This window comes from Rattus rattus, chromosome 12, assembly GCF_011064425.1.
Source record: "Rattus rattus isolate New Zealand chromosome 12, Rrattus_CSIRO_v1, whole genome shotgun sequence".
Lineage (NCBI taxonomy): Eukaryota > Metazoa > Chordata > Mammalia > Rodentia > Muridae > Rattus > Rattus rattus.
The window spans coordinates 47,300,485-47,444,663 of NC_046165.1; the positions used below are offsets into that span (position 1 = coordinate 47,300,485).

A 144,179-nucleotide genomic window follows, 5' to 3' on the forward strand; every position below is an offset into this window, starting at 1 on the left:
AAACTTCTGTAAAGTCTTTAGGCTTTATTGATGTGTTGAAATACCATTTTTAACATACTTCAAATTTTAGGGATATTTTAGTTTGGTTGATACTCTAGTTTGTGTCTTATTGCTATAATTAACTGCAAACCAAAAGCAACTTGGAAAAGAAAGGGTTTATTTCATCTTGCATCATGAAGGGAAATTAGGGCAGAAATTCAAGGTGGAAACTTGGAGACAGGAGCTAGAGCAAAGGCCATAGAAGGACACTGCTTACTGACTTGCTTTCCATGGCTCGCCCAACCTGTTATCTCATACCTCTTTGGACTGCTTACTCAGGGGTAGCACTGCCCACAGTGGGCTCAGCCCACCTATACCAACTATTACTCAAGGAAATATCTATTCACAGACATGCCTATGGGGCAATCTAATAGAGGCATCTTTTCAATTGTGTTTTCCTCTTTCCAGATGATTCTAGCTTGTGTCTCAAGTTCACAGGAAGAAAGGAAGAAAGGAAGAAAGAAAGAAAGAAAGCAAAGAAAGAAGCAAAAAAAAAAAAAAAAAAAGACAGACAGACAGACAACAACAAAAAACCCAGCCAGTGCATTTGGTTCTTTGGTTTGTTTGTTCATCCATTTGAGACTATGACCCACACCAAAGCTCACACTGGCCTGAGATACACTATGTGGCCCACAATTGCCCTGAAACTCCTTTACTAGCCCTGCCTCAAGCCTATGGGACTACAGGCCTGAGCTACAATACCCAGTTTCTATTTCTTCCTGATTACTGTGTGAAAGCCTCCATTATCAGAAATAGGTTTCATGATTAAAAAGAACAATATATCTTTTACATAATTTAACCATTATAAATTGAAATTAAGTGCATGCATCATTATAAAAATACACTGATCATTGTTTTCTCAAATATGATACCTCATCTCAAGTAGCTTTAATTTATTTGCTTTATATCTTTATTTTACAATGAAGTTTCAAATACATAACTGGAAGGTTCCAGTTTGACTAGATTTCAGCTCAGGTCTTGAATTATAATTATTACAGTTGTCTCCAAGAAGCCCGTTCCTGGCTTGCCCTCTTACTCCCCCTGCCCCACCCACAGTTTTCTAGCATAGGTTTTGTTTATAGATAAACAAAAATATAAATGTGTCATGTGGCATCATAAGACTGATACGGCACCATCAGCAGTGTGAATGGGCCTGACGTTGATGCTAGTTTGAGATAAAACTAGGTGCACTGTGGCTTAGAAGAAAACAAACTGAGAACTGAACACGCATATGTTCAATGTTCTGACTGTGGAAGTAACACAGTCAGCTGCATTAAGTTCCTGATGCTCTGGCTTTTTGGCCATGATGAACTATAACCCGTAACTTTGAAATCAGCATTTTTCCCTCTAAGTTGCTTTTGTCAGAATATTTTAACAGAGCAATGGGATAAGAGTCTCTAACAATCCCAGCTAAAGCATATTGTGCAACCTTGGATGGATTTGACTCTGGCTTCCTTAGCATCTTCTGCCTGTGTCTGTTGTTTCACGTGAATTTTCCTGAAACGATAACTCAAGCTGTTAGCAATCACAATTAAAAACTCAAAAGGAGATGAGAAAACTATAACTTTTAAGTGCATATTATGCTAACATACATCTAGACTTGCAGCACCTGGTTCAACCTTATCTCCGGCTGAGCACAGACTGTAAGCTTAACCATTTCTATTTGTAGGTGCTCCTTTGAGGAGTGATGGGACAAAGCTGGTCATGTTACAGGAGCAGCATTTGAACTGTTAGCTGTGGTAAGCCATGCTCACCTCTGCTCAGACTAATAACCCTGGGCAGAATGAGATTCCTAGCATCGGGCTTTCTATAGGCTACACACTTACTCAATGGTAGGCACACAGGAGAGTAGGAAGATGAATTCAAAACATCTTTTCAATGTTGCTTCTTTGAAAGTCTTTAATACTACAAGTGAATACTTTAAAACCATGTCTTTAATAATTACAGTTTTGCTTTTCTGTAGTTATGATCAACAGAGCATGAAAGAGAGCAATCTTATCTTCAGAGGTGTTTTACATTCAATTTATTGCCATTGACAAAACAATTGCCTTTCAGTGTGGAAAAATACCTCTTTGAAGAGTTTTGTTGTTTGCCTGCCTAGTACGATGCTATAACTTTATTTTAGTCACAATATAGGAATAAAGAATTTATAGACTGAAGAGTAAACACCAATCTTATGTACTGTAACACTCTAATATATGTTATTTAATAACAAAGGAAAATGATTGCTACCTCCTGGAGAAAAGAGGAAACAATAGAACAGATAATGGCATTATCATGAATATTAATATTTAAGGGCTACTTTGAAGACAGTTGTAGAAAAAATCTTAAACAGACAACTATTTATCTTAGCAACTTAAGTCATTAAAAATCCAATTGTTTCCTCTAAATTTTTAACTTGTAAGCCAGTGACTTCAACAGTTACAAACAAGCATTCAGGAGTGCACCTTTGGAATATGCACATATACTTTTCTGCTAGCTTCCTGCAAACACTGCTACTGTCTACCTTATGCTGTGCTCTATAGACAGGAAGGCACTTTAACCAATAAACAACCAATTCAACATAGAAAAAGGAGGAAGAGGAGGAAGACAAAGAAAAATGACTGTCATTGAGATAGGGCTCCGATGCTGTGTGCTGGCTGTTAAGAGTCCAGAGGATCTTCACAGTATTCTCTCCCACAATGCTGCTGGCCTGTTCTGTGTTCCACTGCTTTCCTTCTCCCTGATTCGCGTTTTTAACTCAGCTGCAGTTTTTTCCAGGTGTTGGATGCTCCACTGCCATTTCCTCCTATTTAACTGAGTCCTGTGCACCTGACAGCGCAAGCGCTTAAGAATTGCGGCATATCTCTTATGCTGTACCTGTTAGAAAACAGTACACATAAACAGTGCTTGTGAGCATGAATCAATGCTCAGAACAGATACTCTGGCTTCTCTAGAGGGAAGCACTCAATTAGAAATAATTCACTGTAAATAATCAACAAGAATTATGTAAACAGTCAACTATTACCAATGCTGAATGTTTTCTACATAAAATAAACACAATACCTTATGTTGTGGATACTATTCTCTCTCTCTCTCTCTCTCTCTCTCTCTCTCTCTCTCTCTCTCTCTCTCTGTGTCCTCCCTCTCTCTCTTTCTGTGTGTGGGAGAGAGAGTGAGAGAGAGAGAGAGAGAGAGAGAGAGAGAGGGAGAGGGGAGAGAGAGGGAGAGAGAGGAAAGAGATAGAGGGAGGGAGAGGGGGGAGAGAGAAGGAGGGAGGGAGGGAGAGAGAGAGAGAGAGAGAGAGAGAGAGAGAGAGAGAGAGAGAGAGAGAGGAGAAACTGCAAATCAGACAAATCAGAGTAATTTGAACACAGTTTCAAAGCTAACAAGTAGCAATGTTTGGGATTTGAACTGGAATTCAGCACTGTGATGTCATACCTTCTGCTTGTCAAAGGAGTTGTCCAATGTTAAGTGAATGTGGCCTGGAGTTGCCTCCTTATCGCTTCCTGTCTTCTGAAATGCAGTTCTGGTATCTAAACTGAGAGCTTAACTTAAAAGTATGCCCTGGCAGCACAGTTGATTCTCACACAGCACAGTCGCCATGCTGCAGCAATGCACAGCTGCCAGCAGGTAAGACCACGCCCATTCGGAACAGGACCAGGGGAGCTGCTTCTGCATCTCACTCCATTTGTGTCCAGCAGTGGTGCAGGCCCTCACCACTCCCAGCTTTCTGCTCCTCTGGCTCTGAGGACTTACCAGTTCATGAATCACCCACGTCCTATTACACTCAGTTGAATGTAATTGCCCTGATGTCTGTCTTATCACATGGTTAAGAGAAATGGTTGTGTTTTCTATATCTAGCATAAAAGATCTAAGACAGTGGTTCTCAACCTTGTTAATGCTGGGACTGTTTAATACAGATCTTCATGTTGTTGTGACCCTCAACCATAAAATCACTTTCATTACTACTACAAAACTTTAATTTTCTCCAGGGACAAGCTCCCCGTGTATGTTATCAAATCCCAAGCAGTCATCCCTAAACAAACATATTAATAATTACAGAAGAGCTGGTCATAAAATGGAGAGCGAGTGAGGAGGTCATGGGAGGGCTTAGAGTAGAGAGTATGGGGTGGAAAAGATGTAATAATACTCATGTATGAGGATTCTTTAAAAGTAATAATAGCACAAACCCCCAAGTAATAGAAAGTTAAAAATCAAATCAAAACAAAAATTCCTATATTCGAACTGACTATACAAAGAACACCTATCTCATTTGTTAAAGGCAAAGGAAGTGTCAGTTAATGAAATTCTGAGTGAACATATCTTGTTGAGATGGGCATAGCCCTGTCACGGATACCAGTTCTCCATATGGCCAGCCTGAAGAGGGGTGCCAAAATCTGACTAGAATGTTCAAAGACTAACGACTGATGCTTCCTCCTCCTGGATGTTCACAGCCAGAGAGTTGTCCACAGAGACCTCCTACCAAGAGCAGCTAACCCCTCTCCCTGTACCTAACAGACATATTGAGGTTCTGATTATGGTGACAGTAGGCAGCCTGCATTGGAAGTAGCAGACTCCCCAACTTGATCCTGGCTTCATGTTCATGTGTGGATGTCCCTAGTCAGGATTCCAGGATGCAAAACACACAGGTCAGTACCCAAGAAACATGTTGTGATAGTTAAACAATTCACATACAATCCAGACAAATTACTTTTAGCATGGTCACAGAACTATAGAAACATGACCAATATCTGGTTTAGAGCATTTTCATTGCCCTCCCAAGAACACAAGTAACCATTAACAATTAACTCCATTTCCTACCCCACTCTTTGCACTAGGCAACTGCTAATCTAATTTCCCTGTTACCCATTTGCATATTCTTGACACTTCATATAATTAAAATCCTACCAGAGTTTTTCTCTGTGGTTGGCTTTTATCACCAAGCATAATCTACTTAAGGATCAGCTGTGGTGTAGACGATATCAGTACTTCATCTTTGTTACTGTCAAACAATATTCCATTGTGTGATGGATCACACTTCACTTTTCTAGTCTAACTGTTGATGAACATTGAGTTGTTTCCCAGGTTTAGTTATCATGATCATATTATTAAGACTATTCATGTATAAGTCTGGGTGTGCACCTATGTTTTCACCTTTCTTGGCCATAAACCTAGGTATGGCATTGCGGTAATTTCATGTTTAACTCCTGAAGAACTATTTTCCAGAATGCCAGCAACATTTTACGTTCCCCTTGTGATATATGAGGGTTCCTATTTCTGTACATCCTCAGATATTTACTACTATTTGCCATTTTTGTTAACAGCCATGCTTATGGATCTGAGATGATATCTCATTGTCAAACATTTATTGTTACATTTATTTGGCAGTGTCGTAATGCGTGTGTGTGTGTGTGTGTGTGTGTGTGTGTGTGTGTGTGTGTGTGTGTGTGTGTGTGATGGAACAAATGTGTGAAAGTCATAGGACAAATTGTGGAATTGGTTCTCAGCTTCCACCATGTGGATTCTGGGATATAAGCTTGACAGCAAGTGCTTTTACTCACTGACCTTCCTCATCAACCCCATGTTTATCTTAAATAAAGCAATACAATTATGTAATAATAGGGCTGAGATAGATACCTATTATTTGTAGTGTGTATAATTATAAACATATATAATTATATTATTTATGTAACACACAGTTGAGTACTGCAACAAGATAGAATGTGGCAGCTTAAGTAAATTCAAAGAAGTATCAAGTTGTTAAATTTGAATTTGCCCAGTATGTGACAATAACTGATTTGCTGTCTATATCTAACAGCTGAAGAGAGCTTTGGGAACAAAGACTCTCTAGACTGTCCCCAACCTCTCTTCCTTTCTGCTTCTCAGCTTTACTACGAGTACCCAGATCAGACCACATGCTCAATCTCCCCTCCTTCTGCCTCTTTCTCAGCCCCTCTAGTAGTGCGCAGGGATCTTTCCTGTGCCTACAGACTGGAGACTTTTGGTAGTATAATCAATACTATAGACTATTCCATCTTCATAGAAAATATTTTTAAACACACAAAATAAGATATGATGACCAAGGGAAGCAATCATGTTGAAATATCACTATGCATCAACAGCAGAAGAACTGGAATGGCAACATAAACATTTCAAAATACTGATATAAAATCAAAGTAAGAACTTGTCAATAACACTTCAGATAATCCGTAATAAACTATGTATTATAAGCATACATACATATATACAATTCTTGTTAATTTTGCAAATTTAGATAATGCATGCTACTTAGCAAACCAGGCTCATTGATATGTTAGCAAAACAAAAATGGCTTCATAAGGATTTAAAATAGATTAATACAGACTTTGACCAGGGAAACAGGTAGGCTCACTGGAGATCTTCACCTCTCCTTCAGCTCCTCCAATCCAATCCCCCAGTCTCACCCCTAACTCTGTAGCAGAAAACCTGCTGCAGTCCCTCTTCCCTCCCCCCACCCATCTCCAGTGGATCACCCTACTAACCTCCCACCCCACCCATTGCTTTATCCCTGACTTCAACTGCAGTAGAACTCCCTGGGAGCCCACAGGCCGCTCTGACAAGTGAAGCAAGTGAAGCCAACTGAAAATCTTCACCTCTGCCCCCATTCCTCCAAGTCCAACCCCCTGGTCTCATCCCCAACACTGTAGACGACCTTCTGTTGTAGTCTCTCCTCACTCTCTGCCCTATTCCCAGGGAACCAAGCAGATTCTGGTGGAACACCCTGCTTCCCTCCCTCCCCTCTCTATCCCAACTCTATTCTTAAGTTCAGTTTGCACTACCTAGAAACATATTTTGGATGGAATCCCCACTGGCCACACCTACCTGGTCTCGGGACAAATTGCCTACCATGCAAAACACAGCCACCACACTCCCCTAAGAACCAGAGAGGAAACAGAAACCAAGGAACAAAACACCCACCCGACAAAAAGAAGCCCTGATAACAGCACCTAGAATTACAATTTTCCTAATTCCACATGCCTAGATGCCAGCATAAAAACAATCCGTTACAGCCAGGACACTAATGTCTCCTCTAGAGCCTGCACACCTATGACAGCAAACCTACGACAGCAGCCTTTGAGTATTCCAACATAGCTGAAGCAAAAGAGGAAAATGTTAGAGTAGCTGTTATAAAGATGATAGAGATCCGTAAAGAGTAAATGAATAAATCCTTTAAAGAAATCTATGAAAATACAAATAGTGTAAGGAAATGAATAAAACAGTTCAAGACCTGAAAGTGAAACTAAAATCAATCAAGAAAACACAAACTAAGCCAACTCTGGAGATTAAAAATTTATGTACCCGTACAAGCACCTCAGAGGCAAACCTCACAAAATGAATAGAAAAGAGGAAAGAGAGAATCTCAGACTTTGAAGATATGACAGAGAAAAATGGATATTTTGGTCAAGGAAAATGTTAAGTCTACAAATCTCCTGGCATGAAACATCCAGGAGATCCAGGGCATTATGAAAAGAACAAATCTAAGAACAATAGGAACAGAGGAAAGGGAAACCCAGGTCAAAGGCCCTGAAAAAATACTTTAACAAAATCATAGAAAAAAGTTTCCCCAATCTAAAAGAAAATGTCTGTCAAAGTACATGAAGCACACAAAACACCAGATGGACAGGACCAGAAAAGAAAATCTCTTCTGTATGTAATGACCAAAACACTGACTGTATAGAACAAAGAATATGAAAAGTTTCAAGGGTAAAAGACCAAATAACATTCAAGGACAGACCTGTGAAACTAAACCAGCTAAGGGCCTGTGAAGGTGTGCTGCATGCTCTGAGCTCACAGACGCCAGACTATTATAGCCAGCAACACTTCCAATCACAATAGAGAACATAGACATCCTATGATAAACCAAAATGTGCATAGTATCTATCTACAAATCCAGCCCTAAAGAAAGTGCCAGAAGGAAAACTCGAACCAAAAAGGTTAACTATACCCGAGACAAACCAAAGCATAAATAATCCCAGACCAGCAAATCAAAAGGAGGGAAGCAAACACACACACCACCACCACCGCTACAAGTAACAACAAAATGACAGAAACCAGCGAACATTGTCATTGATATCTCTCAACATCAGTGGTCTCGTGTCCCCAATAAAACAACACAGACTAACAGAATGGAGGTGAAAATAAGACCCATCTGCCTGTGACACCTAAGAAACATACTTTAACATCAAGGATAGACATCACCTAAGATATTCCAAACAATGGATCTAAAAAGCAAGCTGGTGTAGCCATTTTAATACCTGACATAATAGACCTCAAACAAAAACTAATCAGAATAGGAAAGAAAACTACATGCTCATCAGAAAAAACAAACAAACAAAAAAAAACAAAAAAAAAAAACAAAAACAAAAACAAAAACCAACCAACCAAACAAACAAACAAAAACACCCACCAAGAAGACATTCCAATTCTTGACATCTATGTACCAAACACAAGGGTACCAAAGTTCATAAAAGAACTATTACTACAACTAAAATCACATACTGACTCTCACACCACTGTTAGTGGGAAACTTCATTTCCCTACTCTTGACAACAGACACGTAACCCAGGGAAAAATAAACAAAGAAATGCTGGAGTTAACTGATATCACAAGTCAAATGACCTAACATATTTATAGAACACTTTATCCAAACATGAAAGAATATACCTTCTCCTCAGCACCTCATGGAACTTTCTCCAAGATAGACCATATACTCAGACACAAAGCAAGTCTCAGCAGAGACAAGAAAATTTAAACACAAAATCTCAGGACAGCTAAAACAATCTGGAATAATAAAGGGACTGGGGGAGGTATCACTAGCCCAGTTCCAAGCTGTACTACAAAACTGTACAATAAGAGCATTCTGACATTGGCACAAAACCAGGCAGCTTGATCACGAGCATTGAAATGAAGACCAGACATAAGTCCACACATGCATGAGCATGTGATTGTTATAAAGATGGCAGAATCGCACACTGGGAAACAAGGCAGCATCTCTGACAGCAGTGCTGTCAGACTGAATAGCCACAGGTAGAAGATCCAAATAGATCCTTATGTATTACCTGGAAAACAACTCTAAATAGACCAAAGACCTCAACACAAAACCAGACACACTGAACGCATAGAAGAGAAAGTGGGCAATAGCCTTGGGCTCACTGGTACAGGACACAACTTCCTGAACAGGACTCTGATAGTACAGGCACCAAACCAACAATTAATAAATGGAACCTCATGAAACTGAGACACTGCACAGCAAAGGACAGTCTCATTAGGACAAAGATGCAGCCTACAGAATGGGAAAAGATTTTACACATCTGCTAGAGGGCTAATATCCAGGATATAGAAAGAACTCAACAGACTAGACACCAAAACAAACAAACAAACAAAAAACAATTTCAGGGTAGTAACTCAACCAGGAAACTTGGAGGAAAAAAATTAAAACAAGACCCTGGGGAAATGTTGTGCTAGCTTGCTTAGTTATCCTAACAGCACAGGCCCACCTGCCTGGGGATGGGACCACCCACAGTGGTCTGGCCCCACCTTTATCAGTTAGCAATTAAGACAATGCTTCCACGGATATGTGCACTGGCCAATCTGATGGAAGAGATTCTTCAACTGAGGATCCTTCTTCCCAGGTGTCTCTAGCTTATGTCAAAATGATAAAGACTAACCAATACAACATTCTTTTGTAAATTCTGTATCTACTATGTGTGTTTTCATTAATTATTTAACAAAATATATTTTTTAAAATATAGTTACTGAATAGGATTACATTCATGTTCCTAGATGCAGAAAATGGTCAATAAGTTTTATCAGAGTTGCAAACTAGGTCAGTTGTGAAATTATCCTTCAGTAATGAAGTTATGAATTATACAGTCTTTAGCAACTACAGCTAGCTATCACAGCAGATGCTACTATAGCTAGAAAAGTAACCCATTGTCAGAAATGGCATAGTAAGAAACAGAGCACAAAGAATAGGCTAATGACAATGCATGCTGCTTTCTGCTGCTATGATAAGACACTGACCAAAAGAGTAAAGGGTTCTTTAGTTCACCTATCCCAGGCACAAGTCCATCAGAAACAGAATCAGAGCAGGAGCTGGAATTGAAGAAGGGGCTATGGAGGAATTCATTTCTTCAACTGAGGGTCCTGCTGCTTACTGGCTTGCGCCTTGTGACTTTTTCAGCATGCCTTCTTATACCTCCCAGAACCGCCCACCAAAGATAGCACTGCCCACAATGAGCTAGACCCTCCCACATCAGTGATCAAGAAAATGCCCCCACAGACTTGCCTATAGGTAAGAACACTGAGGTGTATGTGATTGACTTGATTTTTGTGCATGTACCAATCTTGTAATAATGTGGCTTTCTCAGCAAGGTGTTTTTCCATTAAGGAGAAGCAGTGACTCACATAAATTACCCATCTCCTTGAAACTTTGCTTTTTTTGTAATAATATGGGATACCTGACTCTAAGATGATGATAATGTTAAATTTCTAAGTCTGCAGGCTGAAAGCGAGTTTTGGTCTAGAGGTGACTTAATGAAGGAAAGGTCACCTGGTGAGCCTCTTACAGCCCCTCCAGGTGGCATTATGACTGATAGCTGTCCTACTATTGAGATTTGAAAACCATTGAGTAACCAAGAATGTGATGATTCTATTGAGCATAAAATGTGTTTGCTTGTAAGGAATGTGTGGTTGCTCTTCTTATTCAGCTACCATTGCTAGGTGGCAGAAATAAAAACAAAAGAACTAGGGGTAGAACCGAAACTACACTAAAACATGGGAGACCTCAGAGCTTCCCACATGGATCTCCTCTCTTCTGACTTTAGTCTCCGTGCCTCCACTGTACTACATGTCTTACATGTCTGCCCCCGGAGCCCAAGCGCAGTCCCAGTGTAAGACCTTGGCACTTGGTAGTGCTTTGCCTGCACAGCTTTCCCATGCATGCCTGAGTGCCAAGTTTTTCGTACATTATGTGGTTTACCAGAGCTTCTCCACAGACACCATCTTAGACTAGGTCTCCTCTGGCATAAGACCCAGTGTTCCTCCTCCTCATTCCCTGGACTGTATACATTAGATCTGCACTTGCTCTACTCCATTTCATCCTTAACCCTACTTTAAAAAAGTCTGTTTGTTTGTTTGTTTGTTTATTGTTACTATGCAACTCAGAGGCTTCATCCAGCAGATACAGAGACCCACGGTCAAACAGTAAACCTCAGGGAGTCTTGTGGAAAAATCTGGGGAAGGACTGAGGGAGCTGGGGGCCTCCAGGATACCACAAGAAGACCAGCAAGGCCAACTAACAGGGTCCATGGGGGTTCACTAAGAACAAAGAACATGCATGAACTGTACCTAGGCCCCTTATACATATGCAACAGATTTACAGCTTGGTCTTCATATGGGTCTCCTAACAACTGGAGGGGATGGGCTCTTGAATGAATCCCTCTTGGAGGATTCATAGATAACATTTGGGGAGAGGGAACAAAGAACCAAAGAATAAAGACAAGCACTAACCACTGTTACATCCCAAAATGCCTCCCCATGGGGTGAGGGATACCATGAAACCTCTTACTTTATTTATCAGTACTCCTGTTCTTTGCTTAGCTGTAGGAGACCTGTTTCCTCATTTTTCTTCATTAACCGTGGTGATAGAGCACTGGTTGGAGAAAATGTAGTTTACAGACCTTTCTAGGGCAAGATGTACTAGCACCAAGTAGTAAAATGCAAAGGATGGGAAAGAGTAACATGTAAGGCGCGAAGGAGAGGGCAGGAAGGCGGGTGAGGCAGGAAGACAGTGAGGCAGGAGAGGCAGAGACTATGTAAGTGGAAACTTGCAGGTAAGTATGTGGGGGAAAGTGAGTTAGCAAGAGATACCTATTCTGATGAGACAAAGCAAAACCACAGTGGCTTGACAATGGACCAAACTGCAAATAAGTATAACATACACAAAGGAAGGAGAAACTAAACTACTAACTCATTGTGGGGGGAGGAAAGAGAAAAACTAAGGCAGGACAAACAACAAAAACACTGTAAAACCAAAACTTACACACTTAGATACAAAACAACCAAAAACAAAGAAAGTGACAATAACCTGCAATAGAAGACGTTGGTCCCATTTTTCCACTCAGTGAGATATGAAATTCTTCCCTTTTCTAGTATTGCCATTTGTATCAGTCTTCACAGGAGATGGGATCAACAGTTCCAGTGAAGTCGGTGTGGCCTTTCAGATGGGTATTCTATAAATGTCCATCTCCTGGCTTTGGACCTCCAAAGGCAGGGACAGGCATGGTGGCTATGGGTCTGGCATCCAATGCCCACCATCGGCTGGGATGCCAGGGCTCCTTTGTGGTGCTCCTGTCGGGCTCTTTCTGGGAGCAGTAGTAGGAAAGAACAGTCCTTTTACAGCAGAAACTCACTTGTGGTACAGCTTCTGTGCGCTGTCTGCCAGCACATACACTTTCTAGGTTGGTACAGAGAGGGTCAGAGTGCACGGGGAGTGTCCCAGACTGGGGCTCCTGCTGCAGCTGCTGAGTTGCCTGCAGTGTGTCAGCACTCGGTCAACTGTCAGTGTCTAAGGACGAGTGGTGGGCATGGCAGAAATTGCTGTTCTGAGCAGGATAGTGGTCCAGGTGTGTGTGTCACTTCTTCCCACCATCCGCTTGTTCAGAAGTGGTTGACTATGCTGTGATACCTAGAAGCTCTTCAACCAACTTGTAAGCAATTCAAGAAAAGTACTCCCTTAGAGTACTTATAGTACTCTTATAGTACTTATAGTCCCTGCCTATTTTCCACTTCAAGTCCTCTGCAGGGTCTTTTGCTCTCTGCATTGAAAATGTTATTTAGCATTTCTCTGCAAATCAAAATGACCTCAGATGCCATCTTATACCCATCAGAATGGCTAAGATAAAACAAAACAAAACAAACCCTCATGAGAAAGCACAGGCTGTTGAGGATGTGGAGGAGGGGAGCACGCCTCCACGGCTGGTGGGAGTGCAAACCTGTACCACTCTGGAAATCAATTTGGCATTTTCTCAGAAATTGAGAATAGTTCTACCTTAAGATCCAGCTATACCACTCCTGGGCATATACCCAAAAGATGCTCCACCATTCCACAAGGACACTTGCTCTACTCCGTTCACAGCAGCCTTATTCATGATAGCCAGAAACTGGAAACAACCCAGATGTCCCTCAACTGAAGAATGGACACAAAAAAACATGGTTCATTTACACAATGGAGTATTACTCGGCTATTGAAAACAAGAACATCATGAATTTTGCAGGCAAATGGATAGAACTAGAAAATGCCATCCAGAGCGAGATAACCCAGACCCAAAAACGACACATAGTCTGTAGTCACTTATAAGTGGGAATTAGTCAAAAAGTACAGGATTCCCGTGCTACACTCCACAGATCCAAAGGAGCTAAACAAGGGCAACCCAAGCAAGGATGCTTGAATCTCACTCATAAGAGAAGGGAGGCAGATGGAGAGAGGGAAGTGTGTGGGAGAGGGGATGAGGAGGGGGAGGGGTGTGTTCAGGATCAAGTGTGAAGAGATAGGAGAGAGGGCCACGGGCCAGGAGAATGAATGGAAGTCGGGGACTGCAGGAGGAAGAGTGGGACAGGGGCATCTCTAGGACACGTCAGAGACCTGGGATGAGGAAGGCTCCCAGGAGTCTATGAGGTGACTTTAGCTGTAGCCATGGGGATATGGAACCTGAAGTGGCCACCTCCTGTAGCCAAATAATGTTATTTAGCATTTCTTAGTGAAAATATACTAGAAACAAGGCTTACCAGCTTATGCTTATTTAAAAATTTCATTATTTCACCTTAAGAAAAAAGCATTTCATAAAAGATAAAATTCTTTTCAATAGGGTTTTTTCATTTTAACACTTCAATATGCTTTCTGTTGTTGACTACCATCGATGTTTTTGACTTTAAAAAAATTAATTATCATCAATCTTGTGTAGTCGATGGTTTTATGCTTTCTGTCAAGTCTGTTCTTTGTGTTTAGTTTTAATAACCTTAATGACCTCAGATACTTTTTATTCTGTTTGTCCTGCTTAGAATTTACTGAGAATTTATCTTCAAGATATACTTTATACATGTTTAGATTCTTGGCCAATATTTCTTCAATGTTTTCATCTTTTCCTTTTTTTTCCCCTTTTTTTCATTTCTGGAACTAAAAGTATACAGATGTCAAATTGTTTAATCTGGTCCCAAGGTCTCTGGGCTGTTTCAATTTCTTTATTTTTTCGCTCCTCTTTCTCTCGGTGCTTTGACCAGTGACTTGAGTTGTGTTCTAGATTGGAGGAAACCTTGCATTCTGTTGTGTCTAATCCACTATTAGTGCCACTCTGTCAAATTTTTCATCTCGATAATTTCTCTTGTGCATTTTGATTTCTGCGTGGTTCTGTTCCTTGGCAGGTCTCATCCTCTCTCATCATATCCAGCAGGACACTGACTGTTTCCCTGGAGATGCCTACAGCAGTTCTCACTCTCTACCAACTCTTGAGACAAGCAGAACTGTGTTTTCAGCCCTTCCGCATCTTCTAGTTATGAGTCGCCCTTTCTCTCTCTCCACTATTGTTTTATTAGTAACAAATAGGACTCACATGTTGCAAACTCTGAATTTTATTATTTTTACTGAAAGTTAATTCAATTAACTCAATTAAACTATTGGTGACCATCTGAATTCGTAAGGTTTTAATACTTAGTAGTGTTTCTATTTCTGTTTTGTCCTGAGGTTTAGGTCTTTAGACTAGCCTCTGTCTCAGTTATGGATGTTATAATTTGAATGGAAAATGTCCTCATAGGCTCCTGTGTTTGAATATTTGTTTCCCAGCTCATGATATTGCTCTGAGAAACTATTGGACAATTTGAGCATGGAAGCTACCTGGTCGGCACAGGGTAGTAATGGTGGCCCTTAGAGAGTTTCGGCCTGGTCCTCCCTCCAGCAGGAGCTCTCTGTATCCAGTCTGCAGGCAAGATGTGGGGAGTGCCAACTGCATGTTCCTTCTGCTATGAACTCTGCTGTGTCTTCCCTGTCATGAAGGATGTATTAGTCAGGTTCTCTAGAGTCACAGGACTTATGGAATGTCTCTCTACATAAAGGGAATTTATTGCAATAACTTACAGTCTGTAGTCCAACTAACCAAACAGTAGGCAGCTGTGAATAGGAAGTCTAAAACTGTAGTAGTTGTTCAGCCTCACAGCTAATTGTTTCACCTGATCTTCTGTACAAGCTGGAATCCTGAAGAAGGGGGTTCCAACAGATGTGCTGGCAAGTAAGTGCAAACAGACAAAGAGTGAGTCTTCTTCCAAAGTCCTTATATAAGCCTCCAACAGGAGGCGTGACCCAGATTAAAGGAGTGTACTACTATACCTGGATCTGGAACTTACTTTGTCCCAGGCTGGCCTTGAACTCAGAGATCTGTTTGCCTCGGTCTCCTGGGATTAAAGGCATGTACTACCTTGCCTGGGCCTCAACTTTTCATGGCCACTATGCCTCAAGATCTCCATGTTAAGATCTGGGTAAGAAGCCTGTGTCTTCCAACCTCAAGATCTGGATCAGAGTTGTGCCCTTCAATTCTGGATTGTAGTTCATTCCAGATGTAGTCAAGTTGACAACCAGGAATAGCCGTCACCAAGGACCATACCCTCTAACTGGTAGGCAAAGATAATCTCTTCCTCCTTTACATTGCTCCTATCATGTATTTGGGAACAGAGAGGTGAAATACAGTTGTCTTTACTACTAGGGCTCCACGTTAGCTTGAAACTTAAGATCAGATGCTGAAATCTCAGCTCATCAGCGTTCTAACTGTGTTTGCAATTGAGGACCTTGGCATTTCATTCACATATGCAGTTCGAATTACAGACAAGGCTTTGTAAGTGCAAATCTGAAGTTCCTTGTAAGGCCAAATTTAGTATTGACCTAAATAACATCATGAGGGGGTAAGTTTATAAAACAATATAAAATTATTTCAAATGTAGACACATTTTTGTTCATAATTATTAAGAGAAAGTATATTACTAAGGAACTCAATATTACTTAATTATTAAGAGAAAGTAACTGAGCCTGGATCTTATAATTCTCTAGTACTAATTCCTGGTACAAAAGTATTTTATAGTATGGTGTTTATTTCAAGAGTTCTTTTAATAATGAGACTGGTTAAATGCTCATTAGCTGTAGTAGGGTGATGGAAGCTAAGGTGTAGCAGTAATATTGTTGACTGCTTTATAGCAATACATATCCTACATAGTTTTTAGAAAATTCCAGGAACCAAAAATAACCCAATAATAATAGTAATAATAATTAATAAATAAAATTAATACTCAACATTTGTACTTTCTACTGATTAATGATTTTTTACCGTGTTATCTTACCAGGGCCATCAGATTTCCCAGAGCTGAAAGTGACAAGCAATTGAGAGATGATATGGGCCCTGAGAACCAAACTCAGGTTCCCCATAAAAGCTCTTAACTCCTGGACCATCTCTCCATCCTACTTGGATAGCTCTTGTATCGCCTCTTACGCACCCTGTCCCCTTTGTTGGCCTGGAGTTTTCATATAGGATTAATCAGTTTCTGGCTCTGTGGCCGTTTCCTTTAATGTATTGGCTGTACAGATGGATGCTCTGTGGCACCAAGTCAAACACTCTTTGCAGTGGCTCTGAAAGTGCACTCATTTCCCTGCCCTTTAAAATTTTAAGGCCAGACCATACAAAAGGCAAGACTAAACCATTAATGCTTTATGAAATGTCTGTTATAACAAAATACTGCTTACAACAGTCTTCATCATTTGCAAAACCATCCTACACTGCTCTAGTTTTTTCTTGAATTTGGCAATTACTACTTGTTATGCTTTGAACTAAAACAAAAGAAAAACAAAAAAAAAAAGCCCTGAAGAACTCATTTTCTCTCAATCTTTTGTTGATGATTCATAGTTTATTCTTGCTTCCATCTTCTAAAATGTTTAAAGACAGAAAATAATGAAGAAAAGACATTTAGGGATAAATATTTGGAAATACCTCTTTCCCATTTAATATATGAACTAGAAATAAAGAAAACATTAATTGGCAGATAAAAGTTGAAATTCAAGAACCATTTCTATTTTTTTGAACCATAAATGTAGAGGTTAGAAATATAGAATCTAAAATATACAATGTATAAACATTTAAAAACACTAAAGATTAGAATAATCAAGTCAAGGCAACAAAAAGTGACCTATGACATGTCCCAGAGCCATGGATAAAGAAATTCAGAAAGGACAAAATGTAGTAGTCATCGGAAGAAATAACTAAAAAACATCCCCTAGTATTTGAATTCAATCTTCTTTAAAAATCCTGGTTATTTTCAGATCAATGATCAAATTGTAACAAGTAGTAAGAATAATTGTTTTTAAAATGCAGTATTCTCAGACAATGATATAACTGTATTTGTTTTTTTAATAACTGTGTAAAATTTTAACTTAAATTTATGAGTATGATGAAAAGCTAAGGACTTTGTTTCAATATATTAGAAGCGGCAAAACTGCACCTGGAGAGCTCAACATGTTTTAATACAGCTATTTTTATTAAGAAAACTTAAAAGTTATTGAATTTAGAGCAAGAAGCTTTATGATGAAAAAATTTAAAAATGTAAGTATTAATTTACTGATAATTTCTAAAAACCTAGCACTATTCTAGCCTCTTATTCTTTAACATATAAAGCACCAATTTTCCATATTGTTTCTAGCAAAATATGAATATCTTCATCTATTGCTTCTTCCTGTATGAATAAGAATCCCAAATATCAAATGTGAACAAACAGCAGAAGCCTCTGAAAAACTGGAGAGCAGAAAGAAATGCAGGTCCTAGGAATGGCGTGCGATTCCATTTCCCTTACAAAGTCCAGAGAGGGTCTGCAGAAGACAACAATCAGAAGTGCCAGCAAATACACCGGAACAGGGTGGAAACTTAAGGAAGCCTCCTCTTTCTAGCCAAATAATAAAGAAAAGAGCAGCTTCTCAAGACAGAACACTCTCAGAGAGTAACTCTTCTACTCAAAATGAATATCACAGAAGAAAAAATAAGGCTTCTTCACCACCCAAACAAGAGAAGATTCACTAAAAAATCCAATCTTCCATCATTGCTGACAATATTGAAGTGTCTCAATCCACCTGCAGGGGTGCTTTTAGTGGGCTCTCTGCACAATCCTGAATTTTTGTACCTTCTAAACAGAAATATAGCCACATCTTTTGGAATCACTGGAACCCTGGAAGATCCTACTCTCAGCAAAGAACCAGAGAAAGTCCAGTAAAGTCAGGACTTTTGCCAGTGCTCAGTGGTAACAAGGCAGAGGTATGTGTGGAAGGATGAGGAACCTATCAAGTGCAGGACAGGTGCTCGCAGCAGAGTGTGGAGGGCCGGCCAGACACCCACATCTGGTTCAGAGTAAAAGGAACTCCCTTCGCTCCCAGGATGTCAGTGCAGACTACAGGGAGAACCTAAACTGCCACCTAGAAGAAGTGAGGACCCAGAGTCGTAAAGCACAGTAGCCAGCAGACTGAGATGTCAGTAGAGAATCCATCGTTATCACACCGAAGAACCAAGACTTCAGACCAAGCAAGAAATGGCATTCAAGATGCAACAACACCTCTGTAACGCACATCACAGTTATCTGACAAGCAATTGGAAACAGTCACAATAGACATGCCGCCTCAAAAAGCCATAAACCTGAGAAGGTGAAATACTTGGCAAAGGATTTAAACAGAAAACTTAAAAAATCAAATGGGAATTGAAAGACCAAAAGATTAAATATCCAAAAGGAAAAAAACTCAATGGATCTCAATAGCAGCTGAAGAGAATAAAGGAAAAAATACAAACCCAGGAAGAAAAGCACCAGAAATTACTGTTTGATCAAGAGATAAAATTAAATTAACAAAGGAAGTAAAGTCTCAAAGGCCCACAGAAGATAACAAAACTCTAATGTGTGTGTCACATAACCTTACACCCCACATAACAAATAGGAACAGAGGCAGTGTTCAAATAAATGGGTGAAAAATATCCCAAATCTAGCAAGGACATAAACCCACAGAATCAAGTAAGTTAGTGTACCTGAGGACAGGGTACACGTAAACCTAAACAAACAAATGTCCAAACACGAATAAAACTAAAACCACAGTATCCCGAGCGAGCAAGCACGAAAAATATCTCTTCATCAGAAGAAAGCACACACAGGCAGGGACACAGCTCTGATGATGGCTGACTTCACATTACAAGTACAGGCACCAAAGGGGTGCAGCCTGTCTTTCCACTGTGGAAAGAATTCTATACCTAGCAGAAACACTCCCGAAGAATGGCAGGGATAAAGACACTGTCACGTGAGGAGAAAAAGAACGTGCCACCAGAGCACCTAGCCTGTGAGAGTGAGTTTAGAAGTATTCTAAACAGAAAGGAAATTATGAAAGAAAACAATATTAGAACTTCCAGAAAGGAGGGACGGAGGAAGTGGAGAATCCTCTGGATTAGATGCTTAAAATGATAAATTATAGTATTGCATGCGATCAATGAAACTTTAAAAAATTCAACTGATGATATTTCTATTACTTGGTAAAAGGAACATAACACTTTCTGAATATGCAGGGGAAGTTCAATGTCTTAATCAAGAGACAGAATTGATATATGTAGATATTAATCAAAATTAGTTAAGCCAAGCATTTAAAATATATGTACTTATCTTTCACAGTGACACCTAAGAACATGTTATTGTAAGAATTTATTACATAACATCAAATTTCATTCCAAGATGCTTCTAGCAAATTATAGTCATATAAAGATATATTAAGATTCCGGGGCTTTTCATCTTTTAAACTATAATATCATTGTACTGTACTATAATATGCATATTATTATGGCTTTTACCATCAATATTTTATTGTTAAATGGTACTGGCAAAACTGGATATTCCCCTTGAGAAGAATGAAATTAGATCCAGCTCTCTCACCCTACATAACGATCAATCCAAACTGTGTCAAAGACCTCGATTTAAAAGGAATAGTGAGACAGATAAAGGAAAACAGAGAGAATACAATTTACTTAGAGATTACATATAGACAAGAGCTTTCTGACTAGGGTCCCAATGTTAGAAGAAAAAGCCCCAAAGGTTAATGAATGGGACAACGTGAAATTTAAAGTTTCTACCCAGCAACAAATTGATCAGATGGTTTCAGAATGGGTAAAAATCTTAGCCACCCTATCCCGCCAAAAGATGACTGATTTCTATAAAATATAAATAATTGTAAAAATTAAACACCAAAAATAAAACCTGCCACCAACAAGTGAACACGTTTTAAAAGAAGAAAGACACTGGTGATCACAGCACACACTTTTAATCCCAGCACTGGGAGGCAGAGGCAGGTGGCTATGAGGGGAAATCCAGGACAGCCAAGGTTACACAGAGAAACCCCGTCTCAAAAAACCAAAATCGCTGGGCTAGAGAGATGGCTCAGTGGTTAAGAGCACTGACTGCTCTTCCAGAGGTCCAGTTGCTGATGCCAAGAAGTGCTTGCTGACAGCAGCCTGATATGGATGTCTCCTGAGAGGCTCTGCCAGAGCCTTACTGACACAGATGAGGATGCTTGCAGCTAACCATCGACTGAGTGAGCATGGAGACCCCAATGGAGAAGTTAGAGAAAGGACTGAGGGAGCTGAAGGGGGTTTGCAACCCCATAGGAAGAACAACAATATCAACCAACCAGATACCCCAGAACTCCCGGAGACTAAACCACCAACCAAAGAGTACACATGGGGGGACCCATGGCTCCAGCTGCATATAAATCAGAGAGGATCGCATTGTCTGGTATCAATAGGAGGAGAAGCCCTTGGTCCTGTGAAGGCTCGTTTCCCCAGTTTAGGGGAATGCCAGGGTGTTGAGGTTGGAGTGGGTGGATGGGAGAGGGAGCATTCTCATAGAAGAAGGGGAAGAGGGGATGGGAGAAAGGGGGGAGGGAAAGGGAATAACATGTACATATATAAACATGTATTGAAATGCAAATACATAAACTATCCAAATAAAATAAACAAAATCACCAAAAACACCCAAACAAATGACCAATAAATATTTTTAAATATGTTCAATGTCTTTATCCATCATGAAAATGCAAATTAAAACTACTCTGAGATTCCATCTCACCCGTCAAATGGTATCAAGCGAAGAAACAACAGGAAATTCTAGAGAGACTATGGTAAAGAGGAGCCCTTATTTATTGCTGGCAGGAATAAGCTTAGTATAGCCTCTATAGGGAAGAGAGTGGATGCTTCTCAAGTATTAAAGAGAGCACCTCTATATGACCAAGAATACCATCCCCGGCTACACACCCAAGGGCTTGTCCTAGGGCAGAGATTGGCACAGGCATGTTTATCACTACACTTTATCACAATGATGAAGAAACGGAAGTCTAAGAACATATGAATGGAGAGTGGAATGTGGTATATATACACGATGCAATTTTATTAAGTTAAAAAGAAATGTGAAACTATGACATTTATAGACAAATAAATAGAACCAGAAAACATTATAATTAGTGATGTAATCCAAGCTCCAAATTACAAATACCAGACTTTATGTCCCATATATAGACTGCAGCCTCTAGCTGTTGATTATGTGTTGAGGTGAGGACTACTATAAAAGCCAGGAAACTATTAAGGGGCCTGAACCTGGAGGAAAGAGTCTTTAATGGAGGGGTGGGGAGACGAGAGAACAAAGTCAAGGGGGATTAGTGGAGGTGAACGTGCACAGTGGGGAGAGGGGTGGGAGATGAGGGAGGAAGAGGAAGGCATGGCCAACCAAAATGAAATGTATACGCAACACTGGAAATCTAAATTGTAAGGTAATTTGAAAATAAAATATTGTTTAAAAAGAAAATACAAAAAAATTTGTTGAAGTGAATGTTCATTTATGGTTGGTGATTCTTATTGTTTAGAAATACATGCTTAAATAATTAAGTATTTTCATGTCACACACTCACAGATTTCCATTTTGTTTGACAAGTCCTTGTCTTTTTCTCCTCATTTACATGTCTTATAAATATTTCTAAGAGCTGAGTCTTGTCTTCTCTATTGCTGTGAAAGCAAAAATACTTAACCAAAGAGTTTATGAAGGTATTTTTGCTTTTTAAAATTTTTAACACAGTTAAATTTTTTCTTGTATTTCTTGAATGCTCTTAGGAGAATATGCATAGGTTGTATGAGCTGGAAATTCAACCTAGCACTCTCTACACAGTTAGCCAATGCTGTGTTTATCTGTGTGTGGAGGGGTGTATGGTGGTGTGGTGTGCTGTGATGCATATATGTGGGTGAGTGCATGCCACAGTGGCAAGTGTGTAGAGGTGGGAGGACGGCCTGCACTCAGGTTGCTAGGCTTGGCAGCAAGCCCCCTCAGCCCCCTCAGCCCCCTCAGCGGCTGGGCCATCTCACTAGGAGTTCCGCTTATTTCACTTTTGCATTTATGCATGGGGACTACGTCTAGATTTCTTCTCTGTTTCATTAATTATTTTTCTATTTTCATACCACTTATTTTTTTTAAAGACTTGTTTATTTTATGAGTATACTATAGCTGTCTTCAGACACACCAGAAGAGGGCATCAGATCCCATTACAGATGGTTGTGAGCCACCATGTGGTTGCTGGGAACTGAACTCAGAACCTCTGGAAGAGCAGCCAGTGCTCTTAACCGCTGAGCCATCTCTCCAGCCCTTTTCATACCACTTATGTTCTACCTTACTAATTATAACATTTTAATAAGTTAGTACCCAAATAATATATAAAATATAATAAAACAAAAATAAACAAAACACCTAATCTAATTTGAATACCTACTAAACTATAAGATAAAATCACAGTGTTTTATATACTGAAAGTGTGTAAAGGTAGAGACTTGATCTTCAAATTACTTAGATGTTTTCATATCATGCCAGATTTGTTATAAACAAGTTAAAATAAACATTTTATTTTCTAAGTTATGTTAAAGGTAAAATACTTTTTATTTGCCATTAACAGCACATTCTTTTCCATACTTGGTCTCCATTCACAAAAACCATAGTAACAAAAGCCTAGGGTGGCACCTGGTAAGTTAGGAAATGAGTTTCCCTTGTTCTCATTGCTTCTTTATTTTGGTTTGGAGACAGAGTCTCATTCTACAGCCTGCACTGGATTCTAAATCCTTCTGCTTTAGAATCCCAAATGCTGGGATGCTCGGCAAGAACCCAACCTCATCTTCATTTTATCTACAGTTGTTTTTAAAGCTGACTCTTGAAAGTTGCAAATATCAAACCAAGAAGTGTTAGAACAACAATGCTTTTTACTGCCCTTCAGTCTATTTTTCAAGATTTTAGTGTCTAGAATGGTCATCCTTTTAAACCACCTAAGCCTCTGCTCTCTAACCTTTAATTAGGTACCAAGTGGTAGGCAGAATGAGACCTGGAAGAATTCCAGAGAATTCTAAGCTAGATATCTTTTTTTTTTTTACTAGATATTGCTTTACAAGTGGGCTTCACACTCTATTCTCCCAAGTGCTGGGACTGTAGGCATGCTTCATGCCTGCTATAGACCAGACAATGTGAATACTTGCTTGTCTGAATGCTTTCACATGTTTAATGGAGTGTTATCTCTTGATATACTTTAATGGCTTATATTTAATCAAGTTCTTTCTTGGTCCCTAGCGGTTTTAAAATCCAAGAATAAACTGTAGAAATAGAAATACTGCATAAGTTTAAGACATAGTCTCACGAAATATTTAAATATAGATAACTAAGACTCACCTCTATTTCTTTTCTTAATTTTTCATGTGTCTTTTTCTCTTCTTCAAGAAAAGATGTTTTCTCAATGATTGACTCTTTTACTGTCATAAGTTTATTCTTTAGCTCTGAAATGTCTTCCTGGATATTTGTAAAATTTAAAAGATACAAGTCAAAATGAATCCAAGACTTTTTCTGTGCTTTCATGGTTTATGCAAACTAGCAAAATCAAAATTTAATTTTGGAAAACAGGATTAGAATATTGCCTCTATAGCTATACAAGATAAAGAACCACTGCTTGCACAAAGCAAAGCTGGACTTGAAAAACAAACTGAAAACAACGCAAAGGAGGGCGCCACTGTGCTGATGTCCCTGACAACAGTGCACAGGGTGCCTTCTAATGCTCAGCAAAGAGTGGGAGGAGCTTTAAGTTGCTCTCCCTATGGAACTCAGGGCATAGTGAGAGGAATACAAAGATGTCCAACATGCAATTATGAATTCAGCTGTGTGCATTAATCACATGAACTGATTTGGTCAGCATTCTTCAGAATAGAAGCTAGAGGCTGAACCTGTTAGATTAATTGTTCTCTGTGATTTCACCATATATATCTATAAACCCACAGATGATCTATAAATATCTTCGTTAAGCACCTATACATTCAGGAAATTGCTATTTAACTTAAACATCTGATTGCTACATGTACTTACTTAAGTTTTAAAAATTGTGAAAATAGTTTCTGAATGTAGAACTATGTGTTTTATTAATTTTATTATTATTTACTAGGTATGCTTATAAAAAACAGAAAAGGGTTTGAAATGTGTCACTTCAAACCTGTATTCGTAGTGTGCAGTTCCCTTGTGAATTTTGGAGATTTTCCATAAGATCTTCTTTCATTGTCTTTAGGTTTTTGATGAGATCTCGTTTTTCACAGAGTTCAGTCATAAAGGAACATTGGCTTTTTATCTCTCCTAAATTATCTTTAAAAGCTTTTATTTTTACATAATATGAATTATATTTCATCATTTGCTCCTCAAATTTTTCTTGGGCTGTTTCTGTATCAAATTTAAGTTTTAAGCTTTCTGAATATAAGGACTCAATTTGAGCTTCCAAGAGTCCACACTGAAGTTTAGAATTCTCCATGGCAGCATCTTGCTGATGCATTTGCCTGTCTGTTTCTTTAGCTTCTTCAGCAGTAGTCGCTATTTGTTTTTCAAGATCATGAAGTTCCATCTATAATATAGTTCATAAATATCATTAATTATTAATTCATTGTTTCAGCTGAGATAAAAATCATTATTTTAAATCATAATGCACATAAGAAACCACAACATGAGGATATACATCTATAAGATATAGATAAATGATTCATAATAGAAGATATGCAATAGCATAATATATACTTATTTTAGAATTATAGAATAGTCCTGGAGTTGTACTCACTTGCTAATTTTTACAAATCTCTATGATCACACAAAACAAGCTTAATTGCCCCATTTCCTTCATTTGCAAAATAAATACAAAGGTATCTACTTGGCCTTCCCGGACATCAGTCATTGCTTACTCATGCCTCCTTGTTAAAACCTAGTTTTCATTGACTCTTCTTTCTCAGCTCTTACTATTTCTTCTCAGTGTCAGCAATTCCTTCAAATATGGGGCTTCCTCGTATTTATTCACCATATTTTCTCTTGTCATTCTCTATATATGTATTCAACAATTAGATAAATGGTCCCAGTATTTTCTACTGATTGTTCAAGACTATATATGGTTATCAAATTCTTCTGTATTCAATTACCATGGGCCACGTCAAATTCTATATGTAGTTATTAACTTCTGTATTCAACTGTCCTGGGCTACTTCTAATTCATGATATACCCAATCAGACTTTCCTTCCTGCCTCTCTATCCTATTTCTATTTGTATCGGTTATCTGTTGCTACTACCATGAAACCTCAGTGACATACAAGGCAGTGGTATTTACTATCATGGACATTCCTGGAGACGTTGGTGTTGCTAGGTGATGCATCTGCTTGAGAGCAGGGAGCTCTGCCTGATGGTGCTGCTGATTTTGGTTAGGTTTGCTTGTATGCCTTGTTGTACTTCTTTGTTAAATGGCTTTTAGGAGAAATGCACCTAAGTCCTCTTAAACAAGGGATATGTATCCATCGAGTTCCTTGTCTGGGCATTTTTGAAAAAGGAAAACTAAATTGTCTCATGTGAAACTAAGCATACTTCTGATGCAGGCTACCCATGCAGAAAAGGGAAAAGGGAAGGAAGGGAGGAAGGGAGGAAGGGAGGGAGGAAGGAAGGAAGGGAGGAAGGAAGGAAGGAAGGAGGGAGGGAAGGAAAGAAGAAAAGAGGAAGAAAAAGGAAGGGAGGGAAGGGAAGGAAGGAAGGAAGGAGGAAGGAAGGAGGAGGAAGGAAGGGAGGAGGAAGGAGGGAGGAAGGGGAGGAAGGAAGGAAGGGAGGGAGGAGGAAGGAGGAGGAGGGAAGGAGGAGGAGGGAGGAGGAAGGAGGGAGGAAGGAAGGAGGGAGGAAGGAAGGGAGGGAGGGGGAGGAAGGAGGAGGGAAGGAAGGAAGAAGGAGGGGGAGGAGGAAGGAAGGGAGGGGGAGGGAGGAAGGAGGAGGGAGGAAGAAGGGAGGAAGGGAGGGAGGGAGGAAGGGAGGGAGGGAGGGGAGGAAGGAGGGGAGGGAGGAAGGAAGGGAGGAGGGAGAAGGAAGGAGGAGGGAGGAAGGAGGGAGGAGGGAGGAAGGAAGGGAGGAAGGAGGAAGGAGGGAGGAGGGAGAAGGAGGAAGGGAGGAAGGGAGGGAGGAGGAAGGAGGGAGGAGGGAGGAGGAAGGAAGGAGGAAGGGAGGAAGGAGGGAGGAGGGAGGAGGAAGGAAGAAGGAGGGAGGAGGAGGAAGAAGGAGGGAGGAGGAAGGGAGGGAGGAAGGAAGGAAGGGAGGAGGGAAGGAAGGAAGGCTGGCTGGCTCTGGTGAGCTGCTAAAGCCCTCAACAGTTATCATCACTACTGTACAAAGGATAGAACTGAAGTTCAGAGATGTTAAATAGCAAAGGCAACAAACTGTGGAATTCTGACTGAACCTAGGAATATTTGATCCTGTGATTTGCAATTTTCATTTTATTTGCTAGATCAAAAAACATAGGAGGTATGTCTTTTTAATAATATAAATAGATCTAAAGTTTAGTCAATAAAAATAGAAATAGGTAAGACTGTTATATCTAACAAAGCCTTTTTCAAATTGAGAGATAAATATATTTCAAAACAAGTACAAACTAAGGCAGAGCATGACCCCCAGCCCACTGCTCTAGAAGATAAATAAAGGAATATCACACGAAGGAAAGGGAGAAAGGCAGTCTTGATAATGAGAACATAGGGAAGAATACATTTCAGAAGCAGGATGGCTAAACAAAGGAATCCATCCTGTTCAATCCAACAAACTAGTAACCCTCTGATACAAACAGGATGAGAAGTACAGACAAACAATTGTTTAACTAGCCAGAAAAATAACCAACAAAATTATTGGAATTAGTAAACATCTGTCTAAAATAACCTTAAATGTAAATGACCTCAATTTACCAGTAAAGGAACATGAACTATCTGGCTGATAAAAAACTAGATACAACTTTCTATTGTCTTCAAGAAAAATACTTTACTGGTAAGGACACCCACACTGAGAGTCAAAAATGGAAGATAGTCTACCCAGCAAACAGAAACTGAAAAGAAATTGGCATATCTATTCTGGTACATGATAAAGTAGGCTTTCAGCCAAAATCACTGAGAAAAAATGAATAAGACCACAACATATTAATAAAAAATACCTGAGAAAGACAAAATAATTGAGGTACATATACATCAAACATTGAGGCTTCTGTAATGGGCATAAAGCGTCAGATAAGCACTGCTACCACAGTAGTGAGTTATGTAAATCTCCTGTATAAGTCAGCTGAACTAAAAACCAACACAGTCCAAGTAAATGTAAGTTAGATTATACCAAAGATCAAACAGACTTAACAGATACATAGAGAGGAGTCCATCCAAGAGACATTGAATACACATTGTTCTTCGCAACTCGTCAAATCTTCTCTAAAACAGCCAAAGTCCTGGGACACAAATTAAGTCTTACCAAATACAAATATCTACATAAAACAATTTAAAATATCTGAAATAAATAACTTAATCATATACCTCAATGTCCTTGAAAAACCAAGAACAATCTAAACTTAAAGGCAGCAGATGGCAGGAAAAAATAAGGATCATGACATAACTGGAGTTTAAAACTCTTACAAAACTACTTACGAAATTGGCTCTTTGAAAAAATAAATAATATTGACGAGTTCTTAGCCAAACCAACAACAACAGCAAAATGATATGGGCTAGCAGGACAGCTCATGAAGTAAAGGTGCTCACTGCTGAGCCTGACAATTTGAACTGGATCTTCAGAAACTCAACGGTGAAAAGACGGAATGGAGTCCTGTAAGCTGTCCACAGACCTCCACATGGGACACCGGTGTAGACACATACACCTCATACATACATACATACATACATACATACATACATACATAGCATGAGATGATATGTAAATCAACAAAATTAAAGATGAAAAAGGAGAAATTACTACATAAAGCAATAAAATATGGGTTATTATTAAGAAGTACCTTGAAACCCATTTGCTAAGAAACTAGAAAACATAGAAGAAATGGATACGTTTCTAGATATAGATGACCTATCAAAATTAAAGTATGAATAGGTATAAAGTATAAACAGATCCATAATCATCACTGATATATTAAAGCAGCAATAAAGAAAGCTTTACACAATGAAAACTCCAGGTCCAAATGCATTCACTGCAAGTTCTACAAGCTTTTAAAGAGCTAGCACTAGGTCTCCACATGAAGTGACCATCTTCTAAATCCAGGAAAAGCTTCCATCAGTGGGACTGGGACACCAGTCCAGCCACAAAGCCTTCAACATACAATCTATCTTGCCTCCAAGACATGCTAGAATAATGGTAGTGTAGAGCTTGTGGGAGTGGCTAACCAATAGCTAGTCCAACTTGAGGCCCACCATGAGAGGGAGCCCACGTTTGACAGACATTGCCTAAATGGCCAAAAACCAGAAACTGGATAGCTCAGAGACTCAGGATAAAACCAACTCAGAAAAAATTCTATGAAATGAGTACTAATGATATTCTGCTATACATAGATCGCTGCCTAGCCATCTATCATCAGAGAGGCATCATCCAGCAACAAATGAAAGCAGGCGCAGACTCACAGCAGACAAACACTAGGCAGCGCCAGGGGAAGGCAAGGATTGCAGGAGCCACAGGGGTTGAGTAAACCATAAAAACATAGTCCACAGAGTCATCTGATTAGGGCTCATAGCGGATCACAGAGACTGAAGTGACATTCATGGGCTCTTTATGGGTATGAGTAGGTCCTCTACATACAAATTATGTTTTTGTAGCTTAGTGTTCTTGTGGGACTCCGAACAGTGAGAGCATGTGTGTGTGGGGTGGGGTGACTCTGACTCTCTTGCCTGCTCTTGGGACCCTTTTCCTCCTACTGGGTTGCCTTGTCCAGCATTAATATAAGGGTTTGTCTTATTGTAACTTGTTGGGCTGTGTTCAGATGATGTCCGTGGGAGGCCTGCTTTCTTTTAAGGTAAACAGAAGAGGCATGAATCTGGGGGAAGTAAAGAGGATCTGGGAAAAGTAGAGGGAGGAGAAACTACTGTTGGGAACTACTCTATACTGTTGGTATAAAGGAAAAATAAAAGAATAAAAAGGAAATACATCATTTAAGTGATATTGATATCTATTTTAAATATAATTTATAGACACTGTGAGCTCCATTTAGTAAGCTTTTATAGAAGCCCATATAACAATAGTTTTTATATTTCATAGTATGTGTATCTGCATTTATGTTTTCTAGGAGAAACAGTAAAATGTGCTCAGGAAATCACTCATATTATTTCTAAAAATTATGTTTTGATATTTCTCCATTAATATAATAAATGATCACAGTTGCTATGACAAAAAAATAACAAACCACAACCAACTAACCGACCAACCAATCGAACAAACAAACAAACAAAAAACACTAAGGCTCCTCAAGCTGCTCCAAAAATAAAAACAGGATGAACACTACCAAATGCTTTCTATAAAGCCAGCACCATCAGGATGTCAACAGCAGACAGGGACAGAAGGAACAAAGAAAACTGTAGACCAAGATCCCCGAGGAATATAGGTACAAAATTCCCATTTAAGTTCTATCAGTCTGAATGCAAGAACACATTAAGAAGGTGATGTGGGTTGACCAAGTTGGTTCCCTTGCAAGGATACAAGATTAGCACAATACGTTCACATTGTTAAGTGTACCTCAGCACATAAGTAGATGTACGGAAAGAAAACCACAAGATCACCTCAGTCAATGCACAAAATCCTTTGTCAAAGTTCAATAAATAATAACAAGTCATATAAAATCCCCAAAGACATTAGTAATAGAAGATATATATATCAACATAGTAAAGGCTATATTTGACTACAGTCAACATTATATTAAGTAATAAAAACTGAGAACATTTATTCTAAAATCTTGAGCAAGGATGCCTATTCTTTAAAATTCTTTTCAATTTTAAAATATTTTTAATTATTCATAAATATATGTATAGCTGTGTGTGAGTTTGTGCAGACAGGTGCACTATTCATGAAAGCCAAAAGGCATGGATTCCCTGGTGCTAAAGTTACAAATCGTTGTGAGCTATCAGACATGGGCTCTGGGAACTGCACTTTGGGCCTCTGCAAGAGCAGTATGCTCTGTTAACTGCAGAGCCATCTTTCTCTGTCTCGCCAGCCCCCTCTTTGCACTCCTATTCTATTCTACACAGTGCTCAGTCTTAGCTACAGCAGTAAGGAGGGGGGAGGGGAGAGGGAGAGAAGACAACAACTAGAAAGGGAGAAGTCAAATTATCCTTATTTGTAGATGACAAGATCTAATACATCTGAAAGAATCTAAAGAGTCTACCAGAAAACTCTTAGAGCTGATAAGTATGTCCAGCAAAATAGCAAGGCAAAATATAAATAAATAAATAAATAAATAAATAAATAAATAAATAAATAAGAAATCATTATACAAAGATTAGTACCTTTTTAACTATAACAAATGAATCAATAAAAGATATCAAAGACAAAAATTTTATTCACAATAACTTAAAAATACTTAGGAACACTCCTCCCCCCAACCCCCCCAATAGACAAAGAGACACCATGTTGGTAGTGTTCTTTCTTTTTTTCTTTTGGACAGTGGGATCCCAAGTTTATTCTCAAAACAAATACAAAGCACCAGAGGCTCAGCTAAAGACTTGCTAACATTGATTAGGGAAGGGTGTGGAATTATGGATGCTGCTTATTTCTTCTTATACAATTCTGAGGGGTCTTTTGTTGTTGTTGTTGTTGTTGTTGTTGTTATTTCTTTTTTTCTTTTCTTTTATTGGATATTTTCTTTATTTACATTTCAAATGTTAGCCCCTTTCCTGGTCTCCTCTCCAGAAACTCCCTATCCCATCCTCTATAAGGGTGCTCCCCCACCCACCCACTCACTCTCCCTGCCTCCCCACCCTGGCATTTCCCATTGGGGAAACAAGCCTTCACAGGACCAAGGGCTTGTCATCCCATTGTGCTCAACAAGACAATGCTCTGCTACATATGCAGCTGGAGCCATGGGTCCCTCCATGTGTACTCTTTGGACGGTGGTTTAGTCCCTGGGAGCTCTGGGTGTCTGGTTGGTTGATATTGTTGTTCTTCCTATAGGGTTGCAAACCCCTTCAGCCCCTTTCTCTTACTCCTCCATTGGGGACCCCATGTTTAGTCCAATGGTTGGTTGCTAGCATCTGCCTCTGTATTTGTCAGGATCTGGCAGAACCTCTTAGGAGACAGCTGTATCAGGCTCCTGTCAGCAAGTACTTCTTGGCATCAGCAACAGTGTCTGGGTTTGGTGGCTGCATATGTGATGGATTCCCAGGTGGGGCAGTTTCTGGATGGCCCTTCCTTCAGTCTCTGCTCCACACTTTGTCTCTGTACTTCCTCCTGTGAGTGTTCTTATTATCAGTCAGGGACAGAGCAAATGGCAATTCTTTGTTCATCCTAGCTTGATACCTGGCTTGATGGGCGAAACTGTTTCAAATCTAGGACTCATAAAAATCAAATCAAATAACGCCAGGGAGTGCAGAGCAGAAGGAGGAAGACAGACAGATACAGAGGGCATGTACAGACCTGCTCTCCAGTGCACGGCACAGGCAGGCCAGAGACACCTGCTTGCTGACTTGCCGTGCAATGTGGATAGAGGATATTGCCCAGGGGACCACTGGTCGCATGGCCAGCCCGCAGTTGGAGCCACCATGATTATGTGAGTATGTGGTGTCAGATGGGAGAGAAAGCCAAGTACGGCAGCTTGAGCATCATGGAGAAAGACGGAACCGGAGACTCGAGGGTAGAGAGAAGTAGCCTGTGTGAGTGGCCAGCCCTATCACTGGGGGCCATGGTGAGGTCCCAGGTCCAGTTGACTCTGAAGCACATGTTTGAGTCCCTGCCTGTGCAACCACAGGGGTCAGTGTCCATATCCATGGCTCCTACTTTCAATTAGGGAACATGGGGATGCCCCTGGTCTGGGTGCCAGGGACCACCCAGATGTCCAGGGGCTGTGCAAAGTAGTGCTGGCCCTCACTGGATGCAATGCTCAGGAGAACTGGCCCCATCTCTCACCACTGACAGCACTCAGAAGAGCGGGTCCTACACATCTCTTGGGCAACATAGTAGAGTAGTGCTGGCCCTGGTTGAGGGGAGGAGGCATGGGTGAGCCAGTCCTGAGAATGAGAACAAGAAAGAGCTGGACCTGCCTCTCATCTGCCTTGAGGTTGTGTGGTTCTGGGGGTGATGCCTTCTCCTCCACCGAGCCACACCATCTGTGGCAGTTGAGAAATTGGCCCCTGGAGTCATGAGATCAGGTGAGCTAGCCTTGTCCCTTGCCTACTGCAGCACTCAGGAGAATAGATTCTATACCTCACCTGAGCAATACAATCTCAATGCTGATGGTGGTATGAGAGTGAGTGAACTGGCTTATCCCCTCGCAGGCTGCAATTCTTGGGGGAATGGGCCCTGTGCTTGTACTGAGCAGCACAGTAGAGCTGGCTCTGGAGGCATGGGAAAGGGTGAGCTGGCCCCAAGGGCATGAGAGCAAGAGAGCTGACCCTGCCTCCTGCTGATGACTACATTGGGTGGCCTAGCCATAGCAGTACTGGAGAGTCTGCCCTGGTGCTGTGGATAAAGGAGAGCCAGTACGCTGACCAGCTCAGTTACCCCCAAGCTGTGATGGTTTGTACATGCTTGGCCCAGGGAGTGGCACTATTAGGGGGTGTGACCTTATTGGAGTAGGTGGGTCACTGTGGGCGTGGGCTTAAGACCCTCATCCTAGCTGCTTGGAAGTCAGTCTTCCACTAGCAGCCTTCAGATGAAGATGTAGAACTCTCAGCTCTACCTGCACCATGCCTGCCTGGATGCTGCCATGCTCCTGCCTTGATGATAATGGACTGAACCTCTGAACCTGTAAGCCAGCCCCAATTAAATGTTGGCCCTATAAGAGTTGCCTTCGTCACGGTGTCTGTTCACAGAGGTAAAACCCTAAGATCTAAGGACTCTAAGACAACTCACCTAATCATCTGTGAACAGTCAAGACACGTGAAAGGGCCAGAGCTCCATGACACAGAGCAACAACAGAATAACAAAAAGGAATCCCTGTGAGGATCCAATATTGATGGTGTCACAGAAGCCAGAGATCTTGAACCGACCAATGACTTTTTGCAATGAACATTTGCAAGTGAAGCTGTATGAACAAAAGGATATACTGTAGGACACACTGACACACTACAGCCTCCCGGATGAAGTTTTCTGTACTTTGGTTTGGGGTGTGTGTGTGTGTGTGTGTGTGTGTGTGTGTGTGTGTGTGTGTGTGTGTGTGTTTGGTTATTTTGGGAAGGATATTGCAAGGGCATAAGACAGATATGAGGGGAAAATGGGGAGATAAGCAGGCCTGGGGTACATGATTTGAAACTCACAGAGAATCAATAAAACGTTAAAAAATTAAAATATCTAGGAATAAACCTAGAAAACAAAGTAAAAGAATTCTACAGTGAAAACTCATCCCTGGGGTAGGATTGGGGCAAAGACAAGCAAATCTCTGGAGCTGGCCAACTAGCCAGCTTAGTCATGCTTGTGACCTCCACATTTGTTTCAAAATATAAGGAGAAAAATTACTGTGGGAAGACAACTGATGATTGACTTCTGGCCACTGTGTGCACATGTGTATACACGCATGTACTACCACACATGCACACACACCCTTTCACACACACACACACACACACACACACACACACACAGAGATCTAGGCATAGACAAGAATTTTTCTGAGTAGGTTTCTAATAACACAGAAAATAATTCCAAGAATTGACATAGATTGAATGAAATTAAGATGCTTCTGTACTGCAAAGGAAATAGTCATCAACAAATAGAATGGGAAAAATAATCTTTTCTAACTTGACATCAGACGAGGATTAATGTTGAGGGCATATAAAGAATTGCCAACATTAAATATCAAAAACCCAAATCAATAAATGGGTGTATGGCAAGATTAGACAGTTCTCAGAACAAGAAATACAGATGGCCAATATATCCATGAGAAAGTATTCATCATCATTAGTCATCAGTGAGCTGCAAATTAGTATTTCCTTTGAATTCCATATCATCTTGGTCAGAATGGTTATGACCAGTAAAACAAAAAATAAGTGCTAGGAAGGTCACAGGGAAAGATGAGAGTTTACTCTCTGCTGAAGTGAATGTCAACTTGTACAGTTACTCTAAGTCAGTATGTGGTTCAGAAATATCTCTGCAAATAGAGCTATGCTGTGAACCAGCTACTCTCCTGTGTATACCTGAAGTGATCTAAATTACACCTTCATGTGTATAGCTGTACTTACTTCAATAGTTAGTAAGTGGAACCAGCCTAGATGTCTATTAGGTAACTGGATAAAAAAAATACAATACACATACACAAGAGAAGTTTATGCAGCAATACAGAAAAATTCAATCATGACATTTTCAGGAAAATGTATGCAACTGGAAACCACTGTATTGAGTAAAATAAACTAGTTTCAGAACGACAAGACATATTTTCTCTCATATGAGGAAAGAGTTCACGTGTGTGTGCGTGCTCATGTGCCTGTGCATGTGCGTAGGTTATGAAACTAGAAAGAGGATCATGAGAGAGGAAGAAGATATCCTAGGAGAGGTGGGAAAAGAGAAGATAATGAAGTACATGCAAAGAGAAAGCAGAAATGTGGACTGACTTCCTTGAGAAGGAAGAGGTGGAAGGCAGAGGCGTGACTGGTTTGTTTAAATGAGCTTTGGCTGGTTGCAAGGCCATGTCGGCTGGCTTTGATTGGGCTGGCTAGGGCGTCTCGGTTTTGTCGTATATGTATTAAGCTGCAGGGATATGTCCTTCTCACAACAGCAAACACAGAAGAGTGGAAGTGTGACTATGTAAGAACTTTCCCAAACCTTTGCTTGCCTCACTTGGGTTACACTCTAGATAGTCATATGACCAAAGTCAGGCTCAAGGGATGCAAATGTGTCCAGCACAATGGGAATACATAATAACTATCAAAAATTACAAAAGAAAAAAAAAACAGGTTCATTGAAAAAAGTCCAACATGAATTTGCTGTTCAGAATGAGCCTTATTGGAAGAGTCTGAGGTTCATGGTCATAGACAGCCATGACGAGGGACTTAAAAGTCGGAGAACATGAGGAGAGTTGCAGCATCATGGCCATGGACAGCCATGGGGGCTCTCTGAAAGCACATGTGGGAGCCTTTAGATACCCAGTTCCCTTCCAATCCTGAGAACAGGGAACTTCTCTGTGTTACAGGGGACTTTTCAGAGAGGAGAGGTAGAGGGTGGGGAACGGGAAAGCTCCGCACCATATGATCTCGCTGGCTTGGTCTGGCCTGCATGCTGTAAGTTAGGAAAACACTGAAAAACATAAAGCTGTAAGTCAAGGTTATCCTGGATCTCAGGCTCGGGGGCCTCGACATCATAGCTACAAATGGGAGGTAGACAACAGAATTCTTGGCAAGATCCGTGAGGTCACAGCCTCCTCTAATCAACTGTGGGTAGCAACTATCTGAACTCTGAAAGAGAAAGGTAACTAGAGAGTCTGTAGACTAACAGAAGTAATATGATACAGCGTGTATTTATACAGATAGAGTTGAGACCAAAAGTACACATTAGCACAGCCTGATATCACAAACGCAGGTAACAGGACCCACCATGAGAAACAATCTTTATTTTGTTTAATCTATATCCTTTTTGTTTATTTATGAATTTAATTGTTTATCGAATTCCACATCAAGTCACACTTAAACAACTTCAGGACACTAATCGACCTTCTTTGTTGTCCCTATTTACTACTGTCATTCACTTTAAATCAACTGCAAGTGTTGGAAGGGTGGCATTATAGTAATAAGCTAACTCCAAGCCTTCTATGTGAGACTCCTTTGTTGCTTTCTGGGAGGAGCCATCGCAGCTGTCTATATTCAGCAAGTACTCAGAGCACACCAAGCACCTCCCCACAGTCCTCCTGCACCATCTTCACACATATAGTCAAAAGCTGAGAGGTCATTTCTCATTCTTTTTCTTTACTGCTATAGCCTATTCCTACCCATCCCCCAATAACATGATGACTGACACACCAACATAAAATCTAAAATGTAGGGATAGGATGAAGCTGAATGGTAGACCATTTGTATAACATACGTTAGGCTCTGGGTTCCACCCCCAGTACCAATAAAATAATAAACAGATACATAAATACCTCAAATTTATTTTTGATGAATCTTTGTCATATGTGGTACAGCCTGGCTTCTAACTCATCTTATTTCCACTCTGCCCCTCTCTTCAGGAGCTGCGTCCCATGAGTAGACAGAAGAAATTTTTAAAAACATAAAGCACATGGCATACTTCGCTGCTCAAGCTCCTCTCATGGTGTCGTGTCAAATTAATGGCATTTCAGACCCCTGAAAATGCCTTATAAAGCCATGTAGGCACTGGTCCTAATTTCTGTACCACCTCTCTACTCATTTACTGCACTCATGTCTTCAACATCCTCTGCTTGTTCATTATGCCCAGTTCCTTCCCACTGAAGGACATTTCTAACTGTTGATCCATTTACCACAAAACCTTCTGCCCCAGGCCAGCCAAAGCACTTACCTTTTGTGTGACAACATGATTTCATTTGGAAGATGACAGGCAACTCACAAAGTTATTCTCTGACCTCTGTACATACACCTTAACACGTATGCCCTGAATCCACATGTCATACAAACATGCAATCATAATAAACAAAAATTGTTTAAAATCCTCTGCTCCCTTACCATTCACACTCAGTTGTTCTTATTCCTCAGGAGAGCCTTGGCTAAATCAAAACGAGACATAACTACTCTGTCTCCCCACTACTCTCAACATTACCCTATTATATGTCCTTTGTGAACATCAAGCAGAATCTCTTTAACTGCTTTCCTCCTCTAACTAGAAAATAAGTAGTATGACTACAAGAACCCTCTGTGTTCTTCATCTCCATCTTCCTCTTAAGTAGACGCTCAATAAATGTTTATGAAATGACAGATGCAGACATAGAAACTGGCTGTTGGCCACACTCCCTATCAATGATAACAGCATGTTAACTTGTTATAGGAAAACACAACATTGCTCCCAATTAGGCCACCTCTTTTCTGTCTAAACTAAGGGAAGAGAACAATATATTTTTTACTACCTTTAGAATTTTTTTTGTCTATTTTCACCCTTAAACTAGAAATACAATTCTACCACCACTTCTCCTTTTCTCCCTCTGCCCTATCTTAAGATAAAAACGTCAGTAAATTCCAAATCTTTTACATTTTGCAATTTGATGAATTTTGTGTTTTAAATTTTATCTATCTATCTATCTATCTATCTATCTATCTATCTATCTATCTATCTATCTTTTATCTATTATCATTATATGTGTAACAGTTAATGTGTGTATGTGAGGGATGATACAAACATCAGGCAGTATCAGAATTAAACTGTTTAGACACAGTTAATACTTAGAGAATTAGAAAACTGGCTCTTGGTGCTGGAAAGTAGCTCAGACAATAGAAGAATTCTAACACTGTTCTTCAAAGTCGCTTTGGCCATTTTTTTTCCACATGGAGAGGTTTAATGAGAGAAGAAGAGTAGAAGAGGGGAGGAACAAAGAAGGCCAGCCATGGGCACATGGAGGGAAAGGGGGGTGGGAGAGAAAGGACAGGATCAAAGAGGGCACCAGAAGAGGAAGAGCAAAAGAGAGCAAGACTTTTTGGCCATTTTTAAGTTCTTTGTCTTTCCTTCCAATTTTAGAATCAACTGGTCACAAAACAAACCTGAAGTAGAATTTTTGCTTGAGATTGTTTTTACTATATGGATAAAATAAATAAAATAGGAAACTAAGATTTTAATGATTTATGAAAGTATAGCTTTCTGTTTTTTAGGTCTTTAACTTTTCTCATCCATTTGTGGCTTGTTTGACCATTTGCCAAGTTCATCTCTTCTTAACACCACAGTTTTGGTACCATCATAAATGGTGGGGTTTTTTTCTTAATTTCTGGTCCTTTCTTGCTCATAAATAGACATACAATATAGTTTTTAATATTAATACTAATATCAATATTAATTTTAGTATTCTTTACTTTTAAAGTACACTTATTCATATTAATAGCCTTGTCAGGATTCTTTAGCATTTTTCTAAAGGTAACTGTGCGGTGTATACCTTGTTAAAAAGTTTATTTCATCCTGTCTGGATCCATTCTGTCTCCTCTTCTTACATGATGCATTGCTTTGAATTACTGATACCGCTTTGAATAGAAATAAAAGCAAACTTCTTGCTTTGTTCCCGATCACTAGAGGAAAACACTCAGTATTTCGGCTTCGGGCATATGGCTGTTCTTACACAGATGTTCTTTTTCTTCAGATCGAGGACATTGTTGTCTCTGCCTAATTTGCTGTGAGTTTTTGTCACAAATAAATGTTGAAACAAGTACTTTTTATAGACTCCAGAATTCTCTTTCTATAACAAAGTTTTTAATTGAATCTTTGCTTTAAAATTCATGTGGACGGATCTTATGAACTCAGAATAAAACACAGGTCTCCTATGGCTGTGTATAGCTTCCCCCATTTCTCAAAACCTTCTCTATGCTATGCTGTTTCCAAACCTCTAGTGCTGTAAGTGTGGCAGTGCTGTCCATGTCGCCTCGATGAACTCTCCGGAATCTTAGCCCAACCCCTCTCTGTAAACTTGTCCCGGGTAGTCAATACTCCAGCTGTCCTTTACAATGTGACTTGAAAGATCACTTCTCTAGTCATGAGTTTCCTTGCAGTAAATCTGTATTGGATTCACGCGTCTAATGTTGACGATGCCATGGGCCATGCAATTATTTGTTTGATTTTTTTTTTTGTCTTCCTCCCCAACAGGGCATAAGCAGTGCAACAGTAAACACAATGTTCTGCAAAATTTTTACTCAAAAATAGATTCTTGGCATAAATAAAAAAGTCTGAAGTTTTAAGAAGTTGTTATAAGAAATTCTTTATAGAAATCTAAGACATTGCTTTGTATTATATCCTATTTTTCAAATATATTTTTAGGAGTGACTACCATCAGGAGAATACTTATAAACAATCTATATTATATTACCAAAATTATTACCATTATATATCTATGAATATGTTAATACTTAAGTAAATGTCAAAATCAAGTCCTACTGTCCATCATGTCCCCCAAAATGATACCTTATATAATTACAAGTTTGCTCAAATACAAAACCCTTTCAGTTATCCTCAGTTATCCTCTCTATTTTACAGAAGAGAAGGAAGAAACTGGCAAATTCAATAGTAGAGCTGAATATGCAAATCTAGTCTTGAGAGCAGGGCAGTTCAACTACAGAGCCTACTCGCCATTTCTGTGATCTACTTAATAGTGTCTTTACAAACATGCTTTCCTCTTTCTAATCACATTCACAGAAGGTAGTTATATTCAATTATGCTTCATGCAAGACCAAGATGGCCCCCATGTTCCTTGTAGAATGACGAGAGACCATCATGAAGAGGAAAGAACACAGAGAAAAGCTACTTGGAGTATTCACTGACGACTAATAGCTCAAATGCTATGGCTCTCCTGGTTTATATGGCTTTACTACTTTCTTCAATGTATGCTTTCATGGGGGAAATGCCACAGGGATGAATTTACACGATTCTATGTGGTGTGTTGGATTCTATGTACTTACACTACAGCCATAATGACAATGTAGCTGCAATGACACTGTATGGGAGTGTAGGATAGTCTATAAACCTAAAACATTCCTATACTCTACTGTGGGAGAACAGAAAATCTGAGGGGATAAATATTTATTTAAAATGAATTTCCCAATACTATTCTTTTTTTGTGGTGGTGCTGGTGTGTGTGTGTCTATGTGTCTATGTATGTGTGTGTCCTGTGTCTGTGAGCCTGCATGTGTGCATGTACATAAATGCACAGTACTAGGACAACCTCTCACGTTCTTCCTCAAGCATCATCTACTTTACCTTATGACAGGGTCTCTCTGTGGCTCGGAGCTTGCTAAGTGTGTTAGGTTGGATCGCCAGTGAGCCACAGGGATGGGCCTTTCTCCACACCCCAAGGTCCATGCCAACATCCCTGGCTTTGCTACATGGGTCCTGGCCAACAAACTCAGGTCCTCTTGCTTGTATGCTGTAGAGAAGTGGCCTGCAGTGACTGCTCCTAACCTGTTAGCTCCTGGTGACTGAAGGATCTCTGTGAATCCCAGCATACCGGAACACTGAGAAGGCATACTTTCTCAGCAGAGAATTCTGGTGTTCTGACAAGTAAGCTGCATGCCTAAGGAAAATCTTTTGTTTTAATTAAACTAAGCAACACTTGAGAGAGTTGGACCACATACATATTTCTCAGTCTGCAAGGAGGTTTAGATAAACTACTGCTTGAGAAACAGAAGCTGTTGAGAATTAGAAGCTGTGATGACTGCCTATGCCTGCTTGTCTCTGAAAGATGCTGGAGAGTCAAGAAAGTATGCAGTGGTTCACGTCACCCTGCATCCCCTGTGTCCTGATTACTGCGATCCTACCCAAGGACTCCAACACATCAGACAACAGTGACAGTGTGTCAAGTACATCAGCGACTGAACTGTCCTCCATCTTTTCTTTACAAGTTACAGTTCACTAGAAAGGCATTTAACATATTATTTGAAATTAATTACCTGCAACTGGAAGAGAACTTTCTTATGTTTTTCTATTTCTGATGTTTGTGATAGCTGTTGCTTTGCGACTTGCTCTACAACATCAGTCAATGAAGATGTATCTTCTTTGACCGCAGCTACACAAAAGAAAAAGGTAGTCAATAAAAATTAAATGAAGACATTTTAAGAGAGCCACATTCCTTTCTATAAACTCATTAAATGCTTGATCTTTTCTTATAAATAGCTAGATTTAGGATTGACAGTCTCCTTTTTAAGCTCTAGAGGAAATCAAGAACAAGGCTATCGTAATAACACTGTAAGGCTGTCACCTCCTGTCTACCAGTTCTCTACAGGACGGAGTGGGGGTGGTTATCTTGACTTCTGAATCTGACCTTTTGCACACATATTATAGTTACAGTCAGTGAAAACCACTTGTAGTTTATTATTTTCAGTATGGTTTTGACTTTCAAAATCATTTACTTTTTGAAATTACAACCCAAACTCCTTCTCCTCTTGCTCTTTTTCTCAAATTTATGACCTTTTCCCATTAATTTTTGTTACACAAAAATTATACATGCACACATATATATTACTGAAGTTCATCTATATAACGTAACTTGCCCATATGCTTTCGAGGCTGACTACTTAGTATTAGATAACCAATTGGTGTGCTCTACCCTGGGGAAGACACCCCCTACACACACACACACACACACACACACACACACACACACACACACACACACATATCTTTAGTTGTGTAGTCCTACTTTTAAGTGTTAAATAAAACATATGAGCCCTCTATGTGCTTGTTCCTGATGAAATATGACTATGTCCTTTTCCTATCACTTACTACCAATTTTATCCCCAGGATCCTTTCACTCCTTTCCATCACTGCTCTGAGCATCCAGCTGTTTAACTGAGATCACTTCCTTATCTGTTTGGCTAGGACGCCTCCTTACCTTTTGTAGGAATGACTTCATTCTTCCTTTCTATGTCTCCTGACATTTTTTTGTCTAGTAAGTCTTTTCCCTGGATTAGTTTGCTTTCTTTACTCCTACAAAACAACAAATAGATAGATGGATGTATGGATGGATGTCACATATTCATAATCCTGAGAGTTGTTAAATACATTAAAAGGATCAAGAGTGTTCACCACTACTACCAACAATGAAATGAGATTTAAGAAGGAAAGAAAATCTATATTTAAATTTTGGTTTTGCTTTCAAGTGTTAGGATCTTGAGGAAGTTTTTTCTTTTATCTTCAGTGCCTTTACCTGTGAAGCCCCACGGGACCAAGGTAATAATTAAAGATATTATAACATAATCTTAAGTGCAATGTATGTGCATGTGTGTGTATATATGTGTTACACACACATGCATGTGCATACACACACATGTGTATATAAAATGCCTGAAATGTGTGGGTAGTTATTATGGAATAGCAGTAGGAATGTCAAGTACTGTATTGAAACAGATTTAACCAGCACATGTAAGAAATAATTCCAAGAACATGTAAAAATGTATGTCCAGTGTTATTTTGATCATGGCAGGTCCTAGTCCTACGCAGGTTGGAACCCTATCTATCTATCTTTTTTTTAGTAGCAACTGATAAGATGAAGGCAGAGACTCTATTCCATCAGAAAGGAAGAGAAAGAATCACATTAACACAAGAGTGGCAAGGTGACAGGACAGGGATGGTGCAGTTTGCAGGAAAAACAGTATCAGAATTTGCCCGTGCAGAGCAAATGATACAAGGTCTCATGATGAAATAAATGGATTCAATGTCAACAAATTCCATTGAGATGGGAAGTTATCACCTTCTATTTAACTTTTGCACATGAAGATTTTTCTAGTCAATTGACTGTTAGCAAAAGCCCAAGATTTTTATAGATGCTGTAAATCTTACCTATGCTAAAGTGATTCCAAACTTTGAATGACAAATCAAAAACAACAAACAAAAACAAAAAAAACAAACAAAAAAAACCAAGAAATATTATCCCAAAACTCAGCCCATTTGAGTAAACATCCACAGAGAAGTTTCAGCAATCATCAAGTATCTTTCCTAAGGAGTAAACACAACATAACACAATAAATACAAACACACACACACACGCATGCGCACATGGATGTTACACAGACCTAAACTAAAACTTAAATGACTAAGATGTGTTCCATAAACAAAAAGAAAGAAAACCCAAATTGCTTCCTAGGTAAGGAGACTGAAACCTATGTAGAGATATCTTACACCGAGCGGAAGAAACCCTGAAAGTTTGGCTAGCAGACTGTCAGAATCCTGTAAGAATTAAGGATATTTTCTCATCTTCAAGTCACTTCTGTCCTTCCTAATGTCTTCCTGACTCTGAGTCCATTCTGTGTCTACTCCTCTGCTCTACATCCTCCCCGCCCTGCACACGGCACTGCCTCAGACTGACATTGGTGATCCATTTCCATTCCCTAGCTTATTTGTTTGGCTGTGTGGCCAAGGACTTTGGTTTCCCTGCCTGACTTGGAAACTGCACACGTTGTACTCAGCCAACACCTCCATCGACTGCAGTGCTGGGCTTCTTTTATGCCCACTGTGCTGGACACTAAGGACTGCAGATCTTCAAGTATTATATGATATTTATTCTGCTCTTGTAGTATTCTAAATATTTTATCTATACAAAATCATCTGACTCTATGAGGTAGATGCTTATAGAAATTGTGGTACAAATAGATCAAGAAATTTATACAGTCAGATAGCTATAGTGATGTTACTTGAATTCATTTATTTCGTTCCAAAAATGCGGTGTTAGAGTACGACTTTTGAGAGGTAGAATCTTCACTGATGTATAACCTCAGGATCAAGTTAGATTGTTAGTCTTTTCCCCTAGTGCTGGGCTTGAGCCCAGGAATAATGTCTTTGAGGACATTTCACACACACTTACCACTGAGCATCTCCTTCACTATTCACACTACCATCACCGCTTTCCCTGTTTGAGGAACTATTTCAAGATAGGGCCCCAGCACCCTAACATGCTTGTTTGAATAGGGAACCCAATTCCATGCTAGAAGTTCCTGTTAGGTGAGTTGTCCTCCTAGTAACTCCAATCTCTCTCCCCCAAACCAGTGCCACTGGCACCATCTGCCTAACGCTGGACACTAACTCCATGTCTATCCTAGCTCAGTCTTAGGAAAGCCTCAGGCTTCCGGATCATTCCTTACTATGGAGATGTACCTCACTGAGCTTGATGCATCCCTTAAATGGATGCAAGCGTGTGCCCTACTCTTCCTTTGTGTTTCCTGAAACTCAAGCGCACCTCAGCAGAATGTCCAAGCTTGCTTTTCATGTTTTGCATTAAGTGAAACACTGCCTCTTCATGAGGTCACTAGGGGTAGTAATGTCCTCAGAGACATTACTTTGACCTTAGTCTCGAAATGCTTTCCTTCTTTATCTGCTTATACACACGACCCCAAACCTAACCAACAGGAATGCCACCACACAGTCACGCTATGATCCCTTCTGTTCCCAAGCCCTTCCTTTAATCCCTTTATAGCCAAGATACTTGCTATCCTCTTCCTTCCTTTCATTCCTCATGAGCCTGCTCAAGTAACTACCATGCCACCTTTAATGCACGTCTGCATGGTATCTATGTCCTCCATGTGTCTACATTCCAAGGTTTCAATCTCCCTTTTATTTGACTTATAGATAACACTTGACACGTTTGATCGTGAGTTCCTCCTCTGAAACACAATACCTTGCCTGCATTGGGTTCGTTTCATTTTTCTTGCTCTTGCAGAGCACCCTGGTACTCATCTCCACCTGCCTCTTCTCTGTCCCTCCTAAGGCAGTGTGCCCACCCCCTGCCTCTTCTCTGTCCCTCCTAAGGCAGTGTGCCCACCCCCTGCCTCTTCTCTGTCCCTCCTAAGGCAGTGTGCCCACCCCCTGCCTCTTCTCTGTCCCTCCTAAGGCAGTGTGCCCACCCCCTGCCTCTTCTCTGTCCCTCCTAAGGCAGTGTGCCCACCCCCTGCCTCTTCTCTGTCCCTCCTAAGGCAGTGTACCCATCCCCTGCCTCTTCTCTGTCCCTCCTAAGACAGTGTGCCCCCCCCCGCCTCTTCTCTGTCCCCTCCTAAGGCAGTGTGCTCACCCCCTGCCCCTTCTCTGTCCCTCCTAAGACAGTGTGCCCACCCCCGCCTCTTCTCTGTCTCCCTCCTAAGGCAGTGTGCCCACCCCTGCCTCTTCTCTGTCTGTCCTAAGGCAGTGTGCCCACCCCCTGCCTCTTCTCTGTCCCTCCTAAGGCAGTGTGCCCACCCCCTGCCTCTTCTCTGTCCCTCCTACGGCAGTGTGCCCACCCCCTGCCTCTTCTCTGTCCCTCCTAAGACAGTGTGCCCACCCCCTGCCTCTTCTCTGTCCCTCCTAAGGCAGTGTGCCCGCCCCCTGCCTCTTCTCTGTCCCTCCTAAGGCAGTGTGCCCACCCCCTGCCTCTTCTCTGTCCCTCCTAAGGCAGTGTGCCCACCCCCTGCCTCTTCTCTGTCCCTCCTGAGGCAGTGTGCCCGGCAGCTCGATGCTTTACGGTCATGGAGTACGAGGCTGAGCATGACTAAATCTGCATCTCTACCCTGAACGTCTTGTTGACCTACAGACTCAGATCAGGTTCCCTACTCCATGTCTCCACTTGAATTTTGAACAGGCATTTCTATTTTCAAACTCCTCATCTCTTTGTCCTCTCCAGCATGCCATATCTCATTAAATTATAAGTTCATAGCTGTTGTTCAGGACACTAATACAGGGTTTTTATTTTAGAAGTCTCCAGAAAGATGGAGATCTCTGGGTAATTTTGGAAAGATAAAGAGAGTTCAGAGTTGAGTTCATTACCCCGTTGGAAATCCTTAAAGATGCACCACAAGTAGAATGTCCAAGTCCACAGCTTTACTTGGCTCACCCAAAGGGCAAACTAGAATCTTGATCATTTTTTTCTTCCTTTAGACGATACAATTCTTTCTTTTAAACTTATTGGTTGGGGCTGGAGAGAGGGCTCAGTGACTGAGAGCACTGACTGCTTCTCCAGATGAGAGGTCCTGAGTTCAATTCCCAGCACCCACATGGTGGCTCACAGCATCTGTATTGGGATCCAATGTCCTCTTCTGCTGTGTCTGAAGACAGCTACAGTGGACTCATATACATATAACAAGTAAATCATTTTTTTAAAAGAAGGAAAACCAAAAACAATCCCCAAAACAAAACAAACAACAAAAACCCTTACTGGTCACCTTTAAGTTATAGTGGAATCCAATCTTCCCTTAACCATGTTAACAGGCAATCTTTCCTAACAGCTCTTCCTAAAACGTGCCCTATTCTCTCGCCTGTTTTTCTTGTTTTGCTCTCCTCCTCCCCCTCCCATCTACATACATGCACATGTAGGTAGAGGCAGAGGTAGGTAGGCCCTGAGGGAATGTCTTCCCCAATAACTTTCCACATCTTTTTTGTTTAGAAATAAACTCTCCCACTGAACCTGAAACTCACTGGTTAGGCTAGACTGGCTGGCCAGCATGTTCCGGGGCCTTCCTATCTCTGTCTTCCTAGTGTCATATTACAGGCACATACTACTCTGCCTGGCTTTCACATGTGGGCTTTGGGGGAACTGACTAAGGTCTTTATGTATGCAAACACTTTACCTGCTGAGCCATGTTTCCAGCTCTATTGTGTTAATAGCACTGATCACCACTGGCATCTTTTATACCTGTTTTTATATCCTTCAACCAATGCAAACTTTCAAAATGTGGAGACCAAGAAATGCATGGCACATAATCCGTGTGACCCATAATCAATCTGTCTGTCTGTCTGTCTGTCTGACTCTATCTATCTATCTATCTATCTATCTATCTATCTATCTATCTATCTCTGCTTCAGCATATTTTGACATAATAATGTTTCTTGAACTAGTTCTGATCACACTCACATTACAGTCAACCTTTCAACTCAACTCTAATTTAGATACCATCTTCCTCAAAAAGAAGGCATATCTAGGAGAAAGGACTCTCTTTTTTTAGTATATTGTCTCTCTACATATTCTGCTAGATAACATTTTAGGGTCTACAGTGAGACAGACACTTTAAATCTAGGTAGTGCCATCTACTAACTTTTAGGTAAAGCATTCAGCAAGTCCCTGACTATTCAAAAACAACTTTTGTTCTTATGCTTTTCATCGTCGTATTCTGTTTTCTCCTTAGACTATACTTTATGAAGGCACATAGCATCCTCGTCTTTTTGCACTCCCTCAAATATTTGGTGACATATAAAGAATAAAGAAAAGTAGATTCATATGATAAGAAAATAACTGGTATTTCTTCATCTTTATTTTCAAATCAATATCAGTTGAAGAACTCTTATATAACATTTAATAACCAACTATTCTTTTAAAAAATTTGAAAAAGATTGAGTTGGATATTTTTTGTTTGTTTTTTTTTTCTTTGTTGCTTTTCTCCTAGCTCTCATGGTGAAACATAAAAAAAAGAAAAAGAAAGAAAAGAAAGGCAAACAATCTACTGCCATCTACTGATATTTCATTAGAATTACACAAATCTATACAAAGAATCAGCATATTACTAGACTCCAACCAAAAGAATTTCATAAATCATATTCATTAAAAAATTTACTATAGTGGGAGCTGGGAAGATGGACAGACACTTGACTGAGACTGATCATAAGCTGGAAGGACAGATTTTCACTATTCGCAGTCAGCCCTGTAGCAGGTGGCTTACAGATGTTATTCCTCCCACACTTCCTCCACTCCCTGGGGATTCCACCTCTTGGTAGGAACCATCTCAGCTCTCCCCTGCCCCCAGCCTTCCCTCCTAGCTCCTCTCCATTCCTTTGTGTCAGCAGGCATACTGACACACTTTCTACCAGAAACACTTTCCACCTTGGGCTCCTAATGGCCACACAGGCTCAGGAGGGTGATTTTCACTATCTCTCTGGTCCTCCATTATTCTCTGCCCAGGAGCAACCATCTTTCAGGAGCTCCTCCTTCCATCTCAGCATCATTCACTGAAGATCACAACTCAGTACAGATTCAGGATTCCTCTAGTGTTCTCATCCCTGGCTCTGCCAACTTAATCTTCCTCTTACCACAGCCTGCTTGGCCCTACAGCCCCACCTCCTACCACAATCTGACTCCTGGGGACATCAACTCTTGGTGTGAACTAGATCCCCTAACTCTTGACCATAGCTCCTCTCAGTCTTTCTTCCCTAGCCTATCCCACTCCTTTCTGTCACCAACCAACTCGTGGAAACATTCTCTGTCATGGACCTCACGTCTACCCAACATGCCCAGGACCCAGAAAGGACAACAGCAACCAAAGAATAGGACACCATGCAACAAAGACAAGATCAGATGTCAAAACTAGAAATACCTTAATCATCATAACTCCAGACGCCTAGACTCTAATACACACTAACTGCCCAAATAATATACCTTACCAGAAACCAAGAGTCCTGTTTCAGTTGGCCTTAAGAAAGGTAAAAAAGCCGAAGCACAGGACAAGGCCTTCAAAATAGCAATTATGAACATATTCAAGGAACTTACATAGGATATGAATAAATCCCTTAATGGAGAAACATTGAATGAAATAATAAACAATTAAACGTGAAAGAATTTAACAAAGAAATAAAATCATTATAGAAAACCCAAACTGAAATAAAACTGGAAATAAAAATTTAGCAAGTCAAAAGCCTCAGGGGTAAAATTCACCAACAAGACATGGAAGAGAGAATTTTGGATTTTGAAGAGAAAGTAAAAGAAATAAATACTTTAGTTAAAAATCCAGGAAATTTGGAACACTGTGACAAGACCAGATCTATAAATAATAGAGGTTTTTTTTTAAAGGAGGTGAAACCCAGGTCAAAGGTAGAGAAAATACTTTTTAACAAAATCATAGATGAAAATTTCCCCAACCTACAGAAGAGAATGCCAACCAAGGTATAAGAAGTATAGAGAAATACCAAACAGACAGAACCAAAAAATAAGTTTCCAGGACATAATAATCAAAACACTAAACATATAGAAAAAGAATGTATATAAAAACCTGCAAGGGAAAAAGACCAAGTCACATATAAGTAGGAAGGCCAATTAGAATAACACCAGACTTTTCAATAAAGATTTACAACCTGGACAGATGTTTTCCAAACTCTAAGAGACCACAGAAGCTGTCCCAGACTACTATATCCAACAAAAATGTCAATCATAATCAACAGAGAAAGAAAAACATCCCATGATAAAATAAAATTTAAGCACCTTCTACCAACCCGGCATACAGAAGACACTAGAAGGAAAACTTCAGTCCAAAGAGGTTAATTATACCTGAAACTCCCCAAAAAATAAACAATCTCAAAACACTAAGTTGAAAAGCTAAGAAAAACACAGTTCATTGATAACTCTCAATATTAATAGTATAAATTTTTCAATAAAAAGTCACAGACTAACTGAATGGATTAGAAAACAAGATCTTTCTATTGTTTAAGAAACACTTAGCCATTAAGAATAGATATTACCTTAGGACAAAAGGCTGGAATAAGGTATTCCACACAAATGGACCACAGAAACAAGCAGGTGTAGCCATTTCAATAACTGGCAAACTTCAAACCAAAGCTGAGCAGGAGAGAGAAGGCCACTATACACTCATCAAAGGAAAAGTACACAACTCACTGAATGAGAATGTGTGTAGAGACAGAAATTAAGAAGAAAATTAAAAGGTCTTTAGAACTGAATGCTAATGAAAATACCACACATTCAAACCTATGGAACACAACGAAGGCAGATCTAAGAGACAAGATCATAGCCCTTAATGCTTACAGCAAAAAAAAGCTGAAGAGATCCATATTAGTAGCTCACAGGCACACCTGAAAGCTCTAGAGTAATAAGAAAAGATAACACCCAAAAAAAAGTAGATACACAGCAAGAAATAACCAAACTCAGGGTTGAAATTAACAAAATCACAATGAAACCAGAGAGTTAGTTCTTTGAGAAAATATGTAAGATTGGAAAACCCTTAGCCAAATTAACTAAAAGAAACAAGTCAAAGATCCAAATTAAAAATGAAAGAGGAGACATTACAACAGACATTGAGGAAATCCAGAGAATCATAAAGATATACTAAAAAAAAATCTGTACTCTATCAAACCAGAAAACCTAACAAAAATTAGACAAATTTCTTGATATACACCAACCACCAAAGTTACATCATTTTAAACAAATAAGCATTTTAAACAGACCTATATCCCTACTGAAGTAGAAGCAGTAATTAAAAGCCTCCCAGCCCCCCAAATAAATAAATAAATCCTATAAAGATGGATTAGGCTTAGAATTCTACCAGTACTTCAAAGAATTAATGCTAGTACTTCTCCTCAGAGTATTTTACAAAATATAAACTGAAGGAACATTTCCTGATTCTTTTTATTAGGCCACTATTACCCTGATAATTAACCATACAAAGAACCAATAAAAAAAGAAAATTACAGACCAATAGATCTTATAAGCATAGATGCAAAAATTCTAAATAAAATATTGCCAATTGAATCCAAGAATAGTTAAAAAGTTATTTGCCATGATCATGATGATTTCATCACAATCACACAGGGACAGTTCAACATACATAAATCTATCAACATAACCTACCACTAAACAAACTGAAAGACAAAAAACACGCAATCATCTCATTAGATGCCGAAAAGGCCTTTGTGGGGTAAAAATCTAACATCCTTTCGTGATAAAAGTTCTAGGGAGAGACTAGGGATACAAGTGACATGCCTCAAGGTAATAATTTACAGAAAGCCCACAGTCAACATTAACTTAATTGAAGAGAAAATGTCCACTGTCTCCCTACTTGCTGAATATAGCACTTGAAGCCTTAACCAGAGCAGAGACTTAAACAGACAACGGAAGGAGATCAAGGTGCTACAAACAGGAAGGGGAAAAGTATCTTCATTTGCAGAAGACATGGTTTTATATAGAAAAGATCCTAAAAACTCATAAAAGTGTTCAGTACGGTAGGAGGAAGAAAAAATAACAAATAAATCAGAAGCCCTCCTATATTCAAATGACAGACATATTGAGAAAGAAATCAGAGAAGCAGTACTTTTCACAGTAGCCTCAAAAGAAAAAAATATGGGATAACTCTCACCATGTGTTTTAGTCAGTGTTGCATTGCTCTGAAGAGACACCATGAACACAGTAACTCTTATAAAGGAAAATATTTAATTGGGGCTGGCTTACAGCTCAGAGGACTAGTCATTATCACCATGGTAGGAAACACGGCAGCATGCAGGCAGACATGATGTTGAAGAGGTAGCTGAGAACAATATGTAGAATATTGACCCTCGGGCAGCAGGAAGGAAGAGTGACACTGGGCCTGCAGACATGATGTTGAAGAGGGAGCTAAGAGTTCTACATATTGACCCTCGGGCAGCAGGAAGGAAGAGTTACACTGGGCCTGGCTTGAGCATTTGAAACCTCAAAGCCCACCCTCAATAACACACCTCCTCCAGCAAGGCCACATCTACTCCAACAAAGCCACATCTCCTAATAGTGCCACTCCCTATGAGCCTATGGGGGGCCATTTTCATTCAAGCTACAACACTAAGTCAAAGACTTACAGTTTAAGACACTGAAGAGAGAAACTGAAGAAGATGCCAAAAGATAGAAATATCTCCCATGCTCATGGGTTGGTAGGATTAATACTGTGAAATAGTCACTTTACCAAAAATAATCTACAGATTGACCAAAATGTTCACCTAAATTTTAACACAATTCTTCACATCAACTGAAAAAAAAAAAAGACCTTCATATGTAGACACAAAAACCTAGAATAACTAAAACACTCCTGAATAGTGTAAGGAAGATTTTAAGTTGTACTAAAACTCTATAGCAATAAAAACAGCACACAGAAACAGAAATATTGATCAACAGGATAGAATTGAAGATCCATTCATCTATGGACATCCCAGTTTTTACAAAGAACCCAAAAATATAAACTAGAGAAAGACAGCATCTTCAATAAATGCTGTTCATCAAACTGGATGGTTGCATATAGAATAGTTCTAAAAGATCCATATTTATCATCTGCACAAAATTCAGTGCCAAATTGATCAATGATCTCAACGTAAGACCAGACCCCTTGAGTATCTGAGAGAAGAGAAAGTGGGCCATAGGCTTGGCCTCATTAGCACAGGAAAGACTTTCTGAGCTGAACTGATGGTACCAGCACTAGGAACAACAATTATTGAATGGACCGTCATGAAGCTGAGAAGCTTCTCTATGCCAAAGGACACCATCATTCTGGCAAAGTGGCAGGCCATGTAATGGAAACAGATTTTTACTAGCCATATATCTGATAAAGGGACAGCATCTAAAATACATAAAGAAATAAAAAACTGAACATTAAGAAAACAAATAACCCAATTAAAAATGAGATTCAGAACTAATCAGAAACTTCTCCAATGATAAGAGTTAAGAAACACTTAAACAAATGTTCAATATCCTTAGCCATCAGGAAAATGTAAATTAAAGCTGTTTTGAGATTTCATCTCACACAAGTCAGAATGGCCAAGATCAATAAACCATAGGACAGCTCATGCTGGGAGGAAGTGGGGAAGAGGAAGACTTATTTATTGTTTGTGTGAGTACAGACATGTACAGCCACTATGGAAGTCAGCGTGACTTCTCAGGAAGCTGAAATTAATCTGCTTGGATGCCCACTACAGCACTCGGCACATTCCCAAAGGACTCTACATCCCACTACACAAACACTTGTCCATCCATGTTCACTGCTGCTCCATTCACAATAGCTAGACATCGCAAACAGCCTCGAAGCCCATCAAACAATGAATGGATAATGAAAATGCGGGACATTTACACAATGGGATATTAATAGGTTACTTTAAAAAAAACAGAAAACAAAACAAAATTTAAGAAAATTGCAGGTAAATGGATGGAGCTTTAAAAAAAAAAGAACAGAAAGAAGGCCCTGGGTTCGGGTCCCCAGCCCGAAAAAAAAAAAGAAAAAAAAAAAAAAAAAAAAAAAAAGAACAAAAAATCCAAAACATCTTGACTAAGGTAACCCCCCACACTCAAAATACCAAATACTGTTTTCTCTTATATGTGGATTTTAGCTTTAGCTTTTATGCCTTCATATTGTGCTGTAATTAGTATAACCACAGAGGTTAATTACTAAGTAAAGGGGTTGGGGAGGGGTTATCCCAAGGATGGAGAAATAGAATTTATTATTAAGGCTAGATGGGGAGGGGAGACTTGAGTGGGAGGGTTAAGTGGGGAGAGGTAACTGATGAATATGGAAGCATGCTACTGAAGAAACTTACTATTTTAGGAATGTATGTATTATGTAATATATATATATTTTATATATAATGTAATATGTATATGTTTTATATAAATATATGAAAGAAATATAAATGAAATCTTCAAATAATGAGGGCGAGAATGCCTTGACTAGGTATCTTATGTTACCGAGTGAAACTTCTAGTGCCATCAACTATTGAGTCACTGTCCAAAGGAACCCCTGTCCCCCAAACTTAACATCTCAGGCTACTGCCTACGCCATTGGTTGGTCGCCACAAGCTGATGGAAAGACCCTATTGGAACAAAGAAAAGTCAAGCTGGTGCCTAACTAAAGTCTTCTCCTCTACTGAATGTTACTGACTATTTAATTCATAGTACTAGAAGGTAATCTCCATACTACCGGAGGAGAAAAGTAATCACAACCCAGTTATGAACTATGCAACCTACAATGGTGACCTGCCTATGAATGCTATTGCAATAGTGACAAAAATGTGACAGTAACCAATTACTCTGAGATGGAATTTGGGTCTGACACAGCTAAGGTGGCCAAGAACCTGAGATTGGATAGGCCAAAGATCTAGGGGAAAGCCAAATGCTACTGTTCACTCAAAGGAACATAGCAATAAAATGACTTCTAATAATGTTCTGCCATACCTATAGATCTGCACTTAGCTATTACCAAAGAAGCTGCTTCTTGAAGTAAGTGGGATCTAACACAGAGACTCACAACTAGACAATGTGCAGAGTAAGAAATATTGGAGCACCCATTCTTAAATGGGATGTCTTGATCAAACTCTTCCTTCAGTTCTCGGGGACCTATGTGGAAAAGGGGGCAGAGATTGTAAGAACCAGAGGGGATGAATGACACCTAAGAAACAATGCCTTTCAGACCCAGCAGGACTGATGTACATATGAACTCACAACGACTCTGGCAGCACGCACAAGGCCAGCCAGGGGCTCAGCTCTGAGAAGGAAAAGTTGACATGGGATTCCATGTCAAACCAAGAACTATCTCAAGTTGGTACCTGCTTGTAAAGAAAAAATTAGTCTTCTCCAATGGAGCCTCACTGGGCATATAGACCACACTTCAGGATATATCCCATGACCAGCAGTAGATAGTCAACACAAAACAAACTCAGTGCGACTTTGGTCTCATCGAGCTTTGTTCAGGCTTTTTCTCCCTCACTGGTCTTTGGTTTTCAATTGTGAGGTTTTGTGAGTTGTACATGTTTGTGTGCCTGTTTTTTAAAGAGAGAAAGAGGGGATATGGAATTTGAGTTGGGTGGGTAGGGAGGATCTAGGAGGAGTTAGGAAAGGGGGAAAGTATGATCAGAATATATCATATGAAATTTTTTTCAATAAGAAATGATGGAAGAACGAAAACCTTCAAATGATACAAAGTCATGGTAACACTTCGCTTACTATTTAGTCTCTATAACTAACTGAAGGAGATCAAATTTTTGTTAAGTCATCCAGTTTGTGTTCATTCGGTTTTGGCAGCCCCAGCAAACTTAACCAAGGTTATTAACATGAAATGTGTATAGGTTCTGTTGTGGTTTGCCCTGGAGTTATCTGTATTTTGATGCTAATTCCACTGCCCCAAGGACAGCTGCCTAATCACTACTCAGGACTCAGGTGACTTCACCAAAACCTTCTCCTCATTTAAATTGTAAAATACAGGTGAGGGCAGGAACTGGATAGAAGGAGGCCTGTCATTAGATGAGAAAAAATGGGCGGGAGAAGAGTTTGAAGGAGGAGGAGGAGACAGGAACGGAAGAGGGGGAGAGAGAGAGTAGCCAGTAGACAACATGGAAGGTGGCGTTAAGATCCCACTCTGTGTATTTACAGGTTGTTATCAATGTTCTTAAGGGATGGATGGTACTGGGCTTTGTATGTTTAGGTGGGCAATTATATCTTATCAATTGGGTCAAAGGTTACTGTGTTGTGTGTTCTTTCATGTGCAGATTTAAGTGTAAGGGAGTGTGGGCGGCTGGTCTGGGCTGCCAGGAAATTGGAATGTGTGTTTCTGGCAAGATAGCCAGCAGATATCTTAGGGCACAGAGGTGCCGGACCTAGTGGGGTGAAAGAGAGCATTTTAATTTTTATAATTTTACAACAACAAGGTTTCATGGCCTATTCTGTAAAAACACAAAACCTTTCATTCAAATGGCTTAAAGATAACTGTCTGGGCCGGTGAGATTGGCTCAGTAGACAGATGCCTGAAGCTAACCCTGACGGCCTGAATTCAATCCCTGAGAATCACACAGTGGAGAAGAGAAACGACTCAAGAAAGTTGTCATCTGACCTCCACATGCCTGCACCCCCCCCCACCCACACACACACACAAATACTCACAAAATAAAGGTAATACAGATTTTAAAAAAATGATCCCAGCTTTCAAAATTTCCACCATCTCATAAGATCTACAATATAGTATGCCAATTTATAGGAACTGAAAGTTTTCTTTAATTATTAAGTCTGCCAAATACTGTCTCTAAACCATACCATCAAATAATTAAAGAACAGAGGTAGAGCACATGCTCTTAGCCCATCTACACTTGGCTTCTAACCAGCTCACTCTTTCTACTCCCTTGGTAAATCCTAAGTGGTTAATTCCCACAACACACCTAATGAGCGTGGTTAGGAAACTACTCTCAGGTGCGCTGTCCTGGTTTGGTTCTACCAGTTGAACTACAAACCATATCATAAATTATATGTTTATTATCAAACCTGCTCATGCTCAAGCTACACTTGTACTATGCTCTTGTAACTTAATTAAATATTACGCAAACCTATTATATGGTATAGAAATAAAGTTGCTGCTTCTCTGCTTCTCTGTAGTTGGTTTAACGATTTCTAAAGACATATTAAAGGACTTGCAGTAACTGTAAAAGATTCTAAAGAGTAGGCTTGCATTCCAATGGCTTCAAAGGTGCCTTTAAACTATTTTCCTCTTGAAGAAACAGAATATTGAGTAATCTTTTATGCTTAGAGATAAGTGAATGCTTTATGCAAGAGATCAGATGCAGGAAAATAAGTTGATCGTGTACAAAAGGCTTTCTCAGTTGACTGACACACAAGCATCAGCTAGATTAAAATAAGTTCACAGAGCTATGCTACACCTGTTGACAATTTCTGGCTTGGTTTTGTTTTCTTTTTAAAAGCTTTACATAGACAAAACCTCCATAACTTCTAAGAACGTTCATTCTCAGAAAGTGTAGGATTCAGTGTTTAACCAGACTTCTCAGTGATGGGCTATGAGTTCAGACTGTGTCTATGGGACAGCTTCTTGTACATGAAAATACCAAGGAAGCTATTCTGCACAGTGAGGCGACCAGGCCTCCAGGAAGGTTATGTTTAAGCTTGAAGAGTATTGAACAACTGGGAGCAGTTAAGCTCACAAAAGAAGTGTATTCAGAGAACAACCAACAGCAAGTGTAAAGAATGTAGGAATGGCCTACGAAAGAACAGCCTTTACTTGCAGGGCTTGAGAATAAGGCGATTTGTTTCTTTTCCAAAATGAATTATGCAGCTGAATCATCTGGGAGATGAAAATAAAAAAAGCAGAACAAAACAAGCCCAGGCCTGACTCCTGAAGACTGAGTCAATCCACAGCGGGGGTGTGGGGTACCTGCTTTACTATTAAGTTCTACTTGTTCCCATGTGCAACCAGGATTGAGAAGCTCTGGAGGGGCATGAGAAAGGGGCAAGAGTGTTAAGAAATGTGGCCCAGACAGACCGGACGGTGAAGGAAACGGTATGGGGTAAAGGAAATGGTATGTAAATACATTATGACAACTTCCCTAACGACTTAGCTATTTTGAAAGTTTTGTTTGTTACTGCCAGTACTGTTGCATGAAAGAATCTGAGCTCTCACCCCTGTGCGTGAAAACAAGAAAAAATGTTGTAAACCTGCTTTGTAAGTTTAAAAAAAAATCCATTTTCCCTAAGAGAAAGCAAGTTTATGCCAAGGCTTGTATGTCTGATCAGGTGTGCCCTCTGAAAGTGATCACATATATTGGAGTAGGTTCTATGAAGGCTGGTTACCTCAAGTTGAGGTTGGTGCATACTTACAAGACTCTTCTAAACTCCCAGATTCCCTAGAGTCTTCTCATTCAGGAAAAACTTCAGCACTTGGAAGAAGACCAAGGAAAACAAAGGGCCCTCTCCTTTCTCCATAGCCAGTCTATAGAAAGCATGCTTTCTCTTCTCTTACAGTTTGAAGAATGGGTATTTTTCCATTTACAAAAGTACCTGATTTTTTTTTATTGTAATTTTTAAATAAGTAACATTAAGTCCTTGGGAGATAAAGGATCCTTAATTTTTATCTTATTGCTATCGTGAGAATGAATGCATTCTGTCCTGTGAGCGGGCATATATTTTTTGAGGAGCTTATGAGAAATATTATGTTGCCAACACAAGTGAACGGACAGTCAAGGATGTTGGTCCCAAACGAAAGCACAGGATCAGCAGAAGGGGAAGAGGTGGGGATGAGAGCTAAGTAAGTAGAAACTTAAAAACTAAACAAAAAGTAAAACAAAAGTTTTAAAAAAAGAAGCCACTCCCCCACAAAAGTCCCCAGGGCCCCCTTACTTGAGCCCAGATTGCAGGCGCTAAGTGACAAGCTGACTTTGCTGCTGGGTCAGCAGATCCTTCTAGAGTCACCAAGGCCCCGCAGGGAGGAGGGACACTTCTTCCCTTCCGGGCGCCTCACGAGACGCGCTCGCCCGCGGCCCTCCGCGCCTCAGTGCCTCAGCGCCTCAGCGCCCCGGCCCCAGGCGGTCTCCACCGGCCTCTCGGGTGACCGCGGGCGCTGACCCGGAACTGCTGAGCGGCGCGGGAGTACCCCCGCAAAGGGCCTGGCCTTGGGTCTCCGGGGCGCCGCCCCGCGGCCGTGGCGGGAACACCCCAACCCCGGTGCCCGGAGGCCCGGGACGCTGTGAGGCGGGCGAGCGGGCGGACCGCTTCGGGCGACTCTGGGGTTCGTTCCCGGAGGCTGCAGCTCACACCCCAGCTCGCGGCCGCCGAGGAGAGCGCGGGAAGCGGCCCCGCGGTGAGTCCGGGGCGGAGGGCAGGACCGCGCTGGGACGGACGGACAGACCTATACTGTGCCGTCCGGGCTCCTCCTAGGTCGCGTGCACAGCTGGAGGAAAGAATGACTGAGGGCGCCCGTGCCCTGCGGGGCGGAGGTTGGGGTGGGCCTAGGCGGCCTCGAGTCAAGGGTCAGCAGTGGTAGGGGTCAGAATTGGGGGGCACAGGGTCGGCAAAGGGGAGCTCCAGCCGGGGTGGGAGGGCAGAGAATCTGCAAGTGGTCAGAAATCGCCCCTGATAAAAATTGCAGTGGCTTTGGGATGATCCCCAGTGTGGAGGGCTGTGTAAATCTGGGCCTAACTTATTGGTCAGTTTTATCTTAAAAAGTGAGTTGGGTTTTTTGTTGTTGTTGTTGTTGTTGTTTTTTTTTTGGGGGGGGGGGATACCTTTAATCCCGCCACTCGGGAGGCCGAGGCAGGTGCATCTCTGTGAGTTCAAAGCCATCCTGGTTTACAGTGCTAGTTCCAGGACTGCCCGGGCTGTAATACAGAGAAACCCTGCCTCGGACCACTGCCCCAACCGCAACCCCCAAATAAGATTTGCTTATACCGCTCAGCTTAGTATCCTAAAGGTGAGACCTCAGTATTTCATATGAGATGAGATCTAATCTTATAGACAGGATGGGAATAATGATATAGCAGATAGATTGACATCCTATAATTAAAAAGACTTGATCTCAGATAGCAAATCATTTTATACTTAAAATCTACTATAAAGAAAACACGGCAGAATCTCTACCCACCCAGCTTTTCACAAAGTAAAAGACGGCTCTGCCTTAATTATCACGATAAATGGCGTCTCTGGCCTATACGATACATTCATTTTGGTTACTTTTTGTATTGGTGCAATTTATTTCCTTTTTTTTTTCCCACCACGAATTTCGGTTGTATCTATAAGGAGATTGGTATAATTTACTGTTCCTTGTGATCATTTTTCTTTACAGCTGATTTGGCATAAAAGTCTTTGGGGGAAAAAGGTGCCTGACTGAAGAATGGCAGAAGCAGTCTTGATAGATCTCTCTGGTTTACAATTGAACTCTCAGGAAAACTGTCATCAGATGGTACTGAAGACGCTGGATGGTATTCACGACCACCATGCCCCCAAGGCCAAGTTCCTTTGTATAATATGTTGCAGCGATGCCACCAATGGAAAGGGTGGGGAATATGGCCTCTGTGAACTGGAAGCAGGAAATGGCTTTTCAAGTCTCGCGGGAAAATTCGAGACTGTTAGCCATCCCAGCCTGGCTGCCTCTTTGTATTCAATTAAACAAAAAATAGATGAGGACGATCTGAGCCGCGTTAAGGTGATTGTGCCCGAGCACAGGAGACTGTTGATGGAGGCTTATGTTGACCAACTCTTCACCGCGGTGTATGAGTTTGAGTTTGAAGATTTACAGGTAGCTCAGAGGGAAAGCCTTTTGAAACCGTCCACTGGCGTAAACGTGACCACAGCTCATGAACTGGAAGACATCCAGAGTGAAATAGAATCGTACTTGAGAAGCCTGCCAGCGTTGAAAGGGGACCTAACTATTGTCACATCTCCTTTGATCCCAGGTACCCTCCATGTAATGCCCTTTGCATTACAGTGAAAATCCAAACTTCCTTAAGCGCCTCGCTTCCCCTTTTCTTCTCTCTGTTGCCTCTTGTGAACTGCTCATCTTTTGCAACGTGGGGGTTTTGTGGGCCACAGGCAGCAAGGGATGACTTCATCGGAGCCCTCCCTAAAAAACAAATTCATGCTCTGCAAATTCAGCTTTAAGGCAAATCTCCCAATGCTCCTAAAAAAATTTTTTTTTCTGACCTGGAAAATCTTTTACGTAGAAATGCTGTAACCCCAACCCTTTTGTGCATGCTAACGGAAGAGTAAAATTTCGAATAATCCTCCTTGGATAAGTGGTATCAATTGGGAGCTATGTGCAGGTAGGAAGGGCAGCCAGAGTTAGGAACCACATCCACAGTTGCAGGTTGGAGTAGCAGGGAGGGCCTGACGGAGACGCTGCCTTTTGTACGCTGTTTAGTCTTTTGCAGAGCATCTTTTGACTCTTTCCCGCTTATCCTCAACAGACATCTTCCTGCACGGATTTACAACTCGGACAGGTGGCATTTCTTACATACCCACCCTCAGCTCACTCAATCTTTTCAGTAGTTCCAAACGGAGAGATCCCAAAGTAGTTGTTCAAGAAAACCTCCGCAGGCTGGCAAATGCTGCAGGGTTTAATGCAGAGAAATTTTACCGAATAAAGGTAAATGTTTGTCATCTATTTTGGCCCTCTAAAATATTGGCACTTTTCGCTCTCAGTTTATTTATATAACCCTTAAGCTATTTAACGTTTGCTTCTGGCGCTTCGTCTAACATTTTACGATAATGCTGAAATTATTTTTCTCTGTTTTGTATGTGTCTGCTCACATATGTCTGTATATATGTATCTCATCTAGGCCTCAGTTCTAGAAGTCTAGGTAACTTTTGAGAGAGGAGAAAACCATTACGACCCTTTGAATATAGAAGGAAGGTCCTTGGATGAGCAGGAAAAAATGGGGGCCCTAACTTTTTAAGTGAAAAGCAGGAAGAACTAGGGTCTAAGTGAGAAGGAAATCTGTTGCATAAGACTTCTAGGTAGAATTGAATCTAATAAAAGAAAAAAAAATCGCTCATTTGGTACTTCCATGTTTCTGCAAAGAAAGTGAAACTTGCCTTTTGGCAGAAGTACTCAGTGAAGATTTACTGATCTCTAGTGGGGGATGGTCAAGACTTCTGAGTTTAATTCCCAGGAACCACATCTGCAGAGAGTTATATCTGGCATTTTGTCACTTATGGAAGTGGATGATCATAGCCTGATTACCTAATTTTGTGACCAGTACTTGTAGAAAAGCTCGCATGTGAGATGTTTCATTTTCAAGACATTTTGTCCTGCGTTTTGTGTCAGACTGATCACGCCAGTGAAGTATGGGTAATGGGGAAGAAGGAGCCTGAATCTTACGATGGAATAATTACAAATCGGAGAGGAATCACAATCACAGCTCTTGGCGCAGACTGTATACCTATAGTCTTTGCAGATCCTGTGAAGAAAGCATGTGGGGTTGCTCACTCTGGTAGGTGTATTTAACCAACTAAGATTTTGTGAATTTGCAATGCAGGGTGATTTATAATTGTCTTTCTCATGGGCATAGATGTAAGTGTGTTTGCTTTGTGGTAGGAAGAGGCCTGCATAATCTTACTACAGATATAAGAAGTATACAGCTCAGACGAATCAGACTAGAATTCCCTAAGTAGGTGATACCTTGTGATATTCAGGAATCTATTTTAAGATTGTCAGTATTTCTAAGCAAGGATATACTATTAACATTTAGGGCAAGATAATCCCGCAGTGCAAATTAAATTATCTTTAGTCCTTGAAGTTTTTGGTGTACTTAATAGCCATAGTCGTAATAACCAAGGAGACACTCTTCATGCTTTTCAACATGCTCTAGAGTGTGACTGCCTCTGGCTAAGAGTCCTTCAAGTCTGGGCACCAGGGAATAGGGAGTGTTCGGCGTGTCATAGAAAGGAGTTCCCAGAGGTAAAGCAGCATGAGTAAAGGCAGAAAGATAAAAACCAAACAAAGGACAAACAACAACAGCAGAAGACATGCTTGTCCGTATCCGTGAGAAGTAGAATAGAACAGAGAGCCCACATGTTAGAAACGACTTCACCTGTGGTTGAAAGCTTTTCAACAAAGATGCCAAACCAGTTATTCAGTGAGGACAGAATGGTACCTTCAAGCAATGGAGCAGAAGCAGACACCCACATACAAAAGAAGGGTCTGCCCCTTACCAGAACACTCTTAAAAGATTAGGTCAGAATGGATCCATGACTTAAGTTGTAAGAGGCAAAATTATGAAACCAACACTGTAGGTATCTAGGTATCCGTGTCTTTGGATTAGGTAATACAGTTTTTGGCCCTCTAAAGCAGGAAAAAAAGAAGACAAAACAAAGCAAATTTAAAGACCAGTAGATTGAACTTCATTAAAATTTAAAATGCTTATGCATCAAAGAATAATCAATGGAGTCCAGAGACAGAAATGTTTTGCAAACCATTATATCTAATAAGAGGTAAATATCTAAAACAGCACCTGAAATTACAGTAAAACAAAAGCTGGATTTTAAAAATGGGTAAAGGAATTGAAGTGCAGTTCCACTGGCAGAGTGCTCTCTTGACACGCATGGCACCTTCTATTCAATGTCTTATATCATATGGACCAGGCGTGGTGGCACATCCCTATAATCCCAGCACCCAGGAGGTTACACAGGAAGATCAGATATTAAGGAATAGAATTTTTCCCTGAAATGATTTTCAAATAGCTAAGAAGCATAAGAAAAGTTAATCAATATCATTCATAATTAAAGAAATATAAATCAAAACCACCATCTCATCATTCATCCATTAGGGAGGTCTCTATCTAAGACAGAACACCTCTCACCTGTGTGAACAAAGTGGAGAGTCACTATAGAAAGGCATTCTGGGTCAGTGGCACTTCAGTCTCAGGTCTTGGGGAACCGAGGCAAGCAGATCTCTTGAGTTTGAGGTTAGCCTGATCTACAAAGTGGATTCCGGCTACATAGTGAGACCCTGCTTCAACAATAACAAAAACTGTGGTTCTTTAGTAAGTTCAAAATAGAATTGCCATATGACCTAGCCATTCTGATTCTGGGTCTGTGTCTACTCGTACAGCATCCCGATTCATAAGGTCTACAGAGTAGAAACAACTTGGATATGTATGGTGAGGAGTGAGTAAGTAGCAAAATGTGATGTGATAGATGTGATACAATGTTTATCTTAAAAGGACAATACCTTCTGACACATGCTACAACACAGATGGACCTTCTAGTTCTCATACTTGGTGCAATAAGCCATTACAGAAAGACAAATTCACTATGATACCCCTCACATAAAGTACGTAGAACAATCAATTCATAAACAGCACAACACATCTTATAGGAAGGGAGAGGTGATTTCGTTTGTGGATATAGGTTCAAATTTGCAAGATTAAAGAACTCTACAAATTGAACACTGCAAATATTAATACTGAGTTGTGCACTTTAAGTGGTTTAAATGTTCATGTGTTCATTACCCTAGTCAATAGGAAAGAGGGGGAAAGACCGAAAGGACATTATTCCTATGGAGACTAAACATCAATACCGCTCTTCAAAAGAAACTCACATTAACTGTCCGTTCTGTAAAGCGCTCTGTATACTTCATCTGGTGTTAAAGCCACTACTGTAATGGAGTCATTATTTTTGTGGCTCATCGATTATACCTGGACTTTGAATATATAAACCACAGCTGTTAGTTTTTCACTGAGACATAAGAGCAGTTGAAATTCTCCGTTTTTAACTTCTCTTGTCTTTTCTTCCCATTTGCCAGGCTGGAAGGGCACTTTGTTGGGCGTAGCTATGGCTACTGTGAATGCTATGATAGCAGAATATGGCTGTAATCTGGAGGACATCATTGTTGTTCTGGGCCCTTCAGTGGGATCTTGCTGCTTTACTCTTCCCAGAGAATCAGCAATCTCATTTCACAATGTTCATCCTTCGTGTGTGAGACAGTTTGACTCACCGAATCCCTACGTTGACATCCGAAAAGCCACCAGGTGTGTTTGATTTGAAAATGATGCTGAAAGTTTGATTATTGCTTATTGTTTCTGAGGTGGAAATTACTGTAGAGAAGAGTAATTCAGGTAGCAAATATTTGAGGAGCTGACATGCACATATGGAAAAACCCATTTTAAATAAGGCATCTATTCTCACGTTAGTATCACAGATAATTTCATAACCGTTACAGTTTATTGATTTTGAAGTAAACTCCAAGTTGATCTCTACAGAAAACTCCTTGAACTTTGTATAGATTAGCTGATATATACTCTACAGCGATTGCATAGGTCAACTCTTCTAAGTAATAGAAACTATATGAAAGTATTCTTATTGTCTAATTAACTAGAAAACATTTCTTATAAAATAGTAAGAAGTATAAATATGCAACTACTTGTGTTTGTAGTCCTGTGCTTTAATGGATTCACGAATTTGCTTTTTAGTCTCTGTTGAAAATTATCATTTCTATAAAAGCAAACAAGTGAATTGAATTGAATTGTTTCTATTCTAGTCAGCAAAACCATAACCAGACCCTGCCTGATTTAACACTTGAGTAGAAAGGATTCAATAAATTGAGATTGAGTTTTATATGTGACTTATGAAAATAAATATCAGTAATTTTTATTCATATTTATATCAGAATATCTATGAGGAAACTTTTCTGTGAAAACTAATTAATAGGAGAAAAAAAGATGGGAAGATTAGATGATTAAAAAGTATACCGTGTCTGAACCAAAAGAGTTGTCTACACAAATGCTCTGCCACTTGATACGTTTCTTCCAAACAAGCATTTGGTGTTCCTTACTCTCTCCCAGAGCATACATGCCTGCATGGCAATGTGGAACACCACCAGCTCAGAACTGAGCTTTGGTGATACGTGCTGATGAAAGCTGCCATTTCCTGACTAGCCCTCATGTGGAGTGAGAGCCAGCTATTCCCAGTTCTGAGGTCTTTCCTGCACTGTTTCCACACGAGTACAAAAACCGTTTTTGTCGCTTTCACTAGCAGTAAAATAAATTCTTACAATCTTTTGAAAAATCTTCTTTCTAAGGATTCTTCTAGAACGAGGAGGAATTCTTCCACAGAATATTCAAGACCAGGAGGAAGATCTTGACCTCTGCACATCTTGCCATCCTGAGAAGTTTTTCTCCCATGTCCGTGATGGCCTTAACTTCGGTACACAGATAGGCTTCATATCCCTTAGAGAATGAGGTACAGAGCCTCCTCTGTAATGTCTCCCTCTTCAGTCTCCTTCCATAGCTCCTCCCACTCACCTCCCTCTCTCCTCCTTTCAGCCTTTCTCTGCCTTCACTGAAAAAGTAATTTAGCGACATTCCTTCCTCCCTGTAAGAATATCAAGTCTTCATTTTATTTATTTAGCGAGCGAGCGAGCGAGCGAGCGAGCGAGCGAGCGAGTGAGTGAGTGAATAATTGTTGGGGTTTTTGAAACAGGGTTTCTCTGTGTAGTTGTGGCTGTTCTGGAACTCTGTAGACCAGGCTGGCCTCAAACTCAGAGATTCACCTGCCTCTGCCTCTCAAGTGCTGGGGTTAAAGGCGTGCAGCACAATACCCAGCTCAAAATTTTAATTTTTAAGTGGAAAAATAGCATAGAAAAGTTCATTTTTAACAACATACTCCATAGTGAGTAATGTTCATTTCTTTTCCTAGTTCATGAAGAATAATTTAGGCATGTTTATGTTAAGGTATAAGGTAATTTACTTTTTAAAAAAGTTCTCTATAAATAAGTCTTTGTTTCTGCTGGAACTTGATCTATGCATGTTATATTTTAACATCTTCATACTGTTCATTATTTTTGTTTTATGGGACAAAATGGACTAATATTGTAGAAATAGTGATCCTAACAAAAGCAACCTACAGATTAGATGAAATCCCCATCAAAATTCCAACACAATTCTTCACAGATCTTTAAAGGACAATGTTCAGCTTCATGTGGACACACACACACACACACACACACACACACACACACACACACACACACACACCAAAACAGGAATGCTCGGCCAATCCCGAATAATAAAAGAACACCGGAAGAGTCACCATTCTGGATTTCAAGCTGTACTACAAAGTTATAGAAAAAAGAAAAATATGGTCTTGGTATTAAAACAGACATCTTGATCAATAGAATCAAATTGAAGACCCAGGCATAAATCTACACTCTATGGATGTCTGATTTTTGAAAAGAGGCCAGAAATACACACTGGGAAAAAAAAGACAGCATCTTCAACAGATGGCACAGGTCAAACTGGATGGCTGCTTGTAGAAGAATCCAAGTATATCCATACTCATCACCCCACACAAAACTGCAAATGGATCAAATACTTCAACATAAAGTCAGGTACACTGAACCCAGTAAAAGAGAAAGGGGGATATGGCTTTGAACTCAGGAAAAGACTTTCTGAACAGAATGCCATTGGTACAGGCACCAAGATCATAATGAGACCTCATGAAATTGAGAACCTTCTGCATGACAGAGGACTCTGTCATTTAGACAAAGTGGCAGCCTACAGAATGAGAAAAGATTTCCCAGCTCCACATCTGATAGAGGGCTAATATCCAAAATATATAAAGAATTCAAAATATGGTTAAAAAAACAAATAACCTAACTAAAATGGGGTACAGATAGAAACAGAATTCCCGATAGGGAAAACTCAAATGGCAATAAACACTACAAAGAAATATTCAGCATCTTTAGCTATCAGGAAAATACAAATCAAAAGTACTTTAAGATTCTATCTTATACTTGTCAGAATGGCTAAGATCAATAATACAAGTGATAGGTCATGTGGGCGGGAACATGAAGCAAGGAAATTACTCCTCCATTGGTGGTGGGAATGCAAACTTGTGCAAGTGCTATGGTAATCAATATAGTGGTCCCTCAAAAAGATGGGAATCAATCTACCTCGAGATCCAACTATACCAGTCTTAAGCATATATCCAAAGGATGCTTCCTTCTACCACAGGGATTCTTCATCAGCCATAGTCATTGCTATTCCATTCATAATAGCCAGAAATTCGAAACAACCTAGATGTCTCTCATCAGAAGAGTATATAAAGAAAATACAGTACATTTACATAATGGAGCATTACTCAGCTATTAAATGATGATAGAAAAATCATCCTGAGTGGTGTATCTCAAACTCAGAAAGACAAATATGATATGTATTCACTTATATGTTTGAACTAGCTGTGAAGACAAAAATAAACAAGCTAGAAACTGTAGAGCCACAGAGGGTAGGCATAGAGTAGGAGACTGGAGAGAACAGATCTCACTAGGAAAGGGAAACAGAATATTTAGCTGTGGCTGGAGTGGGGGTGTCCAATGTGAGGATAAAGTGGGAAGAGGGAGAAGAGAGGAGGTTGTGGCAGGGAATGCAGGAAGATGCAGCTAAAATAGGGGAAGACATTTGAGAGGTAGTATGGAAACCTAATACAGTAAAAATTTAATAAAACATGAACATATGTGAATACAGCCTAAATGAAATCACCAAATAAGGGGAGAGGCAGAGTCCCAGTGGCCATCTTGTCACCAAATGAAGCTTCCAGTTCTGGGATTGGGTTACGTCTAACTGAGTCGTTGGCTAAAGGAGCCCCACAAGAATCCCCAAATGACCCAAGCTACTGCCAAGACTTTAGGTTTCTCTCCACAAGCTGACAGCAAAGCCCTATTGTTGAAGACAACCCCCACACAACTCATTAAGAATGGAGGTGTCAGATTAGTACTTATAGAGAGAGAGCCTTCACCCCTATGTTTCAGTGGTTTTTATTACAAGAACATACTCTGCATGCTTGCAAAAGAAACATAAATATAAAGGCAGCCACAGAACCTTCCTCTGTAATCATATATTGTCTGAAAACATACCTGGAAGCAATGGTGAGACAGCTTTTGTGTGTAACCAACCAGTAATTGATTTGACCTAAGGCCCACTCCACAAGATGGAACCAATACCTGACACTGCTTGGGTGACTAAGAACCAGAGACCAGACAGCCCAAGGGACCTAGGATAAAAACCAGATAATACTGGTCTAAAAAAAGAAAAACGCAGAATGATGAAATGACAACTCCTAATGATATTTGGCTGTACTCATAGATTAGTAACTTGTTCAGCCATCATCAGAGAAGCTTCCTCCTGCGGCAGATGGGAGCAAATACAGACACCTAGAGCCAGACATACAGAGTGAGAGACCTTCAACTCTCAGCCCTAAGTGGGATGTCTCTATCAAAACCCTCCCCTCAGGGCTTGGAGAACCCCAGGGAAGAGGAGGTGGAAATTGTGTAAGAGCCACAGGGGATGGAGGACATCAAGAAAATAAGGCCCTCTAAATCCACACGAGCAAAGCTCATATGAACTCAGAGACTGAAACAGCATGCACAGGACCCATAAAAATCTGAACTTCTGCACATATGTATTGTGGCTTCCAGTTTAGTGTTTTTATGGAATTTCTGAGCACATGAATGAGTGGGACTCTGACTCTTGTGTCCTCTCTTGGGCGCCTTTTCTTCTGATGGTCTGTTTCATCTGACTTTAGTAGTTTTTGTTTTATCTTTTTTATTTTGTTATATTTTTAAATGAATGAATGAAAGAGTGAGTGAGTGAATGAATGAATAAAAACCTAGCCACTAGGATAAAGATTAACAACCTGAACTATTTCTTATACCTGTTGGGCGAGGGAAAATCAGTTATCTCCAATGGAGTGACACTGACACTGGTAGTATATCAACTATTCCAGAGCAGGCCTTGTGTACTTTTATTTGGTTACAATATGTTGCGTTTTGTTTGTCTCTTTTTTTTTTTGGATGTGGTTTTGTTTTTTTTTTTTTTTTTTTTTTGTTTTTTTTTTTTTTTTTTTCGGAGCTGGGGATCGAACCCAGGGCCTTGCGCTTCCTAGGCAAGCACTCTACCACTGAGCTAAATCCCCAACCCGTGGTTTTGTTTTCTTGTATTTAGGAGGGGTTGTTATATTTCTCTTTTATGGGAAAGAACTTAAATTTGGAAGGTTAGGAAGGGGAAGAGTAACTTGAGAGAGGGGAATAATATGATCAAATTATATTTATAATTCTTTTAAATAATGAAAAATATAATAAAAACTTTTACATAAAAATTCTGAATTATAGAATAAGAAATTAAAATGTATAAACTAACTTTTTAATATATTTACTATATTGAATAGCTTTTGCCATTTTCCTTTAAAGGGGCAGATAGTAAATTATTTTTTAAATTATATTTTGTAGTGTGTGTGTGTGTGTGTGTGTGTGTGTGTGTGTGTGTGTGTGTGTGTGTGTACATGTGCACTCATACATACCTATGGTGTGTTCATAGTGAAGGCAGATGGCAACTTCAGGGGTCTGTTCTCTTCTATCACTATACTACGGTGTGTTCTATCACTCTACGGCTTCCAGAGGATCTGACTCAGCTCATTAAGGCTGGGGGCAAGGGCCTTTATCCACTGACTCATCATCTCTTCCACTCAATAAATCTTTTATGTTGTGTAGAACATGTAGTTTCGGTCTCATCCAGTCAGATCTGCCACTGGAGAGCAAAGGCAGATGCTGACAACAGAAAGAAGGTGTCAGTGCTCCCACCCAATGTTGCTTACAGAAAGAAAGTCTTCCAGACTGCTCTAAAGCAGACATGACAATGGCTTATTACTGACCCCTTAGCACATGCTCAGTGTTTCTATAGCTTAAATCATTGCTGTATGTTTTTACTCTTTGGAATGTCCTTAGTTTTTAATATACAAAACATTTTAATGGACTTTATGATTCTTACCTTGGGATTCTAAAAACACTAGATAGGAGCTCACATTTTATCCCTATGTGTATTTTACAGGTTCTTGACTGGAATTTTGCATAAATGCTTCCCGCATCCTTCTACAACGACTGCAAAAAGAAAATATTTAGCTTTTTGATTTATATAAAACCATGAGGATTACAAAAGATAATTCATCTTTAGGGCATTCTCTCACGTTACCGGAAGCACAATGACCTTGGTCTAATTCTTATGACAACTGATGAAAAAACTCAGTGAGATGTCATTGCTAACGTTGTTCTCTGTATCTATAAATCAAGGCTGGATCTGTTTAGTTCAGTATTCACTGGATGCCGACTTTTGTTCAGGAATGGGACTCAGCACAATGAATTGAAATGAAGACATCTTTCTCATTTGAATCGAATGCAGTAGGGGAGATAAACGTTTCCTTTTAAATGTATATTTTTAACTGCCTTATAAAATACCAGGTTTCCTTATGCTGTTCTCAAGCACCATGTTTTTGCTGGCCCTCCCCTCTCCCTTTCCCTGGCCCCTTGTGTACCCTTTCACTGCAGAAGCCCCTCTTTCTCTGTCTCATGTGTTTTATTCTCCCTTGCACAATCCCCTTTTATGTTCCCTTTCTAGTTTCAACACCTATCCACACTTATACCCACAGATTTACATAGCCATATACATGTATGTTTACATAAACATTAAAGGTTAGAATTTATATGGTAAGAAAGAACATGTGGTGTTTCTTATTCTGAGTCTGGATTATTTTGTTCATAATAAATAATTCCAGATCCATCAATTTTTCCTACAAGTTTGGTAATTTTATTATGGCTAAATAAAATACTGTGTGTATGTACTGTATTTCTGTTATCCATTCATTTGCCGATGAACAAGAAGGCTAGTTCCAAATCCTTGCTAGTGTAACTAGAATGTCAATAAATGTGCATGCTTTGTGTCTTTGTGGCAGGAGAGAGTATTTGGGTATATGCCCAGAAACAAGCTAGGTGGGTCACAAAGCTGTTCTGGTTTTTTGTTTCCTTTATGTATATTCTCTTGAGAATTTAATGCATGTTTACAGTGAAGTGTGATACTAACCATCCTTCACTCCCCATCCAGCTCTTGCCCAGGTTTTCCCAATACATCACTCTCCCACCTTCATGTCCTCACTGTTCAGTTTCTGTGAAACCTCCATGCTGATTTCTATGGTGGCTGTTCCGGTATACACTCCCACCAACAGTGAACATGTGTTCAACTTTCCCCACATCCCCATCAGCACTCAACATTTTTCCTTCTATTTACTTATTTTTTATGTGTATGCATGACCGCGCACCACATGTGTGCAGTGACCAGAGAGGCCAGAAGAGAATGTCAGATCCCCTGAGACTGGAGTTACAGATGGCTTTGAGCCACACGTAGGTGTAGGGAATCAAACCCAGATCATCGGGAAGAGGAGCCAGTGTTCTAATCCCTAGAGCCACCTCTCCAGCTCTGTCATGCTTTCCTCTGAGTAGCAGACATTCTCACTGGGGTTAGGTAGAATCTTAAGAGTTTTAACATCGATGTCTCTAAAGGCATGGGATGCATTTTCAGTATAGTTCCGGACGTTCATGAGTCTTTTGAGAATGATCTCTTTGTTTCATGAGCTCATTTATTGACAGGTGGCTTTACTGCTTAGTTTTGAATTTTTTTCTAATATGCTATAGATAAATGCTAAGCCCCTGTTTGAAGAATAGCTGGTAAAGATTCTGTACTGCTCTGTAACCTGTTTTCCTGCTGATAGTTCCCTTTGCTATGCAAGAGGGTTTTTTTTTGTGTGTGTGTGTGTAATACATTTGCAAATTCTTGTGCAATTAGAGTCCTATTTTAAGACTTCCAGTATATGATGGCTTCTTGGAATATTTTTCTCTAGCAGTATCAGAATTTCAGGTTAGGGTCTTTGATCCATGTGCAGAGTTTGGTAGTGTTCCTGCTCTTTTTGTCTGTGGAAAGGTTTGCCATGTTGTTGGTGCTAAATCTTCCTTAAACGACGTGTAGAATTTAGCAGTGAATCTACATGGTCCCAGGTTTTCCTTTAGGCGAAACTTAATTAGCACTTTGATCTCTTGCTCATTATAGGTTTGTTTAAATAGTTCCTATCTTCTGAATTTAATTTGGTAAGTCATAAATGTTCTTCAGAATCCCTTGGCTGTATCCTAGAGGGTCCGGTTGAATGTGTTTTCCTTTTGCATTTGATTCCACGAATGTTTTTAAGTTCCTCTGTTTTTTTTTTTCCAGGACTCACTATTTATTCTCCAAACATTTGTATAGTTTCTGAATTTCTCTTGATCATTTTTAGTTTTATTCCACTATAGTCTCAAAAGATAGAATGATTCTGTCTTTCCTTTGTATTTTATTTTATTTTTTGTATTTGCTAATGTTTGCTTTGTGGTCAGTTTTAGAGAATGTTCAATCCTTGTTCTGTTAAGTGTGTATTTACTGTCTGTTGGATGGATACCACTTAATTCCAGGTGATCTGTGGTATAATTTAGCTTTGAAGTTTCTCCGCCAGTTTTAGAGCGGAAGAGCCCATGTCTACCTTCATGATTGTGTCAGAGTCTGTGTGAAGTGTTTTGCCTTTCAGCATTTGTCTTATGAGAGATATTTGTTCTATCTCCCTGATGAATTGTTTCTTGTGTTATATGTAGTGGTCTCTCTATCTCTAGTTTTGGTTGACATCTACCATAATGGGTACAAGAATTGCTACCCTAGCACGTCCACAGCTTTCATTTGCTTAGTATGCTGATTTCCACCTTCTGACTGTGTTCTGTTGTTGTTGTTGTTTATTTTTTGTTTGTTTTGTCGTTGCTGGTTAAGTGTTTCTTGAATACAATAGATGTCCCTTGTTTTATTAATTCCATCAGTTGGTCTGTGTCTCGTTAGTTGAGATCATTTGTATTTAAGGTCATTCCCTATAATTTTCTGACTGACTAAATTATTAATATTTCTGTGTTCCTACTCTGTTAGTAGTAGGGGTTTTCTGGTTGTGCCTGACTACTTCCTTCCCAACTCATTTTGGTCACTCATGGGATGTGTCCTTTTCTGTGTCTCTATGAATGAGACTGTTTTCCCTACATATTTAGTATTCCTCTAAGATTTTTCCACAATAATTGCCTTAATTTAGCCATCAGTTTAAAATATTTTTGTTGACTCTTTACAATCATTTTCTTCTAGAGCTGAAATGTGTAATTCCATACATTCCTGGTTTCGTGTTTCTTACAAATGATTTGATGTTAGGTTTCCCCCTTTGTACATGAGCTGGAATTATTTCCCCTCTGCCTTTAGTCTTTGTTTTATGTATATGACGCTGTGACTATGGTATTTTGTGGAGAATTTCTCAGATCACATCTATTTGGGCTTCTGCCTTTTGTGTTTAGATGTTGATTTCTTTCTCTAAGTTTAGAGAAATTTCTTCTATAAGTTAATTGAGTAAATTACGTATGCCTTATGACACTATCTCAGCGCCTTCTACTTCACTGGTTTTTGGATTTTGAATGTACCTCAGACTTTTTGAAATTATTGTTTGTTTGTTATTAGTTTTTGTTATATGTATCTGAATGTAGTACTGTCTGAGCTTAGTGCCCCCCACCTTGAAATTCATTCATTTTAATTCATCTCATCTGTTAGTGATGCTTTCTCATGTGATTTTGACTCGATTGTTTCTTTCATTCCCAGAATTTCTGTCTCATTCTTGCTAGATATTTCCTCCATGTTTTAAAATTTAAAATTTCTGTTTGAGATAAAATGTTTCTACACCTAAGACTTGATTTTAAAAACCGATGAGTACTGAAGGTCAAGGGTTGGTTTTACTCACAGGTCAGGAGAAAGGAGCTATTGTAGAGAAAATGTTCTATTAGATGGGCCCAAAATGTGTACAGAATTTTAAAAGTGTTTTAAAATGTATATATGGATATGTGTATATCTCAGTGTGTCTATATGCACAAGTGTATGCAGATGCCTGCAGAGGGCAGAAGAAGGCATCAGATCTCCTGGAGCTGGAGTTACTGTAACTGTAAGAACCATCTAATGTGAGTGCTAAGAACCCACAAGACTGCAACCACTCTTAACCTCAGAGTGTAGCCTAGTGGTTTTCAACCTTCCTAATTCTGCAACTCTTTAATACAGTTCCTCATGTTGTGGTATTCCCCAACCATAAAGTTATCCTGTTGCTACTTCACAACTGTAATTTTGCTACTGTTATTAATCATAACATAAATATCTGGAATTTCTGATAGTTTTAGGTGACCTCTGCTGCTTTACTCCTACACATGGATTTTTAACAAAGTACAGCCATAGCAGGGAGAGAGACCACCATAAAGCAGGGCATGAAACTGAACAATTATAACCTACCCAGGGCAGAGAAGAGTGTAAGCAGATGCACAGCATGGGAATAGAACAGCGATCCCAAATCACATGGCAGGAAGGGGGAGTTTGCTCTTTAGCTGGTAAGTATGCATCAAAGTAGATCATTCTCCCATTCCACAGCATCTTACTTAAGGAGATGGATTTAAGGGTGAGTGGCCAAAGATGTTGAGTGGAAACCGAGTATTTTTAAAGAGCTAACCGTCTCGGTTGGGGCTGTAGAATTTCAGATGGATCTGAGGAGAGATAAACCCAACATTTCAGAGGGGAGGTTTGGGATGAGAGGAGGGATAAAGGGTTTCACCTCATCCAGCATGAATAGCATCCGCATGGAAACAGTTGGTCAACGATCGAGAGTACCGGCCGGGACCTTACAATGAAGCCTGGCACAGACAAGTTTGGAAGCTGCCTGTGGAGCAGTGACACTTGGGTCTCTGGCATCAGATTGGATTGTCTGGGTGAAAACTGAGGTCCTGAGATGGACCCTCCCACAACATGCCTTTGAAGAACAAGAGATAGACCAGTAAAAATAACCTAATCGTAGGGATTGAAAGCCAGGATTATTTAAGTCAGTGAACAAATGTTCAGGGAAAAGTGAGAACTGAAAAGAGCAGGGAATTAACTGTGGTGAAGTTGTTCTGGGGGCAGGGATGGGCATGACCAATTACAGTCTTTCTTATATATTTCCTATTTGTGCACACAGACTATACTTTTTGGTGAATACAAAAGATTTTCTCATATATTACCTTACTGTGCCTTTATAGGTCCTATAAAATCAGTAGGTCAGGTATTGACCCTTTTGTCCAAAGGTAAAACTGAGCCTCGTCAAGGTAAAGGTTGGAATCTTATAATTTGTATCATTGAGCTAAGGGTTGGAATTGTGTAATTTGTGATGATGTGTTTTAAAGCTTGTAATTTCCTTTCAGGTTTTATGCCTGCTCAAAGATCTTTCAATTCTATTTTCCACTTTCTGTTAATATTCTTTTCGTGTATTTGATGAGCGGCTAAGTAAAAAACAGTTATGTAGCTGTCTGGGATGCTCAACCTAGTGCAAAGTGGCAGTCAGTACGGGGTTGCCACAGCTGGACAGCCTTGCTTAGAGTAATCCTCTGGGAATCCCAAAGCCCAGCGTGTAATTTAAATAAAATACTTAATTTCTCCACATTCAAGGAAGGCATTAAGTAGAAAAAAAGGTAGAAATGTCAAATTCACATGAAGTATTCTTTCCCCCATGAAAATACAAAGATTAGTCTCACCTTCAGAAAGACTGTATTCTAAATCCTCACCGTGTGTTATTTTGTTTGAAGCTTATAAATTTGGGCAGCCATACTTCACATTGTGTATGACATTACAAAAATAAATAAAATCATGTTTTATTACCTATGTTCTGGATTCATTGTATATTCAAATTTTAATTCATTTTTTAAATTGTTGTATACTAGAAACTTTCAGCAAATTGCCAAATTTTTCCTCACCCCTTCCATGTCTGTTGCTCCCCATTGGATGAGCTTAATAAAACAAGTGAGCGTATCATACCACTGGGAGGCAGTATTCCATGTTTTACAAGCAGACCTGGTGTTTCTTAGCAGAAAGATAAACAAATGTTAATCTCTGTTATTTATTTGTACAAAAAATGTGTATTTAAAATGAATGAAAATATGTGTATTCCTTTAAGCACAACATATTGTAGTTTAAATAGAATCCGGAATTCCCAACAGCCTCAATCTCTACACAGCTTAGTGTTTGCTTTTCTCTAAGTATATCATGTGTGTGTGTGTGTGTGTGTGTGTGTGTGTGTGTGTGTGTGTGTGTGTGTTTAGCAGAGGGAAGCTCAGACATTTAAATTGTGTCACGGGACAAAAATGTAAATACACGCCATTTCAAAAGCCTTAGTTAAATGGACAGTGACATACAAGCTATACCATATTATATCTCATAGTGAGATTTGAAATTGGTTTTCATCTGATTATCCTAGATTTATACTAATAACGTAACCAATATCTCAACTTTTGTAGGAAGTCTCAGAAAATCCCACCAATATATGGAAGTCCAGCATTTTAAAGAATCATTGCTCAGCCACCAGTGTACTGATGTGTGTATATGTTTGAGTTTATAGGAATTAGAAATGAAACAGTAGTATATATGCTGCTAAATGTGTCGTTCAGCATCTTTAAATAATAAAAATTCATATGCACAAACACTGGATGTCTTATTTTTTTCCCCATCTTTATTTACTTGAGTATTTCTTATTTACATTTTGATTGTTATTCCCCTTCCCGGATTCCGGGCCAACATCCACCTAACCCCTCCCCCTTCCCTTCTATATGGGTTTCCCCTCCCCATCCTACCCCCATTACCACCTCCCCCCAACAATTACGTTCACTGGGGGTTCAGTCTTAGCAGGACCAAGGGCTTCCCCTTCCACTGGTGCTCTTACTAGGCTATTCATTGCTACCTATGAGGTTGGAGTCCAGGGTCAGTCCATGTATAGTCTTTGGGTAGTGGCTTAGTCCCTGGAAGCTCTGGTTGGTTGGCATTGTTGTTCATATGGGGTCTCAAGCCCCTTCAAGCTCTTTCAGTCCTTTCTAAGATTCTTTCAACGGGGGTCCCGTTCTCAGTTCAGTGGTTTGCTGCTGACATTCGCCTATGTATTTGCTGTATTCTGGCTGTGTCTCTCAGGAGAGATCTACATCTGGTTCCTGTCAGCCTGCACTTCTTTGTTTCATCCATCTTATCTAATTGGATGGCTGTACATGTATGGGCCACATGTGGGGCAGGCTCTGAATGGGTGTTCCTTCTGCCTCTGTTCTAAACTTTGCCTCTCTATTCCCTGCCAAGGGTATTCTTGTTCCCCTTTTAAACAAGGAGTGAAGCATTCGCATTTTGGTCATCCTTCTTGAGTTTCATGTGTTCTATGCATCTAGGGTAATTCAAGCATTTGGGCTAATAGCCACTTATCAATGAGTGCATACCATGTGTGTTTTTCTGTGATTGGGTTACCTCACTCAGGATGATATTTTACTGGATGCTTTATAATTAAAAGGTTTTTAAAGCTTAATTGTAGTGATGAATGGGAAGTATGGTGTGTGTGTGCGTACTAGGTGTGTGCTGGGGTGCCTTTATATCACAGTGACTGGTTTTAAAGTTTCCTTTGATTTCAAGGATGAGGCAATTACTGTTGGCTGTGCACTATTCCGTGTCTCAGGCCATTGTTTAATGAAGGGAAAAGCAACCTTTCCCAAGTTACATTTACTTCGAACACAATGATTGCATGGCAATTGTGTTAGGAAGAACTTTTTGTGCTTATATTTTCTTTGCCAAGAAAGTCTTAGGTCACACTCCCTGTGTTTTGGTCCAGATATCTAAGGCGAATCATGTCCCTTCTGCATCTGAAGCTGACTTGGTTGTTCTATGTAATTGTGTGCAGTTACTCCGTTATGCATTAAGACTTCCAGCAAATTCTATAGTCAACACCATATTCCTTTCTACTCCCCACCCCCATAAGGACTTCTAATTAATGAGAAACTTCTGTAGAAAAGGAATTTTTGATAGTGACAATTAAAAGGATTTCTTTTTCTGTAGGCACGAGTGTATTATGCGTTCGTGTGTGCATGTCCATGGTTATATAGATGCACACATGCAGTAAGCCAGTGCCTCCCTCAATTGCTTTTCACCTTTCTGGATGAAACAGGGTCTCTCACAGAACCCAAAATTTACTCGATTCTGGCTGGCAAGCCTCCTGCCTCTGCCTCCTGATGTTGGGATTACAAACACTCCACTGTGCCTGGCTTTGGCATTCATGTAGGTGCAGAGGGTCAAACTGATGCTTACACAGTAACTGCTGAACTAAGCCTTTTCTCTAGCCCTTGACAGTTGGGTTCCATAGCCCTTATTTTCTGAGAACTCGCATCATACACGGCACAGTTCGTATTTTGAAATGCTTTGTTCCTGTTACCTTTTAAAGCCACACCCCTTAAAGTTGTGCTTCCCTAATGCACATCGTAAGCTTCCTACTTGATATTCGGCAGTCATAAAGTGATCATTTTAATCATTTTCTGCTTTGAAATGCATGCCTAGATTTGGTTATAGAGTTACTTGTGGGTCCTATCCTGTGATAACTCAAATTTAACTCATCTCCAAAACCCCTGCTTCCCTCTGGTGTTCTACATCGTAAATGAAAGTGTTCATGCAGTTGCCCAGACAGCTGAAGCCATGTAGGGTTTCTGAGTATTTCCTTTTACTTTCCTCCTTCCATGCTACTGCCTCGGCGTATCAGCCACTTGGTCTCATGTCCCTGCCTCAGATGCCAGAGAGTCAGGTCACCCTATCTTACCTGTGTTATGGGCTTATTTCTGATCAACCCCTCTTGCTGCTATGGCTAATTGTTTGCAGATGCAACTCTGCTGGCTTTACATTCCTCAGTACCATGTTAGGACTTTCCAAACTGAAGACCCACTCACCGGAGTGTCCGAATGATCTCAGCCCTGAGCAAACCGAAGACCCACTCACCGGAGTGTCGGATGATCTCAGCCCTGCCTGCTTCTTTACTTCCCACCACTTCCCACCAACCCACATGCCCCAACCATCTCCTGTGCTTTTTTGTTTCCTATTCCCAATAAGCTGGATCAAGACAGACAATTTGGCTTACATTCAGAGACTGACCAGAGCTGGGCGTAGCAGTACAGCCCTCTAATCCCAATCTGTAGGAGATAGAGACAGCCAGATCTGAGTTCACGACCAGCCTGGCCTACAGAGCAAATTCCAGGACATCCAGTGCTACACAAAGAAATGCTGTCTCAAAAAACCAAAAGGAAAGAAAAAAAACTGACTAGAACTCAAACTTGTTCAAGGTTACTGTCACTTAGGCTTTCAACTAAATCAGCAAGAACAGAATCAAGACATACGAGTTGCAAGCATCTAAGTGGACAGATGTAATTAATACCCCTGTGTCCATATGAGTCTTCATGGAGATAGGGAATGCATGGGAGCTGAGTAGCTTTTGCTCCTGAAGACACGTGTGTGTGTGTGTGTGTGTGTGTGTGTGTGTGTGTGTGTGTGTGTGTGTGTGTGTGTGTGTGTGTGTGTGTGTGTGAGAGAGAGAGAGAGAGAGAGAGAGAGAGAGAGATGGGGGTTGGGGATGGGCATGGGAGGCAGGGAGGTGGGGAGATGAATGAAAGACAGTGGTGGTAGGTGGTGGTGGTGAATGAAAGATCGAATTCCCAGGAGCTCTCGTCATGGTTTCAAAGCCGTTTTCTTCTGAATTTTGTCCTTGTGCCCACTTTGTGGCTCTAGACATAAAAGTTTTCAACCTCACTTTTCATGAATAAATCTTTAACATCCTTTAAGGCTCATATTCTCAGAGAAGAGGTTACCCCTTACAGAACATTTTCCTTGGTGGTTTCTCTCATTATCCAGTCTGAATATATTTTTTAAGCTGTGTCAGACAGGAGTTTCATTGTTGTTTTCTTGCAGTATAGAGATAAAACACAGGGTCTCACACAGGTTAAGCAAGGGCTTTTTCTGTGAGCTCCTATGTCCCTGCTCTTCTGAGCACTGAAGTCTCTAAACTGTTAGTGTGTTCGTTAATCAGTGTGCTTGTGAATATGTGTTCCATCAGGGTAAAGACCATGTCTAATTCATTTTCACACATTTTAGTACCTAGGAAACATAATATAATGTAATTATGCAAAACCCAAGGAAGGAGGGAAGAAGGGAAAGAGATCCTTTAATGATATAAAAGAAAAGGTCTAGAATCACATAGGTAATGAATCATTTAGAGTATATATTTTATTAACTGTAATTAAAACATAATTATTTGGGCTGGAGAGATGGCTGAGAGGTTAAGAGCACTGACTGCTCTTCCAGAGGTCCTGAGTTCAAATCCCAACAACCACATGGTGGCTCACAACCATCTATAATGAGATCTGATACCCTCTTCTGGTGTGTCTGAAGACAGCTACAGTGTACTTAAAATAAATAAACCCTTTTTAAAAAAACATAATTATTCATTATTGACTTGAATTTATTTACATAATAATCACAGATTAAAGTCACTCCATAGAAAGAATTATTATGAACCTGTTTTTATTTTTTTTAAGGCACTCAGCCTGTTTACTCACAATCTCTCTTCCTGCTTGAGGAGAAACAAATATTTATTTTATAAACTAATCCCTTCCATTTCTACAAGAATTTTATTTTTAGTATCATAATATACTCTGCTACCAGAGCTTACTTATTTATATGATTTTAATAAACATGTCAACTATTAAATCAAATATTTATGACAGTGGCCCAGCACGGAAGATTAAACATGCAGAACTTTTCCATGAAAATTCTGAATTTGAAATGATTTCTCCTGGTATCAGATAGTAAAGAATAATAGAGTGTTTGAATTTGAATGCTAGTTTTAGGGCAGTTCTTGACTTTCACTGCACAATAGAGTAATCTGGTAAATGTAAAATACCCTGATATCTAAGCCACTGCCTATACCAAATAAAGAATAATCCGGGACAGGACAAGTGCCAATAGTTGTTTAAGGCTTTCTGGAAGATTCTGATTCAGATGTGTAGTAAATTTTAGATGTGATTGTACATTTTAAGGGAGGCGTCCTTGTAGACTATAGCCAAATTTTAGGACCACTATTTAGCAGATAGTTTTATGTCTTCAAGGTTTAGCAGAAATTATTTAAATAATAACAGTGTAATAAAAGTATTCCAAAGCAAGAACATTTGCAAAGGAGATGTACGTAAGGCATTTGGTTGTAGTTCTTTATCGATTAGTAGATTCCACTATTTACAGTTTGTAACGAGTTATGGAACACTGACACGTTTCCTCAGATCTAACTTAAACCTGGGACCAGGCTTGCACTGGGGAATGCAGCACAAGCTCTGCTGGTTTCCTACAACGCCAGTCTTTCACTTCCTGATGCCAATGTTTTGAGAGCAAGGATCGATGAGGGGTAGGACGGCTTAGTGGGAGACCTCAAATTCATCTCTTTCATACACAGATAAAGACAAGGTCTTCCCTCAGCCCCCACTTTGATGGTGTGTACTAACAGCCTTGCTATTCTCTTGGGCAAACTTTTTAAATGAAGTTTTAGTTCCAGTACAAAATAACGGGTTTCCCTGTGACATCTTTAATACATACAACACATGCATATCATTGTGCTTACCTTTGCTCATTCTCCTCCCTCTACAGTTCCTCCCTCTACTACTGGTCCTTATCCACCTTCCAAATAGTACCTCATCTGCTTCTGTTCTTATGTCTGATGTGTGCGTGTGTGTGTGTGTGTGTGTGTGTGTGTGTGTGTGTGTGTGTGTGTGTGTGTGTGTGTGTGTGTGTGTGTGTGTGTATGTATGTATGTAAAATTGGTCAAGAAAGACAAATATCACACGCTATCACCTGTGTGTATATGTGTGTGTGCACACATATGTATGTGTATGATGTAAAAACAGAACACACACATGGATATATCCTTATAGCAGATAACTTGTGAAATTTTGTCTTTTTGTCCCCTTTATCCTATACCACACAGCCCCTCTTCTAATTTCATATTACAATCATACACATATACAAATGGATGATAGATAGGTACATACATACATGCATAGATGCATATATATACTTAGACAGATGTGTAGATAGGCAGATAGATTCCTCATAGTGGCAAATGTCATATCTGTCGTTCTGAGTCTGGCACATTTTCATTCAATTGGCCTACTTTTCATTCATTTCTTTATGAATGTATAAAGCTCTATTGTGCGTATATTCCACATTTTCTTAATCCATTTACATGTTGATACATATCTAGCTGATTCCATGTTTTCGATATTGTGATGGAGTTATATGCAAGTACAAACATCGCTGTGGTATGCCGACTTAAACTCCTTCCAATGTATATATCCTAAGAGTGTTATAGACAGATAATATGTTTGTTCTACTATTGGGTTTTTTGGAAACCCACCCCTGATTTTCATAGCAGATGCATAAATTTACATTCTACCAGCCACATTAAAGACAATTTCAGCTTAGTCCCTCGATTCCACAAGAATCTGTTGTTGTTGCCCCCATAAAATTCTAATGTCCAGACACCAGGAATTGAATGAGGTCACCAGGCTTGTTTGGCTGGCGAGGGCCTTTACCTGTTGAAGAATCTAGCCCTCCTAGTAAAATGTTTACATCCTTAGCTTTTGTTCCCTTTAAGCTCCTGGGAAGGTGGGAAGAGCCTAGTGGTTTCCTTTACAAACATTCTCACAACTCTTTTCACCCCATGCCTTACTCCCTTCAGATAAAGGCTGTTGGTGGGAAGGGGCACCTCTCAGAAATACTTGGTTCCCAGTGCCCGCATGGTGACGATTAACCGTCTGTATCTCCCGTTCCAGGGGAGCCGATGCTCCCTTCTGACCTCCAAGAACACTGCGTGCTTGTGTGCACAGACCAACATGCAGGCAAAACACCCACACGTAAGATAAAATTGATCTTAAAAATCTTTAAATAGAACGAATCTGTGGTTTATAGAAAATTATAATAATGAAAAAATAGCAAAATCCATGGATTCAGCTGAAGGAACATGTATTAAGTACCTTTATTAACAAACAATTAAAATAATTAAATAATTATTTATTTAATAATTAAATAATTAAAACAAAATAATTAAAATAATTATTAAGTAATTATTTTAATTAAATAATTGTTTTAATTAGATAATTAAAACAAATATCCAACTCAACAGATTATGAAGTAGAATATTTTGACCTTAAAATTAAGCATACTTGACCAGTAACAATATATTTGTACGTATTCTTCTTTAAAACAAAAGATGAATATTGTCAATTTTCTATTATCTTATGCACGTGGTGTGTATGAGGAGAGAGGGAATAAAAGCCTTGATGTTTGGATGCCTTTGAAAAGAAAGGACATGAGAGTAATATAGGACACAGATTAAAACAGAACAAAGAGCGTCTGGAGAGACGGCTCAGTGGTTGAGAGCACTGGATGCTCTTCCAGAGAACCTGGCTCAATCCTCACCATGCAAATAGCAACTCACAACTGTCTGTACCTCCAGTCCCAGGACATGTGACTCCATTTTCTGGCTTCCGTGGGCAATGGGTATGCAAATGGTATGCAGACATACATGTAGGTGAAGCAGACATACATGTAGGTGAAGCAGACATACATGTAGGTGAAGCAGACATACGTGTGGGTGAAGCAGACATACATGTAGGTGAAGCAGACATACGTGTAGGCGAAGCAGACATACGTGTAGGTGAAGCAGACAGACATGTAGGTGAAGCAGACATACATGTAGGTGAAGCAGACAGACATGTAGGTGAAGCACGCACACACATAATACATTAGAACAAATGCTTTTTATAAAAACACATAGTTCCTACAATAAAGACAGTAAGATGTCACGCTTTTCTGCCCGAATCACTAAGCAATGGCCACTCTGAAGAAGAGTGAGCCCTGACACTTCTTAGAGTAAAGGGGATCCAGCCGTATGACAGTTCTAGTTGGAGACGGTGTGGATGGGCCAGGGAGATGGGTCAGGTGGGAAGTCCTCGCCACATAACCACAAGGACCTTAGTTTGATCTCCAGAGTCTTATGTGAAAAATGAAAATTTCCTGGCGGGGTAGTAGCACAGGCTTCATCTCAGAACTGAGGTAGACCGATGGGGTTCATGCACCTACACCTACATGTAACCACACATACATGAACACATACATACACATCGTCTGTGGCGTTTCCATCTTCAGGCACATAGAGCACAACAAGTGTGTAGCCTGATGGTCGTCAGTTTACACTAAAAGTCAGGGATTTGGAGTGGGAACTCCTGGAGTTGCCACAGAGCTCCAAAGGAAGCTGACTTTGCCTTTCAAAGGTAGATTTCTAGAGTAAGTGAAGTAATGTTTTCATCCTTTAAGTGAGAATATACTTTTCTTGAGCACATTCCATTTGAGAAAGTAACCCCTAGCAAGTCAAAAGAGAAAAGGTGGTGATAACGGTGAGGGACCCGGAATTGCTTAGGGTCAGTGGAAGGATGAGACTAGAAATGAAAGAAAAAGACTTCTGTGGCAGTGGAATAGAACCCAACACATTTGAAACACAAAATGGTAAGAAAAACCACTGAGCTATCTATTGGGAATCAGCAGAATGCTGATTCTGGCTTAGTAAGACTGTCACGAAATACAGTCATCAATGAGCATCCTAGAATACTTTCCTCCATAAACCAAAACCACAAAGACTCATCTGGCTTCATCTAGGCCATTTTCAGTGTGCATGAAGCAAGTATTCTTGACAGATACTGCCAATATGGATGTAGCCCTGGTGGGGACAGAGAGACTCACTTCCTGCCCCTAGGACAGGGCTGGGGTGTGAGCTGAGAGTGTTGACAGTTGCTGAAGGTGTAAGGCTTGTCTGTGTAATAATGTAAATATTTGCACATTCCTCTGAGGAGTGACCTCCCTGTTAATGTTAACGATTCCACAAGAATTAAAAACAGCATGAGTCCAGGAGTTGAGAGTGTGGCTAATGTCTGCAAAAAATGGTAAATTCCAGGACTTTCAGGACAGCCCTTAAGGCTATGGAAAGAGCTCTAAATACATGAGCTCAATATATATGTATATATATATATAGATAGATAGATAGATATAGATATAGATATAGATAGATAGATAGAGAGAGATATAGATAGATAGATATAGTATAGATATAGATATATAGATATATATTGATATATATATATCTTCTCAACTATGTAAAGTATAAGGATGCAGTATGAATTATGAGGGGCTTCACAAATCTAAAGGAACAAAGGCTAGACTAAGAGCCAGCTTGTCAGAAAGATACAAAGGTAGGCAGATTCCTGGGTTCAAGGTCAGCCTGGGACCAAACTAAGTTAGGCCCAGCTTTGAGGTAGAAATGGTAATTTCAGGTCAGGGTCCAACCCAATTACGTTGTCATTTTTGCTTAACAAAGGCAGACAGATCTCTGAATTATTTTGCAATATTAAAGGGAAATGTTTGCATGTGATCTCCTAAGAACCAAACGGTTGGGGTCTTGGGATGCTGGTTCATAGGATAATCAAAAGGAAGCCTGGGGTGAAACGACTGGATTGATATGTAAAATAAAAGACTGGACCTGTGTTCTGCAGATGAGCTATCCAGAGAAATTTTTAGGACAAAACTAGACAACTGCTTGGACAGACATAAACAGACATAGACATAGACACAGAGACACACACACACATAGTCTCTCTCTCTCTCTCTCTCTCTCTCTCTCTCTCTCTCTCTCTCTCTCTCTCTCTCTCTCTCTGAAGCAGGACATGGGCAGAGAAATCTCCAGAGAGAGAAAACAGAACATAGAGAGAACCAGACTGGAAAAGCTGTGTCAAGCAGAACATGGGTGGTCAGCTTGGATCCACAATTTGACTTCTTTCTTTTTACCACTCTAAGCTGAGGCTGGACCTTGGCAGATACATTAGAGACTTTGTGCAGAGAGCCATCTCGCCTTCATTACAAGAACAGTAGAGCCCGTAGATTCAGCATTCTCAACCTAGGACGCAAACGTACTGTGGATATATGTAGTTGTGTCTTTCAATGGTGCCTGCCTAGGACTTGGGGGACAAAGGGGACAATGTGATGTTCATGCTGGCTGCTAACAGTGAACAGCGAAGTCTTCTCTCTCTACCCCAGGCATCTCATGCCTTCCACCAATATCCATAAAGTTGGATAGGCTAGTGTGTTAGCCTGTGGGTAGTGTGAGGGTGAGGGAGACACAGTACAGCATGGCTTCCCTATGTGGAGGTGTTCCAAGAGGACAGGTAACCCTCACTGTGGAATAGCTGTGAGACAACCTCTTAGGATTCCCATGGACTCTCAGGTCATTCAAATCACACACATCCCATTATTCGATTTTAGAGAACACAGTAAGTAGGTTTCAGCTTCCCTAGAGAGTTCCAGAAGATCTTAGATGGTTACTTCAAAAGAAGAATACTGCTACACCCCTCTAAGTTAAACAGCTAGGAATTTCCTACATCAACATGGCTTCAGCCTGTATTTAAACTTCTATCCCATGTCTTTACATCTCTCCACACAGAATCTTTCTTTACTTTTAGACAAAGGGGAATTCAAACGATTATGTCAAGAACGTAATACATCTTTAATGTCATGTCATAGTGCATAGCACTTTGAGGAGTCAAGATTTGAGTCTCTCTAATGTTTGCCTTGGAAGCTTGTCTTTTTTTTTTTTTTTTGACTTTTGGTAAATAACGTGCCCTTCCTTAGTTTGTCTTCGTAGACATTCGTGTCTATGAGTTTCATTTGTATTAAAGAGATTTTATTATTTAATGTGGTGGTAAGCACACATCTCACATACTTTTCTCTCACTGCTGAAAGGCCCTGGTGAGGTTTATCAGGCCACTTTAAATATATTAGAATCTACCCTAGTATTATGGATGAGCGATGTCATTCGGATTGTGACTATGGATGGCAGGCAGTCTTCCTTGAACACAAACAAAGCTTTACACCAGGCATCACAGTCAGAACCTCACTGTGAAGCGTTCCTGTCAGAACCTCCCTCACACTGCCTTTGTTTTTTGCCTTTGCCAATTTTTGTGCATTGCGCATGTTCAGCCACTGGGTGGCAGTATCTGCTTAAGAATACTTACTGTTTGCCACCTTGCTTTGACTGAATTTAAGTCAGTTTTTTGAATCTTGTAAAATAATCATTGTGACAAATATAAGAAATACAAGTAATTTCTGAATGCAGCAGGCTACTCGTAGGTGACTAAAGAGACTTTTTAAAAAATATTTAATTGAGTTTTTCAGTTTCAGAGGTTGAGTTCCTGGCCACCATGGTGGGAGACCATTAGGCAGAGAGAACTAACTGGGAATGGGGTGGTCTTTAACACACTTTCTTCAACAAGAACACTCAGCCTCCCAAACAATTCCACCTTTGGGGACCAAACGTTTGACTATGTGTGCCTATGGAAGCCATTCTCCTTCAAATCTCCACAATCAGTTAAAATTGCATGATGGTGCTCCATGTGGCTTTATCAAAGAGGTTAGACCTAGCTAAGTTTGTAATCCTCTTCTCTAAGAAGCTTCTATTGCAGACTTGGTAGTCTGTAAATAAGATTCCTGCAAACGCCGGACATCTTATCCAGCTCGTGTGAGTGGCTTTCTGACACCAGGTCCTGATATTGACAGGAGACACTCACACACAAACACCCAACGCTAACTCAGACGTCCTGTTCATCAATGACCACTGGCAAATGGAAATCAGTCCTTGCTAACGAATCGCAGTGGAACCACCCATAAGGCCAGCCACCATGCCCAGCTGTAGATGACTAACGCAAAATGGCAGCGCTGGGGGGGAGGGGTCTCTGTCTCATGAGATTTTAACGAGGCTGGGGCGTTATTTGTTTTATTACCTTGCAGGACCTTGGCATGTACATTACAGCTTCTGGTTTTGTGTTTACGTGAATTCCTGTGTGTATAAACATGTGGTGTCCCTCATCTTCATGTTTACCTCACGTTTTTCCTTTGGCTCTTTTCTTCTCTTTGTGTCTTTGTTTTGTCCTATGTCTGCTTTTGTCTTATCTTATTTTCTTATTACTCTTTGGATGCCTGTTTTCTGAGGAGAGACAGAGACAGTGTGCATCCTGATGTGAGGGGAGCGGGGAAGAGTCTCAGAGGAGATTCTTGGCAGCTGTGGGTCCCTGTATCATTTGTTCTCATCTGCTGTGGGAAAATGGTTTTCTGATGATAGCTGAGCAAAAGCAGATTTATGAGTGTAGCAGAATGTCTTCAAAAAAAAAAAATATATATATATATATATATATATATATATATATATATGCACTTGGTTTGCCTATCTGGTCTCTAGTTCTCTGGTTCTTAGCCACTCAAGCAGTGCCCAGGGAGTCCATCTCACTGAGTAGGCCTTACTTCAAATCAGACATTGGTTTGTTACTCGCTTTCTGCCACAATTGCTCCAGCATATCTTGCAGGAGGATCAGCATTGCAGATCAAAGATTTTGCAGCTGGATTGGAATCTATCTTTCTCCTTTAGTAGCATGCAGAGTGCCTTCCAGTACCATGAACACTGGTCTATAGAGGTGAGAGGTCCGGGCAGGCACCAGTTCCACTTCTTTGTGTTTGATAAGTTGCGTAGGTATTGTCTTCACCAATCCCGCCTTGCCGTCATTTTGTGGAGAGCCTTGGCAGCAGCCTTGGCCATAGCTTGGGTTGTTGGGGATCCTCATAAGGCCCCTTTGGCCAACAATTCGATTAGATGTGACCTATTTGAGGCACGGGAAGTTTCATTTGGTGACGAGACCTGTCCAGTTGGGGGTCATACACTTCCCTATTTGGCGATTTCTTTTAAATCACCCACATCCACATACATTTGGGGAGGCTTCTGATGTATTCATTTTTATACGACCCCCAAACGGCCTTTAGTTTTAGCTGTCTCTTCCCTCATTCCCTCCCTCCTCACCACCCCCCGGTTTGATCCTCCCCTTCCTGTCCTCCTCCCTCATTGGCTCATAACTGTCCTACTTCCCCTCCCAAGGGAGATCTGTCCATCCCTGTCCCTTGTCTCTTGCTCTATACCTAGCCTCTGTGGTTCTGTCACTTGTCGCGTGTTTATTGGACTTCACAGCTCACATCCACACAAGAGCAGACACATGACTAAGTGTCTTCCTGGGTCTGGTTTCCTTCACTAGGGATGATTTTTTTCCCCCTACCTTCATCCATTTACCAGCCTATTTTATAATTTCATTTTTTAATGCCTGACTGACAGTCCCCTGTGTAAATATACCATATTTTCTACTCAACCAATGATGAACATCTAGGCTGCTTCAAATTCCTGGCCATTATGAACAGAGCAATAATGAACCTAGTTGAGCAAGGGGACTTTTGGGGATGTTAATATTTCTGTCTGCCACTCACTTTCAACACATGTTCTCTTTTACCTACTGTTCATGCACCAAAACCTTGAAATATGCCCTACTCAGCATGGTCTATTTCCTCACCAGTTCCTCGTGACTTGCATCTCGTTTCTGCAGTATGTCCACCTTTCCCTAGTGCCCTGGCCCACTTTCCAACCCCAGTGCTCTCAGTTCTGTGGCTGTTGCCTAATGGTGAATTTTTCTCCTTCCATGCTGTTTCCCGAATGTCAAAATCTAGCCACAGCACTAAGAACTAAGCCATTGTATTCTAGCCCGGTACTGTGAACTTCCTGATATTTCGTGCCTTGTCCTAGGTATGATACATAGAGCAGATGGTGAGTATTCATACACTTTAATTCTATCCCCAAAGCAGAATGAGACCAATTAATTTGTTCTGTATAGGATTTCTCATTGGTTAAGACAGTGGTTCTTAACCTTTTAATACAGTTCCTCACGTTATGGTAACCCCCAATCATAAAATGATTTAATTGCTACTTCATAACTGTAGTTTTGCTACTGTTATGAATCATAATATAAATATTTGATATGCAGGATATCTGATATCCAATCCCCAAAGGGTCACAACCCACAGGCTGAGAACCACTGAGTTAAGAGGAAAAAAAAATCTGAGATTACAGATCAGGTACGATTACAATATGAAACTTCCTCCAAATTAAAAAGAAAACCCCATTACTCAAACTATAAACATGGTTTTATCAAAGTACATATTTTTCTCTTTTGGTTGCTTGTGGAGTTTTTCCTGTGTTCCACTTAATAAAAATAAATAGTATCTACTCTTAAATCATGTCTTATTTATCTTTCTCATTTCTCAAGTGAAAGTTTTGTGTTTCTTCTGTATGTCTTGCTATCTAATCTTCCAAGAGTCATTTAATAACATTTTGGTGTTCCCTTGGATCACCACATGGCATTAGTTACTGCTGGTTATAATAGGAGATCCGGCTCATTTTCTTAAAACATTATTTTAGAATAGCTTTCACTTTTACAGAAAATTACAAAGATAATAGAGTTATTAACCCCATTCCTAGTGTCTCCTAACATCTTACATTAGTTTGATTTACTTCTTGAAATTAATGAACTCGTTTTGATACACTTATCAAATAAAATCTATACTTCAGACAAATTAAATTTCTTCTCACCTAATGCCTTTTTCCCCCTGATGACCTAATATGCCATCCAGGACCCCTCATTGCATCTAATCAGAACTCTTCAGGTTGTTCTAAGCCATGACAGTGTCATGATTCAATGATTTTACACGATCACGGCAGCATTGAGCTGTGTCGGTCAGATATTTTCTTGAGTCTCTCAGTTTGGCTTCACCTACTCTTTGTTCATGGTTTAATGTAGAATGAACTCAGTGAGGGGTTTGAAATCTGCACAAATCATGTGGGACCCTATCTGGGAAGTTTATTATTTATTTCATCATTCATATAATATCATCTCATGGGTATGTATCGTTTGGCTTACAAGCTAATATTCATTTATTTTTGTGGCTCCAATGGGCCATTTTGGAGCTTCTACAGATGTGTTCCCATGCACCTTTGATACAACCCCATCTTTATTCCTTCTGAACTACAGAGCTAGGAATTTTATTTACAGTCCCGGCCCTAGCACTAGAATTACCGGTACTTTTAATGCATCATCACAATTCAACTTTTAAAAACATTTAGTCTCTGTTGAATGCAGGGCCTTGGATTAGGGATATTTTTAAATCTCTTGTGGTACCTTTTCAGATTTAGGAATGAGTGTGTCCTTTTCGGCGGAGGACCATCCTAATGTGACATGAGTGCTCACACATGATTTACTCCAGCGTGACCCAATGTGAGTTCTTTACTCACCTGGCCGTGTTCATAGCCAGAGACTCTACAGGCAAACCTTAAGGTCCCCTTTATTTTCTGCATTTCTAAGTATGCATAACAAAAGTCCAGAACTTAGGGAATTGGGAAGAGGGTGGCAGCCCTGGGTCCAGCCCCAATGCTACTTAGTTTCACCACTGTAGTGACAAAATAATGCAAATTATTTTAAACACAAAAAAGACATCTTGTGATTCTTGGTGCTGATTTTGGAAATGCATATCATGGAGGACCTAGGTGTCTCATGGTGCTCTTCAAATGAACACAGAAACCCTCTTGGTTTGCATGATGGCGTGGGGGGTTTTGTGTTGAATGAGAATGAGCCATGCTCAGTACTTGACTAAAGCACTGGGTAGACCGCCACCAGGTGGCGGAAGCACTCACACTGGCAAGGACACTCCTGACAGACGTGCAGATAGTGATCCAGCTTTTCCTTAGTCACCGCTTCAAGTTCAGATGACAGGAACAGGTCTGAATGTACAATTGAGGTTTATAATTTTCTATCAAGACACCACCAACCTTTCAGGTTCCCTAGCAGAAGTCTTTGAGTTATTTTTGATACATTTGATTTATTGTTCTGACTGCCTCCTCCCTACTTCTTTGGTCCGTTCACAAAAGCCTCTGATTCAGACATACCAGGGGGGAAAAAAAAGAACAAAAAACAAAAAACAAAACCTTAAACTGAATGTAAGTTCCCATGTCTGAGTCATTGCTTGTGATTTTTTTTCTTTCTCTGAGTCCCTTCTTTTAAAATCCTTACTTCACTCATGCTCTGCAAATAGGAGTTACTCTTATGGTTCAGGGTTGAAGGTATTGTATGCAATATCAAGATATATATATTATCTACCAGATTTCTTCATCTCGGTCAGCAAAGCCTCTCACCTGCTTTGATCCATCCCATATCACACTGCCGATGGCTTCTCTCTGAGCCTGACAACCCATCTAGTTCTCAAGGCAGGTTGCCACCATGCCAAACATACACATCTCAGTTCTGTGGTGGCCCAGTGTCTCCATCACCACACACTCTCTTAAATTCAATTAAATTGCCACATGAAAGAACACACAACACAATAACCTCTGATCCAATTGATAATATATAATTCCCCACCTATACATACACAGCCCTGTATACATCCATTCCTTAAGAATATTCATAACAACCTGTAAATGTGCAGAGAGGAATCTTAACATCAGCCTCCATGTTCTCTCCACTGCTTTTCCTGCCTTCTCCAGTCTCCTCCTCCCTCTAAAACATTTCTCCTACCCATTCCTTCCTTCTCGTCCAATGACAGGCCTCATTCTATCTTGTACCTGCCTTCTCCTGTATGACATCACACACACACACACACACACACACACACACACACACACACACACATCACATATATATGTCACACACATGAAAAGTAAGATCTGTCACATGGCAACCAGATTGGGAATGACCACAGAGTCTGGGTAGATGGGATATTTAGACCTGAAACAAAGTAAGGGAAGGGTAGAATAGCACTCAGCATTCAGCAAAAATCAGATATGATTGAGGAAAATGACTAGGTGGCCACCAGGTTCCTGGCTAAAGTCACTGGATAAGTAGTGACATCATTCATTAGGACAGAAGATACAGAAACCGAGAGGATTATGTAGGTGATTCGAGAAGTTTGAATTTGTTTGGGGGGGGGCATTTTTATCTCATTCTCTCTAATCAACTTTATATATGAATATAAATGCTAGAATGAAATGTATCAATAAATAAAACTTACATTACCGTGCTTCCAGAAATTAATTTGACATCAAAAATGAAGACTTTTTATATCTTACATGCACTGTAGAGCGTCCGTTCTAGAAAGTCCCCAATGCCGTTTCTTCCACACAGGTTTCTTCTTTCTTAACAAGCACAGTTTTCCCAACATGAAATTCCTGTAGCCTATTCTGTATATCTCTTGAAGCTTTTCTCACAGGTGAGTTCCTAAGTCATCGACAAGGTTATAAGATAAACTCTACATGCAAAGAATCTGCATTTAGTCCAAAGGAGCCCAGCATCCATTGCACAACTATGGACTGGTGAACAGCGGTGTTTTCCTGGGACATCTGGACAATGGAGATCTCCCTTTGTGTAGGAGGAGTTGGAGAGAGCTGCTAAGAAGAAGCTAGGCCTGGATAAAACACTAAAGGATAACAGTTCTGAAACCCTAAACGACGGGCAAATAGATCCGCATTAGGAAACGCACAGTTGAAAACGCCCTCTGCGTGTTCAGCCTTGGCTTGTCTTTACAATCTTTCCTTTTAGGGCAGGGTCTAGAGAAATCTTTATATCCCTGGCTCATGAGTCATAAGTAGCTTTGAACTTGTGATCTTCCACCTTCAGCCTTCAAAATACCACCGGGTCCAGCCAGCCTTGAGCCATCCAGATCAGCCTTGGGCTCGCCCTCAAAGCGACTCTTTATTTGACAGGTTGTCTGACTCTTGTTCCTGTCCTCCTGTATCTACCCTTTCACATTTTTACCCTATCCATTTGCCGGTGAATTTTAACGCCATCCCGGAATTTTTCCAGATAGTGTTTCTTCACCCCTCCCCTGGCTTTTCCTGATTTGTATCTTATTCTCAGTTTAGGTCTTCTGTCTACCCCTAAAAACTCTTGGTAAATTTTACAACTTCCAAACCCCCCTAGCTTCCATCATGGTCATGTTCCATTTGCCTGGGAGGTCCTCGTGCAACCTTGTGAGGTATAATAGCATTTCCAATAGAGCTAACTGTGTAGTGACAAGATACTCCTGTAACATGCTCTGAGGAGCTGTAGATTAAATAAACTCTTGATACTGAAAATCCATAATGAAATCGGAAAGAGTAACAATGCTCCCAGCAAATAAGCATCCAATAAATCTTATGAATATGGGAATTTTATATAATAAAATAACCTATAAATAATATCGGCGGCAGAGACTCCGTCGTCTTCTTGCACACATGCCTTTTACAGTACAGCAGGAAGGGGTGACTGAGAGGGAGTCAGTCTGCTGGCCCCATGATTCTACACATGATTTCCTCTGCTGCTCCTTTAGTCAAAACAACTTCTGGCTCCCTGGGGCTCTGAGGTGAGCTGAGGGTCAGAGAGTTGGAAGAGCCAACCTTCTCTCAGGGGCTCCCATTGGGATCTTACTCCGGCTTTCCCAGTAGCTGGTGTTCACTTCTGCTATCTGTGTAGAAGAACTCCCAATGCTCCCAAAACAGTTTGTCCTTTAAAATTGATAGGCATTCCCTTTATAATTTGTTTACACTACTCATGCATAAATTACCAGTGCCACTGATACAGACTTCAACTTAATTCGCCTTACTTTGACAGTTGATCGTAAATTAGCAATGTCTACTTAATGCGATTTTGTTATCTATGCAGACATGTGTCTTCATGTTATATGCATATGAACTGAGAGTCAGTGCTATTTAATACTAGAAAGAAACAAAAACAGTTGGCGGAGTGTTTGTTTAGCATGCACAGAGCCTTGGCATCAATCCCCTGCACCACATAAAATGAGCGTGGTAATACACGAGTGCCATTCAGCACTAGGGAAATGGAAGCAGAGAGGTCAAAAGTTCAATGTCACCCTGGGATACACAAGATCCTGTCTCAATAATGAAATGAAACAAAGAGTAATTCTGCATAAACCCTCCCCTGTTCAGGTGAAGCACTGAACGAGTGGCAAACCGTTCTTGTTCTTCTGCTCAAGAGACTAGCTCTATCTTAAACACAATTCGTAGTCTTCAGACAGATTATTTACTGCAATTCTATTCTCTTTTGAGCACTCTGTCTGTTACATAAAGCTGCTACACCTCTTAGTTGTGTCTTCTCAGCCCACTTGAGTTTCAGACACCCTGAAGGCTGCTGTGTTTTGTTTATCTTTCCATCCCTCATGGAGTCGCCCCAGCTATAGATACTGGACTGGGCATCAAGCTGCAGGCAGTGCTGATCATGTGCCGAACAGGAGGAAGCAGACACCAGATGCCAGGTCTCTATGGTCTTGAAAACTGTCCTTCTGCTATGGGACATCTATGTTTTCACTGGGTAGCCTTGTTTAGAGCCCTGATGCTCCCTTTCTTTACCAGAGAGCTGTAAAGATGTATTACTGTGCCTCAGCCTTTCTACTCTATTGTTCCCCCAAGCCCAAGCCACAACTTCCTGAACTAGGCTGGATTTTCCATTCTTTGATTTCAGACACAGGTGAAGTTGCTAACTTCGACTTACACACTGGACTTCCTGTCTCTCAGTTCAACCCTCTTGACTTCTAGTATTCTGTGGCAAATAACTCAGCCTGTAGTAATAACACTGAGAGTTGAAGTTGTTTCTTCCTTAATACTTTTACCTAAGTAAGTGGGGATTAAATTATTACCAATTTGGACATCAGTGATTCATTTGACAAATATTTATTGATTGCTTAATTTCTATCATAGTAGAATCTTTTCTGGCTGGTGAAGACATGAAGCAGGAAATAAAACCAAGTTGTGTCTTCATGGTGTGTACATTCGAGTCAGGAATAGGTGAGGTAAACACATGAATGAATAGTCACACTGGATAGTCACCAGCCACTAAAGAGAAAATGCTGTGAAGAAACAGAAAGGAAGACAAGGAAATTGTGAACCATAGGATAAAATGGTAGCCTTGAGAGGAAGACTAGAAAGGGCCTTGATAGAGACATTTTGAAAAAACCCTCTGCATCTCGGTGGCATCTAAAGTCATATAGCAAAATTCGATCATATAGCCAACAATGCAGTCGTTAATGAGATGTTTAATGACTTAATTGGCTCTGGGACATTTAGAGGCAGAAGATGGTGAGGATTCAGAAAGTAGGTTGGGAAAGAACAGCCAATGATAGATAAACAGGGGTGTTAAATATTCAAAGGCAAAACTGAGAAGGTAATTCAAAATAGAGAACTATCAATGAAACTGGAAGAGAAAAGAAAACTGAGACACGAAAGCACATAGCACCTTTGGGATACACTGCTGCAAAGAAACCAGAAGATGAACTGCTAGCATCTACAGAGGGCTGTGAGGCCTAGAAAACCATTTCTTCTGTTTCTTATTCAACTGTGCATGTATGTATGTGAGGGTGTAGGCAGATCATGCGTGTGTGTGTGTGTGTGTGTGTGTGTGTGTGCACGCCCACACACGCGCTTACAGAGGTCAGAGGTCAAGCTTTGTTGGTGTTCCCCCAGTGTCATCTGCCTTATTTCCTCAGAGACAATCACTCATTAGCATGAAACTTGCTGACAAGGCTATGCTACCTGACCAGTGGACCTCAACACTACATATGTCTCTGCCTCTCCAGCCTCGAGATTGTAAGCATGAGACACCGTGCTCAGCTCTTCTACCTGGGCTCTGGGAATATATTCAGATCGTCACACTTGCAAGGCAAACACTTTAAACCCTGAGCTATCCCCCTGGTCTAGTGGTTCTCAACCTTCCTAATGCTGAGACCCTTTAATACAGTTCCTCATGTTGTGATGATCCCCGACCATAAAACCATTTCCACTGCTACTTCATAACTGTAATTTTGCTACTGTTGTGAATCGTAAAGTAAATATCTGTGTTTTCCAACAGTCTTCAGCCACCCCTATGGAAGGCTCATGGGGAGGGGTCACAGTCCCTAAATTGAGAACTGCTGCCCTAGCCATGGCTTTGATTTTTTTAAGGGGAAATCACAACAGTTTTAATGCACAGAGACCAAAGATTCAGTAAAGAGGAAAACTGATAATACAAAGAAGAAAGGGTTTATTTACTGTATGGAGGACACTAGACGGGGACTGTATTCCCTACTGTAAAAATATCACAGACTCAAGACATTCAGAAGAAGACAGACAGAGAGCTAACATTCCATGTCCACTGTGCTTTTCTTTCTTGTCATTGTAAAGAAAATTGCACTGGTCATAAGGGTGTCATTAAATAGGAACTTAGTGCTCTTCAATGAAGGCAGCGGTATCTTAACGAATTATTTGCAGTTCCTAATCCCAACACAATTTAAAATTCCTCATCCTCCACGTGTGATGAATCATCTTCCCCATTATTGTAATTAGACCACCATATAATTAAAAGAGCGATGCCTTCCTTTTCTCTGTGCAGCACTTCTGTTAAAAGTAGCTTTTGTTCCCAGTGGGTAGGGGATGGAAAGTTGGAAAACATCAATAAGGGAAAGGTATGTATGCTTCCTCCAGTTAGAAACTGACCTGACGTCATATCTACTTTTTACTTTTTCTGTATGGATGAAAACTCCAGAGAACATTCATAACAAACACGATTCTCAAGACAGCAGAAAGCCAGCTGAGGTCATCAAGCATCCCTGGTCCTTAGGCATCTCTGTGATGTACTCTTACTAAGGTCAACACAGAGCTTTCCGGATCTAGAAAAGAAGACATTGGGGATTTCTCTTTCCAGCCATTCATCTTACAAATGGCCAAGCGCTTACAAATAGTTCTTCTAAAGATGCAGAGGGATGCGCTAAAGAGATGGCTCAGTGGGTAAGAGCACTTGCCGCTCTTGAAGAGGATTGGGTTTGGTTCCCAGCACCCACAGGGTGGCTCACAACTATCTGTAACTCCAGCTCAGGGGGTCATGATGCCCTCTTGTGGTGCCTATGTGTACCACACATACATAGTGTAATACGTACATGCTGGCAAACATACACATAAATGAAAATAAATAAGTCTTTTAAAACATAAAAACAAAGATGCAGAGGTGACTTGGAACTGTGAAGGGTACTTTTATTACAATTAATTAAAAAGCTAACATCATAATGATATTTACTGTTTCCAGATTCCAAGCCCAGTGAGGCCACTCTACACTCATAATCCCATTTAAGATTCATAGCCACTATGTGGTGCAAGGTTAATCTTACAACCAACAGCTATTCAGTTGACTTACTGAGTTCACTGCTTGTCTCTACTTCCTTCTTTATACAACAAAATGGGTGGGAGCTGTGTCACGCTGTTGCTCAGGGCATGTTATCTGTCCTCATGCGGGCATGTTATCCATCCACATGCAGGAATACTTCTGTTGTCATCGCTGTCACCTGAGAACTTAACAAGTGTACATTTTCACACCCAGGTCTTCAACTGAATCAGAAACTCTTGGCATGGAATTTACAATCTTCATTTTAAAAACCACCCCCTGGGTGACTCAGATAAATGCCAAGGTTTTTGAAGCACTGCTTTAGAACAAAATGTTTTTACAGGCACAAGGTAGAAGCTTCTAGACTTTCTACATGCCCTTAAAATTATGAGTCAAAGCAACACTGCATCATTTAATATTGGTCATCGGGATTGTTGCCTTAGGCCATAGGGATCATTGCCAGCATCGAGGACTTAGGACCTAGGTTTGTTTCAAAAAGTTGCTGTGGTTTAAATATGTCTTCCAAAAAGTATGTGCTCGAAATTCAGTTCCCCCATACATAAGTTTAGAGAATCTGCCTTAGGAAGTGTTACATTGATGGATGGAGTAATGTAGACTAGCGAAGGGATGACACCCTCAATTCCAGTCTCCTATTCTCTTACCCTATCACCTTCTGCTATGGGATGACAGAGAGGAACCCGGCCTTGCTTGATGCTGGACCTTGATGATGGACTTCCCGGCCTCTTACTAAGATATATCAATTTCCTTTTAAGTTATTATCAAGCTTGTGGTGTTTTCTTACAGCAGCACAAAACAAACTAAGATACAGTGATTCATCATCGTATTTTCCTGCAAGGCATCATCTTCTTATGTTTTAGTGAATGACAACCGTTTATTAGAATTCACTAAGTAGCCACCTCAGTCGAAGCTGCTAATTTCTATATGACCTTCTATATTAAAGCAAATGGTTCCTGACACCTACTCATTAAATTGGCCCTTTTAGTATATTAAAAAATGAACTTGGCCAAGGCTTATGTAAACTCTGATTCTATGTCAAAGCTACTCCTGGAGGGACCTTAATTGTTTTAATAATCTCTCATAGGACAACATATTAGTATACCTCACCTAAAATATCATATTGGTAAAACCCACATAGCAAGAAATAACAAAGACTCCAAATACTCTTACGACTGTGTGGAGTAAGCACATGACAGATAAAATACATGAAAATATAGGTAGCCACTATCTCAGAAAGTTCTAGCGTCAACTGTCTACATCAAGTGTTTATCTTCTTCTTAGAGGACGTTGCTGGGCTCTGCATTTCCTAGTACTAGGAAAGAAAAGCAATGCTAGGACATATTTTGAATTCTTTTTTTTTAAGAGTAACATATTTTCTTGTTTGAAATGTATTTATTTATTGAGAATTTCACACAGGTATCTAATGAATTTTGGTCGTAGCTGGTCTTCCCTCCTACCCCTCCTACCCAGACTCCTTCCAACTATCTCCCTCAATATTCACACCAACTTCATGTCCTATTTTCATTTTACACATAATAACCCACTGAGGTCAGTTAGGACTGCTCATGTATACGAAGGTGTCTAGTATTCACTGGAGCATGAGCAACCTACCAGTACATTGCCCCTTCCAGATGATGGAAGAAAATGTGTGCTTGCAGACCAACTGCTAATGACTCCTCAACTAGGGTTAAGGCCTCCTGAGCCCTTCCCTCACCCATGGTGCAATATTGACTGGCTTGATCTTCTTCAGGTCTTGTGAAGGCAACTGCAGCTATTGTGAGTTCATAGGTGTAATGTCCCTGTCATCTCCGGAAGACAATATGTCACAGCTGTCCTCCCTTGGCTTCTGATTCTTACAACCTTCCTATCTCCCCTTTTACAATTTCCCTGGGCCTTATGGGGAATGTGTAAGATTTAGATGCCTCACTTAGGTTTTCTTACTCTACAGTCAGTTCTTTGCTACACTTTGACCCATTGTTGGGCTCTGTATTAATCTCCACACACTGCAAAAAGAAGCTTCACTGTTTAGAGATGACGTCAGCCTCACTAATCTATGGATGTAAGAATAAGTACGTAAGAGGCAGGTTAGTAATATGTCCATTTAGTAAAATCATAGCAATGGGTTTTCCTATGACCCATGGCCTACCCAGATATCAGTTCTTGACCAGGTTTTCAGTACCGGACCTTTTGAGTTTCTTCATGTGCAGTGTGCCTTAAATCCAGCTGGAACATCATTGGTTACCTCCCAACTTTCAAGACACTATTGTCCCAAGGGGCATGTCTTGATGGGTTGGTTATTATTCTAGCTCACAAGATTTACAGCTGGGTAAAACAACTGATGTTTTCTTTCCCTTAGCAATCTGCATAGCTCCTTCCAGTACTATGGAAACTGGCCACTAAGAAAGATATTTCTAGGCCAGTTACAGTTTAATTTTTGTATGTCCTGTGAGCAAAGTACATGGTGTTTTCAGTGATAAGGTCTTACCATTAAGTTCTGGTAGGCAACCAAGAGCAATGGCACTTTCCTGTATTGTTTTGGAGGGTCTCTGTGTATCCCCTTTGATCAACAATAAAAAGAAGCAGCTACATTTGTTGGTTCTGCTATGACTCATTTTGTCACTGTCTAAAATTACTTCCAGCCTTGAACAGAGCCTACATCAAAACAAATAAACAAACCAAACGACAATAAAAACCACTCCAATGTCAGTCAGATACCAGTGTTAAGAGTTTCTGCAATTTCAGAATTTTTAAGTGAGTGGTCATATGGTTGTTTTGTTTGTTTGTTTGGCTGGCTGGTTGATTTGTTTCTCTGGCCTGGAACTAGCTATGTATACAAGCTAACCTTGAACTCACAGAGATTTGCTAGCCTTTCACTCACAGAATGCTGGGATTAAATGCATATGGCACCATACTTGGATGTCATTAAACATCTGTGATAGTTGAAGAATTTGAATGGAATTCATGGCAAGAAACAGATAAAAGAATCAAAACTATAAGCCTCAAGAATTTTGAAGCAAGGCACATTTTGAAAAACAGGTCATGGCTTGCTACTGAGTTCTAATAGGGATGAATACCTTGCAATAGGTTGGTAAATTACTTTGTGCCCCAAACTTTCTAGTATGAATTGGTTGCTTTTGACCCAGCTCATCATACAGTCAGATACGACTAGAGGTGCTCCATAATCAAAAGAGATGATACAGGCCATTAAGCCTAAACAGATCCTAAAAGCTGCAGTGAAACATTAACATTACTCACTCCATACACAGACTCATTGCCTCTGTCCTTCAACTTGTGTTGATGCCCCACGGAGCATTCATTCCCAAGAATGAACTTTCCTTTGACTAAATGAAGTATCTTACACTCCATCACTGTGGAAAGGCACTGGGACAGGAACAAGAAGATAACACTTCATATACTAAGGCTCTGCCTCTTAGACATTTCTAAGCCTTCCCAAACAGCCTCACCAACTGAGGACCAAGGGTTCAAATACTTGAGCATATTGAGGACATTTCACACTCAAACAAGTTCTAAACCAAGCTGCCCCAATGGACTCTTATACAGAGTAGATGAGTTGACCTTGGTGGACCCAGAAAGAGTGCAGATGTATCAGCAAAATAAGTTGTTTTCTTGTTTTAAGTGTCTAATTTTGGCATGGATTACTGTGCAGCCATATATAACCAGTCCAGTTTGTCACGAGATCCTTTCCAGGTAGGCCAAGCATTAAATATGACTGCTCCTTAATCCAGCATCAATTTTGATATCTAAGAGAACAGGTTGAGCTTAAGAGAGGCTGTACTTTGCAGCAAACATAATTTGGATTTAGTGCTTTGCATCAGATTCAAATCAGTACCCTGGCATGCTTAAAATGAAAAATGATGCCAGCAAAAGCTAATCATAGGCCATTGGAAGGATACTATTCTTACTAACCAGAACTGTGTAAATGTTACCCCAGATGTATGAGCACAGAGGTGACCCAGACCACGTGACTCTTCAAACTACGCTTCTCTATACCCTCCCTCCAGTAGAAAAATGAAGTTGATGATACCTCACTGATATTTGTTGTCCCCAAATACTGGCATCAGGAAAGTGTTACTGGTTGTTGTTGTTGCTATGACAATAGAAACTATTTAAAAGGAGAGGCCATTTTGCCCTATGGTTTTTGGGTTCATAGTTCAAGGTCAGTTGGGTTCACTGTTTCTGGGCCACTGGCTGAAGGGCATCCTGGAGGAGAGTTGCCTCTCACCCAATAGCCAGGAATCAGCATACAAAGTTGGACCCAGGAACAAAATATTGTCCTCAAGGGAATGGTTCTAGAGATGTTTTTCCTCCAACTAATCCCTACCTCCCAACGTTTCCAACACTTTCTAATAATGGCATCAAATTATGTATTCATCACTGGGTTAGTCCATTGATGATCCATTTGCTTCTCAACAGTTAGGCTCACTAGCTGAGAACCGAGTCCTCAACATATAAAGCTTTGGGCTGACATTTCACATATAAATCATAACAAGGAGTAACATGAACATGAGCAATAGTAGAAAGGGGAAATCCTCACACTAGTTAAAACATTTTAAAACAATATGCATTACACGTATCTCTCTCTCTCTCTCTCTCTCTCTCTCTCTCCCTCTGTGTGTGTGTGTGTGTGTGTGTGTGTGTGTGTGTGTGTGTGCACCATTTATATGAAGGAGCTTGTAGAGGTCAGGAGAGGGTATCTTTTGGAGCTGGAATTACAGATGACTGTGAACCACCATGTTGGCAATAGAATCCAAGTCCCACTAAAGAACAGCTAAGTGCCCTTAGCTGCTGCATAATCCCTCTCTGATCCCCAGGCTGAAACTTTAGTATAAGTCATGGCAAATTTGCTTAGGAGTTTTTTTTTAAAGATTTATATATTTATTTAATGTGTACAAGTGTCCTGCCCACATGTTTGTCTGTGCTCTGTATGTGTGCTTGATGATAAAGGAGGACAGGAGAGGATGCCATATCTCCTGGGACGGGAGTAACAGACAGTTGTGAGATGCCATGTGGGAAGTTGAGAATTGAACCCCAGACCTCTGGAAGATCTTAAGCACTGGGCCATCTCTCTAATCCCAGGAAAATATCTTATTGGAGAGATTGGTCTTAAGCCCTCAATTTTAACCACCGCTACTGGAATTAGTAGGCACAAACGCTACATTTACATCAGTAGATGATCTACTGAGTTCTATTTGAGAGATCGACTGGTTAATGTGAAAGTCTAGTCGACATTTACAACTCATTCCATAGTAAATGTGCACTTGCTCTGATAAAGCACCCCCTGTAGTAATCAGCAACCTACAGTGTAGTAACATCCTCTAGCTTCCCACCCAGAAGAGTAGTGTAGGGTAATAAGCATTCTTGGTTGGCACTTACCATTCGCTTCAAAATGGGCTGATCTAGACTGCCTTCAAGCAGAGGTCAGCATCCATTGTATTTCATTCTCCTTGGACTAGTGGCTACCCACAGCGTACTCTTCTCAGGGTGAAAGACAGGGTTCAGGAAAGCAAGCCTAATTATGCAAGACCAATTAACACATCTGCTCATGGCCATTAACATTCCATTAGGCAAATTAAGACTCACAGGAAAATCTAAATTCATGGAATAAGGAAATTTCTCATTGAGGGTGCTGAGAGAGGAACAATAATGTAGACTTAAGACTGGTACTTTTGGCTTTGCAAAAGTATTATGAGTTATATGTGAAAGAGCTGCTGTGATTCGAACAACTTAGTCAATACAATTTTGTAAACATTTCTACAATGTTTCGTTTTATATGTACTGTTTTAGGTACTGAAGATAGAAATCAAACACACAGGCACTACCCTCAAAAAAAATTAGACTCGGGACCATAATGGCTATAAATCAATTAAAATTTGATGTGAATGCCACCAAAGCATTTATAACTCTTAGTATTAATATACCATTGTATATATATACATATATATAAGCCAAATCTTAGAGTGATCAAGTAATTTACCCACTTTTGTGCAAAAGACAAAACTGAAATTTATTGTCTTTGACAGCAAGAGTTACAATATCATACAACTCTCCTGTCGTTCCATATACCTTGTCCAGACAGTGAACAGAGAGGTGATCAAGCTCAAAAGTTCATTTGATGCCGAGAACCCTAATCTTTAAGACTGGTGAACTGAGCAGAACCAGCTACTTATGCTTTCCTCATAAATGTAATTCTGCTTTTTAAAAGACTGATGTTACCTACTAAACTATTCTTTAATACCGGGTCTGATTTGCATACCTAGGTTAATAGAGATATTAGATACTAACAGATATTAGAGACTCATAGGCCTTCTCACTGGATTTATGTTACTAGAAACTATTTTGATAATAAAGAATCAAAGGGTCACTGGGTCCTCTGTTCCTGAGAAATCAGACAAGTTATAGCTAGTTAAATAGCATAAATATGTCTTTCAACTCCGTTAGATACCATGAGACAATCACATAACTTTTTATTTAACTGTTTTATTACTGTATCGTGCCAGTGTCAATGTGAAAGGGCCCTTCATATTTGATTGGAAGAGTTAGCTATGAGCCTGTATATCTGCCATAACTGTTAAGGTAATCAAAGATTTCATACTATCGCTCCTCCAAGAAGAAACAAAAACCAGAGAGAGAAAGAGCAATGAGAAACACACTGTCGATTAGATCAAATGACAAGCCACTGGGAAGGCCAGAGTTAGGCCAGGAATCTAATGGTTGCTATCCTGGGCAGCATTATTTTGCTATTTGGAAAACAAAACAACAAAACAACCACAACATACTTTTAAGGGAACATGAAGGACAACAAAACGAATCCAAGAACTAGGGATTAGTTGTATGTGGCCTGTCAGAGAGATTTAATGAATGTGTTTGGTGCTGGGGTGAAGGCTCAGTCTTGATGAATAGCAGTCAATAACCGCCTTCCCATGCCATCAATTTCTACTAAACCATGTTTGTGTACTTGGTTTTCACAATGAGTTTCATGTTGCTTGCTTAGAGTCTGGATTTTGGCTCTTTCCATAAGAGGTTAGGGTAAGAATACTGCATATCAATATCAAGTTGCTTTTATTTCCCCTCTCCCTAGACTATGCCCAAGGTTGCTCAGTTCTGGCTGTCTGCCTTGGTGTAGTGAATTCCAGAAGAGCAGGCTAAACTGCAGACATTCTCTGTGAACTCCAGCTCGTGTCAAGTTGACACATAAAACCAGCCAGTGCATCAGCTATAAAGTTCATGGTTGAGAATCATTAAATAAAATTATAAAAGAAGAAAAATGGGGGGGGAGCAACTTCTTATAAGGTTTCAAGTAAGCATTCATGCTGAACCACATTCATAGCTACCCTGAAGCAAACGCAGTCTGTGGGCTTTAGGTTGGGCACAATGCAGAATAAAATTGCCTCCTGGTACTGTAGAACACTGTGTATTATTCTTCCCATCTATCTGCTTGTATCTGTTATCTAACATTCTTTTATTCCTGCTCCCTTTCCTAGGCTCTGGTGACCACCGTCTACTCTTTTTAAAGCCTACCTTTCTTTCATTCAATTCATATAGTATTCGTCTTTTTGGGCCTGGTGTATGTAATTGAGAATAAAGTCTTTTGGTTTGATTCATTTTGTTGCAAATGACACAATTTCCCTTCTTTTGTAATTGAATAAGATCCAGTTGTGTATAATACCTCAATATATACTAGTGGATACACCTATGTTGATTTCCTCTCCTGGCTAATTGGAGTGGTACTACAGTAAACACAGGGGTCCAGTTATACCCTCCAGATATTTATCTATTAGTGGGGTTGTTTAATCCTACAAAAGTCAGAAATGGAGTATCAGGTTTGCCTGGCTTCTGAGAATGTCCTTGTTTTCACACTAGGAGGTAAGGCAATAGAACATTTTAGAATAGCAGATTCATAAATACATAAGTATAAATACATAACACAAGTAGGCCACAGATATATGATACCGGGGCTAGCAAAAATCGAAACCCTTCAAACTCAGTTATGGCAGCATGTTCTATAATCCCAAGTATTAAATTAAAGGTAAGAGGCAGGAAGATGGCTTTAAATTCAAGGCCATCTTGGGCTACAGAGTGAGTTCAGGATAACCTTGGCCATAAAGAAAGCTCCTCCTACTGTTTGTAAACTGAGAACCACCCACATTCCAGAACCATCCTGCCTTCAGCAGCTCAGCCAGCAGCCACATCATCACCAGCTGCCAAATGCCACACATTTCCACCATCCTCTTCCCTTCCATCCTCACTCAGAGGCAGCCTCTAGCTCGCTCCACCACCCACCCCAATAAATCTCCTGCCATGGGTCTGTTCTGTGTTGTGATCTTTGCCGCATTCCTTGGCCCTCTGATTGCCTGCAAATCCCTAATATTGAGTTCAGAGAAAACTATGTACCCATTATCTAGGTACATAAATAAATGTATATACATATATATACGCATGTGTACATTTTTTTACTGTTCTACACAGTCTTTGAAAGAGATAAATAAATGGAAATTTTTATTGGCCTTGTTCCTTTGGATCAAAAGATAATTTTTTTTGTCATGGCATAAATCACTTGCTAAAGAGCCAGTGTAATTTCGGGGGAGAATGTTCAGCCGACTTCTATGCTAATAAGGGATCCTACCTCAGTGGCTATTTTTGCAAAATTCCTCAGCTTGTTTGAAAAGGCTGGAATTTATCAATTTGAATATTTCCATGACACCAGCTTTATATTTCTCCATCTGAACTTCACATAATTGCTTCTGATTAGAAGGTAGGTAATTTGCTTCTTTATTAAAAAAACCAACAAGGAAAAATGTGGAAAGTTTCCAAGATTATTTCTGCTCTCCACTTTGTTAAAGCTCACCTACTTAAATAACCAATCCCAACTAATATCTGTCCTCTTAACTATTCTGATAGTTTGTAGGATTGTAGCTTTTTAATTGAGACCTAAAGAAAACCTGTGTAACTTCCACTACTTTCTTTTAGAAGTGTAGCCTCTCTTTTTTAAAAGCTCAGCCATGTTTTTCCGTAGAGATGGAATGTTTGTGCACCTTTCATACTCTAGAGTACTCCATTAAATTCCCTTCAAGTTGCTGACTCAATCATTACACCCTACGTTGTAAGCATGATTCAACTAAGCTTATTAGAATGTCTTTCTTCCCTTTGTTTTGGGGAATTGGATTAGCATGCTAATGAATTTCTTTTCTGTGAATCAGCCTTATTATTTTTATGGTGAAAGTTCCTGCTTTGTTTGGACATCTCTAGATTTAATTCCAATGATGGATGGTGGTTGAACTTCTCTTTGCTTTGCACGAGTTCCTTTGTTTCGTTCCTTTTCTGTTTCTTTCTACGCATGATTCACATGTTACTGCTCATCTGTGTGAGAGAGGTTCACACATTGTTCGGGTATATAATTCCTACAGTATTAAAAAACAAAAACCATCAGATTAAAAAGTCTATGCAAATGAACGCCAGGAGTTGAGAGAAATAACCTGAGTTTTCAAAACTGGATTTTCTAAGAACTTTCCATATGCAGCTATCAGGACCAGACCCCAAAAGCTTTCCCTCTGATCTCAGGTTCTTGACTTGTTGCGGGCTCTGTTGTCTCTCTATTGAAGGAGAACAGTGGCTGGGAGGCAAGAGGCAAAGGAAGATCTTCCCAGATAGATATTGCCCTTCCCCTAGGTCACTGAGAGTCCATTGGCAACCTAGAAGAATGACATTTTTCTCAATCATCCCTTAATTATACACGCTGCTATGGGCATATAGGGACGCAGATATCAACTGCTATTTACTGAGCAAACCCTTGTCTAGGAACTTGCCGTATCTTCTAATTTCTCACTACTATCTTTTAAGAGAATAATTGCTAACATCATTTTACAAACAGGCAAAGAGACCCAGAAATAAAATAACTTCCCAAAGCCACAAAGCTAGTGAATATGTAAGTTCAATAACCCCGATGGCTCCAAATTCATTTAATTTTTATTATATCACACAGCCTATTCCTTAACTCCCTTATGTGTGCCCCAAATGTCACATATTGTGTGATTCAATTTCTATGAAGCACTTAGAATAGATGTTTCTGTAGAACTAGAAAGCAGCTTAACAGTGCTTCAGAAGCAGGGTGGAGAGAAAGGTCATGTCTGCGAATGGGCACATTTCCTTTTTGTAAGCAAGGACACAGTGAAACCACAAAACTAAAGTGCTCTGTGGGTTGAAAGAAAGGTTTATTGCTAATCAAACAGCCAAGGAAGGGGAGGCACAGGAAGAAGCAAAATGAAAAAAGAAAGAAAAGAAAAAAAAGCAAGCAGATTTCATTTGATTCAGTGGGAGTCTCTAAGCAGATATAGGCTATTTGAATTGACCAGGAGCTCGATGCCCTTGCCTGAGGTAGTTGACCTTTGTAGGGAGATAGGGGCATTTCTGGTCATCAGAAAACTGCAGTTTGGATTCTGTTTAGGCAATAACAGTCGTTATGTTATGGTATTGTCAGCAGCACTGCCATTTTGGAGTCTGATTTGGACCTAACATTTTTAGGGTAATAAAAATCTTCTACAGTTGTAACGGTGGCAGCACAACTCCGTAACTAAATCAAATATCTTCAAATTGCATATTTTAAAAGGATGAGTCATAGGGTGGGTGTATTACATCTCAATAAATGTTTTATTTTAGCTGTCTTTTAGTTCTCGGGGTTAATAGAATAATACTAAGGAAGACAACTTTATAAACAGCTACACAGCAGTAAATGATGTGACTGGTGATTTGAACGAGAGATGTCCTTCATGCGTTAAGTATTGACCTCTAGACTTCCAATCTGTGGTGCTGTTTGAGAGGTTTATGGAACCTTCAGAAGCACAGTCTTGCAGAAGGAAGTGTGTCAGCATGTGTGTGTGTGGGGGGGGGGCTGTATTGCCACATCCTATTTCTCTATTCCCTCTCTCTGCCTCCTGTGCGGGGATGAAAATGTCACCTTCTTGCTCCTGCTGCCATGCCACCCCCTCCCCCGCACCCTCGCTGGAGGTATTAGCCCAAATAAATTCTTTATTCCTTACATTAGTTTTGGCTATGGTCTAACTAACTGATATGATGTGAAGAAAGGCACAAATATGAGCACTACACCCTGGGAACTCCATGAGAAAATAGCAGGGTCGTTAGGTCCATGGGCCGGGAGATGGCTTTGGGAAGTAGATGGTATTGGGATGGAGGTTGAAAGGAAAACGGGAGTGTGGGTAAGCAGCAGAGCAGAAGCTGAGAAGACAGCGCTGTAAAGGTCACAAGAACAAAGAGAGCCTCTCTGGTAGAACGGCAGGTCACACAAATTGAACTGTTTAGAGCTCCCAGGGACTAGACCACCAATCAAGGCGTGTACATGTAGGGGTCCATCGCTCCGGACACACATGTAGCAGCGGATGGTCTTGCTTGACAGCAACGGGAGAGGAGGTGCTTGGTCCTGAGGAGATTGGGTGATGCCTCAGTGTAGGGAGATGTTGGAGCGGTGGGACGGGAGTGAGTGGATGGGTGGGGGAGCACCCTCAGAGAGGCAAAGGGGAAGAGGAGGAAGAAAGCGGATGGGATGGGAGGGTTGTGGTATCATTTGAGATGTAATCGAATGGAATAATTAATAAAATATTTTTTAAAAATTTCTGAAAAATCCCAAAATATTTATGAATAGAACACTTCTAATTAACTGATGACTCAAAGATGAAAACTTCAAAGATGAAGTGTGGGGGTGACAGGACAAGGCAGGGGGTTGGGGAGGGGCTAAGGAATGTTGGGACCGCTACTATGCTAAGGAAGTGGACTCTAAATGGAACACCCTTTTCAGGGGTGGAATAAAGTATTTTTTAATTCTTTGTGAATTTCACATTGTGCACGCCAATCCCACTCATCTCTTCATCCCTCCATATCTGCCCTTCACCCTTGCAAACTATCCCACCCCCCACAAAGAAAATAAAAACAAAAACCATCTCGCTGCTGTGGAAGGGGTGGCCTGTCACTGTGTACCACATAGTAAACCCCTTTACCCAAATGGCTTTACTTGCAAATGTTCATTGCAGTGAGTCTCGGGTCTAGTTCAAGAAGTGGCCTGTGCTACACTAACAGTGTGCTACACCATCAATACCGGATCCACACCAGACGGCTCTCAGAGACCTCACTGTGGCCCTGTGTTGTGCAGATCCGCAGATCCTGCAGCTTTGGTTCTTAACTACGTTGGTCTGCCCACCGCTCTCCTGCACCCACTCTACCAGGTCCAGCTCTACCCACATTGCTCAGGAGAGGGACAGCTCTCCTGCTCTCCTGAACCTATGCCAACAGGGCCATCTCTCCTGAGTGCTGCAGCCAGTGAAAGAGATGTAGTATAATGAGATTGAACATTCTCTTTAAGGGGAGGTTGATAAGTAACTGAAGTGAGAAGCATTTGTTCAGGAAAGATTATTAACCAGTGTTGCTTTTAGTCCTGCTAACCCCACTTTGATAAGGGGTGCTCCTGGTGTCTTAGTCAACAGAGTTAGGAATCAGAACCTTTCGTCTCAGCACCACAATCATGTTACAGTCTACTTTTATGCGACGATGAAATGGCTTCGTCCATTAGAATATTTGACCTTCTAAGTAGCCAGATCATTTGAAGCAGCCAGCCCACATGATCTTGATGCAGAGTAGAACTTTGACCATGGATTTCATTGGATCATTTCAAACCTGTAGAGTGAGATTGCCTTGGTCATCTCAGTGGATGGGAGAGGCTGCACTGTTCACCAACTCTCTCTAGTGCCACTCATTTGATTTAATATTTTATAGATACCTATGTGATTTCATTGACCACTTTATAGTCTCTCTACAAAAAGGAAGCCTTTTATTATATTTACCTGACAAGCCGTGAGAAAGAGTCACCACTTCTTCCTTCTTCCTTGTTTCCAGAGCAACGACTTCTGCACCCTTAAACATAAGCTAAAGATTAATTTTCTGGTGAAAAAAAAAAAACCAAACCTTTCATGCTGAGCAAAGCCACCTCTATCCAGATGTTGAACCTGCAAACCATTCTGTCATGAAGCCTGTGGTGACTTGAATAAGTGTGGCCCCATAGGCTCATATATGTGAGTGTCTGGTCATTAGGGAATGATGCTACTTAACAGGGATCAGGTCTTGTTGGAAGAATTGTGTCACTGGGGGTGGACTTTAGGGTTTCACACGCTTAAGCCAGGCCTGATGTCTTTCCCTCTCTCTTCCTGCTGCCTCCCAGTATGGAGGTAGACCTCTCAGCTACCCCTCCAGCACCATCTGTCTGAGCCTATCTGTTGCCATGCCAACATGATGATAATGGACTGAACCTCGGAACTGTAAGGCAGACCTAATTAAATGTTTCCCTTTGTAAGAGTTGCTGTGGTCAAAGTGTTTCTTCATAGCAGTAGAGCATCAACTAAAACGAAGTCTTTCAAAACGTGCAAGAAGCAGCAAGTATATTTTGTTAAATAAGACTTTGTTAGAATTTAAAATTTCTGAAAGACCATATTTTCAAACTTAAGTCAAAATATTACAGAAAATTGAGATGTTTACACGTTCAACATTTAAAGTTAAAAGTCATTGCTGATTCGATTGTTGTAGTTCGTGTTAGTGTTGCTATGATGAAATACCATGACTAAAAGCAACTTGGGGGAAAAGGTTTCATTTGGCTTAGACTTTCATATTATTGTCCAGCATTGAAGGAGCCAGGATAGGAACTCAAGCAGGACAGGAACCGGGAGGCCGGAGTTGGAACTGACTCAGAGCCCGTGGAAGGATGTTGCTTACTGACTTGCTCCTCATGGCTTACTCAGCCTGCTTTCATATGGACCCCAGGACTCCAAGCCCAGGGATAGCACCACCCACAATAGGCTCCACGAATCACTAGCTAAGAAAATGCCCTGTACCTTGGCTATTGCCCCATCTTATGATCATATGAAAGCGTATTCTCTTTTGAGGTTTTCTCCTCTCCTCTGACTAAAGTTTGTGTCAAATCAACATAAAACTAATCAGCACACAATACAGAAGCCAGAAGTAAAACTAGTGATTTTTACAATTACATTCTTATTGTGCGTGGGTCATCTGTCTGCTGGAGGACAATCACGCAGTCAGTTTTCTTCCTTCCACTCTGTAGTTCTTGGGACCAAATTCAGTCATCAGGCTCAGCAACAGGTGCCTTTACCCACTGAGCCCCCATGTCTTTTCTAAGAAAATAAAATGAGTTACTTTGTCATTCGTGCCTAAATATTTGTGAGGGTAAAGAGCCGAGGATAGAGAAGGCTCAGCCTTGGTGCGTGTAGGGCTAGCTCCATGGGCTCTCTTGTTCTTCTTAACTATCTGAGGTTATTGATATCTACATGAGTCTTCCTCCTGCTCCCTGCCTTCCTTCAGTCTCTTCTTTCTCTGTCTCTGCTCATTTCCTCTTTACAGTCCCTGCTTTTTCTGGCATGTCGAAATGAATCTGCTGCTGATTATTAGATGACTTAGTTTAAGTTCAGTATAGTTTTGCATATGTAAATTTACAATGATTTATTATATCCAATTCCAATTTTAAATCAGAGTCAGTGTATACTCTTTGGTCTCTCTGCTCTTTGGTGGAGTAGCCAAGATGTGGCAGCACTCCTACCTGGAACTGAGCAGCCCATCCAATGACATGGAAGGAAAATCCCCATGTTCTCAGAACAATCACAACCTGTGTGCTTCCTCCTGATTTTCACAATTTGATCACCACGACAATCACAAGACACCTCAACTTCCCCCAAGAACACATTCATATTAAAACTCTTGTCTATATAGAAATGAAATTATTTTTATTTATTGTAACTAAATAAAGAGAAAGTGAAATGGTTATTCTTGTTGTCTTTGAGCAAATAAACCTGGAAGCCAGAACTGATCTGCAGGCTATGGGACACTTCACCACTCTGTGTTCTACTTCCAGTGGGTTGGGTGTGTGATACTTTCTAAAAACTAGTGTTCGTGATAACCAGCACTTGTGACTATAATTATTAGGGTGTCTCTGAGACGGTCAGTGGCATTTACACTGGAAGATGGAGCCACATTGTGTGATATATTGTGGTGAGAAATTATAATAGAAATGGTTGTAAATGGAGCAGTTCCGTGGCGAGTGAGTTAAGAGAGGACTGAGTACAGTTAGGAGTCTTGGTCTTCAAGCCTATAAAACATGAAATTGTTCTTACAAAGAAGTCAGAACCCAGTTATTAGGAGAACATTACCAATAGCTTTGTTTTGTGATAGCACTGAGGATCTAAAGAAAGGATGCTAAGACACTGGTCCATGGATCCACTACGCATGTTCTCCTCCTCCAAGATGGAGCAGAGTTACAAAGACCACACTCGCTGCTAATAGTGCTGTCAGCTACAATAACATAAGGCGAGGAATCCCTCAAGAGCCGAGATCAAAAGCACTGGGTTAAGGATGCTAATCGATAACCACCACATTGTGTACCAGGGAAGCAGGACAACCTCTTGTCCAGGAGAAACCAAACTGTCAGTGTGCGAAAGGCAGTCCTCTCAGGAAGAAGAGGGTGCTAAGGGTGTGATTTGTTGGGGTTCCAGCCCTTTTCTAGTGTCCTTTATGTAAGAGGCCTGGATGACATTTGTCTCTGTCTCTGTCTCTTCTTTCCTTCTTTCAGGCGCCCCATTCTGAATTCCAAGAAGGAGAAATCAGTGTGGGCTAGGTCCCATAGATGGAGTTGAGAATAATGAGTAATGACAAGAAATAGCTATGAATTCAGCATCTACTTCAAAGTGTGGCTACTTTTCAGAATATATGAACAATTCTTCAATAAAAAGAGACAGGCTAGCAGGCTGCATTAAAATTTAAGATTCAGCTATTTCTTGCCTGCAAGAGGTATCTGTTTTACCTCACTGGTGAAAACGAACAGGGCCTTCAAGTAAATGGACGGGAAAAGGCATTCCATACAGAAAGAAGCAGGAAACGAGCAAGTATCGGTGTACTCATTTCATACAAAGCAAGCTTCAAGTCAGCAGCAATGAGGAGAGATAACCGCTACTCCATAGTGATCAAGGGAATATTCCATTAAGGTGATACAGCCTATGTGTTTACTGGATTTTGTACCCTTTCTTCTAATATTTTCTGATCTAATAATTAATTTCCCCTTTGTCCCCAGATTTGATATTTTAAAATTCAGGGCCACCCTAATAAGACAAAAGGGTTCAGTTGTTTATTTCTAACTGCCACTAGACCAAAAGGAAATGCCAACCAGGCATTCCAAATAGTCTTTGGGACCAGAGATTCGTTCAGAAATAAGCAAAATGACTTCCAGTTGTTCACGGTGGTAACACTGAAGAGAATAGAAGTCACCTGGAAGTGCAGAGCTTGCTAAAAACAAACCCTGCCTCCTTGCTTTCTAATTGTAGCTTGTGTTAGCTTTCTTCCTAGCGTGGAGGTGTTGCCAAGGCGATGGTTTAGCAATCTTCTGCATGGCTGCTTTCCGCAGCCATCCACACACTTTACAGACGTTAATCTGCTCAATACACCTTTGCAATCCAAAAGGATGGCATTTTAGTTTTGTTTTAAAATATATATGATAGAAAAAATTAGAAAAACCACCTTTCTTGTCTTTCTCTGCATCCCAGGGTACAGTGCCAGCACCCATCATGGATTCTGACCTGGCCTCAGGATCTCAGCACAATACCAGGGAAAAGGTTGGGGAAGGGGGAAAAAGAGAACAGGACACCTGAAGGGGAGGTATGTAGTAATTCAGCTCATGGACAGAGATTTTGGTCTTTGTGGGAAGTCCAACTATTGCAGCCAGTTAGAAGCCAGGAGGCAGAAGCCCCCAAAGGAGCCAGAGACAAAGGACATAGTTAGCAAAGGCCACAGCCAAAGCACAAGACGGAAACCAAAGGAGTGAATGCGATTGAGCAGCACTGTCGAGTGTCAGCATCTAGAAGGGGCTCTAGTGAGAACCTCTGTGCACGTCTACATACTTATCCCTAGTTTGGAGCAGATCTTTGGAAAGCATTCTTTATAGGTGGCTCTAAGGCTGGAGTCGCAGGAAGCTGCTTAAAACATCGCCAATCTTGCTCTAGGAGAAAACAGATTAACAAGAGGCCCATGCAGAGGTCTCTGGAGTCATGATGCTCTCCGAAGTCATAATATTGAGATATTGAGGAAGGACCTATCCCAGAGCAGGCAAGTACAGCACTGAGGGAGTAGAGTTTTAGCAGGTGTTCATTTTTAGGGACTAAAGATGCAGTTCTGGAGGCTCGGAGAGCCAAAAGGCCCATGCCTGCTGAGGCAGCATTGGGCACAAACACAAGAGCACTTGGAGTTGGCAAATCTATGGGGTTGGTAGTGCTCCTTGAAACCAATTACCCATTAATATTTAGAGACTCTCTGGCATCTCCTGTAATAGGATGGATAAAAATAACCATAACCAGATGAAACAAAAGTTTTGCTCAAATCCATACTAAAGACATTTATTTTTATCCATTTCCTGGCCAGAACATTCCAAGCACCATCCCAAGAGGATCTATTTCAAAAAGAGCTGAGAGGAAGTTACTGCAAGGACTCGTCAAATGACTAGATAGGGTCAGAACTGACAGTGGGGACAAGGGACTGGCATGAACTCCACCATAGTACTCAATACTCTTCATTTTAGATTCATCTAGTACAGACAGTAACAAGTATACATTGTATACTACATGTATAAGTAACAATGTATACAGCATACACATGTTTCCACATCTGCCACACAATTTGTATATCTGACTTGAGTGCCCACAAGTGATCCTCTGGAGGCAGGACTCTGATCCTAACCAGGTGAGATGACAAGGAAAACACATGATCTGAAAGAATCATGGAAAACCGTCTGATTCTGCCTGGGATTGACAATGAAGGCAGGCTCAAAATCTGCATTTTCAACTTAACCAGGACCTCTCTGGCCTTTCAGCTCTGCATGTGATTTTCTTTCTCTCTCCCTATGGGACTCTACAGTTTGGGTTGCACACCTCTGTTTTAGGGGTTATCATCTGTTATCCAGACTTATCGTTGGCTGAAGACTTGCTTTAATAATTCCCAAGGACTAGATTTCTTTCTGGGATCCCCTTTTCTTGGTCATCCCAGTGAGGAGGATTTTTTCACTGGTTTTTGTCAGTGAAATATGTCAAGAGGTCCGAGACACCCAAGCTACCCTAACACTGAAATACTTGTATTTCCCTTCAATGCACAGTGAACTAAAAAGCAATACAGGGCAGGCTCTGTGGCGAAGCCCTGGTTCTGGCAGGCTGGGTACCAGAAGAACAACTTCTCCTCAGCTCTTCCGGAATGTCACGTTGATTTATGTGAGCTGCTGAATGCCTTGCCTTTCAATTTGCAAGGAAGAGAAGGCATCTAATGGACAAGATGAAATCCTAAATGTGTACAATGCACAGATGCATACAAAATGAAATTCTAAATTCATGTGTGTCTGAAATTCACACAGCATTTATGAGTAATTACGATAACAACTACTGCACATTATCCATGTAACTGCAGAACATGGTTCTTCTCATGGCTAAGAAGTATCAGACACCAGAACAGGGAAGGGCCTCATGGGGACAGCTTGTTGCTTTAGGATTCTTCAGCACTGAGTGTAACGAGTTCCATGTCAGGCTCAGAGCCCCAGTCTTCTCGGCCCTGAAGAAGCCCTCATTAATTTTCAGACAGAGAGGGGGAAAGTGCCTCCTTCCGTAGTCAGTTCTTCTCCTGAAGCAAGCGATACTGTGTCTCAAAGGTAATGCAAACCACTAGGTCTACAGCCAAGTTCAATACATGGTTCTTTCCAGAAGCCAATAGCTGGGCTGGCTCCATGTGGTGGGCACACCCCTCTGGATAAACAATAGTTTCATTTAGGTTCACACAGAAGCCAAAGAAAAGAGAAAAGGGTGTTCGAGAGAATCCTACCAGGGACCTGGCAAGTGACCCAGCTGCCCCACTGTGTTGATGTACACCACCCTCCTAGCCTCTGCACTCCTGGACTCTTCAGAGTGATGTTGGCACTAGCTGTTTCCCCAGACCTTTCTCACTTACATTTTCATATACTATTCTCAAAAGTAATCATGTCTGAGGTCTAGCAATTCAATTAAACAATAACGATACTTTATAGAATACTTTCCTCTCCATGACAGACGTCTATATGTAAAGCGGCATCTGAGATGGCTTTCATTTGCTTGTAATGGTGAGATCAAATCCAGGGCACTGTGTATGCCAAGAAAGAGCTCCGCTACCGAGTTTTGTCCACAGACCTTTAAATCTTTTTAGTAGATTGTTTTTGTTTTTGTCTGTCTGTCAGGCTTACCAAAAACTCAGTTCTCCTACCTCTGCCACATAAATACTGAGATCAGAGACCATAACAACATGCCTGGCTTCTTTCCTAACTGCATATGATCTATATCATAAAATATTAACCATACTTACCTGTGGCATTATTTTAGGTAATTAGAGAAAGTTGGCCTCAGTTTCTCCTGGCTTTTAGTAATAACCTGCCATCTCATTTTTCACACAATCTAAAGATGAGCTAAAAGAGCATAATTGTTCTTTGTTTTTCTTAAAATGGAATTTGAAATTGGAGTAAAACAAGACTAAATGTCAGCGGAGGCCAGAACCCAGACTCTACCTAGTGTAATGTGTGCTAAGCCCTGGGATCTGAAGCCACAGCCCCTTACTGTGCTCCAGAAACGCCAGTCACCAAAAACACAGGCTTTACTCTTTATCCTCCCATTGCATTTTAGAAGTTGGGGAGAACCCAAAAGGGTTGCAGCTCAGTCCTGCAACTTTCTCCAGGCTAAAGATCGAATGACCGCAAAGGATGTCACTGCTCCAGGCTTTGTCTTACATGGGTGAACTCTTTCAGTGTCTAACCTATCTGTCTCCCCATGCAAGAGATGTGGTCTAGCCTTCAGTGGAGGAACTTCTGGAGTAGGCCATACCACTCAGATATTCTAACCCAGGGTATTCCCTCCCCAACCACTACTAGATGCTGGCAAGCTACTCCCGTAGTTGAATCCTCCCCTCCCCCCATTCTTATCCCTTTCCTGTTTTATCATTCTCTTGTCTAGGTGGCATCCAAGTAACATAAATAACAGAGCCTTCTTCAACCTGTGCACTCTGCTTTTCAGCCAGAAAGAGACAGACAGATTGACAGGAAGAAGAATGGATGTCACAGGGTTAGGCAACCCTAACTTGTTTCCCAGCCAATTATTGGTTTAGAAATAGTGAACATATGTGATTCTTCTTGGGCCTTGGTTTCCCATAAAGACAGTAACACCTACTTATGAAGTTACTGGGAAATGGGGGAGGTGATCAGCAGCAAAATGCACACTTAGCATGGCGCCCTACCCCTGACAGAGGTTCCTAGGAGAACTAACTGATGTCACCGCTCTTAAAACATAGAGCGAAGAGCCCAGCTCCTTACTCACACCACAGCTGTCTATCTTGTTCCCATTCCCCCTTTCCTCAAAAAGCCTGACCATTTGCACACTGTATCAGGATCTCTAAATGGGCATTTAGAGCATCGCTACCTATGGTTTTGGTAACTTCTGAGTGACTCTAACGAGCCACGCGATGAGGTAGTTTGAATACTGCACAGAAACACACTGAGAAACGGCTGGGTTTGTAGGGTGAGTTACTTACCCAGGCCGCAGACTATTCATCCCCCGAACTCAGCCCACTCTCATGGTTCTTAGCTCATCTTCACATTCTTGCACCTTCTGTGAAAAATAAGCCATGTTTTATGCAAAACACTCCCTTCTAAGCAAAGGAGAACACAGGGAAAGATACTGAAATCAAGCAGCAAATAGCGCTAATGTAGAACGAAAACGGAAAAAAAAGTTTTAAAAATCCAAGAAAAATACGTCTATTTATAAAAGTACAGGGGTTGGGGATTTAGCTCAGTGGTTAGAGCGCTTGCCTAGGAAGCGCAAGGCCCTGGGTTCGGTCCCCAGCTCCGAAAAAAAGAACCAAAATAATAATAATAATAATAAAAGTACAAGTTTGGAATAAGTTATGAAGGTGGAATGCCACATCAGCATGAGTGGGGGCCTGGATCTGAGCTACAAATGCATTTACCACATGCTCAGTGAGGAAAGGCGATTCACAAACTGTTTCAATAAAATTTCCAGACAGAATTTGTATTATTGGCTATATAAATGAGTCTGTTGCTCTATTTATAGAATTATAAAGGTCTTTGGGGGTCAATTAAAGTTTTAGTAATACTTGACTGCATTTTATGGGAGAAATTCTGTGCTATAATGGTGTCTAGAATTTGGGGAATTTGCAAATGTGTCAGGACCCATCTCTTAAGAATTCCAAGCTCTGTTGTAACGCCACACAGTTCCTACAGCATAGCAAATTTTAAAATGCAGACTGTGAGACCATTGGACAAGTATTCCTGCAGGGAGGGGAAAACTGATCCTTTAATTTCTCGTTTTACAGTTAGGTTATAGCAATTGTCAGAATGTCAGTGGCAATGGGGCCTGGTCAGGAGGCACGAGCCTGCCTGAGGAGGCACAGGTCCTGCCTGCAGCAGCCTTTCTCTCTTTTTGAGGACCTCTTCTTTGGTGAAACCAGGGTTCCTGACTTCACTGCAGAAAAGAATTACAGAATGAGTTAGTATACAGCTAGTTGAGATTTATTAAGGAAACATTTTAATGTAGGTTTAAGCATAGGTATTCATAAAAAAGAGGCATGCTTAGGAAAATGGAATTACTTTGATGGGTTACTAAGTTTGAATTGCTCTTAAATGTCTTATTAATAGCCAGAGATATGTTTTTGACTTTTGCTTCTGACGTTACATTGTTCAAAGCTTTCTTGTACTAACCAAACTGGACCCTGCTTAGATTTATTTATTTATTTATTTATTTATTTATTTATTCATTCATTTTATTTGTGGGTATCTATGGTGTTTAAGAGAGCAGGGCTCCCAAGGCCCCTTCTGTTACTGTGGTAGTCTGTAGGGCTCTGGGATGGAAACTGTGAGGATGCTCAGTGTTGGGGGCCAAGTTGGGGCAGGCGCTCCTCAGCAACAGAGGGCCTCCCTCCTTCTCTCAGTGTCCTTGCTGAGGTGAGTGATCAGGGTTTCTTACTCCTTGGAGGCCATGTAGGCCATGAGATCCACCATCCTGTTGCTGTAGCCATATTCATTATCATACCTGGAAATGAGCTTCACAAAGTTGTTATTGAGAGCAATGCCAGCTCCACATCAAAGGTGGAGGAGTGGGAGTTGCTGTTGAAGTCACAGGAAACAACCTGGTCCTCAATGTAGCCCACAATAGCCTTTAGTGGGTCCTCAGATGCTTGCTTCATCACCTTCTTGATGTCATCATATTTGGTAGGTTTCTTCAGGTGGCATGACAGATCCATGACAGATACATTGGGGGTAGGAACACAGAAGGTCATGCCAGTGAGCTTCCTGTTCAGCTCTGGGATGACTTTGTCCACAGTGTTGGCAGCACCAGTGGATGCAAGGATGATGTTCTGGGCGGCCCCATGGCCATCATGTCATAGCTTTCCAGAGGGGCTACCCACAGTCTTCTGAGTGGCAGTGACGGCATGGATTGTGGTCATGAGTCCTTCATGATGCCCAAGTTGTCACAGATGACCTTCACCAAGGGGGCTAAGTGGATGGTTGAGCAGGAAACATTGCTGATAATATTGAGTGAGCTGTCATTCTTCTTGTGGTTCACACCCATCACAAACATTGGGGCATTGGCAAAAAAGGGCAAGGACGATAACCCTTTTGCCTCCACACTTCAAGTGGGGCCCAGATTTCTCCATGGCGGTGAAGAGTCTCCATGACATACTCAGCACCAGCATCACTCCATTTGATGTTAGTGGGATCTCGCTCCTAGAAGATGGTGATGGGCTTCCCGTGGATGACAAGCTTCTCATTCTCAGCCTTGACTGTGCTATGGAATATGCCATGGGTAGAGTCATACTGGAACATGTAGACCATGTAGTTGAGGTCAATGAAGGGGTCATTGATGGCAACAATCTCCACTTTACCAGATAATCTGGGAGCCCAACTCTGTCCACCTTTTCCTATGTGCCAGGCTCTTGTCAGCACTTTCTGTACATATTACCCCTTTAAGTCCTCCCTTCCATGCCTTCATCTGTCCCTGTCATCCCTGGCTTACTTGATGGGAGAATGAGGTGATGGAATGTTAGTTACAGCAAAGCAGTTGCAGAGAAGTCATGGGAAGTAGAAGAGTCATGTACAAACTCGAGGTGCTCAGTTCAAGGCTTGTTAACCCAAGGAGGAGAAGGGGCCTAGCATATGGAGCTCTGCAATGCTGCAGAAGCGTTTTGTTTCTGTTTTGTCCAGGTCTTCTTGATGAAGACTTGTTAAAGAATCCAGGGGGTTCTTCATGAGGGACATGTAAAGGTTGAAACCTTAGGAACATGAGCCTTGCAAATGACAGAAAGCCAAGTAACAACAGAATGAAGGTCATCTCCAATATGTTCTTATCTTGAAGATGCACCTCACCCCTTTGTTTCTAGCATGTGAAATGATTTTACTACGGCAAAGTTAAACACAGTCTTAACATGATGGAAAAATTGTGCCCCCAGGTATTTAGCAAAATGAATCGAAATCATGGCCTTGTGGGAACTTTCACACAAAGATCTAATGAATAAACGTACCCCCAAATGGAGTCTTGACATAGGGTTCCTCACAGCTAAAGGTGAAGAAGCAAGCAGGACCTGGGCTTTGCTTCCTGTAGGTAAGCCTTCTTCAACAGCTCTTGTGCCAGCACGGGGAGAGAAACCCTTATCACAGGAGACAGAGAGTTGGCACCCAGACGAGTCTGCAGAAAGACTTTACTAAAGCAATAGTCACCTTCAATTATGCTTGCCAGACATATTTACCTTTCCATAATTTACTGCTCCCTGAAACCAACCTCCTCCTTTTGTTTTGTCACTTTGCCACATGTTAAAAGGTACGTAAGCCTCAGCTTTAGTCTGTTTGATTTTTTTACCTGCCCCCGCTGTGAAGCCCTGTGTGCAGCCTTTGTTTATCTAGCACAATCTGACTTAGAATGTGGTATGTGTTGTTAGAGATGGAAAAGGTAGGGTGTTTTTAAGTTGGATGGAGATGGTCTATCTCACTTTGGGTGAGGGGGTTAAATTAAGGAGTTTGCCATTTTACCAAAAGCGATCTACAGATTCAATGCAATCCCCATCAAAATGCCAATTCAATTCTTCAGAGAGTTAGACAGAACAATTTGCAAATTCATCTGGAATAACAAAAAACCCAGGATAGCTAAAACTATCCTCAACAATAAAGGACTTCTGGAGGAATCACTATCCCTGAACTCAAGCAGTATTACAGAGCAATAGTGATAAAAACTGCATGGTATTGGTACAGAGGCAGACAGATAGACCAGTGGAATAGAACTGAAGACCCAGAAATGAACCCACACACCTATGGTCACTTGATTTTTGACAAAGGAACCAAAACCATCCAATGGAAAACAGATAGCATTTTCAGCAAATGGTGCTGGTTCAACTGGAGATCAGTATGTAGAAGAATGCAGATCAATCCATACTTATCACCCTGTACAAAGCTTAAGTCCAAGTGGATCAAGGACCTCCACATCAAACCAGATATACTCAAATTAACAGAAGAAAAAGTGGGGAAGCATCTCGAACACATGGGCACTGGAGAAAATTTTCTGAACAAAACACCAATGGCTTATGCTCTAAGATCAAGAATCAACAAATGGGATCTAATAAAACTGCAAAGCTTCTGTAAGGCAAAGGACACTGTTGTTAGGACAAAACAACAACCAACAGATTGGGGAAAGATCTTTACCAATCCTACAACTGATAGAGGGCTTATATCCAAAATATACAAAGAACTCAAGAAGTTAGACTGCAGGGAGACAAATAACCCTATTAAAAACTGGGGTTCAGAGTTAAACAAAAAATTCACAGCTGAGGAATGCTAAATGGCTGAGAAACACCTAAAGAAATGTTCAACATCTTTAGTCATAAGGGAAATGCATATCAAAACAACCCTGAGATTTCACCTCACACCAGTGAGAATGGCTAAGATCAAAATCTCAGGTGACAGCAGATGTTGGCGAGGATGTGGAGAAAGAGGAACACTCCTCCATTGTTGGTGGGATTGCAGATTGGTACAACCATTCTGGAAATCAGTCTGGAGGTTCCTCAGAAAATTGGTCATTGTACCACCTGAGGACCCAGCTATACCTCTCTTGGGTATATACCCAAAAGATGCCCCAACATATAAAAAAGACACGTGCTCCACTATGTTCATAGCAGCCTTATTTATAATAGCCAGAAGCTGGAAAGAAGAGGAATGGATACAGAAAATGTGGTACATCTACACAATGGAATATTACTCAGCTATCAAAAACAATGACTTTATGAAATTCATAGGCAAATGGTTGGAACTGGAAAATATCATCCTGAGTGAGGTAACCCAATCACAGAAAGACACACATGGTATGCACTCATTGATAAGTGGCTATTAGCCCAAATGCTTGAATTACCCTAGATGCCCAGAACACATGAAACTCAAGAAGGATGACCAAAATGCAGTGTCTGTTTTCACTCAACTATGGGTCAGGCTCCTATTCAATTCTGCACATGGACATGCTAATCACTTAAACAATGCTCACCTGTTCAAGTGATTCAGTTTGGTTATAGTAGAAGGGAACTGGGGAAGGAGCATCTCTAGCCTTGGGGATAACCATGGGATTAAAGAGGAGAAAGAAAAGGTGGGGGATAATACAAAGCACATAGAGTCGAACAGTCTGAGCCAACTACTAACTAGTCTCTCTGTAGTCTGGTTAACTAGTCTCTCTGTAGTCTGGTTAACTAGTCTCTCTGTAGGCTGGTTAACTAGTCTCTATGGTTCTTCCAGGTTCAGCTGATACCAGGTAAGACCATTACCTGCAACGCTCGCTGCTGGTGAAACTCGAGGGTAGCTGGGAAGAATTGGCTCAAGAACGGGGCAGAGGACAGAGGGAGACGTTCCAGGCAGTTGAAGCAGTGGCTGCATCCTCCCCAGGCCTGAGAGAATTAATGGAGGCTTCTAAGTGTTGCCTCAGAGGTCTGAAATAATACATGATACAAGCGGGTAGTTGATAATCTGTTATTTAGTGTCTGTATAAATCTTGAGAATTCTTAGTTACTCTTGGTTTACTGTATTGAGTCTTGAAGGGGAAGATAATCTGTTTTAGATAAACACTCTCCTGTGTATGTATGCCTGTGTGCATGTGTGTGCTCACGCATGCATGGGTGCATGTGCACATGTTCATGTGTATAGACAAAGGTGCACATATGACTGAACACAAGTGGAACTTAGAGTCTATCTCAGGGATTTAATTCTTGCCTTTTCACACCGTATGAGAGACAGGATCTCTTCTCTAACTCATAAGACAGCTTGCTCTAGAAACACTCCAGTCTCCACCCCCCACAGGCTTGCTGGCACTACAGACACTTGTGTTACTGTGTCTGGCTTTAATGTGGGTTCTGGAGATCCTAACTCAGCTCAGCAAGCCTGTGCAGCAAGCACTTTTACCTGCTGAGCCATCTCTCCAGCCCTGGGTGAGCACTGTTTAAGTGATTAGCATGTCTATGTGCAGAATTGAATAGGAGTCTGACCCATAGCTTCCAGTGAAAGAGGAGACCTCTGAAAACTGAAAGCAGAAAGGCGAAGTTTTTACCTTGCTTTTAGCTAAGCTCTGAGTATCTGCAGGCTCAAATGATGAGTAGATACTTTTAGTAAAAGAGACCTCCGAGTGCCTGTTACATTCAGTAGAGATCATAGTTTGAGTTCTGATCGTTTCCCAGGCAAGGCGTATGCAGTATGTCACTCTGCTGGGGCTGGGCCATAGTAGTGAGTTCCAGTTTCCAGTCAGAAATAGATGACCCATTCCCATGGCATTACATTGTCCACAGAGTAATTTGAACTCAAGGCTTTAAATATTCTGCATGCTCAAGGTACTTTCAATGAAGTGCACTAATGATGAAAAATCTTGATAGCCCTCCCATAAAAGTTACACTAGAGATTCACGCTATCACAAAATGGGCTCTAGGTCAGCCGGCACTGTCCCACTGTAGGCTAATATTAGTGTTGTAAACATGCTTAAGGTGGGCTAGGCTTAGTGATGATTTTGATGTTAAATGCATTTCCAACTTATATTTCAACTCAAAACACGTTTGGATATAATATGCCTTCAGTTGAGGAGCAACTTTTTCTTTTTTGCTTCATCTTTCGTTGGACTTTGCAGATAATTCAATGACCTAAATGAGAGATAACTTTTTTCTGTCTACCTAGTTTCACTCATAAATGTTTACATTACAAGTAATCCAGATGTTTTTAAATAGGTGAATGTGTACACAAGGTGTGTCATATCCAAACAATGAAATATTTATTGACAACAGGAAATGAGCTCTCATGTCATAAAAGGGTTTGGGGAAAACTTAGTTCATATTGAAAGTAAGAGTCAGTGTATAAGGATACATACTGTGGGATGATTCTAACTACATAATGTTCTGAAAAGACTAGAAGAGAATGATCCAAGGTTGCTAAGGGTTTGATGTGAGCTGGAGAGGGAGAGAAAGTAGAGAAGTAGTGTATAAGACATTTTTAGAGCAAGGAACCCATTTTTTAACACGCTCTTCTAATGGTAGACAAATGGTGTTACCTATATGCCAAACCCCACAGAACTGTGTAGTACACAGAGTGATTCTTAATATCAACTATGGACATTAATAATAACAATAATACATCAGTATTAGCCCAGCAATTGTGCTACACAACATGAGATGCTAACAAGGAGGGAGACCATCGCAGAAGAGAAAGGGGGAGAGAATATAGCTATACGAAGTCCGTGTCCTTTCTGCTTGAGTTTTCTGTAAACCTAAAACTCCTCTAACGATTTCATTAAATAATCAGTTAAAGTACAGGGAAGGTGGCACAGTGGATAAGGCAGTGGATCACTGCCTGCTTGTAGATGACGTGGGTCCAGTACCCAGCGTCCACATGGTAGCTCACAACTGGCTGTAGCTCTGGTTCCAGAAGATCCACTGCCTTCTTCTGGATTCCACAGGTACTACACACACATGATGAGATACATACAGGCAAAACACCCATATGCATAAGAGTAAACCTTTTTAAAAATCACAGTTGACTCATTATTTGTCTTATTAAGTATAGCAGATATTGCTAGAGAAAAAAAGAAATAATAAAAATAGTAAAAATAGTGAGAAAAGGGACACCAGAAAAAAATCTATTAAAAAAAGACAACCAGATAAAAATTAAAAGTTTGTAAGTTTGTTCTTTCCTGTGGGATGAGGAGTGAGAACATGAGTGAGGACTGTCGCACAGACTTCTATATGTTTTCCCTGAGAACGTGCATTCTTCCGAGGGCTTGTAGAGGCCAGCGTGACTGCCGAGTATGTCTGTCTGTCTGAGAAGAATAAGCGGAAATGGGTTAAGCACAGTTTCTGTGACTCAGTGGTTTCATGTGACCTCAGAGGACTGTCATGGCTGAGCATATTCCCAGTCTAAGTTCTAAAGGGTATACAGGCTATACTAGGGTCTTGGAAGTCAGAAAGAACGTTCATGTGCTCAGAGGGAGACAGGAGAATAAAAGGGGGAAGAGAGGATGCCCCCAAGCACACTTTCAGGTTCTGTGGAAGAAGTCAAAGTATTTTTATTTGCAGATGATATGATAGTAAACATGGTGATGCTAAAAACTCTACCAGGAATCTCCTGCCTCTGACTTTTATAACAGTACTGCAAAGATGACCAAACTACCTGCAAATCTCATATAAATGAAAACACACACACGCACACACACATGCACACGCACACATGCATACACACACACACAACACACACACACACACACACACAGAGAGAGAGAGAGAGAGAGAGAGAGAGAGAGAGAGAGAGAGAGAGAGAACATTCTTTGCTATAATGGTGGCTCATTCACGAGTATCTTATTGCATGAAGAGACCATTGTCTGTTTCCACTTAATTGTTGGTATCTCCAATGTTTTGGCTTTAATTAACACATCTGCTGTAAACATATCTGGCATGTATCTTTTGGTTAACATCTGTATCCATTTCTCTTTTGTATTTTCTTGGGAGTAGAAATGCGTGTAATAGCACAGGCTAAACATTTTCCCAAAATGGTCACATGATTAAATTGCTACAAGCAACCCAAGAGAGTTACAGCTGCTCCAGAGAGTTAACTGCCCGCCCTATTGCTTCTGTAGTAGTCATTGCTTCTGCTGTAGTCATTCTCCCGGGTAGAGATCGGTGTCCTGCTGGTAATGTTCATCTAACGAGTGGTTGTAAGATAGTAAGTCAATCCAATTGCAGGGTATCCAAACTGATCTCTATCCTTTCATGATATGGGGGCTCTTCATACAATCTAAGTGTAAGACCATTGTCAAGTATTGTGACAAACTTTTCACCCTCTATATTTAACAAGCATCCATCCATCCATCCATCCATCCATCCATCCATCCATCCATCCGTCCGTCCATCCATCCATCCATTTGGGGCACCACAGTGTGAGTATGGAGGTACAAGACAACTTGTGTGAGTCAGTTCTATCCTTCTGCCATGTGGGTTCTGAGGATTGAACTCACGTTACTAAGGTTGGCAGCAAGCTCCTTTATATACTAAGCCATCTTGTTGGCCCCTTTCACTTTCTTAATGCATCCTTTGGTTGAGAGATTCTGAATTTTGAGGAAATTTAATATGCCACTTTCCTTTTATAATTATTACTTTTTATACGGTTTAGATCATAAACTAAACATATAAATATATTAATACTTCTAGAAATTTTATATTTTACTTTTGAATTAATAAAATTAATACATTTAATTCATTTTGGTTTATAACATGAGGTAAGGGTCAAGGTTCATTTTCTCTCCAAAAATACAGTGAATCAATCCAGAAACATTTATTGAAATTTCTAATATTTTCTCCCCAACTGAAATTATGTAATTCAGATGAACATTCATGTGTGGCTCTTTTCTCCATGACCCTTTGCCCTGGTATTGATTCTCTGTAGTCCATGTCAGCACCATACTATCTTAGTCACAATGCTTTATAAAATTACTTAAGTTATATCCTAATAATTATAGACAGTTTGCACTGCCATATTCATTTTCAAAGCAGTGCCAATTAAATTCTGCTTCACAGTCTAATGTGATTAAGTTGTTGGTAGAATATTCACTTTTAGATTTAATTTTACTTTTTTAAAATTTATTTTATGTATATGAGTACACTGTAGCTATCTTCAGACACACCAGAAGAGGACATTGGATCCCATTACAGATAATTGTGAGTCACCATGTGGTTGCTGGGATTTGAACTCAGGACCTCTAAAAGAGCAGTCAGTGCTCTTAACCATGGGGCCATCTCTCGGCCCCTTAATTTTACTTTAAAACATTTATTTTAGTGTTAGTCATGATTCTGTATGTTTGTGTGAGAGTATGCCGCCAGTCAGTTCAGAGGCCAGAGGTGTCAGGTTCCTCAGAAATGGAGCTGTAGGTGCTTGTTAGCCACCTGATGTGGATACTGAACCTTGAGTTTGTTCCTCTAGAAGAGCGATACGTGCTCTAACTGTCGAGTTATCTCTTCACCCCTCTGCTTTACTTTTGACCAATGCTACATGTAAATATAGTTGTGAAAGCTGCAAGAGAAAAATGAAAGTGGCATAGAAAGGAAAATGTATTAGAGCAACAGTTGATTTCTCAGTGGAAACTTTGAAAGCCAGAAGAGCCTGGGGCCATGCATTCCAAATCCTAAAAGACTCGGACAGCCAATGGAAAATAATATATCCAGAAAACTATCTGCCAGGATTGAAGGAGAGAGAAAAATTTCTGCTACATAAGCAGCCTAAAAAAATTAAACCAACAAACCAAAGCTAGAGGAAATAGAGAAAGCAATATTTAGGGCTAAAGAGAAGACAGAGCATGGTAGAAAAACGCCAGTAATACATGAAAGAAATGCATTAGAATAACAGCTGATTTGTGACAATTTTGTACCATTTCCATAAAGACTGTGGAAAGAAATATGAACCCACAATTATATTTTTAAAAAAACAGGCAAATTACCAGTGAGAACACAAACACCACCCCCAAATCAACAACACAAGGACTACAACTAACACACACGTTTCAATAACTTTAAATATAAATGGCCTCAATCCTCCAATCAAAAGGCACAGACTGACTAGAGCAAGACACAAAATCCATCTATCTACTGCTTACAAGAAATATATCTCAGTTTTAAAGATAAGCATTGCCCTAGAGCAAAAGGGTAGACAAAAGTACGCAAATGGGATCAGGGAACAAGCAGGCACTGCTATTCTAGAATCTGGGAAAATAGACTTTAAACTAGAACTAATCAGAAGAGATAAAGAGACACTTCATTCTAACCAAGGGAACAGTTGACAGTTAAATGACACTAACATACATGCATCAAACTCAGGGGTGCCCAATCCCATAAAAACTCTACTACTGGAATTAAAGATTAACAACAATCCATTTATAGGTGATTTCAATGCCCCACTTTCTCCAATAGACAGGTCATGTGGGCAAAAATAAACTGAGAAACATCAGAATTAGCTGACATCGTACAACAAACAGATAGCAATAGAATGTCCCATCCAAACGCCAAAGAATACACATATCCTGGGACACAAAAGAAACCTTTGTAAGTTCAAAAAACCCTACTATGTATCCATCTGACCACAGTGCAATAAAACTTAAGTAAGAACTCGAGAAAAGTTCAAGTTTATTTATCTTAACATACTAAAGGACAAAATCATTTCAATTTTATATTAAAAATATTTTTCTAAACCCAGTTCCATAAAGTCATACACAATAAAAACAAAGATTTCTAAAATGCTCACATCTAAAATCAAGTTCTTACAAAGAAAAAGCCTCACTTTTGAGAAACCATGAAACAGACTATGACTTGTTATAAAATCAAATTGGAAGAATAAACACCCGGGAAACAAGTACAATGTGTCAGGCTTTTCCTGGAGTCTGATAGGGAGAACAAAGATGTTCTTAAGATCTTGGAGATAAAATTAATTTAAGAACTAATTAACTTAAGAACCTGTCCCCAAGCATGTTTGATGATCTGGGTTCAATCCCTGGGTCCCAGCACTGTGCACATGCACATGCACATGCACACACACATACACACACCAAAACCTGCCTACATTTGGAATTAAAAAAAAATTCAAGTGACTGGGCACACCTGTTAGGGATTTTTATTAATTAAATCATTTGAAGGGGGATGACTTACCTTCAATCCAGATCGTTTGAGGTGGGAAGATCCACCTTTAATCCTGATCTTTTGAGGTGGGAAGATCCACCTTAAATCTGGGCCACCCCTTCCGGTGGCAGCTATGTAAAGACAAATCAGAAGGTGGCTTTTCCTCCTTCCCTCTTTACCTCCTTGCCTTCACCCTCACCAGCTGGCTCATTCCTTCACAGAATCCCAGCCTACTTCTTTGGTATTCCAGTGTATACTGAAGGCCTGCAGGGTTATCCGGCCTCACGGACTGAACAGCTTGTGGGTTCTTGGACTTTTCCTTTGGAGGGCAGCCACTGTGGTACTAGCTATAGCTGGCTCACAGCCTGTAAGGCACATATATTGGTTCTTTCCTCTGACAACCCTGACTAATACACTAAATAAGTCATTAAAAGATAACCTAAAAGTTTAAATGATACCACAGAATATAAGATATACAGTAGAGATATGGAAAGATAAGCTGAGGGCGAACCCCTTCAGCTGCTGTGTACAGACAGGGTAGAGAAATGCCAGCTTCCACTGCAGTGGAGGCCACTGCCAGGATGAACAAGTGATTCTTAAAAACGATAAAGATAACAAGTTTAAAAGGGGGATGGCTACTCACTGTCGCTTTTCAGATGCATTAATCACCACATAGAATCCAAAAGGGAGCCAGACTATTGTAGTGGCAAAGTACGGTGTTGTGGAGGTGGTGGTGGTGCACTGGTGCAAGAGGGGGGCAGTAAGTCCCACCTTAAACCTCTGATTGACAGGAGACATTTCTGCCTAGAATAAGCACAAGGATATGGAATATTCAGGTTAAAGGCCTGGGGATGGCAGACCTCCAAATTGTCAAAGAACAGCTCTCCGGTGCTTTGAAATAAACACTCGACAACTCTTGGCCTTGGTCTACTGAATTCCATTTCAAAAGAGATTCTGATATGTCGCTTACGTTTCAGAGAGATGCAGAGTTAAATGGGAAGTGTCACATTTGGGAGCAGAATTGTAGGCTTTTATATTTTCTGTTCTGTTTTGTTTCGAGAGGAAGTTCTGTGCTCTCAAAGTCCGTGAGTTAAGAATCATCGAGGGAGACTGTTTCAAACGTCCATTCCTGTCCTCGGGCCCCAGATGTTCTGCTTGAGAGGACGTTGATGGAGCACAGGGACATGCGGCATGGCAGGGGCTCCTGAGGAGCGCTGCCTTCCTAGAGCAAGCACAGCAGCAGGTGCCCCAAGGCTTCCTGCAAAGTCTAACACAATCACAGTCACCCAGCAGCTGACTGTGGCTGACTTTTCCTGCTTAATGGTTCTTTTAAATTCTGTACCCATGCAGGGTCAGGAAGCAAAACTAAAAGAAAGACGTTTGGGGGCTTCTAGTTACTATGTGAATTTCTCGGTGCTTGTGTGCTTGTTCTAAGGGGCTGCCTAACAGGCGTCTTCTAACTTAAACGTCAGCATTGAATCCTTGCTCCCTTTCAGATGATATAGAACTGAGGTTCAGAAAGCCTCCTTGAGTTGCCTAAGGAGTGAGCCAGCAAGCTGAAGCCAGTTTCCAAGCACAGTGGAACTTCTATGATATTCAAGCCCGTCAGACTTCTATGATTAACCATGACACTGTTTACAGCCAGGAGCTCAGAGTGTGCCTTGCGATCTCACTTGAGTGGTCACGGCAGTCCTGTGGCACTCACAGGATGGAGAATTTAGGCAGTCGCCTACTTCTTGTTTTCATATTTTGCCAGTAGAATAAAATGCTGATCAGCTGTCATTATGGTCCCCGTTTCCCATGATAGAACTTCCCTGATTGACAGACATGGCTAGACTTCCCATAGGTTTCTGCAAGACCTCAGCTTTGGTAGGGGCTCCACTGGAAGCGTACATGGCTGATTTATCTCTTCTCTTCTCTTCTCTTCTCTTCTCTTCTCTTCTCTTCTCTTCTCTTCTCTTCTCTTCTCTTCTCTTCTCTTCTCCTCTCCTCTCCTCTCCTCTCCTCTCCATTTTCTTCTCCCTTCCCTCCCCTCTTCTTCCCTCTCCTCTCTCAACTCTCCTCTCCCTTCTCTCTTCTCTTTTCTTTCTTACTTTTTTCTTTTACTTCCATTAGGGTCTTACCCTAGGGAGCCATTCAGATAAAACAAGGTAACACAGACCCACAGAGAACATGCTGGTATATCTGTGGCTAACATGAGGTGTACACCAGCAAAAACTACTCAGACATGGGTTCAAGCCAATAGAAAGTCTCTAATATTAGCAGGCCAGCGCCTACACTGGATGTTCTGGATCTGACTGCAGATCCAAGCCTTTCTCAGAGTGAGCTTTTAAATACCAAAAATACATCTTGGGTTGATACACCTCAGCCAGCAAGAACGGTCAACAAGAAGCAGAAGCCAAGAAAGCAAGGTTAGTGCATTAGGGACTTCCCCAGACTTTGATGGATTAGGCCTTTGTTCTTGTTTTATATGGTGGTGCTGTCTCCATGCTGAATTTTATGGTCTGAACCGTACTTCCCTCATGACATGAGTTGTATTAAAGTCTGGGGACCTATTGTAATGTAAACATCCACAGTTTACTGTTGAGAGAGGAAGCAATCTAACTTTCCAAGGTTCTCCAAAGATATAAAACCAATGACAGAAAGGGGGAAGGTCGGAGGGAAACAAACAGAGACAGAATGAGATATTGATTCTAGTATTTATTCTGCAGGGGAAACCCAGGAAAGGCATTGCCCTTAAGTTTGAAAGCAGTCTGCTTAACAGAATGTTTGGAAAAGACCATCAGTCTTTGTTATGTTAGGCCTCTGGCTGATGAAATGACACCTAACAATACTATAAAGGATAAACTGCTTGACTCAGTTTATCAATTTAAATGTTAACCTTAACCCCCACACCCAATACCAAAGAAATATCTAGAACAAAGTTCAACCCAAAACCTAGGTCTCACAATGCATATAAGCAGACATATAGATTAACTGTCCAAAGGCAACATAATAGATTGTGAGGCAAGGCAGAGAAGGGACTTAGAAAGCAGAAATCTACAAGGACAGTTTCAGGTGACCTGAGAAACAGAGATATTTGCAGTTGTATCAGAAGAAGGACAGTGTGGCAGGGAGACTGTTGGTGAGAGAAAACCTCGTTAGTAGCAAGCTCAGAGTAGGAAGCCATAGCAGGGGCATTTCCCATGAGTCATTGAGCATCGGTGGTTTGGGAGCAAAGTGACCATGGCATATATACTTGGAGAAACAGCAAAGATCTGAGTGACCTGTCACTCCTGTGACAGAATGTCACTGACTTCTTACAGTGCCTCTCACGGATGTCCTATGTTCGCAAAAGCAGGTCATTGGAGCAGAAGTGCCCAGGTATAGCATGACCATTGTAGGTCATGCGACTGTGTACCAAGAGAGTTTCTACAATGATTGTGATAGTGTAAGAATGGAATTAGGGGTTGTAGAGATGGCTCAGTGGTTAAGAGCAATGACTGCTCTTCCAGAGGTCCTGAGTTCAATTCCCAGTAACTACATGGTGGCTCGTAACCATCTATTATGGGATCCAATGCCCTCTTCTGGTGTGTCTAAAGAAAGTAACAATATACTCATATGCATAAATAAATTAATTTTAAAAAGAATGGGATTAGAGAGATATGTAGTCAGGGAACACATTAGTGTGTTTTCAGCCAATACTTGAATGGATCTGGTGCCTAAACACTCTTGTGCTATTGGCGTGGGAAGCAAGTCTCTAATACAAACCACTTCATTCTATGCACTTGCACCTTGTCCTCCCCCAGTGAGATGAGCTCTGTTTGCTAAGACCGTTAAATAATATGGTGCTCACTAAAGAGCTTTGACTAGAGAATCAAGGAAACATAGAGAAAGGTGCTTTCTTCTGCAGAAACAGGTCCTCGAACTCACTAACTAGTCAAGAATGACTACTTGTTCTCCTTGAGAGATTAGGTCATAGGCGTATACTACCACACTCAGTTTGTGTGATGCTAGGGACTGAACCCAGGGATTCGAGCACACTGGCAAACACTATCAAGTGAGATGCACCCCACCCCAAATTCTTAGTAACTATCATCAATATATATGTTTCTTCTCTCAAGTCCGTGATCTTGATTGCCTGGCTCTTTTTCCTCTGCGATTATCTTTTGTCCTTTGCCTGACCTTTCCTGAATCTCTACCTCCTCTCTGACATTGATGTCTCTCCTTACAAAGGACAGTTTCACACCCCTCTAGCTATGTTCTGAACTACATTCTTTGCAATTTGTTTGGAGAATGTGCTAGACTCTAGACAATCCAAAGCAATTTTTTCTTCCTTTAGTACCATCTGCGAATGCTGTGGTACCTCTTGCCTTTGCCTTTGGTGACAACCACAGATTAGTTACAACGGAGTGAGAACACTGAATTCCCGTAGCAATAGAACAGATATATCATGACTGGAAACATCACAACATGAGCAGAGAAGCTTAGAGTTGAAGGCTATTGGAAGTCACACAAGAACAAGCCCTGAGTGGGAACTGCAACAGACGTCTCTCCTGCATACTGTACTGATCGTGACTCAGCCGAGGTGTCTGGGAAACCGGGCACCAGCTGCACAGTTCGAGTTTCCACGCTTAAAATTCAAGAACACATGCTTCCTTTATGAGTGTCCTGGTACTCAACACAGTAGGGCATTCATGTGCTCATGAGTTTAGGGGGAAATTCATTTAGTTACTTTGTTGGTTGATCATTGTTCCCTGTGACAAAATATGTAAACGAAACAACCTAAGGGAGGGGAGATTTATCCGGACTCATGGTGCCAGTCCATCACAGCAGGGAGAGTCTTGCAGAGCATGCATAGAAGCCAGGAAGCAGGACAGACGGGAAGGGAGGAGAACAAGGGAAGGGTGAGGAGGGGAGAGAGTGTATATGGGTGCCTGTGCAGCCCTGGGCTTTCTCCCTTTTGACTGCTGTGCCTTCTGGGCATCCAGCCCATGGGATGGTGCCACCATATTCAGGGAAAATCTTTCCCACACAGCTGACATTGTCTCTAACATCCTAATACTCACAAGAAGGCATGTGCTTTACTGAACTCCTAGGTGCTTCTCAACCCAAGCAAGTTGGCAATCCAACTTGTTCCAATCTTCACTGATTTTCACCTCCTTTTTCTGAAACATCTTTCCCTATGTCATGGATGGGTGTCAGGGCTCTTTCCAGGGACTGACAAATGAAGACAAGAGTTTGTTGTGAGCAGAGTTGCCCACGGATCCCACAGAAACCTCTCTCTGAAGTAGATTTAGGAGAACTGCAGAGCACGAATCATGACAAGACTGAGTCAACAAAGAGAAAGAAGTGTACACAAGATCTGCCCCTTTCCACCTTCACATACATACATACACACACACACACACACACACACACACACACACACACCTTTGCACACCACTCTCAGGAGGGCCATGCAGTGATGGAAGACCTTTGCTGGCTCCTGTCTCATGAGGAGGAGAGGTTCGGGGCGGCTCACACATCCATCCTGTGCAAGAGCAATGCCAGTCAAACTGTGTGACTTCGAAGAGTCAATAAAATGGCTTTGTTAAGCAAAATGTGTTATGTAAATGTCTTTCACTGGAAAGGCAGAAGAGGTGAGCTACTTGGGAGAGGATGGCTTGGGGAGATAGTGCGGGTGAATATAAGCAAGACTTGAGGGGGCTTCCATATATGAAAACAGCAGAATGAACCACTATCGCATGTGTTAACTTAGAAAAACAGAATCTCAAACAGTTACTGGGTTTAATTCTCTGAGATGAGGGTTAATAAAACTTAGGAATGTTAATGTAATTAAGTGCTCAATTATACAATTAATTGTGTGTATATAATGACAACTTTAGGTCAACATTTAGAAATGATGGAGATGTATACCTCAGAAAATTATTCTGTGTTTATAGATCTGTCTTTCCTAAGTAAAGTAGATTCTGTGCTATTTATTTATACACATACTATAATATTAGACTCATTGGCTGTGAAAAATCAGGGACTTAAAGATTGTCAAGTAAGAAGCTGAAATTACAATGTTTTGAAAAGACTGACTTCAAAAATCAAAATTTGTTTTAAATAAGCAGAGTTATTATTAAAGCCACAGAGAGCCAGAGCTTTGGGGATGTAAGAGGGACTCAGTCTATCAGGTCTGCTTCAGGAGTGCAGCAGAGAGGCTTGGGAAGGAGGGTGGCCTTTAGGAATAGGAAGAGACAAAGATCAGGACCTCCAGGAAAGAGCACAGTTCTGATGCCTCCTTGACCTGCTCAGTGTGGAGCGTCAGACCTGCAGAGTTGTAAACTTAATGAACTTGAGAACTAATGCATTTCGTCACAATGGTATTCAGTTTAAAGCCACCAGAGCAGGCTCTCTCTGTGCAAGTGGCTACCGAAGAGTAGCTTGGTCTCACAGATCTGAGCATGATGAACTTCTGCATAGAGCTTGACACGGGTCAGAAACAACAGGCTTGAAATAGCCAAGAAGTGGGATGTAGAAAACCTATAGTTTCGTTATTGACTTTCCTTTTCCAAGAATATGAGCAATTGAGGGTACCAACGAAGGCTAGTGAGATGCTAGAACATACGGAGGGGCAGGAGAGGAGAGAAGAAACAATGCCCACTCTGCTAAAGAAAAACCTCTGGGATTTGTCTTAAAGACCACAGGCATTCTGGAAGGCCTTTAGCATTTTATAATTCCACCTTATGAAAATCTCTTTCTCGGGGCTGGAGCACCACCCTGGCTCTCACCAGTACAGATCATAGTTCCCTTTGGATCCTTTGTTAGCTCCTTCTTCCCTTCCTTCCTCCCCCCTCCCTCCCTCCCTCCTCCCACACTTATTTTGTCTTTTTTCATTCTGAAGACAAACACCATATGGTCCTGGGAAATCCTCCAAGCATGCATTTCTGACTTTCCTGTCACCTCTTGCAATAACCTCTTTCTCTCTCTGCCCAAGCTGCAACCCACCTCACCTGTGAAAAACGACCACTTGTTATTCACCATCGAGAGTAATTCTCTGCCCTCTCTGGTCCCCAGAGGGAACCCCATTTCTCTATGAGATCAAACTGTACTTTTTTCTTTTCTTTTTTTTACTCCTTGATTATACCGCTATGTTGACAACATTTTTCCCTCTTTCTTTCCTGGGTCTGCTACTGGACTTCCTCAGGTCGTATCTTAAGTGACTTACCACTATGCCTGCCCAATAATGGGAACCAACTGAAAGAACAAACGGAAAGCTTTCTGAAAACTTCTGAGGTTGGTATATTCCTACACACACAGCCATCACATGAGCTGTAGCATGCAGTTTATCTGCCTAGTGCAATGTGGTACTTTTAGCCCAGGGTGGGAATCACCATGTCCAGACCTCAAATGATACACGACATATTAACCTCACAGCAACCTTTCCCAAATTCTGAGTTGGTAAGGATGAGAAGGCGGTAGTAATCCATAGAAGGGGGCAGAAAGATGAGGTGGGACAGTCAGCCCTCGTAGGGACTGAGACTCCAACTATCAGATCATACAGACACACACAGATACATAGACACAAACGCGTGCGTGCGCACACACACAGACACACATACACACACACAGAGACACAAGCACACCCCTCCATATACAGTAACATGTATGTGCACATGTGTCCTCACCCCAACTTATTAAAAAAAAAATAACGCAAAGCATTTCAAGTTGACAGCAGCAGAATGTTAATTCCCTCATGCAGAAGCTGTAGGGATGTCCGTGATTCATGACATGTGTTGCTCTTGCAGAGGATCCAGATTTGTCAGGGCACAACTACCAGTAACTCTAACTCCAGGGAGTCAGATGCCCTCCTCTGACACCCAGATATACATGCTCACACGTAAGTAAAACTCATCGTTTACAGATAAGCTTTAAATCAGTGGCACACACAGCCCTTGTGCACAGGGTACACTATGAGACGCTCCTGCTGCTCTATCTGTACAGCTGGCCCTGTTTGGAAACGTTCCACAGAAAGAACAAAATGAATGCACGCTGATATGTTTAAAGAATGAAAATGCTGTTTTATTTTGTCTGGGCTGAGTTAAATTTTATCGCCACAATCCCCCACCCTTCCTTTTTTTCCCCCCTCTCCATCAAAGGCACTATTGAATTCCCAAGGACTCTCTCCCAACAAACTAGGTTTCGTGTTTATTTTTAGTGTAAAATTAAGATGTTACAATGTTTTACAGGTCTGGGGCTGATAAATGAGAATACTGTAGTTTGAAATTTGCCTTAGAAAAATGTATTTTACAGCCTCAAAGTGGTATCCATGATTTTTGGCAGGCAGGTTAGCTCATTATTTCTGGCAAACACTAGAATCCAAAGTCAAACAGTTATACTGAAAATGATTCTCTGATCTGAGCTTGACTGATTGTCATGAAGTCCCACTTCTAGAAATAAGTACAGTTTTTTGTTTTTGTTTTTGTTTTACTTGCAGGAAAAGCAGCATCTGGACATGATCCCTTCCATGGCGCAGCTGCTGTACTTTGTTTCCTGGCTCTAAAGAAAAACACAATCTTAGCATGTAACTAGTATGAGGTTACAATGTGCTGCGTCTCATCTCCTGATTGCAGGCACCTTGTTGCTGCTGTAAATGCAACGTCAACACACAGATGTTTTAGGGAATGTAAAGCTGGGGAGAGTGGCATCTTCCTTAACAATACACAGCCTCCATTTGTTTTCTTGTTTCCTACCTTCTGACACACTCAGCACAACTGGATTGGACATAGTGTAGCACCTTACATAACAGCAGAGGCAAAGAGGATGATGGGAAGGGAATGAGACCCTGAGGTCAAACCAGATGGATGTGAGGCACGCTTAGGGAGATAGGACAGTTCTCTGTGTATTTAGGTCTAGAAATCATTCTCCGCTGTTTCAACCTTCACATGCGTAAACCTCTCAAAGGTCACCTGGTTGGGAAGTCAGTGTGATTGGAAGACAAAGAGGGTTTCCAAAGGTTGGCTGGTATGCTCAGATTCAACAGCAAGATGCGGAAAGTTTCCATTGGCTGCAAAGAGAATATATATCAGTAACTTGATATTGGCCATGGAAATTGGTATATGCTATAAATTAAATGCCTTTTATACCCTCACCCATTGTCTAATGCAAGTCCCCCACACTCCCTTTGACTTCATGTTACGTCTTTTCTGATGCTTCGGTAGCACTTTCTCTACTTATTATTGTTATTTGTTGCCTTGATACTTGACCACAGGGACTACAATGTTTAGCATATGTTCAATGGATGTCTCTTGTATCAAAAGGCACCAAAAAATTCACATTTTTTTCAAGCTTCTTTTAAAACTAAGAAAGCATCTATCACCATCCATAGCATGCCCCTCTCTCCTGAGATCCCTTTAGTTGTGCAAATAGCACGCAGTGAGCTCCTATTATGCAACTATATTATGCTCTGGGGATTTACCAAATAGTAAGGCATGCTCTTTTGCTTCAAGAAATTCCCAAGTTTACTGGAATAATGTGTGTGTGTGTGTGTGTGTGTGTGTGTGTGTGTGTGTGTGTGTGTATGTCCATGTCTGTTTCCATGCAATTAAAGAAGGATACACTTGTTGTTTGCAAAGTCATAATACCACTCCAAGATACAACCATTTATATATAGAAAACATTTTGAAAGGCCACATGTCAATCATGAACACTTTATTTCTGGTGGGAACAAGATGGATATTCCCTAGAGCCAAATACTGCTTTTCCCTCGTACCGTTTACGTAGTTTGAATGCTTGCGTATGAACTATTTTATAGATAAAGTAAGGGAAATTAAGAAAAATTGGTGGGGTTAACAGTTAAGGATGCATGCTGGGGAATGAGGTAGTAGTGTAAGGAGTGCTTTTGACTTTATGCCTTGTAAGCTGAAGGATGGCCTGATAACTAGAGGTTGCCCTGGTGAGGGAGAGTGGGGTTTGTGGGTTGGATATTTGGCCTCTGTTCATATAAAAGGACTTGTCACTGGGACTGGCTTCAGTTGAAAATAACCCGCAAAGCAAGCGTCTTGGCAGTGGTACCCAAGCCCTTCTATGGCTATGAAACAAGCTGTTCAGACACTTGTTCTGTCCTTTCGGCCCTGATGTCATCTCCCTCGTATGGCTGGAGTCCATTAACTTCCGAGGTAGACTCTAAGTCGGCTTCTGAGTCATAAGCAAGCAACTGTGTCAAGAGAAAAGGCAGCTCCCGTAGAGCCTGGCATTGCTGGAAGCACCAGGGACTGGGCTTCTTGTTTAGTTGGTGGCAGGGTATACTCTGGAAGTTGTTGTTTGAGGGCGGTTTTGATTGTCCTCAGTGGCACTGTCTTCCTGGCAACTGAACAGGGTCCTCTGAATCACAAGGAAATCAATTTTTCCTTCTGGTGACTTTCAGGGTGCAATCTCCCTACTGGGTTCAGGTGGAACTGGATTTGGGACTGAATGTCATTCCAGCCACTGAATTTGAAGCAAATGATACAGGACAAGATAACTAAAATGTCGTTATGTTCCCCCAGTGACAGAACAGGCGGGCAACAAGGCTAAGCACCATTTCTATATTGGTTGGATGCTACAATGTTGAGACCAGGTCTGCTGCCAAGCACAGTATTAAAGTTAAGCACCCAGCCTCAGAGTATAACCTAACCATCCTCTATATCCCACCCTGACACCTGACACCATTTTACACCACAGACACCAGAGCAGCAAGAAGCTACCGTCTCCGCACTTCTGGTAAGGCCAGTTTTCTCTTTCTAAATCAAACTGGAGGAATCCCCTGGCCCCATCTTTCTCTGCCTTCATGGTAACTGGACATTTTGTTCTGCTTTGGTAACTTTATTGAGATTACTCTAAAGATAACCACCTCAGTCAGTCATCTTCTCAACAGGAAGTGAAATTACTGAGCACTAATGAGGATCAGACACTACATGAAGCATGAGAAAAAATAATGGTTAGCAAAAACTCTTGGTCCTGTGTTGCCGTGTAAGTTAAATCTGAGAGTAGTGTTGGATAGTAAACCAGGAACCACAGTGTCAATGCAGGGCCATCGCTGTGATGGGGACGTGGCAGAGAGGCACCAGTGACATTACACCCACAGGGTCATCTGAGAGGAAAGCCAGGAAGGCTTCACAGGGGAAATGATGACTACGGAGCTGGGCTTTCAAGGATGGAAGAACCTGGGGTTCCCGGCAAGTTGGTCTTTTTCCTTATGAGGCTATAATGTAATACCTCCCGAGTTAGACTAGAACCTGAGAAATCAAGGATCCTGTCAAACATGAACCTCTTGCTCAACAGGCTCATCTACCCATAATGGCACATGGGGCCTCTTCACTAGAGAATAAAAGGCAAGTTTCACTAGACTGAAAAGAGAGAGAGGCGCTCTGCTGTGGTTGCAGGAGTGCTGCTGATCTTCATATAATCTCACTGAACTGTGGAGTCCTGTCCTGCCATGGAGAACTGCCCCCTCTTCTTCAAGCATTTCTCTCTGGTGGCTTTTCTGTAGCTTCTCAATAAAACCTACTTCCAATCACTTCTCCAAGAGTTCAAGGCCATTCGGGGTTTTAAGGAGTATCTATTTCTTTTCTCCTCACAAAGAAATCTACTTTAAGCCCACAACTAGAATGGACTTGGCTATTTAATTCCATCCCAAAGAGAGGCTGATGTCTAAGTATAGTTGCCAGGTGACAAATCCTGCTTTCTGGAACTCCCAGGATAGAACTTACAGCCATGAGCGAGGGTGCTGTTTGGCATTTGTGGTTGGAGAGTCTGATTAACAAGCTCCTTTCTAGGGAACAAGGAGTGCCAGCTGCCCGGCACTGGCTCCTGAAGCTCTGTGAGGGACGTTGGCAGGGATGTGTCGCAAACCTCTCTGCAGAATTCCCCAAGCTAAGAGAAGCTCATGAGTCAGAAGTTAGACTGCTCCAGCAGGCTCCTCCTCTTTGAGGGAAATTTGTGTGGCTCAGGAATTATAAAAGGAAAATAAGAAGTAGCTATATTTTTGGGAGGCAGTACAGGGATGTGTGGGTGTAGAACAGGGGTTCCCAACCTTCCTAAAGTTCTGACCCTTTAAAGCAGTCCCTCAGGTTGACCCCCAAACATAAAATTATTTTTGTTGCTACTTCATAACTAATTTTGCTGTTGTTATGAATTTTAAGGTGAAAATCTGTGTTTTCCAATGATCTTAGGTGGGCCCTGTGAAAGGTCATTCAACCCACAAATGGGTCTCGACCCACAAGTTGAGAACCGCAGGAGTACAGAGATGGAAATGGACATGAATGTGTAGGTGCTGAGGCCCTGTTCCCAGGGGGAATGAGTAAGGATTACACTTCAGTTCACACTATTTCACATCCCTTGTAATTGATCAGTGAAGTCCCAGTTACACCCCAGTGCACTCACCAATTAAACAGTGTTGATGGGCTGTCAAATAAATTAACGTATGAAATGATCAACTTAAGAACTTGGCATATAGGAGGAATTAAAATCACTCCAAAAACTAGTGGGGCTGGTTGACGTTGAAAACAGGAAGAGAAAGTTTAATTGTATTCACACACACACACACACACACACACACACACACACACACACACACACACACACACACCTAATGCTGAAATTTTGTGGTTTTTACCACACATATTGTTTCCTGTGACATCACTGTGACTTTTCTTTGTTCCCTTTGATGAATTTTTTTTTTATTTCTAGTGCAAACAAAACACGTCCATGAATAATGCAGAAGCTAGAAAGCAACAGAAGGGAAGTAAAGGGAAATTCTAACCCAGGTGGGTGTTGTTAGGATGTTGTCCATGTCCTCGCAGGGACCTCTGTGGGTCTCTAGGATAGATACTGATTAGTAACTTTGCACTTGTTACAAGGTAAGACAGTGACATAGTGGAGTGTATGCATAGACAACCATGCTCCTTTTCCAACGCAGCAGAGAACTCTTGTTTATTTACTATGTCCTCCGTGTGCTTTATCTTCCAGATGATGGTTCAGTGAAGAACAAGCTCATGGAACGAGGAAGAGGAGGGAAGCAGAGCGGGTTGTCTCTTCTTCAAGCGATAATGAAGCTTTTGTTAACGGCAGAGAAGGCTGTTGAAGGGAGGCGACCTATCATGATGTTGACAAGAGAGAGCACAGGACGTGCTGAGGTGGGCTGCTGGGGGTTAGGAACCACATATCCCTTCTCTGGTATTCTCTGAAGTTTTGTTAACTTTCCATTGTTGGGCTGTTTATGTGATGCTATTAGATTGGACCACAGTGTTGTCTGTGACTTCTTTGACTTACGAATACGAGGGTGTTTCTCAGTTTTACCGCTATGTCATTCCTTTGGTCAAACCTGTGTGATAGAACTTCTCTCAAGTAAGCAGACACAAGTGCACGAGGCCTGCTTCTGCAGACACACTGAATCTCCTGTATGAATGCCTCCTTTGTAAAAATGAATCCTCCAGTGGTAGGCATTTTGCTTGTTTCTAATTGTCCTGAATATCTTTGCCTTTCTTTGAATATTTATGTGATGAGCTCACTGAATATATACATTCTAAATTTTAGTACATAATGCCAACAAAAAAAAGTCATGTTCTTCTATTGCATAACCCTATCCCCACACAACCAGATTCTCACTGTCCTTGGTTGGTGTGATTCCTGTGATTTTGACAACATACCTAGAACATGCATCCGAAGAAGGTGAAATCCAGCAAGATGAAGAGACTCTGGTCTAGGATGTGAGAACTGAGAATT

The 144,179-nt window shown here is 40.8% G+C and overlaps 2 protein-coding genes across 2 annotated transcripts; one reads left to right on the forward strand and one right to left on the reverse strand.

Annotated features, from left to right (window-relative positions):
- Positions 1-1,920: 1,920 nt before the first annotated feature.
- Positions 1,921-58,270, reverse strand: Ccdc122 (coiled-coil domain containing 122). Its single transcript, XM_032918142.1, has 6 exons — positions 58,130-58,270; positions 42,164-42,258; positions 41,223-41,338; positions 24,662-25,060; positions 23,854-23,970; positions 1,921-2,898 (listed from the first exon to the last, which is right to left on the reverse strand). Exons 2-6 carry the CDS (start codon positions 42,207-42,209, stop codon positions 2,701-2,703), a joined length of 876 nt encoding a protein of 291 aa, XP_032774033.1. The 5' UTR covers positions 42,210-42,258; positions 58,130-58,270; the 3' UTR covers positions 1,921-2,700.
- Positions 58,271-58,416: 146 nt separating this feature from the next.
- On the forward strand, positions 58,417-65,542 carry Lacc1 (laccase domain containing 1). Its single transcript, XM_032918143.1, has 6 exons — positions 58,417-58,589; positions 59,571-60,180; positions 60,691-60,869; positions 61,551-61,716; positions 64,029-64,254; positions 65,304-65,542. Exons 2-6 carry the CDS (start codon positions 59,619-59,621, stop codon positions 65,461-65,463), a joined length of 1,293 nt encoding a protein of 430 aa, XP_032774034.1. The 5' UTR covers positions 58,417-58,589; positions 59,571-59,618; the 3' UTR covers positions 65,464-65,542.
- The last annotated feature ends 78,637 nt before the right edge of the window (positions 65,543-144,179 follow it).

Excerpts from the sequence above, each read along its gene's own strand:
- Ccdc122 (XM_032918142.1), bottom strand. The coding sequence starts at position 42,209 with ATGTCAGGAGACATAGAAAGGAAGAATGAAGTCATTCCTACAAAAG. Across the intron at positions 41,339-42,163 it reads TGAAGTCATTCCTACAAAAG|CTGCGGTCAAAGAAGATACA; the intron begins GTAAGGAGGCGT and ends TCTTTTGTGTAG. Across the intron at positions 23,971-24,661 it reads ACTGCACACTACGAATACAG|GAAGACATTTCAGAGCTAAA; the intron begins GTTTGAAGTGAC and ends ACAAATATCCAG.
- Lacc1 (XM_032918143.1), top strand. The coding sequence starts at position 59,619 with ATGGCAGAAGCAGTCTTGATAGATCTCTCTGGTTTACAATTGAACTCT. Across the intron at positions 60,181-60,690 it reads CACATCTCCTTTGATCCCAG|ACATCTTCCTGCACGGATTT; the intron begins GTACCCTCCATG and ends TATCCTCAACAG. Across the intron at positions 60,870-61,550 it reads AGAAATTTTACCGAATAAAG|ACTGATCACGCCAGTGAAGT; the intron begins GTAAATGTTTGT and ends GTTTTGTGTCAG.